The sequence below is a fragment of the Cupressus sempervirens genome, chromosome 3 (genome assembly GCF_028749045.1).
Source record: "Cupressus sempervirens isolate cs-2001-9-10 chromosome 3, ASM2874904v1, whole genome shotgun sequence".
NCBI classification, from domain to species: Eukaryota; Viridiplantae; Streptophyta; class Pinopsida; order Cupressales; family Cupressaceae; genus Cupressus; species Cupressus sempervirens.
In genome coordinates, this window is record NC_143120.1 from 125,163,371 (window position 1) to 125,307,549 (window position 144,179).

At 34.8% G+C, this 144,179-nt stretch overlaps 1 protein-coding gene across 1 annotated transcript; it reads right to left on the reverse strand.

Annotated features, from left to right (window-relative positions):
• Nucleotides 1-41,947: 41,947 nt before the first annotated feature.
• LOC149565100 (Aldolase superfamily protein) lies at nucleotides 41,948-99,674 on the reverse strand. The gene is made up of 13 exons (XM_089818645.1): nucleotides 99,505-99,674; nucleotides 99,301-99,376; nucleotides 98,988-99,069; nucleotides 98,597-98,672; nucleotides 98,406-98,489; nucleotides 98,213-98,317; nucleotides 96,388-96,468; nucleotides 96,198-96,262; nucleotides 95,480-95,549; nucleotides 95,308-95,385; nucleotides 42,949-43,046; nucleotides 42,398-42,533; nucleotides 41,948-42,239 (listed from the first exon to the last, which is right to left on the reverse strand). The coding sequence occupies exons 1-13, from the start codon at nucleotides 99,571-99,573 to the stop codon at nucleotides 42,093-42,095; spliced, it is 1,167 nt and encodes a 388-aa protein (XP_089674771.1). The 5' UTR covers nucleotides 99,574-99,674; the 3' UTR covers nucleotides 41,948-42,092.
• Between the last annotated feature and the right edge of the window lie 44,505 nt (nucleotides 99,675-144,179).

The window sequence follows — 144,179 nt, forward strand, 5'->3', positions numbered from 1 at the left end:
TCAAGTTCTTCATTAGGAAGATTGCACTTTGACTATAACTACATCCTATTTGGACTCTATATTTGAACACAGTCTCTTTAGCCAGATAGCTTCCTTGTAGGCATTCATAGATGTCATATACTCTACTTCTATAGTGGACAAAGCAACCACAACTTGTCGCTTACTTATCCAATTGATTGCACCACCAAATAATGTAAACACATAAGCATTGGTGGATCCTTCTTCTATTAACATCATCAGCCCAATCTGAATACACATAGCCTTGAATATCCAAGGAATGTTCATTTCTTGTTCCATGGAAACATATAGAGTACTCTGAGGTACCCTATAAGTATCTGAAAACTCTTTTTATTGCATCCCAATGTGCTCTTCTTGGATCGGACATGTAATGGGAAAGAACTCCCACTACATGGGCAATGTTTGGTCTTGTACAGACCATAACATACATCAAACATCCAACAACACTTTCATGCTGTACTCAACTCATCTCTTCCATCTCCAATGGGGATGTAGGACACTGTGAGATAGAAAGCTTTGTTCCCATAGTAACAAGAACACTCAGTGGTCTAGAATCTTGCATATTGAATCTTCTCAAAATATTAGCAACATACTTCCTTTTGCCTAGCCAAAGCTTTTTTTTTTCCTATCTCTTATAATCTCCATTCCCAGAATGTGCCTTGCTGCACCAAGATCTTTCATTTCAAACTTTGTTGAGAGCTGAGATTTTAATTCTGCAATCAAACCTTTTCCTTTTCCAATAAACAACATGTCATCAACATATAAGGTAATAACCCAAAAATAATCACCTTCAAACTTGTAATATATACAATGATCATATTTGGATTGCAAATCCCAAACTCAATACATATGTATCAAACTTATGGTACTACAATAGGACTTTGTTTTAAACAATACAAGGATTTCTTCAATTTATGAACCAAATGACTTTTACCTTTCACCACAAAGTGCTATGGCTATGTCATATAAGTTTCTTACTCCAAATCTCCATGAAGGAAAGTTGTCTTCACATCCATATACTCAACTTCTAGATCATAAACTACTGCAATAGAAAGTAAAAATCAAATGGATGTCATTTTTGATACAAGAGAAAAAAATTTTACCATAATCAATTCATGCAACCTAGGAGTACTTTTTTGCAACCAATCATGCTTTTTACTTCTCAATGCTTCTATATGAATCCATCTTTCTTTTGAACACCCATTTACAACCAAAAGGCTTCCATCCTTCAAGAAATGGTACAAGGTCCCATGTGTCATTCCGCTTAAGAGATGTCATATCTTCTTCCATGTTTATTTTCTAGGACTATGAATCATTCATACCAAGATCCTCTTCTATAGACTTTGGCTCATCAATATTAGCACTCAAAGAAAATATACACCTCCAATCATCAGGGGAATATGCATACCTTTCTAGTTCTTTCCTTTATCTACTAGACTTCTAAACAAGATCTAGTTTAGGTTTATAATTAGGTTCTCCCTCTTCCTCTGATGATTCAAAACTTGTAGAGCTCTCTTCAGCATCTTGTCTTTCTAAGGGCCCCGATTCAACTTTCTTAGGTGTAGTAGGAAGTTAAATCACATCTTTCTTTTCTTCCATCTATTTAGTTGTACTATAAAAGAAGAAGGCTTAGTTTCTCTCGAAATAACACTTCTGGAACTAAATATCTTTTGTGCAATAGAATCCCAAAGCTTCTATCCTTTCACACCATAACTATATCCGATGAAGATACATTTGACAACTGTGTTGTCTAATTTTTTTTGCTTCTCCTTTTGCACATGAGCATATGCCTCACAACCAAAAGCTCTCAAATGTCTAAGTGAAGGGTTATGGCTTGACCATGCTTCCATTGGTGTCTCATCAAAAAGAACCAATGTAGGAGACTTTTTTATCAGGTAGCAGGTAGTGGCTATAGCTTCAGCCTCAAAATTTTGTTTCAGTCTAGCTCCACTTAGCATACTTCTGGCCTTCTCCATCAAGGTCATGTTCATTCTTTCTACTATGGAGAATAAATAGTTGTCTTCTCTCTTAATACCACAATCTTTATAAAATGTGTCAAAATTATTGGAGCAAAATTCATCACCATTGTCATTTCTCAAACACTTTTTCTTCTTTCTAGTCTGCAACTCAACCATTTCTTTAAATTCTTTGAAACGACTAAAAACTTCATATTTACTCCTAAGGAAATAAACCCATGTTCTTCTACTAAAATCATCTATAAAAGAAACATAATAGACTTATCTACCAATAGAAGGAACATCAACTGGACCAAACACATTTCAATGAATTAGATCCAAAATACATGAGGACCTATGGGAACTTAAGTAAAACTGAATGTGATTGTGTTTACATAGATACAATGCCCACAAAAATCAAACTCAAGATTGTAGTCATTCAACACATCAACAAGGTTTTTATTTTTTAAGGTTTATAGACCCTTCTCACTTATGTGGTTGAGTCTTTGGTGCAAGTCTTCTCTACAGGTAACTTTGATTGAGTAGATAGAGCACCCTTGGGTACCAAAAAACCACAACCATTTGTTGAAACAAAAACCCTCTCCTTCTCCAACAAAGTATTCCTCTTCACACTCTTATTAGAAGTACTATTGCACTCAATCGTGAACCCAATCTACTTCCTCTTTCTATTACCATAATGCCTCTTATCATTTTTACACCTACTTCAAAAAATTGTACATACACACCCACATCTATTAGTTTGCTAATAGATAACAAATTCCTTGCTAGTCTTAAGATATGATAGACACCATCAAATCTTATAATTCTACCATTAGAAAATTTCACATGAATACTTCTACGAACAAAAATATCAAGAATTGAGTTATGACCCAAATATACCTTACCACCATCAATTTTTTCATATTTACTAAACCAGTTTCTATTAGGAGTCATGTGAAAATGTGCACTTGAATCTATTAAACATGCATTGTCACCTACATGAGTGGGCAAGGTTGTGATGAAAAAATCTCCATCTTCCTTCTTAGACTCAGAATCAAAATCTTGATTCTTCTTCTTCTTCTTCTTTTTTTTACTCTTTACAATCCTTTCAAAGGTGTCTAGGTTTGCCACAATTCTAGTAGATCACCTTGGACTTACCAGGACATTTTGATCTCCCATTATTCTTGGACTTAGAATGGCCATGCTTCTTTTTGTTCTTGCCTTTTTCTTTTGGTCTTCCTCGAACACTCAAATCCTCTTTAGCATTTAGAGACACCTTCCTTCTCATTTCCTCATAAATTAGAGAACCAACAATGTCCTCCATCATCAAGACAACTAAAGTGCTCCCTATGGACATGACAAGGTTGTCCCATGAGTCTAGTAACGAACATAGAAATATTTTGCACCTTTCTTCTTCATCCATCGACACCCCAACTAAGGTCAACTGAGTCACCAACATATTGAAACTTTCAAGATGCTCAAAAATCTATCCATCTTCTTCCATTCTCAAAGAATACAACTTCTTCCTTAAGAAAATCTTGTTCAAAAGTGATTTCTCTTGATAGATCTCACATAGCTTTTTCCACAGCTTCTTCATGGTAGGTTCTTCATGGACATTAATCAAAATTGATTCCTTAAGACACAATCTAATGAGACCTTTATCTTTTCTATCTGTCACATCATACTATGTGGCTATAGTTAGATCTGCGAGCCTCGTCTTATTTTCATCAATCACATCCCATATATCCCAATCAATCAATAGATCTTTCATCTTCAGCTTCCAAATCTCAAAGTTTGTGCCAAAAAACTTCTCTACATTAATCCTCCCTGACATGATTTCCATCTTTGCAATCCTGCAACACATAAATGAAAACATCTACAAAAGCTCCCACTCAAACCTTGATTAGCTAAAAAAGCCCTATACCCAATAAATAGAACCAAAATTGGCCATGCTCTGATACTAATTGTAAGGAAGCAAAGGTGCACAAAATCACTTTCTACACTAATCTTGAGAGGATATGATTATGCAAATTCAACTAACTATTACAAAGATTTCAAGAAATATATATAATATAATTAAAATAAAAATGAATGCATAAAAAAATGATTACCATGGGGAAACCGTTCTGGGAGAAAAACCTCACCCTCAAAAACTTGCATAATTTATTCTCAAACCAAGAAGATTACAATACACTTGCAATGCAAGTTCTTACAAGAGCACATCACCACAACTCAAACTCAGACTCAGACTCAGAGAGACTCCTTCTAGCAGCCAGTCTTGCAAACATAACTCAATGATCCAAACACCCCCCCAAGCCCTCCTTTTATATTGATTTACAACCTGGAAACCATTTCTGGTCTTACAATACCATGGGATAAAACCATGGGAAAAACAACCATGTCACATGTTACCCACTTATCATTTGTAACTCCAAGAATAACATTTTCGTCCATAATTGTGTCGTCTAGTTTAGACCCCCATAGAAGTCATATAATGAGTTTTTTATACTCTAAAAATAATCCTCATATATTGTACTAGGGACAAGGAACATTTTTAACAACTAATACACCTTTTTCCAACTCATAAACATGTGGAAAACTACCACAAAAAATTCTAGAATTTTCTGGAAAAAGCTTGCAAGGTTGAGACATAATTCTCAACAAATAGTGGGATTAATTATTCAGACCAAAACCCATAGTATAGTAAAAGTATATCACTACATATTGGTATTTCATTGGGACCAACATGTTTGAATATGAAGAAGAGAACATGAAAAAAAATAAAAATTAAGATTTGAGTTAACATGGAGGGATGGCCTAAATGCCCCCAACACTATGCATTATCCCTAAATGTCAAAATCAAATTTACAATAACTAAAAGAGCATGATAAAAAATAGAAGTGTCAATTTGAAGCTACATTTATTATTAAGTATGCCTAGTGAGACTATCGGACCTAATGTAATGTGTAAGATATTAATCCAAAAGTACAATGTGAATTTAAGTGCAATTGAGATGAGAACTTGGTTGGGGTAGAGGTGCCTTAGCCATTTTACAATAATATCCATGGTGGTACCAAATGTGTATGCACACAAAGGACACATATTATATTCATTATTCTGATAGGTTGTACATTTTCATAGTTTCATAAATGATAGAGTATGATGCCATACTTGCTTTTATGATGTTTATTTTGAGATAAGATGTTAGAAAAAATAAGTAAAATAAACATATCCCTTTATTGTTTAACCATAGTTTTTTAGTTGATAGTTTAGGTGTAAGTGAGTGTGTGTTTAGCATTCTACCTAAAAAAAGGTATCTTCCAAAAAATAGTCTGTAATATAATTGCACCAAGATTTCCTCTTCTTGTAGCTTTTATTCTTCTATTTTTTTCTTCTAGGTTTGGGTTTCCTTCATTTTCATATTTTTCTTCTTCTGTGTGTGTGTGTGTGCGCACACGTGTGTGCGTGTGAATGTGCATGTCTGTGTGCATGTGTGTGTGTGTGTGTGTGTGTGTGTGTACGTGTGTGCATGTGTGTGTGTGTGTGTGCATGTGCATGTGCATGTGTGTGTTCATGTGCACGTGCACGTGCACGTGCACATGCGCGTGTGCGTGTGCGTGCATGTGTGTGTGTGTGTGTGTGTGTGTGTGTGTGTGTGTGTGTGTGTGTGTGTGTGTGTGTGTGTGTGTGGGTAAATACTTGGACAACACCAAAACAAGCTAATCATCACAGCATGCTACTATTGGGTAGAATTAAATACAATTTGATTATATTTATTATCACTATATTTGATTTTATGAATATATATACTCTATAAAAAATTTTAAAACATATAATTTTTTATTAATACTTTAAAAAATTACAAGATAATCTTATTGAAAAATTTACAATTTCTTATATTAGTTTCAATATCTTTTTTTTTTTTAAACATCTTAATTTGAAAAATAAAAACTATTTTTCTAATAAATATAAGGAGAACAAAGTATAGCTATAGAGCTTCAATGATGTCCATCACACATTAACACCTATAGAGACCATCCTATATCTCATTTATAACTCAGGTATGTATATTTTACTACAAATATATACATGGATGCCATATTTCTAGATTTACAAACACTAGGATCAACTTTAATATCCATCATTGCCAAAAAGCTTGCCTATGTGTACAACAAGTTGATTAAAAAAACATGTAGTTGATTCCCAAAACCTCCCCATCATGATCACAATCTTCTCCCATCCTTCTACTCCATGTAGTCCATTACATGTTTTCTTTCATCCATTTGATAGGAGCTCCTTGAAGACATCAGTCTCAACCGTATAGAGAGAGTAGCAATATTAGCGAAACATAGAGGAACCATCTCCCTTGTCGAAAGCCCAAGATATACAATTTTTTAGATAGAGAGAACTCTCCAAGGTCAAGAGGTGATTGTAATGTTGGACAACAAAGCTACCCTAAATTTCATAAATTCATCACTTGTGAAGCAAAGGGGATTTCCCATAGAAGCTCACATAGGGTTCCAAGTCAAATTTTTTGGAGGGTTAATATTACCATGCACACACCTTGTTTCCCTTATAAGCATCACCATGGGGAACCACACAATAGAAAAAGACTTCCTTGTAGTAGACTTGGTAGATATGGAAGTCATTTTAGGCACACAATGGATGGAATCTCTGGATGAGTACACATAAATTCTCAAGAAGATGGATTTCACTTTTGTGGTTGATGGGAAAAAGGTGATCCTAAGAGGGATGATGAACGAAGGTCCAAAATAAGTATCTGCATAGAAAATGGAAGCTAGTTTTTGACATAATGACATTGTGTGGGCAACATAGTGCTTCATGTCTACAAAGCCAATCAAGGGTCAACATGCATACTATCTAAATAATAAACTTCAAACCACATTATACAAGTATTAGTGAGTTTTTTTTGGCATTCTATTAGGTATACTTCCCCATCGAGATTTTGAGCATACCATCAAACTAGAAAAAGGAGCAAAGTTGGTTATCACCACTCCATACCAACATCCAAATTTTTTTAAAGGTGAGATTAAGAAGATGATTCAAGAACTTCTCAAGAAAGGATGGATCCATCCTAGCTGTAGCCATTTTATGTCATTAGTAGTATTGGTTAAAAAGAAGGATGGAATGATGCACATGTGTGTGGACTACCGTGCATTGAATATGAAAATGATAAAGAATTGATACCCTATTCCTAGGATTAATGAACTATTGGAAGAATTATATGGTGTGGTTTATTTTTTTTAAATAGATCTCCATTTCGGATACCATTAGATCCCCACGAGGGAAGAAGATACAAAGAAGATGGATTTTTGTTGTCACTATATGCATTATGAGTTCTTGGCCATGCCATTAAGACTAACAAATGCACCAACTACTTTCCAATCTTGCATGAATCACATCTTCAACAAACAATTGTGTAAGTACTTGCTGGTATTCTTTGATGATATCCTTATTTACAAAAAACTTTGGAAGAAAACCTAAGGTATCTGGATGAAGTCTTAGGGATCATTAAGGTTCAATACTTGTTCACCAAGCAATCCAAGTGTGAATTTGGCATTAGCATGGTATTAATGCAAGATAGACACCCTATAGCCTACGAGAGTTGGAATCTTATATAAATAGAGCATCTATATTTCATCTATGACAAAGAAATGTTGGCCATTGTGCATGCATTGACCAAGTTCTGATAGTATTTGGTAGGTGCCAAGTTTTTTGTCTGTACTGATCATAATAGCTTGAGATATTTTCTGAAGCAACAAGATATAAATGAGAGGAAACAAAAATGGGCAAATAAGATTCAGGATTTTGATTTTGACATTGAATATGTGAATGGAATGAACAATGTGGTTGTAGATGCCTTACCAACGAAACCCACCATCTGATTATTGTCTCAAGTTACAATTGACTGAAAAGTACACTTATTGGTGGAATATTCCAAAATCACATTTTTATGTAAAATAATGGACAGCAATAGTCACGATGACCAATACAAGGTGGTGGATGATGTCATTTATTATAAGAATCAGATATACTTAGTACCTGAATCCAAACTAAAGCTGAAAATCCTAAAGGAAATAATTGCCTCACCCTCGGCTGGAACTCAAGTTTTATCAAAACCTATAAACAGCTCAGGGTTGGAAGGGACTTAAAGGATATGTATTTTAGTATATACAAGAATGTGCAATTTACCAGAAAAATAAATCGAAACACACTTTACTTGCCTAGTTACTGCAACCATTACCTATACCAGAATAGAAGTGGGAGAGTATCTCCATGTACTTTATCACTAGAATTATGAAGTTAAACATGAAGGATTGTATCTTTGTGGTGGTTGAAAGACTGAAAAAGTATGCACACTTCTTCACCATCTCCTTAGATTTCCAAGCTGCACAAGTAGCTGAATTATTCTTCAGAGAAGTTCCATTTAAATGGGTTACCCAGTAACATTGCTAGTGATAGGGATGGTCAATTTCTCAATATTTTTTGGATATAATTTTTTCAATTGGAAATAATTATTTTTCCAAGTACTAGCTAACATCCTCAGATAGATAGACAAAGATAGATTGTGAACAAGTGGCTAGAGGGCTACCTACAAAACTATGTTTCAGCATAGCAATAGACATGGGTCAAATGAATGCATATGGGAGAATACTATTACATTACCACTTATCACATTTCCATCAGAATGACACCATTCAAAGAACTATATGGGTATGAACCCCTTTCATTTATCAACATGGTACCAGGTGACAACCACACACGAAGGGAAAGGGACTTGCTTTAGGAAGGGCAAGACATCCTGAGAGTCTTGAAGGAGAACATAAAAGAGCACATAATCAACAAAAAATTTATGCTGAAAGACACTAGATCGAGAGAAATTTCAAAGTGGGAGACTTGGCCTATCTCAAACTCCAACCATACAAGTAGTCGTCATTGAAATAAAAGGGGAAAGAAAAGTTGAAGCACCATTTTTGTGGTCCTTATCATGTAACTCACCACATTGGTGAAGTTTCTTATGAACTAGAACTTTCCAAAGTAAGCCACATCCATAATATCTTTCATGTCTCTTTAATAAAGAAAGTTGTGGATAGAACATCACAGTAACCACTAGTCTTCTACCACTCAATAAAGAAGTGAAGTTCGTGTTAGAACTGATTGAGGTCCTTGATGTACAAGAGAAGACTCTATAGAACCACATCCTAAGGGAATACTTGGTATGTTGGAAACATTTTTTTTGGATGACATCACTTGGGAAGGTGAACACATTCTGTTGCATCTGACACCACATTTTCTTGAGGACAAGCATGTTGTATACAATTGTCTAATTGTGTGTTGTCTTTGATATTACACAAATGTCATATCAATTGTCAGTCAGTACTTATCGAGCTCACTTGGTCAGCAAGAAAAATTTTCTTATCAATCGAGCATTCCTGGAGACTACTCTGCAAAGATAGTGTCTATCGAGCTCACTCAAACGTCGACAAAAATTATGGTAGAAAGAAGTGTTAACAGAGTTCTCATGGTTAACAAAGTTTAGGTGCACTTTTAGTTAACCATTTTTAAAACTTTTAAAGTCACCTCAAATAAAGAATTTCCCAAAACTGTTCCCAGTATGCTTAACAAAATCTCTATGAAAGATTGAATTTTTACTGAGTCTAGATATACAAATGTGAAAGCAAATGGAAGTCAAAGTTCATTTTTCCACCATGGAGAAGCACTTCTTGAATTTTTTGCAATGGAGTAGTCAACTTGGGATTTTCCACCAAAGGGAAAAGCAAAGTGGAAAACTCATTTTCCGCTGCGCCTTTCACAGTCATTTTCAAATTTTTTATTGGAGAAGCAAATGTTTCATTTTCCACCAAAGGGAAAAGCATAGTGGAAAACTCCTTTTCCACTACACCTTTTGCAGTCATTTTTAGATTTTCCATTAGAGAAGAAAATGTTTCATTTTCCACCAAAGGAAAAAGCGTAGTGGAAAACTAATTTTCCACTGTGCCTTTCACAGTCAAAGTTCAATTTTCCACATGAGGAGAGAAAAAGAAAATCTCAATCCAAAATGAAGATATATGGGTTCTAGTATCAAGATCACTTTTGGAAAGTAATTTATGAATTAATCTTCATCAAAATTGTGCCCACTACATGGAGGTGGAAAATTGAAGATTGGGTCTGCTTTTCACACTCAAAAATGGAATTTCCACCAAGCATATAATCCACAATAGAGAGATGGAAAAGAGCTCTTAATTGATTAAACAAAGAATGGTAATCTCATAATGATTTATTGCTTGAAGATTTGGACATCAACATGACATTAAATATGAAGTGGAGAATTCATTTTCTACTACACCTTTCACAATCAATTTGCAATTTTCCACAAAGGGAGAAGACAAAAGTCAAATTTTTGCAAAAGATGAATTAGAGTGTTCCATGGCCAGTGACCTGATAGGAAAGAAGAAGTATTTCTTGTTAATTATTTTCAAAGTGCAGTTGTTACTAGAATGTGTGAATTTCACCTACAACAGAGAAGTGGAAAACTGAGAACTTGGTATGCTTTTCAACCTTCATTTGAGATTTTCTACCACAAGCATTCTAGAGAATCACTTCCAAAATTCAGCAAGGCATAAACATGGTAACCATGGAAAATAACATAATGGCAAATTGAAGACATCTGGATTACATAGCATGTGAAAGAAGAATGGTTGGAATCTTTATTTTATCAATTCTAGTATTGTAACAGTCATATAGAGCAGAATTTAGTAGCTCGTATCTTTTGACTCGGTGATTATTTTTCTAATCACTTTGGTCATAATAAAGATAATCAGGTTTGGAAAAGCATATCCAAAGATGAGCCTGATCCAATGGTGGAATCAAAAGATATGCCCTTGAAACATGACCCATTTTTTACCTGGCAGCACTATTTATTTTGTTGTCCACTCAACAAAGGAAAGATTTTGATATTGATTTAACATATTTAAATGTCAATTGTCAAAATATAATTTAAATATGTTAATATATATCATTATTAACTTTAAAAGTTAATAAGCATATTAATTTTCAAAAGGAAAAATATGAGAAGTCAAAGAGACAAGATCAGTTACAGAACTGAAAAGTCACTAGAAGAAACCAAACGGTTGCTAGAGAATGTATTTATTGTAAAACCTTTTTATTTGAGAGGGTTCTTCTTTTCTGCAAGAGACAGAGAGTTGGAGTAGGGGGGAGGAACTTAGTTTAGTTTTTTTTTTTTTTCATTTTCATTATGCATGTTAAGAGTTTGAGTTTTTGTAATAGATTCGGCATAAGTTGTGAGCAAATAAAATTTGAGCATTTTTATTTGTGATGTTCAAGGCAATATGGGTTTTATTCTGAATCGGAGCATTTGATCATTTTTTCTTTGATTATAATCAATCTGAGTATTGTTATTTTTAGTTTTGGGCATCATCTTGCATCTTGTGTTGAATAATAAATGGGTTGTAGATTAGAGTATTTGTAGACGTTCCTATTACTAGAATTGGGATTATTTAACATTCTCTTTCATTTCATTTTTCACTGCATTTGCATACATAGCATTCACATTGCATTACCAATGTCAGGGAGTCATAGGAAGTGTGAATTCCTGGGGTTGGCTAAGTGTAGAACTAAATTCTCTACCTGAGTTAGTTTTGTCTAGGGATGGCTTGGTTTTCCTCTTTCATTCTCAGGTTAAGAATGTACCCAATTAGTTTAGGAACAAACAAATTCATTAAATATCATTGATAAGGGAGTTGTACCTTTTAATTCAGAGGAAATCTATCAACTTCATGATAGATTATCCAACTATTGGTATCAAATCATTTCTCATAGGTTCGAGCATTTAAGAGTTACATTGGAAAGAACAATCTATTTACCAACAAATTTTTGGCGACTCTGCTAGGGAAGGAGAAAAGAATATTAGTGCTAAAGTTTTACTTCCACAGTTTTTATTATTATCTCTACTTGCAGGAGATTGGCAACTCTGTTATTAAAAGACCATGCCCATTCAAGTTGTGAAAGGAAGAAGGCCAGATCCTTCTTTGATTGAACTTCATCAAATGCATGATCCAATATTGTATGATTTTTTTGATGTTTTTAGAGAAAGCATTACTAGTCAAAGAAAAATGAATTTAAGCATTGAAGAAGATCATGCACTAGTTCTTTTATGGAGAAGTGTTTGTTCCAAATATCACAAGATGAAAGAGCTGGAGGCAAAAAAGAAGTTATTGCAGCATTGTGAGGAAAGGGTATTGCAGCTAAGCAATGAATTAAAGGTGGATGATGAAGTGGTTTTAGAAGTCCCAACTAATTTTGTCTCCTATAATTTTTCAGTCTTGAGTGAGCAAGAAGTTGAACCAAGAAAGCAAATCAAAAGGAAACCCACATTTCAAGAAATAAATGCTGAGAGTGATCCTAACTTATAATTCCTTTGGATTGCATTTAAACAAAGTATTACTGAAGCTAAAAGAAAAGGATTAAATCCCTCAGAAGATCATCAATCCACTCTACTATTAAAGTGTGTGATCCAAAGATATTTTAATGTCCAAGATCAAAGAAAAGGAAAATTCATTTCAGTGAATTTTTCTGGAGAAAAACCAATAAAAAAAGAATCTTTATTTGCAAATTCCTTGGTTCTTGGAGAGCAAGAAATATCCTTGTTTCTAGATGCACCCACTTCTATGAACATGGAGATTCTTGAAGATGGTAATAAAATGGTAAGTGAATATGAAAAAGAAAAAGAAAAAAAAATCGTACCCTCTTTTCTTCCTATTTTTGGAAGTTTCAGATTTGAAGAAAATGATGAAGATTATATTTTGCATAACATTCTTTATGAAATTCAACCTTTGGTTTGCACACAAGTAGAATATGGGACTTATAAGTTTGAAGAAGATAATAGAAAAGATGATGTTCAATTTGCAGTGTTAGAATTGTTTTCTTTTCTAGAAGATGCCAAGTTGAGTATTCTTGATGAATTATGTATTGATGAAAAGGCTGAAACATGTTTTGGTGAATATCATTTTAAGTCTAAAGATGTGGTTGAAGAAGTGGTTGCAAGGACAGATTCCAAACAAATACCTCTAATGGCTAATGAAGTGTTGTAGAAATATGAAGATGATTCAGAGCTGGATTATATTTTTCTCCATCATGAAATGGAAGCTAATCAAATCTTGATGCCAGCCAAATGTAAGTCTTCTTCTACAATTGATTCAAGTATTGAGATATTAAATTTGGATGAAAAAATTTCAGAATTGATAGCCACGAAAAATGAAGAAGCTATTCCGGTTCAATTTGACCCTATGTGTGATGAAGAATCATTATGTTTCAATCTTGGTTTGAAATCTAAAATTACTATCAAAGATGATTGTGGTGAATGTAAGTATGATGCAACATATGTTTTAGAATTGTGTGGACATTCAAATTTTTACAATCTTAATTTATCCACTAGGATTCCTTTTAAGAGTGATCACATCAAAAGTTACGAGTGTGAAAATGTTGTAGTTCCATTTTCAGAAGTGTGTGATCATTTTTCTTTTCAACAAAGGATGGTTGGATGTATGAGAAATAATGTGCAGGAGGGTACAAAAAAATCAGAAGTTTATGATGAGGCACGGTTGTTTGGAAAGTATTTTTGGGTCACTAATTACTTACACTATGGTAATTTTGTTTTTAGAAATAGAGAGTTTGCCAGGAGATTTTGGTTTTGGTTCAGCCTAGAAAAGCATAATGCACTTCACTAGAGGGGCTCATATTTTTCTTTGCTGGTTAATGGCCATGTGTGAGTTTCTTCCTACTTGCTCTTCTTTTGGTGAGGCCTCCTCACCTATGTTTGTAAATAATTTTTTGTTTCTGTAGTTTTGGTGTGCTTAGCTTACTGTTTCCCACTTTCTCAGTTTAAGTTTTTCCTTGCTCCCCTCCACCCTCCCGGCAAGCAATTCTTTGATAATCCTATTTGTGCATATACTTTTTAGCCCAATGGATAGGCACTTGTCTTTTGCTAGAGACTTTGGATTCTTTATGTACTTTGCAGCACATAATCCCCATTCAGAGCCAACTGTAGGTGCACTTTTAGTTCACAATTTTTAAAACTTTTAAAGTCACCTCACGTAAAGAATTTCCCAAAATTGTTCCCAGTATGCTTAACAAAATCTCTATGAAAGATTAAATTTTTACTGAGTCTAGATATACAAATGTGAAAGCAAATGGAAGTCAAAGTTCTTTTTTTTGCCATGGAGAAGCACTTGAATTTTCTGCAATAGAGTAGTCAACTTGGGATTTTCCACCACAGGGAAAAGTAGAGTGGAAAACTCATTTTCTGCTACACCTTTCGCAGTCATTTTCAGATTTTCCATTGGAAAAGAAAATGTTTCATTTTCCACCAAAGGGAAAAGCATAGTGGAAAACTCATTTTCCACTACACCTTTTGCAGTCATTTTTAGATTTTCCATTAGAGAAGCAAATGTTTCATTTTTCACCAAAGAGAAAAAAGTAGTGGAAAACTCATTTTCCACTGTGCCTTTCACAGTCAAAGTTCAATTTTTCACATGAGGAGAGAAAAGGAAAATCTCAATCCAAAATGAAGATATATGGGATCTAGTATCAAGATCACTTCTAAAAAGTAATTTATGAATCAATCTTCACCAAAATTGTGCCCACTACATCGAGGTGGAAAATTGAAGATTGGGTGTGCTTTTTGCACTCAAAAATAGAATTTTTTCCAAGCATAAAATCCACAATAGAGAGATGGAAAAGAGCTCTTAATTGATTAAACAAAGAATGGTAATCTCATAATGATTTATTGCTTGAAGATTTGGACATCAAAATGACATTAAATATGAAGTGAAAAATTTATTTTCTACTACGCCTTTCACAGTCAGTTTGGAGTTTTCCACAAAGGGAGAAGACAAAAGTCAAATTTTCATAAAGGATGAATTAGAGTGTTCCATAGCCAGTGACCTGATAGAAAAGAAGAAGTATTTCTTGTTAATTATTTTCAAAGTGTAGTTGTTACTAGAATGTGTGAATTTCGCCTACAATAGAGAAGTGGAAAACTGAGAACTTGGTACTCTTTTCGACCTTTATTTGGGATTTTCTGCCACAAGCATTCCAAAGAATTACTTCCAAAATTCAGCAAGGAATAAAGATGGTAATCATGAAAGATAACATAGTGGCAAATTGAAGACATCTAGGTTACATAGCATGTGAAAGAAGAATGGTTGGAATTTTTATTTTATCAATTCTGATTTTGTAACAGTCATATAGAGCAGAATTTAATAGCTTGTATCTTTTGACTCAGTGATTATTTTTCTGATCACTTTGGTCAGAATGAAGATAATCAGGTTTGGAAAAACATATCCAAAGATGAGTTTGATCCAATGGTAGAATCAAAATATATTCCCCCTGAAACATGACCCCTTTTTACCTGGCAGCAGTATTTATTTTGTTGTCCACTCAACAAAAGAAAGATTTTGATATTTATTTAACATATTTAAATGTCAATTGTTAAAATATAATTTAAATATGTTAATATATATCATTATTAACTTTAAAAGTTAATAAGCATATCAGTTTTCAAAAGGAAAAATATGAGAAGTCAAAGAGACAAGATTAGTTACAGAACTGAAAAGTCACTAGAAGAAACCAAACGGTTGCTAGAGAATGCATTTATTGTAAAACCTTTTCATTTGAAAGAGTTCTTCTTTTCTGCAAGAGATAGAGAGCTAGAGTAGGGGGAAGGAACTTAGTTTAATTTTTATTTTTATTTTGAATTTTCATTATGCATGTTAAGAGTTCGAGTTTTTGTAATAGTTTGGCATAAGTTGTGAGCAAATAAAATCTGAGCATTCTTATTTGTGATGTTCAAGGCAATAGGTGTTTTATTCTAAATCAGAGCATTTAGTTATTTTTTCTTTGATTATAATCAATTTGAGTATTGTTATTTTTAGTTTTGGGCATCATCTTGCATCTTGTGTTGAATAATGAATGGGTTGTAGATCAGGGTATTTGTAGATGTTCCTATTACAGGAATTGGAATTATTTAACATTCTCTTTCATTTCATTTTTCACTACATTTGAATACACAGCATTCACATTGCATTACCAATGTCGGGGAGTCATAGGAAGTATGAATTCCTGGGGTTGGCTAAGTGTAGAACTAAATTCTCTACCTAAGTTAGTTCTGTCTAGAGCTGGCATGGTTTTCCTCTTTCATTCTCAGGTTAAGAATGTACCCAATTAGTTTAGGAACAAAAAAATTCATTGAATATCATTGCTAAGGGAGTTGTACCTTTCAATTCAGAGGAAATCTATCAACTTCATGATAGATTATCCAAATGTTGGTATCAAATTGTTTCTCATAGGTTTAGGCATTTAAGATTTACATTGGAAAGAACAATTTGTTTAACAACACAAAGGAAAGTTGGTCAAAGTTAGTTTTCACAGAGTTAACTTGATTGCCAAAGGATTTTGCAAGTTCACAGAATTAACTAAGCTTATGTTGGTTAACACAGAAAATCATTTTAAGATCAGTGTTTACCAAGCAGGGTCATCCAATGAAGGATTTTTTTGATTTGGGGATATGAAGTTTAATTATTTCAAGTATTAATTTAAGCCGACTATGGTAATGTTTATTGGTCATTGTAAGTTATAATTGAGCCGACTTGATAATTTGTATGGTATAAATATAAGGTCAAGTTGACATTCTAATGTACGTGAGAGAATGCAATTGTATTGATTAATTGAGAAGGAAAGGTGGTGAGCAAACTTGAAGGATGGTCAGGTATCCTTGTGGAACAGCAAAGCAATATTCGATCAGTAAGGATCTAGCATGAAGTCAAACAAAGATTTTTAATCAGCAATTTAGTTGCATCTCATTTGGGTCATTTCATTGTTACTTTCTTACCATTGTAGTAGTGATTCCAAAATCTCTTAATAGAGTTGGTTTAACAATCAGTTGTAAATCCTCTAACAAGGTGATAGTTCCATTAAATTATTCTAAATACCTCTTCCAAGGCCACTCCTTACAGAGTGATTAAATCCTCTAACAAGGTCACACCTAACAATGTGTTTTGTAACCTTTAACCAACTTGGCTCCTAACAGGGCTCACTTCAGAAGAGTGAAAAATAGTAACTAGTTACATTGGTGATTTTTTCCATATTGGGTTTTCACGTTAAATCTTGGTGTCTCATGTGTTCATGTTATTTCTTTTATGCTTTCAACTTAATCATTGTGAATGTTTAAGGTCAAAAATAAGTAAATTGCACTGCTTTTACCGAGTTATAGCAATTTATGTGTGTTTACTGAATAACAACAAAAATCAATTTTATCATTAACATCCAAGGGATCTAAAATATTTTTGTGGTAATTGATTCACCCACCCCCCCCCCCCCCCTCAAGTTACTCCATCTATATTTCTAACAATTGGCATCAAAGCTTTTGGTGCTTGCAAGAAAGGTTTCAAGGAGCTAAGCTAAAGATCAAGATGTCTTACAAGAGAGAAATTCCAAAGCTTAATAGAGATAACTTTTCAACATGGTAAGGACTAATGAGACTTCATCTAGCTTTCATTGGTGATTCAGGATGCAAATATCTTGATAAAATATACACAACTCCTACTAGTACATTATCTGTTGGTGACATTGCTCAGAAAAAGAACTATAACACCATGATGATAGATATGAAGAATTTGAGGATATCAAGGACTAAAAAACCATCTTTGAAATGTGGAACAAGCTAAAGGACATCTATGGTGGTGATGACAATGTAAGGAGAGTCAAAGCAGAAAACCTTAGAGGACAATTTGATCAAATGAGAATGAGAGAAGATGAAAAAATTGCCAAATATGTTGAAAAAATCAAAGCAAGTGTTAGTGCAATCAAAGGTTTTGGAGGAGATATCAAGGAAGAAACTGTTGTAAGTAAAGTTCTTAGAACATTGCTTGCTATCTATGCAATTAGAGTATCTACTATTCAAGAAAGGAGGTGTGAAACAAATCATAAGATAACTTTGGACACCTTAGTAGGAAGATTGACAGCTTTTGAGCTAGACAACTATGACAATTATGTTCCAGCTTCAGAGAATATTGAATTTTCATTTGAGGCCAAGCTTTCACTTAACGAGAAAGGCAAGAAAATAAAGGACATTCAGTCAGAAAGTGAAGAAGAATCAGAGGAAATTTCTAATAGTGACCTTGAAGTTGTTAATTCTCTACTTGCAAGAAAATATTCTAGAGGCAAAGGAAAATATAAAGGTAAAATTTCTCTCATCTATTTTTCATGTGAATAAATTGGTCATATTACTGCTAGGTGCCCAAACAAAGAAAGCAAGGACGAGAAGAAAAGTCACAAGTGCAATGGCAAGAAGGATTTCAAAAATCACAAATCATTCAAGGAAAAAGGTAAGAAGACATGTTTTATGGGTAAGGATTCTGATAATAGTGAAGATGAAATAGTTTACATTGATGTGAAAGATGAATCTGATGATGAAGAAGGAGATAAGATGACACTTATCTCTCATGTGAGAAAAAATGATACATAGATCATAGATAGTGGATGTTCACATCATATGACTAGAGATAAAACAAAGTTTGAACACTTTAAAGAATATGATGGTGGTAATATAAGGTTTGGAAACAATGAACCTTGTTGCATAAAAGGGAGAGGTTGAATCTCATTAACCAAAGAACTTGTATGTGACAATGCCCATTGGGTTGAAGGACTAAAACAATAATCTATTGAGTGTGGCATAGTTAATCAACATTGGGTTCAAGGTGGAATTCATGCATGGCAAGGCAAGACTGCTGGATAATTTAAAAAAAATGATTGGATCAAGCAAACAAACAAAAGGTAACCTATTTTATCTTGATCTTAGTGATTGCTCATGTTTTATTGCTCAAGTTGAAGAAAGTTGGTTATGGCACTGAAGGTTATGTCATGTAAATTTTGATAACATGGTAAAAATAAGAAAATTCAAGAATGTAAGAGGCATTCCTAATTTGAAGAAACCAGATGTTGGTTTATGCAAGAATTGTCAGATTGGCAAAATGGTAAAGACTAGTTTTAAAAGCAAAAACTATCAATCAAAAGATATCTTAGAAATTGTGCATATTTATTTATGTGGACCTATTGGAATAGAAAGCTATAGTGGAGAAAAAAAATTATTCCTTTTATTGATGACTACTTTAGAATGATGACTGTTATGTATCTAAGAGAGAATTCAGAAGCATTTGAAAAATTCAAATTGTATTTGGCAAGAGTGGAGAAAGACATAGGAAAAAGACTGAAATGCTTAAGATCAGATAGAGGTGGTGAATTCATCTCTAATGATTTCAATAACTTTTGCATTGAAAGAGGAATCAAAAGATAGGTATCAGCTCCTAGAAGTCCCAAGTAGAATGGAATAGCTAAAAGAAGAAACAGAATTACCATGGATTGCGTAAGGATTCTAAAGATTGAAAATAACATTGTTATCAAATACTAGAAGGAAGCTATCAATACTACAGTTCATATCTTAAATCGAGTACAGTTGAAGAAGGACTCATACAAAACTCCCTATGAGTTATGGTATGGCTATAAACCCAATGTAAGTTACTTGAAAGTATTTGGAAATAAATGTTATATCTTGAAAGAATCTCAAAAAGGAAAATTTGATGTGAAAGGTGATGAAGGTATATTCTTAGGTTATTTTTGCAAAAGTAAGGCATATAGATGTTTAAATTTTTCTAATCACAAAATCATAGAAAGTGCACATGTGAGAATTGATGAGTTTGTAGAAAAGACTGAAGAAGAAAACAAAAAGGAATCGAAAGATTATAGGAGATTTTTTTTACATCAAACCTAATACATTGCCAGATATATCTTTCAATAAGGAGATTTCTACTCCCAAGTCTTCCTTAGTCACTGAGTTGCAAGAAGTTCAAACCAAGTCACAAGGAACCGAGTCACATTCTGAAGCTACCGAGCCAATGCCTACTGAGTTTGAGCAACTAGAACCAAAAGTTGAAATTCAAGAAGATGACAATGCAATCCATTCAGAAGGTAAGGAACCTATATTAGCTAAGTATGTCAGGTGGCATCATGCACTAGATCAGATTATTGGAGATAAATCAGAAGGAATTATGAGAAGAAGTAAGCTAAAAGGTACATGTTTACTTGCTGATTTTGAACCTAGAAATGTCAAAGATGCATTGGAAAATGAAAGTTGGATTGAGGCTATGAATGAAGAAATAGAGAAAATAGAGAAGAACAAAACCTAGACTCTTGTACCTAGGCCTAAAGATAACAATATAATTGAAATAAAATGGGTATTCAGGAATAAGTTGAATGAAGATGGCAAAGTATCAAGAAAAAAAGTTAGGTTGGTATGTAAAGGGTACTCTCAAGAAGAAGGCATTGATTATGGTGAGACTTTTGCTCCTGTTGCAAGATTGGAAGGTGGCAAGACCTTACTTGCATATGCAACACATAAAATATTTAAAGTGTATTAGATGGATGTTAAATATGCATTTCTCAATGGTATTCTTGATGAAGAAGCTTACATTGAAAAACTAGAAGATTTTGTTGATCTACTTTATACAGATTGGTTTTTAGAGAACCAATAATAACAGTAGTTTGTACATCAAGGAAGGACTAGATAACAAGATAGTTTTGGTAGAAATATTTGTGGATGATACTTTATTTATAGGGGATAATGATCTATGTAAAGAATTTTCAGAGCAAATGAACAAAGAGTTTGAAATGTCTATGTTTGGTGAGATTAAATTCTTTATTGAATTGCAAATACAACAGAGCAAGAATGGTATCTACATCACTTAGTCTAAATATATCTCAAGAAGTTTGGTATGGAAGATTCAAAACTAGTTAGAAGCCCCATGTGTACTAGATTAAATTTTACCAAAGATGATGATTCAAAATAAGTAGATCAAACCTTATATAGATCAATGATTAGAAAATTACAGTATGTAGTTCATACAAGGCCTGATATTACTCTTGCAGTTGGTATAGTGGCAAGATTCTCGGCACAACCCAAAGAAAATCATTTGATGGCAATCAAAAGAATTTTGAGATATCTTAAAGGTACTAAAGACTATGGCTTATGGTATAAAATTGAAGGATATCTAGACTTAAAAGTATTTACTGATGCTGATTGGGCAAGAAATATTGATGACAAAAAGAGTACAATTGGTGGAGCATTCTTTCTTGAGAAAAGGTTCGTATCTTGGACAATTAAAAAGAAAAATTGCACATCCCAATCCATAGTAGAAGTAGAATATGTTGCAACAGCAGTGAATTGTTCTAATATTGTTTGGTTTAAATAGTTATTGGAAAGCATGAAGGTTGAGATCAAAGAACCAGTTGTCATGTTTTGTGATAATACTAGTGCAATTAACATATCAAAGAATCTAGTGATGCATTCCAAAACCAATCATATTGCTATAAAATATCATCTTGTCAGAGAATTGGTGTAGGATAAAGAAATCAAATTGGAATATGTCCATACAAAAGAAAAGATTACAGATATATTTACCAATCCATTAGCTAAGGATGCATTCTTGTATCTAAGAGGTAAGTTAGGGGTCATTCCCCTATCTGAAGCTCACTAAATGAAGTTTCAAGTGATGTATCAACAGGAACAAAGTTGAAGATCTATTAGTTGATGTAGCATAGTCAAGTGAACATTGCATATGAATCAGTACTCAAGGTACATTGATACTTATTTGGTATGTATTATCTTTGGCATGTGTTGTCAAAGAGGGAGAGTTTATTGTCATATCTTTTTAAAAAAAAATTTGAGGAAAAAGCTATGTAATTCCTTCACAGAAGGAGATAACTACATAGAAGAAGAAGTTTGTGGTATAAAATCTAAGAGGGAGAAAACTTTTTGTCAAAGAAAGTCTTGTTTTGAAATTTTATTGTGTTGTGAAATGTTGTGTTTCCATCAATGCCAAAGAGAGAAATTGTTGGATACAATTGTCTAATTGCATGTTGTCTTTGATGTTACACAAATGTCATATTAGTTGTCAGTTAGTGCTTATTGAGCTCACTTGGTCAGCAAGACAATTTTTCTTGTCTATCGAGCATTATTGGAGATTACTCTATGAAGACAGTGTCTACCAAGCTCACTCAAGCATCAAAGAAAATTATGGCAGAAAGTAGTGTTAACCGAGTTCTCATGGTTAACAAAGGAAAGTTGGCCAAAGTTAGTGTTCACTGAGTTCACTTAGTTGTCAAAGGATTTTGCAAGTTCATAGAGTTAACCAAGCTTCTGTTGGTTAACATAGGAAATCATTTTAGGATCACTGTTTACCGAGCAAGGTTGACCAATGAAGGATTTTGTTGATTTGTTGATATGAAGTTTAATTATTTCAAGTATTAATTTCAGCTAACTGTGGTAATGTTTATTGGTCATTTTAAGTTGTAATTGAGCTGACTTGATAATTTGTATGGTATAAATATAAGGTCAATTTGAGATTCTAATGTATGTGAGAGAATGCAAATGTATTAATTGATTGAGAAGGAAAGAGTGTGAATGAACTTGAAGGATGGTCAGATATCCTTGTAGAGTAGCAAAGCAATATTCAATTAGTAAGGATCTAGCATGAAGTAGAACAGAGATCTGTAATCAACAATTTAGTTGCATCTCATTCAGGTCATTTTATTATTACTTTCTTACCATTGTAGTAATGATTCCAAAATTTCTTAACAGAGTTGGTTTAACAACCTGTTGTAAATCCTTTAACAAGGTGATAGTTCCATTGAATTGTTTTAAAGACCTCTTGCAAGGCCACTCCTTACAGAGTAATTAAATCCTCTAACAAGGTCACGCCTAACAGTGTGTTTTGTAACCTTTAACCAGGTTGGCTCCTAACAGGGTTCACTTTAGAAGAGTGAAAAATAGTAACTAGTTACATTGGTGATTTTTCTCATATTGGGTTTCCACATTAAATCCTAGTGTCTCATGTGTTCATGTTATTTCTTTTATGTTTTCAAGTTAATAATTGTGAATGTTTAAGATCAGAAATAAGTAAATCACACTAATTTTACTGAGTTATAGCAATTTCTATTTATTTACCGAATAACAACAAAAATTAGTTTTTTTGTTAACATCCAAGGGTTTTGAAATATTTTTTTGGTAACTAATTCACCCCCCCTTCTCAGTTACATCATCTATATTTCCTACAAAACAAATCTTGGGATAGGAGGATTGCAATGTTCTTGTCATAAAATAAATAAATAATCAAACCTTTATTTATGGGCTGATTGATTTACTATATCTTGGACCCATTTTTATTTTATTATTTCCATAGGTGTGGTCATTGGCTATATTTGTAAACCCTTGGGAAGTTCCTCTAAAGGGTATTTAAGAACAACATGTAGGTAGTAGTTGGTATGCAATTTGGATGATTATCTTTATATTGCAAATTCTTGTTGGAGTTCTTTGTGTTTTCCATTTCAAAAGTGAAAGACCTTCCCTACTTGGATATTTTGGTTTTAGTGGGATTCAACCCTCACCCTATTCTATCTCTATATTTCTTGCTTGGGTTTGAAAAATCAAAGCATCATTATTATTTTTTAGTATCATTATTTTTGGAACTATCGACACATGTTTATATAAATTTCAACGTTCATTGGCGATACATCTGTGATGTTGGTTTGTTGGTTTTCACTCCAATTCATCACCAGGAAGGCTTATAATCATGACACATAATGACATTATGTATTCATATCCTATATTTGCTAGTCTATGGCCATCCCATTTACTCTCTATCTGCCATGGTAAGACTAGCCCAAAACACCATACACCATCACCTTATAGTTTGTATGGATTCCAAGACCATACCTTACAGTTACCATACTCACTGTTATGACATTCCCCCCTCATCGTTTGGTGACATCCTTCTTCACCATTTGACCTACACACATACCGTATGAAAGAACTTATCACTACCATACAGATGCTATCTACAACTATACAAACACTCTCTGTGACCATATTGATGTAGGAGCATCTTGAGTGTAATGAAAAATCTTGCATTACTCAAAAATATTTTATTTTTAATCTTTTCTATTTTAATAAGGACTAGTAGACAGGGTGGATACTATTTATGGAAACTTGCTATTTTTAGTAAGTTTGTCATATGAGCTTGGAATGTTCTCATTTTCTACAGGAAGGTTCATTTTAGAGATATAAGACTACCATAAAAATCTCATTGCTCCAGCTTAAGTATCAAAGAAGTTATTGCAGATTTTGAGTTGGAAAATTTGTAGAAAAATATTTAGGCTCGTTGTTGGAGGCCTTAGAGTGCTCGGATGAGGTCCGAAAACTTGACAAAAGTTTGCTAGCATGGTTCTAAACATGTAGATTAGGAGCTGGCATTTTTGAAAAGTGGTTATAATAGCCAATCAAAGCAATAGTTATTGAGTTATGGCCTTCCGAAGTTGGGCTACTCAAAATTTTTAAAATAATTGTCAAAAATGTATTTGGCCGACTCTATATATTTTTCTAGGATTTTTCAACCCTAGGTATTAAGTTTGAGCATCTAGGACCTTCCTAGGTGGCATAAAACTACCTATTTAAGAAAGGCCCAAACATTGTCTAGAACAACTCTGGGTGATAGTTCACAGCTTGTCTTGTAAATTATTGTACTGAAGGTGCCCATGTGGGTTACATATTGTACTTATGAATTATGTAATTCTACATTTGCAGTGCAAATAAGAAGTCCATATTTTGTTCTTGCATTTTCTATTGTTTCTTTGTTTCTATTATGAGTTTATGGTATTAAGGGGAGCACCCTACATCAAGTGGTATCAGAGTGAGAGTTCTTGAGTAAACTCTTAGGGAAAACTAGTATGCCTCCTCAATACTACTCATTCAAACTAGACTTAGCTCATCTTGAATACTTGGCCTTAACCCATTAAGATAATGGGCAACTTTCTCCTTATCAGCTTCTACATGATCGTTTCTAATGAGAACTCGATAGAACTCTTTGTATACTCTTGAAAAAAAATTCATACTTGCTTCAACCCTTGCATTTTCTTCAAAAAATCGAGCTCATAATCTATGGGAATGAATTGTCGCTTTAGTTTATCTTTCATTCAATCCCATCTAGTGATTTTGTCCTTTCCCTTTTTATTTCACTCCAACTCAACCTCCTACCACCAGATCTTTGCATGTCATGATCTAGGATAACCATGGTTTGGGTAGAGTATGTAGAAAGATCACTGATTGTGAGGAAGTTTGCACTAGGGTTTTAACAGAAGTGCAAAAATGCCTCCATGAAGAGAGTGTGCTAGAAGAACTGTAGGTGTTACACCTAAGATTTTCCAAGCCCTCCAAAGGCAAATGCAAGCATTGGAAGAACAAATGCAAAGAGGAATAAATCTTCCTATAAGAGATGAAAGCAAGGATGAGGAAAAAGTAGAATAAAATGTCAAAGTAGAGGCAATTCTAAATCCAGAGGAAGAGAGGCTTTTTAGGGCCATTTGCAATATTAGAAAAAGACCTAAGTTTAAGGTTCCCAAATTCTTGGAAAATCTTAATCTAGAGGAGCTGATCGATTGGATTAATGAACTAGAGGAATAGTTTGAGTATGAAGATATTGATGATCCTGATAGGGTCAAGTTTACGAAAGCAAAACTGAAGTGACATGCAAAATCTGGTGGCAAGAGGTTCAGTTGGATGAAATAGAAAGGGAGAGGACAAAATCACCATATGAGATCAAATGAAAGATAAAATGAAGTGACAATTCATTCCTATGGATTATGATCTTGATAAGTTGAAGAAAATGCAAGGGTTGAAGCAAGCGTGAAAATCTGTTCAAGAGTATGCTAAATAGTTTTATTGAGTTCTCAATAGAACCGGCCATGTAGAAGTTGATAAGGAGAAAGTCACTCATTATCTTAATGGGTTAAGGCCAACGATTCAGGATGAGCTAAGTCTGGTTTGAATGAGAAATATTGAGGAGGCATACCAATTTTCTTTTTAGAAGAGCTTCCTAGATCACTTTTCTTTCTCTTCTTAATATCAACCTCATCCACCTCATCCTCAACTTCCTTATCAAAATCCTACTCATAATCACTACCCTCAGTCTCATAATCAAGTGATTTCTTACTCTGCCTAGGCCTATCCACCTTTTTTCACTTTAGAAGGTTCATTGTTAAAACCATTAACCCCTCATGGCAGGCATGATCTCCCTCAGGATCATTTTGAAAGGAAAGAATAGAATTGCCCAAAGATTGTTTGAGGTAAAAAGGAAAATTTATCCTAACCCTATGCCTAAAATGATTAACCAACATGAAATGGTGGTCATAAATCTTAGTGAAGCGACCATCTAAGGTAAGATACTCAATAACCATAAACATTACAAATCTCCATGGGTGCAAAATAGAACCGAGGTTAAAATATGAGTTACATATTTGTGCAAGTCCATTGCGTTCCTTAGTTGAGTCCACAAACTTGTCAACTGCTTGATCAGAGAGCTTCCTGTCCCTATAGAAGTTAATACCCTCCATGTCAAGCCTTGTCGTTTTTTTTATGATATCTTCAGAAACCTCCATCCTTTGATTCCCCACCAAAACACTCCCATCTTTCCATGTTTTTATAAAATGTTGGGTGATGGCAGGGTTGCTTCCTTTCAATTTTTCCATATAACCAGTAAAATTCCCTTGGTCCAATATGTCCCAAATCTCCCTCTTCTTCCTCCATTATTTGCAACTTGTTGGTTCAATTATTTTTCTCTTTCCTCCCATCTTCTTGTCTCTAAAATGAAGTTTCCCTCTTCTCAAATAAACCCTTTGCAAAAAAAAACTAGAGTTGATATCATGGCCAAGGAAATTTGTGAGAAAAATGACCCACAATCCATGTGGTATTGAATGGTAATACACTGTCCTTCTCATAATAACCTGTCACTTCCCAATACTGCCCATATAATAATTACTCCTTTTTGGCATAATCATCATTAATGAAACATTTTTTCTTACATCTAACTTTTTCATGCTCAGTCAATGAACACCCCTCAATAGGGATGATATCATTGTGATTCCAAATTACCTTTTCATCACTCTTGCATGCCACATTAGCTGCCCAGTCAGCAACTTGGTTTTTTTTATTATAATTGTGAGTGACAACACAAATTTCAAAGGAGTTGATAAGATCAATGGCCTTACCTATAATATTATTAACAGTCCAAGAAGGATTAGTAACTTTATTAAGGCAATTAATTATATTAAGGGAATCCCCCTCAAGCCATATCTTATTCAAATTCAAGCTTTTAGCATGGCTAAGACCATAGAGGGCTGCACTTGCTTTGGCCACATGGTTAGTTTGAACACCAATAGGAATGGCCATTCCCCCTACTCTATCCCCATTCATATTCCTAATGATGATACCATAACTAGCAATTCTTGGGTTGCCCTTTGAGGCCCCATCAAAATTTATCTTATACTAGTCCATTGGAGGACAATCCTATCTAGATATATCCCTAAGGTTAGGACCATTTTGCACCAACCTAAGACCATTCAAATTCCAATTCTAAAACATTGATTCTTCCCAATCATTCTAAGGTTTGTGTCCTTTTCTACAAGATTTGATACTCTCAGTCACCATAATAACTGACCTAGATTAGATTCTATATCCCTAAACATCGTATCATTACATTCCTTCCAAATGCCCCAGAAAAGGAACGGGAGAATGAAATCCCATAATCTCATAACCAAGGTGTTAGTAGAGGGTGACATTTAACGATTGAAAAAATATTGAATAGTAGCAGGGAAAACCTAGGAAATATTCAACAAGCCACACACCTTTTCCCATAATCTTCTAGTATAAGAACAGTGGATAGTCAAATGATTAACCAATTCAACAGCATTCTTACAGAGATAACATCTATTAACTATGTTGAACCCTCTCTTCACTCAGTTAACTATTGTCAAAATTTTATTCTGCAGAAGAATCCAAAAATATATGTTAACTTTGGGAATCATACCTTTAAACCAAGCTTTATCCCAACAAGGCTCATGATGCTCTTCAAAAGCATTAGCATATACGGAGGACATAGGAAATAATCCATTAGGATTATATTTCCATATCAGATAGCATTCAAAATCTTGTTGAGATCATTTAGGTTTCTGTCCACTCTATTGAGGTCTAACCAATTATTCTCCCCCCAATAGTCTTCTACAAAAATCTCGAAGAGATTCTTACACTACTCCATAGAGCCATTCCACCTTTGATCAACACTGAGGGGGTGATCAAGAATCCAAATGTCATCCCAGAAAAGAATAGTTCTCCCATTTCTCACCTTCCATCTGACCCCTTTTTTAATAATCCTTTTTTTTTTTAGCATGTTTTCAAATCATTGAACCCCCTTGAAAAGTCTCATTGTTAAGGAAGTATTTAAGATCTCGATTCTCCTTATTGTACTTATCATTCTAAATATCTCACCTCCGGAATAACTTGGCAAGCAAAAAATCATTCATAGTGGAAACTCTTATAAGGCCAAGGGCCCCTTTATTGAAAGGCGTGAAAACTTTCTCCCAAGCAATAAGGGCCAATCTTTTCTTTTTTTCCATACCTGTCCATAAGAAAATCTTCTAAATTTTTTCAATTGCTAGAGAAAACTCTCTAGTGATCTTAAAAACACTCAAGGCATATAGCGAAACATTCTGTAAAATGGATTTGAGGACACTAACCTTACTAGCCTAGCTAAGAAGGGATCCTTTCCACCCTACTAACTTTGAATGAATTTTATCAATTAGCGAGCTCCAAAAAATCTCAGGTGGGTCCATATAAAGGGGCAATCCTAGATAGGAACCCGGTAAGGTGCCAATCACACAAGCAATAATTATTTTAATCTTATTCTTCCTAATCTCATTAACATTGATGAAATATATCACACTTTTGTTCTAGTTAATAATTTGACTAGAAGATTGCCCACAATCCTTCAAAGAATTCTTCATATTTCTAGCATTTCTAACTAAAGCTTCTCCCATCACTATAGAATCATCCACAAATTGCTTATGAGAACAAGTCAGCTCTTTAGACAAGGGTTTGAGACCAAAAAAATCTCCAACAGCCACAATTTTTTCCAAAAATCTTCCAACACATGCAACCATTAGAATGAAGAGGATAGGCGAAAGTGGATCCCCTTACCTCAAACCATGAGAAGCCAAGAAAAAGGAGTTGGAGATCCATTCACTAGCACCGAGAAAGTGGTAGAAGAAACTAGCATAAGGACCAACTCCCTAAATCTCTTATTAAAACCAAAAGCTTCTAGCCCTCTTTGTTAAAAAACCCAATCCACCCTGTCATAAGCTTTAGAAAGATCAAGTTTAAGGAGGAACCCTTCTTTCTTAGATAAGGTAAGGGAGTGAATATTCTCATGCACCAAGATGATAGAATCCAAGATCTGCCTACTAGGAACAAAACCATTCTACTGTCTGGATATCAAAATAGGGAGAAGGGACAAAATTCTGAGAGTTAGCACGTTAGATATAACTTTGTAAAAAGAATTAAAAAGATTGATTGGTTTAAACTAGTCCATACTATCAACACCTGACTTTTTTGGAATCAAAGCAAGGAAGGTACCATTCAACTCTTTGATTATTTTCCTACAACCAAAGAACTCCTTTACCCCATTACAAACATCTTCACGGATGATATACCAATACTTATGAAACATATGAAAGGAAACCCATCTGGCCTTGGTGCTTTATCTTCATCAAAGGAGAAAACAACCTTGGTAATTTCTTCATTAGATGGAATAGAAGTGAGGAATTTATTCTGATCTTTAGATATACAGTTTGGGATACAGTCCAGAAACATATTTTGCTTCTCCTTGACTAGATTGGGATCACCTTGCAATAAATTACTAAAAAAAATGCATAGCTTCCCTTTTTATAATCTCCTCATCCTTTGTAGTAATCCCATTAGCATTGAGTCTAGATATTCTATTAGCCATTCTATGTTTTAGAGTAGTCATGTGAAAGTACTTAGTATTCTGATCTTCCTTCCAAAAAAAATTATAGATCACTGCCTCCAGAACATCTCCTCCTTAGTAATAATATCATGCACCTCAGTCAATTTCACACTCTTCTCTTCCTTAGAGACAGTCCCATATCCATTAGCCTGAATAATTTCCTAAATCTCTTTAAGCTCCTCTAGGATCTTCTTTTTATTATCAAAAATGTTCCCAAAAGTATCCTTATTCCTTCTTTTGAAATTCCTTTTAACATTTTTCAACTTACTTGCAATTTTGAACATGGCAGTACCCTCCACTTGAATGCTCCACCATTCTTTAACAAGGTTTTCTAGTCCTAGATGGAGAGTCCACATTTTTTCAAACCTAAAAAGAAATTCTTCTTAAAGGTTAATAGATCGTCCATAAGAAAGATGGGGTAGTGATCCAAGCCAACACGAACCTAAGCAAAAAGAGAGCATTTATATTTTAAAAACCAATTACTACTAATAAGAGCTCTATCCAACCTGACTTGAATGAGATACTTCCCAACTCTTCTATTAGTCCAAGTATAATCAATCCCATGCAAATCCATATCATGCAAGAGATGATTGTCAATAAAATACATTAGATCCAGTCTATTACCCAAGTTAGTCTGACTTCCTCCCATCTTTTCATTTTCTTTCGAAGGAGTGTTAAAATACCCCATAATGATTCAATTCTCATCTACAAAAAAATTTCTAAGTGGTGATATCTTCCCATTATGCCTTTCTACCCCACTTTGAATTGGGAGCATAAACATTAGTAAGCACCCAAGCAAATCCATCCTTAGAGTTGGTAAATCTAGTGTTCATCATATTTCTATTCTGAGAGATAAGTTCCCTATTAATACATTTGTCATTCCAATAAACTGCCATACCACCTAAGGCCCCATCAAAATCATTCCCTATAATCTTACCACACTGAAAAACCAAAAGACCTTCCACTTTATCATTTTTTTTTCTTGAATTAGTACAATATACAGTTTGTTATCCCTGATCATATTTTTCATTATATCTTGCTTATGAAGATTATTTAATCCTCTAATATTCCATGATATGAACTTCATTTCTTATGAAAAAATTTTGAGTCCAAGATAGTTCTCTGACTACCATCATCTATACTTCTATTAGTCTCAACAATTATTCGTTGCACCTTGGATGGTCTACCTATCGAGGAAGGAGATAGACCAACATCTCCAGCCTTGATACCTTTACCTAATGGTGTTGCAGGTAGACAGAAATCCCTATCCTTGTTGCTCTTAAAATCTCCTTTTTTGATACTTTTTTCCAAAGATGTGCTAGGGATAATTCCTTTCTTATTACTCCTAGTTTTTAACAAAGCATTCTCTTTATTCCTTTTAGAAGATACACCCTCATTTTTTTTTTTGATTTAATGATTTTTTTACCCCCAACTTGTGTCCAGTCTACACCAGCTTCTTACTCTACCCCCTATAAAGCTTTAGAGATTTCCTCAATATCCTCCCATTTTTTATTTCTCTCTATGGCTGTAACATCTACAAGAGGTTTGATAAGACATTAAGTTTCCTTATTAGTAATGATACAATCAAGTTCCTCAAATGATTGAAGATCATTTTCATTAGTATTATCAATCTGAACCTCCCCACTTTCTTTTTCATCCCCTTTATTGGGACTGATCACACCCCCTTCTTGAGCCAGTATTGTAGCCTCACTACTGTGATCCAGAGGAACCTGAGCTTATTTCTCCTAGCACCTTTGACTGAGATACTTTCACTTGATCAGATTCCTTAACCACCAAGGTTCCCTTCATCGAACCACTTACCTCTTGGATATTCCCTTCCTTGCAACTACTTTTCTCAGCTCCATTCTGATCGATCAACCCTTTGTAAACCCTTTTTTTTTAACCTTTTCGGTAGCTCCATTCACTGATGGGGAACATTTAGCCCAATGACTAGATTTTTTTCAATGAAAACAAGCAAATGGAATAGACTCATACTCTATTTTCTGCTTCTAGATGCCTAGTTTAGATTTGAGAGAAATAGCCTCTAGCATATACGTACCTTGAAGAACTCCCACACAAATTCTAGCATAGGTCATTCTTCTTCTCAATACTGTGACTGGGTCCACAGAGAGGAGTTCACCAAAGGCACTATTAATTCCTTGAAACACATCCTCCACCCAAAACTCCAGCAGTAACCCTGTCAGTATAATCCATACTGGAGCTTGAATCCTAGATTCATCAAGAGACTACAAGTTTGGTGCCCATTTCTGTAGAATCAAAGTATGTTTACCCACAACCCAGGGACCGTTGCAAAGAATTTCTTGTTTATCTTCTTTACAAGAAAAACCAAAGGAAAGGCAACCTTTTGCCATAGCAACTATGTCCACCTGACCTTTTAAAGCCCATTTCCTTCAAATAAAGGCCTGGACAACCTCAATGTTGGGCCTAGCACCTAAGACCCTCCCTACCAAAGTTGAGTCCATCCTAGAAATATTTGTATCAATGATTTGATCCAGGATTTCCAAAGTAAACATACCTTGAACAATGGAAGAAATATTCTTTACCGACAGAAAGGACTTGCCTGTCGGTTTGATGTTGAAAAGATTGTACCATTTTTTTGTCAAAACAACAGTCGGCCTAGGACCCCCCCAGGTCTTTTATTTTCTCGCTATCATTAGGATCCTCCCTAGATGTCCCTGATTGAACTCCCGATCAAGATGATTCTCTCTCACTCTCCCCTAAAATTTGAATCCATTCTTCCCGCCCACCACACATGTTCCGCTCCCGCCTACCATCCCCTCAAGTTCCCCCTTGTTATTGTAATTGTTATTGCATTGATGAATATGATATAATTGTGAAGAATTTCCTTGCAAGAGCACGTCAAGGGGTGGAAACATTGTCAAAAAGAATTGGGCATAAGGGCACCACCATCACTAGGCAAATAGGTACAAGTCTTGAACTACCATGGCTAAGGGTAAAAGACTAGGCAAGAAAGAGTGTATGTTGGATAATACCATAAGCTACTTGGTCAATTTTTATAGCAAGAGAAATATTAAACATTTAATATCATAGGAAGAACTATTACCTCTCTCTTATTTTGAGACCATGGAAGTGATCAACATATAAACTTCACACACACACCCACACATATATCATGTGTGTGTATCTAGAGAGAATATAATGATAGAAATAAATTATACGTACTCTCAAAATTACACACGCGTATAGATATATGTATTTTTAGGTATAATTATAGGTAGAATTAAATAGCATAATAACATAATATGCATATATACATTTGTCTTGAACCATGAAAATATAATCTTTATAATTCCTCTTGTTAAGAAGTAGTTGTCTCAAGTTGGCATCCATCTTTTAAATCAATGATCTTATAAAACCAATGATCTTTTAAAACTGATGATCTTGGAAACCAAAATGATGGTACCCAGTCGGAGTTATAAGGCAAAGCGGGTGCTGGTGAGAAAGATATTATTTTTTCATTTTGTGTGTGACTTCAAACCAGTTGACACTATAAATTCCTTCTTCTGATTTTCATTTCTCACATTCTCACCAGCAACTCGATCATCAGGACCTCATGGTGGAATACTATATTGAGTTGATTTCAATCAATCTTTGGAATGGATACCATACTGAGCCGATTCAAATTGACCTTTGGAATAATTCACTCCAGGTTACGAAAATACACTCATTTCTAAGTTTTTTTTCCCCTTTTGGTGTCATTGATATTGCAATATTTTTCGGTTGTAATAGAACCACATCTATGGATTATGACATATCTATGTTTTTGAATCCCAAAATCGAAATGCCAATCCAATAACCGCGAGGATCTTGCACATTTCTTTTTCTATTCTCGAATTATCTTTCTATATGAGGATTTTTTTATAGAAGTCTAATTTCAAATTATAGCATACTAATTACATGCAAGTACTTGTTATATATCAACTACAGGATTTTTTTAAAGAATACATGACATAAAGGTCTCAGTATAATGTGATAGTCTCTAAGGACTCACCCAAGGCTAGTGAAGCCAATATTAGAGGGTGGAGTGGAGAAGATTCTTGTAAAGGAAAAGAAGAAATATGATTAGAACTGTCATACATGAACAATTAATTTTAAAGATGGTTGTTAAAAATCAAGTCAGCTCATGATTGTCCAAGTATACTCAGTTGTCAAGTCAAGTGGTGGAATTGAGTACCAGGATGCTCAGTGGCTTGACAAGGTGTTTCATGTCTATTTTAGGTAGGGAGGGCTTTTCTCGGATAAGATTATGTGGGGATATTTTAAGGGTCCATGGTTGGAAGGTTAAGACCTTGACAATCTTCCCCCTCTCCACCAGATGCCAATACATGCACAAAACAAAGATAAGTTATGCATTCAACATCTATTGGTAACAGGTATTTTACTTTTATGATATTTGAAATTACAAGTTGAAGATATGTTAGATTGATTTATATCGTTGAGTTAATTATCTCCTTCAATGAAATCAGCTTTTCTTGTCATTATAAATAGTAACTGGTTAGATCAATTGATCTTCCAATTCGACATGAATTATATCTGTGTGCTTGAGATAGGCCTATTTGATGGATATTATAATTGTCTTTTTACATGAAAAATAAAAATAAACATATCTTTTAAACTATATGTTATTGCCATATTTATCATAGGAAAGAAAAAGGATTATATAGTGGTATTTGATGCCCTAGATGATATATATCATTATGATGCAGTTGTATTTGATGCCCTAAATGGTAATTGACATTTCGATAATGGTATAACTATTTGTGCCCGAAGTGGTATATGTCAATTAACATAAACATAACTATTTTAATTGGCTTTCCATGAATATGAAGTAGTAATTGTATTTCTATGATATGCTAGTCATTAGTTAAGATCCAGAAAAAGTGGATGTTACAAAATGTCTCTTGTTCCCCTCTTAGGAAGACAATCCATTCTAAGGGGGCGTTATTATACCCTATTATGTTATTGGCTCTGTATCATAGGTTTTCCTAAATACTTTTATAAAATTCATATATTTATTTGTCTTTGTGGGGATCAATCCATGTGTCTATTAGATGTTTCACTATATCATATGGTCATGTAACTTTGGCACCTATATTGGTGTATCTTTCACCTTATCATACAATCAACTAGCATTGCTACCTATAACAATTTTATAAAACATCTTAGCCTTTAGTTAAACTATCTAGCCATTTCTACTCATATCGGTGTCGTCAAATTTTTCCTATCATACAACTATATTTGGCTACTCGCATTGTTGCAATCAAAATTGCCCTATTGTATGACTATTTAGCATAACACAGTTTTTTACCCATATTGATGTTTTATCAATGTTATATCTTTATCATTATTTCTCCCTTTCATCTAGCATTATTTTATGTCGGATGAGATCTCACAACATTTTAAGCCTTTACAACATTTTAAGGCTTTCTCTCAGGGGAAACCTCATGCAGATGAAAGACCTGAATTAAGTTTTCTCTACTTTAGCTCACATCTTTAACTATGATGTGTTCCTTAACGTGGGAGCATAATATAGTCATAAAATTGCACCCTCTGTCAGTCTCCATTACATGATACTTCTACCTTATCTGTAAAATAATAAAATTAATGAAAGCCTCAATGTCCCCTTATTGACTTTTCATTACCATGCCTAAATCTTGATCATGTAGCTTATTTGGCTTAGAATTTGTGTGCATTGTAAAGATGTCCACACAATGTACATTCATCCTGAAAATCTACAAATGTGCAATTGATTGTTGGGACATTAGAGCTACTTCCTGTGTAGAGTATAACACCTCATACCACTACCCACTAATGTGGAGAATCTATTGAATAGCTTAAATCTTTATTTCTTAGCTTCATTCAGTCGCCTTCTACATAGTTTCAAACTTCTTAGGCATTATTTTGGGTAATCTCTTGGAAATCACATGGTTTCTGCAACTTTTATGAGATCCTTGCATTTTGGTCTCCCTACTTTGATTTTGGATAGCTCTTCACAACATCACAAATCCCGCACCTTCATCGTCGACTCACCTTCACTCCATTAAGCTCCAACTTTGTGGCTTCAAAGGGTAGTTCCTCATCTCTCTCCATTTCTTTTTTTATCATATTATATTATTTTCATCATAGTCTTATTACTTTGTGTGTTATTATTAGTCACCTCTCATCTTTTGGTTATCTATCACTAATTTTCATCTGTCTATCTAGCTATTGTGGTTGTGTAAATGCCAAAAGAGGGACTTGATTGAGGTCAGTCTCCAAACAAGTCCAATATAAATTTCCCTTTCCTACTGAATAAGCTACAAGTCCATCACCAACTCCGGCCTCTGGAGTTTTGGTGTTTGGATACATACTTGCTAACTTGAGGTCTTATGTTCTTGGGATTCTTCTACCTCCTTCATTGTAAGCTCATTGTTGTTCTCATGTTTCTCTTGTACTACATTTTCTTAGCATTGTTGTACCCTTTGTTTTCTTGTTATAAACTAGTTATATTCTCAATTTATTTAGATTTGTGACTAATGTTAATCAATCGCAATTTTTTTACCAAATTCATACAAGTTTAACATGCATCACACTATCATCTTGTATCTATGTGAAAGTCAAGGGTGAGCTCACGAAGGCAAATGATTTTTCTTGAAAGTTAGCTTTTTCATTCCCAAAAAATTAAAATACTTTTATCGATATGTAAGGATTAACTAATTCAGTTCTTTCTTTCACAAGAATTTTTCTTTAAGTCTTAATTTCTATTATGGCAATTAGTGTCCTTGATCACCCTATATCATCCAAGCACTAGTATATGTGAGTTGGCATTGGGTCGATGCATCCCTTGAGATTCCATTAACCCTAAGTCTGGAGAATTCCTTTCTCCACACTTATGATGAGGATAAATAAACCAATGATCTTTTCCTCTAATATATTACAAGACTGTTGCAGTATATAGTGCATGCAATGTTCTTGTAGAAGGTGCCAATTTGAATATTGTTAGCCGAAACCATAGATCCTCCTGTTATCTTCAATTGTCCACTCAAATAAATAGCCTACACGTCCACACCATTCAAGTTAATTACAAAAGGTAGGTTATGTGTCAAGTCTGAGATGTTAAATACATAATTGATCCCTTTGACTCTACCATTGGAGGATTTACTTTTGACATGAAACATTTTATACATGAGATCATCATCAAGATACCATTCTACCACTATTTTTCTTTTATTTTAAGAACCAACCTCTATGAGGTTGTGTAAAATGCACCTAGTTCTATCAACCACAAATCTAATGTGTGTCAAGGTTGCAACAAATATTTTATTGAAATTGAACTTCTTATCTCAATCATATCCATATTTCACCTATAGTAAGGCCATAAAATAATATATTTTTGAGACTTGTTCATATGGAAATTGATACAAAATAAAAATAAAAATTACACAAAAATGAAACCAGAGGTGATCAAACACTGATACGAATTGTAAGAATGTTCAACTCCTTAAACCTATTTAAGTAGAAGAGAAGTTGAGTTTTCTATAAATACTTACATAATTAAAATTTTAGATGCACATGAGTATCATAAATTGAAAAAGAAAAAGAAAACCATTATACGTACTTTTACAAGATGTGAACCCTTTCAAGCGAAACACTCCAAAAAACAATAGTTTGATTATCAATAATCATGACATCGTACAATATAATATCAACACCAAGCTCAATAGTATATGTTTACAACAATGAAATTCCAAGGTAATTTTGACAACATAACATGTTGAATAAACTCCAATTTGTGATACAAAATGTACTACCACCACACATTTATGGACTACCAAAGTGGACATCTTAATCTTCCATGTATCATCATTTCATGTATTGCATGGATGCAACCACGGAAGAAGGAATATGCATTTATCTAAACTTCAATTTCTATCCCAACTACAAAAAACATTGAACATGCAAGGTGTGTCATAAACTACTTTGTTAATACTCAATCTCCTCAACATGCAAGGTATATGACTTCGTGCAAAATATGTACTCAAACATGAACATGTCAAACTCGCGATACTACTTCTCAACTTTGAAAACAACCACACATGCAAACTACAACCACCAATTGTACCAACACATACAAATGCAAACTCTATCCTATTTATTGTAACTAAATCTTCAAGGTTCCCACATTCCACGAAAACTCAAACATTAAATAGAAAAATCCTAAATGTGCATCTCCACTCAAAGACAAAAATTGTCTAACTTAATTTCTTAAAAATAGACATTGCAAGTTATATCTCATAATGTGGCATAGATAATTAACAAAAATGACACTAATCAACTCAAACAAAATACGATGCCCACCTCATAAAAGATGGAAAGATTATCACCTATGTCACTTTGCATGTATGAAGACAACTCAAATTGCCACCTCCATGAATGACATCATGAATAATTAACTTTAGGCTAATAAATTTAGGATAAGATAATTAAATAATCACTAAATTAAATGCTAAAACACTCAAAGGTTGAGATATTTTAATCTTCACAATCATGTCATATGAAAGAAGAATCTAAAGGATATGAATCTTCTAGAGCACTGTGTACATTTGAAGAGCTTATCCATAGAAGAGGCTTCTTGGGAGAGACGAGACATTTTTGAACATTCAACACCACAATCCTTGCGAGGAAAAATTTGCAAAAATTTGGATTTCTAAAGTCCCTTTTCTAATTATGCCAATAAGTTACTTTTAACACAAGATTGTAAGCACTTTCTATTAATGAAGTAAAATCATGGAATAAGGCAATTTATTGTGTACTAGAAATCTAAGAGTATTTATAAGATGGCAACATTGTAGATACTTTTAGCTAGCATTTCCTTTTAAAATAACTATTACTTCAATCAGCAACAATTGATTCTCAATGCTAAAAGTGACCCATGCAACTACGACCCCTCTCCAACTTCTGGCTCATGAGTTGGAGGAGGGCGTGGAGGACTCCTCGAAGCTACTCTACAACTTCATTGCTGAAGACTAAGCTAAAGTCCTCCTTGTTGGGAAGGGAAAGAAAAAAGATGTCAGTTAGTGGCCTCTCAGTGCTTGGTGTTTTTTTGGTTCTCTGTTGGTTTCTCTCCATCCTATGGTGATGGTTTTGTTTTGTCTATTAAACTTGGATATTGGTTGTAGGTGCTATGATGCGATGACCACCTACATGTCTTCTGATAACTTGATAAACTTTGTTGTTTTTAAGAGTAGGAACTCAAGTACTGATAATTAGTGTTATGTTGATACTTATATTTTTGATGTAAATCATTAGGGGTTCGTGTGGTTGTCTGTTGGTTTTCTGTTGGTTGGTTCACCACTATTGTAAAGGGTTTGCCCCCTAGTTTTGGTTGCTTTTATATCAAAAACAATTGATTCTTAAGTTCATATTTTTTTACACTCAAGGTTGCCTTTTAGAATGGCATGGTTTGAGTCTTGCCTTGGACAATTAGATAGCTACCACTAACTATTGAGTTATTGCCTATGATTTAGAATAAATCACAAAATAGAAACATGGAATATACTCTTGGAGGAAAGAATGGGCACTTTTGAAAATTACCAATCAAAAGCTCTTCCCACAAAGGTGACGCAAACTCCAATAGTATTGGCCCTTGAGAATGAAAAATTTAAGTGTGCCAATTTGATTTCTTTATGATGAATACCCTCAAAAAACAACCAACAGAACACAATGACAAAAGATCATGCTAAGTGTCACAAATTCATCAAAGTGATTGATTTGCATTTATTCGAAAAGATCATGCAAGTGTCATAAAATCATCGAATTGATTAATTTGCATGCTTCAATGTCTACGAGTGTCGAGAAAAACCTTTCATGATGAAAGTGTCTAGTGAGTCATATTCAACTTCCTGATATCCATTTAAATAAATGTATTTGTGTGTGTACTTTTCAACTTCGTTTCTTGTGTAGCATTGTTTGGTCCTTGGCTTTTACAGCAACCGAGATTGGTTAAGATTATGTTGGATGATACATAGCGGCTTAGCATCATATGTCTTTTTAGTTGGACAGCCCGTATGAAAATTGGCAATACACTTCAATTTCATTTTGATGGTATATTGCACTATTAAACGGTGACAAAATTTATTTAAAATTTTAGTTTTGTTTTCCTCCTATGTTGAATAAATGTGTTGTTATTTCTGTAAACACCTTGCATGAACAATTATATCAGTGAATTACAGTGTTCCATGGGGTGTGTCTCTTATGATTTTGGGATCGTACCCGTTCCAGGGATGTAGGGGTGGACTTTTGCCTCTCCTTGTCAAATTCGGAAATGTCCCAGAAAGAACAATTTCTTTTTGGCAAGAAACTTGGGGACGGCCAGCCATATAGGGGATGGCAGTCGTCCCCAAAATTTGTAGTCATCCCCTCTTACCGTCGCCCTCTCTTTTCCAGCCAGTCGGGTGAAGAAAAAATACTACCCAATTTTTTTAAAAATTTATTTTTTGTGCGGGCCCTAGTTGTCTTAAAGACATAATAAAAATATGCAAACTATATTTGGCCCATTAAAACACTAAACACTAACTCTTCTACTCATTTTAAGATTTGATGCACTCGCTAAAAGGAAGAAAAACAACATACACAACAGTAGCACTGAAGAAAGGTTGTAGTTAGTATATACTACTTACTACTTTAGTTGAACTTCTCTTTATTTCATTATGATTTCATGCATGATACTTGGATCCTTTAGGCATTTTTATTTTTGCTATATATGTACTTGATATTGCTATAATGGAAGTACTTAGTATTTGTCATTTGATAATTTTCCATGTATTGATCTTTTCATGATATGCATATTTGAATTTTGTCTCTAAAAAAAAATTTCCCATATTTTTTATTGTCATCCCATGAGGTGTTCCATGAGGTCTCGTACCCTAAATTTTGGCTTTGACCCATCCCCGTACCGGAAACACATCCCCGTCTTGGAAACTCCATGGAGCATAGGTGAACTGTGAATGTCAAGGCTTAAATTTTGATGTTGGAAGGAGATGAGCTTATAAAAATTTGTGTGAAATTTTGATGTTGGGTGGAGATGAACTTGTAAAACTTTGAATCAAAATTCTCTTTATATGTTAAATTTTCATTTTATATCCATGTTGACAGTAGTAGGTAAGAATTTTCATTTTTACAGCAATGGTTTGTAAGAATTTATGCATTCATATACTGCTGCTATATTAGTTGTGCTTTCTGAGTACACTGTAACAAACAGAGAATTTTTTTTTTTTCACATTTCAATAAAGTAATAACATGCTAAGGAATGAGCCACGACATAGACAATAGGACCACAGAGAGCTGTATGATGTGGAAAAAGGAGCATTCTCTGTGTGTCTGAATAAAGCAGCAGTTTTTTAATAGCTATTCATACAAATAACAGCTAAAAACTCAAATGTATTTGATATTTCACTCTAAAACAAATGAGCATATATGCGTAATCATCAAAGGTATGTTACTTCCTGGCAACTGGCATCGCTTCCCACCCAACCTTTGGTTGAGCTTGCAATACATACAGTACTCTAATATTCACCACCTATGTATCATTTTTTAATCCAACACTAGGATTCGGTAAAATTGCTATAAAATGAATGCTTCTTTCTCCACATCTTAGAGCTTTTCTTGTGCCCTTACTTTCAACTTGGTTCATGCTGGCTGCTTACAAACAATGAAAAAAAAACCATACTCCTGTTCTTTTAAAGCATTTTGAGAAAGCGCAGCAAGTCGCATAAAAGCAGTACTTGAATAGACACGCATGGAAATAACAGTTATAAATGCAACATGATTGATCTTTCACTACGAAAAACAAATGAGCATTTGACGATATTTTTTCATAACCACAATTTAATACTTGATTAAAATAAAACAGGTTACTTGGTGATAGCTAAGAAAACCACGTACTCGCTATGCTACCACTAAAATAGGATGGTGTTTGTTAATCAGATATCCAAAGTTTCATGAATTAACTTTCGTTACGTCCTCAATTAAGGCCTATTAGCATTTATGTCAAACTTACATGCAACAGGTTCCTATCAGTTGAGTTCAGAGACAAAATTCAAACATTTGGTGGTGGCCAGATCTTGGTGAAATATTCTTCCACACGTTTACTTTGGTTAATATATCCATCCAACCCAGCAGCCAGAAGCTCTTCGGCTGCTGGACCCATGGCTGATGCAAAGGTGAGTTGATCCCATGTCACTAGCTGCAGTAAGGAATAAGTATCAGCAGTTCCTTCAAACTGAATAAATTATGCCACTACCAAATGAGGAAACAGAAACCTATTGGAAGAAACATCTATTATGCTCTAGTATTTTCTTGGCCAAAAAAGAGAAATTATATCCTTATAAAGTAATTGCTAACCTCCTCTGCAGTGAAGTTGTAGCCCTGAGCTGTATCAGAAGATAACCGCTTTACAAAGGAATATTTATCATCAGGAAGAGTCCTGGACTCTTTCAGTGACTGTAATATTTTCAATGGTACAATTAGGTAATCGACCCTGCAAAGGAAAATTTAATGTTCAGAAAAATTATAGAAGGAATAAAAGAAATTTAATTTGGAAACTCCATTGTCACATACAAGCAAAAGTATCTTAATACATGACACAAACTAAATTCATAGTGCGCTTTTTCTTTAGGAAGAACAATGGCCAAAAAATGTCAGTTATAAACAACTGAACTAGCTATTTTAACTCCAGTAAACAATGCTAACTTTTGTTTGCCAAATTATACCTTGCATTCAAATCAATTTATAACATGAACCATTATTAAGTACAGATCAAAACGAGTAAAACTACATTTTACTGTTGTTCTAAACAGTTCAACAGCACAACAATCACTGGCAATATATTACAGAATAATAAATCGACGATAACAACCATAATATGATAGTTGCTCAAACAGGGAAAGTCTCACCCAAGAAGGCTGAAGATATCTTGCTTATTCCGAATTGCAGCTGCCATAAGCTTTGACTTATGCCCATACTTGTGGATGTAATTGAAGGACTTGGTTATCTGCAGGAAATATTGAGCTGCCATGTCATACAAAATAAAACAATTACCATATAAAAGTTTTCTCAGCAGCCACCAACTTAAGCTTATGCTCATAGTTGGGCAAGTGGTTAACTAATTATGCCAAAGTAGAATTGACGAAACCTAAAAAAGAATGTTAGAAGATGTTAAATTTTGAACTAAAATGCAAAATACAGAAACAGTAAAATACTAAATAGAAGACACAAAAATTATTCTGGAAAAACCTCTACTTGAAGGTAAAAAAACCCAGCCCCACAAAAGGTGGATCTTTTATTGTATACTCAAAAACAGATACATTGTTCTCCACACTTATAATTGATGACTCTTAACAATTAATCAATAAGCTTCATACACAGTTTTATCACTTTTCTGTGAAAATGCAGAACAAATAAAACTAAAAATATCTCACCGATATTTCTCACAAAATATAATATCTTACAATCGTTCAATTGATCATATATTGATCGAATACACAATAACAACACAGCTCTTTCCAAATACACAAACTACCAGCCGAACTATGCACACAACTGTTTTTAATAATACTGTTCGATATGCAGCTAAGACACCCTTCTCTTACCACTGGCCCATTCCATTGATACTCCACAAGAACTAGAGAGACTCAATGGTGGAAAGCAGAAAGATGACCGTTACAAGCACTATCTCGACTCTTCAATGAATTTACAGCAATTTAAAACCATGAACCATTGGCAGACAATAATCATGAACCGTTGACGTAAAACACCTAGGCATACTCATGATGCCATGTCATCCAATTCACAGTGCCATGTCATCCTATCCCAGCATTTAAGATGGCGTACATAATAAGAATAATATATAAAAGAAAACCACTGACAATAGAACAGCTCAATCAAGATAAAGGAAGCCACACAATGTCTCTAGCTGGGCAGTGATTATAAATGAAGATTCACCTTTGGTAGAATACATAGATCTAGATAAGGAACAATGAATACAATCACAAACACGATAGCATCTTTACTGGAGATGAGAAACAGCTCCATGATGAAACATAACCGCAAGATAGAAATAAATTATATGGTAAAAGACAGCGAACTATAGGCTAGAGATCAAATCAGAAAGAAAAATCACTAAACATACATACTGAAATAGTTTAAGAAACGAAGGTATGAAAGATTTCTCATGCAGCTACCCAAACATTCATATGTCATCATGACAAACACAATAGCTGCACTCAAATGTGTATCACAGATTCTCTCAATGTGATATTGTCATTATATCATAATGTTTCATCATGGCTATACCCAAAGGGTGAATAAACACAAGCGCAAGTCGTAGAAACTCTCACATGACATCCACCATGGCTACTCTTAGAGGGTGGATTCACCATGGCTACTCCTAGAGGGTGGAACAAGAGCTTTCACCTCAAACTTCTCTCTCAGAAAAGAATGCATTAAGGGCTTGCACCTCAAGCTTCTCTCGCAGAGAAGAATGCATTAACAAGGACTTGCAACTCAAACTTATCTCATAGAGAAGAATGCATTAGCATCATAAAATAAGAATGGAACAAGAGCTTTCACCTCAAACTTCTCTCTCAGAAAAGAATGCATTAAGGGCTTGCACCTCAAGCTTCTCTCGCAGAGAAGAATGCATTAACAAGGACTTGCAACTCAAACTTATCTCAAAGAGAAGAATGCATTAGCATCATAAAATAAGAATCAGTGAAGTTGTGACTCTCTCAGCAAGAGCATATTTCGCCACAATACCAAGATTATCTCGAAAATAAAAAAACTTCACTCTAGGAAGTGGCTTAGTGAGAATGTGGCTTAGTGAGAATGTTTGTTGTCTACTCTTTTGTGCAAATGTTCTTAAGCTCAATTGCTTTCCTTTGAACCATATCTCTTAAATAATGATTACTTGATTTCCACATGCTTGGTTCTATCATGGAAAACAAGATTAACTGAAAACTTCACACAACTCTGGTTGTCACAAACAATCACAGTAGGTTCCAAAGGCTGTCCAGACAGTCCTGCAAGAAGCTTATGAAGCCACACTGCTTCTTTTTCTATCACACAGGTTGTAACATATTTAGGTTCATCTGTAAGCCGCACATGACTCTTTCCTGTTGCATTAAAAAATCATAGCCGAACCTGGGCCAAAGCAACAACCGGAAGTTTTCTTCCTATCAGGAATACATCCTGCCCACTTTGAATCAAAAAAACCTTTCAAGTTAACATCTTCACAAGAAGAACATTTCAAACTATATCCCACTGTACCACACACACATATCTCAAAATATGTTTGGCTACAACAATGTGAATATTTCCAATCTCACACATGAACGTGATACCATATTACGTAAGTATTTGATAAAAGAGTGAATTAAATGAATTATCAAATGATCATTTATAGAGATACAAAAGACAATGTCTTTATAGAGATAAGATAAGATAATAATATTAATGTCCATGAAAAACCAACAAAGTTTATGGGATTGAGCATACAAACAGAAGAGCCAGTCAAAACAAAAGCCCCAGATGGTGACTGAAAAGAAACAAAACAAGAAAGAAGACAAGATAAGGACTAAGAGTCCTTCCTTATCACAAAGAAATTAGTAATAGAAGGGTAAACTCATGAACGATCCATAGCCTTAGAATGCCGTGTAGAACCGTTGTAGGATTGTCGCTTCCTGAAGAGACTGGTGCAATGTCTAACCGATCTGGAATGAGAAATACTAAACGACCTTTTCAAACCCCGTGGAGGAGACAAGGGAGAGAAAAGGGCAGTAATGAGCTGGTCTGAAGTACGCCCCTGAGGTATAAAAGATTGCAGGGTAATCTCTCGAAGATGGGTAGCCTTCTGAAGATAAAGTGCAAGACACCGCTGATCAATATAGTTGAAGAACATCGAAAGAGAACAGTCTCTGAAAAGACAATAAAATCTCCCTTTGATCTCATAGTAAAGAGGGCATTGAAAAATGAAATGGATCTCAGTCTCAGCCTTTGCCAAAGTACACAATTGACATATCTGATAAGCCCGATCCGTATGGTGATCGGTCTGAGCCTTGAGGCAGTGAGAACCAACTCTGAATGAGCCTAAAGAAAACCGTAAGGCATGATTCCAGCGCTGATAGAGATAAGTAGGGCAAACAATAATAACATCCCGAATCAGAAGAAAATACTCAACATAAAAGGCCATCCTAGGTCTCAAACCTCCCAGGGGATTACTCCAGGTAGTGGTAATGTACTATCTCTAAATATCATGTCTGACATATTCGTTCAACTCCTGACGTGAGGAGAGAAGATGAACTAGAGCATCAAGTGAAAATTGGTACAGAGGAAAATGATCTATCTCAATACCAATCAAACCAAACAAAGAGGTGGCCTGGGCGTACCAACAACGAGACCTAGTAGAGGTGTCCGATCTCATAATCTCAACGAAGGAACAGTAAGTCAGATGAGAATATCTATGCCGTCAACACCGGACTCCATAAAACCACAAAGCCGATGAAGAAACCAAATTAGTCAAAAATGGTGGCAAGTTTGAAAGGATGAGCTCCAAACTCAACTAAGACAATGTTGTGAGGGGTGAGTCTATGACATCTTATGATACGTCGTAGCATCAATGTTTGAACCCTCTCTATAGAACCCCAATCCAAAGCAATAAGAGAAGGCCCCCAAACTACCGAGCCACAGAGAATTGTCAGACAAACCAAAGAGTCCAACAGGGACAACTTGGACAAAATATCCTGGAAATGATGTCTTGAGCACTATCTTTCCAGCAAAGCCAAGGAACCCATGCCCTTACTAACTTTAGACTGAATAGCTGGTCTCAAGCTAAAGAACGGCACTGAGAACTTCATACCGAGATACATGTAAGAGGAAGTAATCTCAACCTCCTGACCCTGAAAGAAGAAATGAAGATGAGAGGTCTTTAAACAGTTAAAGACCATAACCCGAGTCTTAGACAAATTTACCATAAGCTACCACTAAACACAAAAAGAAGCCAAACCATCAAGGAGTCTCTACAAGTTATCGAGAGAAGAGGCCAAGAGAACCACATCATCAGCAAAAAGGAGAATGGAGATCAAAACCTGATACAAATAGCACCCATCTCCCGATTGAGAGGAGTTCACAAACAAATCCTCCAACTCATCAATATACAAACCAAACCGTGTAGGTGAAAGAGGACAGCACTGCTTCACCCCAATGGTGCTCTGAATTGGAATAGAAAAACACTCTGGAGTCCTGAGCCTACCGGTTACCCTCTCATAAAGCCTCATAATAGCAGTCTGCAACATATCTGAGATCCCAATCTCATGAAGTCTCTAAAATAAGGCCAACCTAGGAACAAAATAGAAAGCCTTACGGAAGTCCACAAAACAACAATAGACCTTCTGAAAGCGGTGCCTAGCCTCCTCAATGATAGCCCATACATGAATACATGGTCCATAGTCTGATAGTTTCCCCGAAAACCAGCCTGCCCTTTAGCTCTACAGCCCCTTCTATCAAGCTCACTAGATAACATGGTGTTCAGAGGAGTGGCATAAAGTTTGGCAAATGTATGTCCGATCATAATAGTTCTATAGTTACCTGAATCGGAAGCAGGCCCAGACTTGTGAATAGGGTAAACCACATGTCTAGACCAAGACTCAGGAAACCCAGTGCAAACCACTCTATGAAAGAGTGTAGGAAGGTAAGATCCAAGAACTGAAGCACCAAGTTTGAAAAGTTCTGCTTGGAAACCCTCCTCATCTGCTGATCTGTTGCCTCTCAAAGATCTGATGGCTTTAATAATACTGGAGTAGGTGAACAAATGAAATATTGGAGATGGAGTGGAGTGAAGAGGTGGTTGCCCAGGATTGTCGTAAAGCGTAATGATATGGGAGGTCAGAGAGTGGTAGTCAAGAGTGGAGGACAGAGGAGAGCGCCGAGGGAAAAGTGTATGCCAAAAGATCTAGGAATTCTATATAAGTGTGGAGCAAAGAGTTCTGCACTAAAAAGAGGCAAAAGAACGTTTCTTGTGGTGAAGAAAACGGCGATATGAAAGGCGCAGATGGGTGAAGGCAGGAGACTAAGTCTCAAAGGCAACGTGAACAAAGCGATGGAAAGCTTTGCAATCAATATCAAACCATTTATTCATAGGACAAGTATCCTGACACTTGGCTCTGAGAGAGGGAGGGGAACGATGAGGAATAAAAGGAGAGCAGAGTCCCAGATGGCAGAGGCAAGTGAATCTAAGATGTCAGAGGCAACAAGCGACTCGCTAAAACTAGCAGTCGTCAAAAGTCTCCTAAGGTCGTAAATAAAAAGCTGACCATCACTTTCGGGGTAATGAAAGCGAGTAGGAAAGGAGACAATATTAGCTAGGCAGTGAGAAGACTGGAAGGAGAGTGACAGGTGGGGAGAAACACAAACAGAAATGCTAAAAAGAGCATGATTAGCCAAGGGGAGATGCAAAATGGTGAAACTGCGGATGGAAGAAATGAAGGAATGAGAGGAAATGATATAATCAACAAGACTCGCACCACCACAGTATGGCCAACAGGTAAAGAGGTCCAGTCCAGTAAGTAAGGATAAACCATTCAAAATCAACAACCCAGAAGACTCACAGAGTTGGAGGAGGTGAGGGCCATAACCTAAGAGCGGTCCAAGAACATCCTCCAAGGTGCGCTGAAGTCCCATATTAGTCAGCTCTAACTCAAAAGTACAGTTCGAATCAGAACCATGATCATGCAAAGGAGTCTGAAGATCACTAGTTCGAGCGTTGGAATTCTCCAAGAATAATAATACCACCTAAAGCCTCAAATTGCGAAATTCTCTCCTGAAGGTGACAGAAAGGATCTCCATTCTCTAGCTCATGAATGGCATAAGGAGAGGTTGGTGGAAAACAACAAACAACAATAAAAATATCTCTCTACCCGTATTTCTGCCGACCAATCCAGACCCACATAAATCTGGCAAAGGCGTCAGAGTGAGCAACTGAAGTGAAGCTGAAAATATCATCACGAACCAAGCAAGCAACCCCCCCAGACCCACAGACCCCACCAGAAGTCTAGACCTTGTCTCTACAAAATGATAGCCACTGATAACTAGGATAACCTGGAAGAGGGCACATAAGGCTCTCATGAGTCTCAATAACGGCCAAAATATCTAAGGACCCCACCGCACCCTAAAAAAGACCAAGTAATGACCATAAAGAGCCATTCCCATTCCAGCAATTGACAAGAAGAGAAGGGGGCTTCCTCTTGTCAAAATACTGTCGAAACCGTCATATGGCTTTGGAGGTTGTCCTCTCTACCCAACCAATAGGAGGAGAATCACGAACCACTGCTCTAAGATTCCTAATAATAGCCCATTTCCCAACATGCCTAGCATCTGCCACAATTCCCTGAGCATGTTTGAGTTCTGTAACCTATGCCTTAGTAAGATCTTCGTCCAGATAAATTTTAGAGGGGAGAGAAAACAACTTTATCTTCACTCTAAGGGCATGAAGCCTATCTGAAAAAGAGAAGAATCTGATGAAAAGGGTGTCCCCCATACCAAACCAGCATCTATCCAAGGTAATATTCGAGATACCAAATTGATCAGAGAGAAAGGAAAGTCCAACAACAGCGGGGTCGAAAGTGGGTGTAAGACCACGAATATGCAAGTTGAGCTCACGTGCACGCCTCACCCACTCGTCATCAATCTTACCTTGGACAATCTTGTCTATACTCAGCCTGGGGGTAGAAGTATCTATATTGGTGTAGAGAGAAGCCCATGATTTCACCTTTTGTTCAGTTTCTGCAATCAGAGAAGAGTGTATTGTTGCCATTTCAGTGTGTTGTTCTTTGATTTTGTCCAATCCGTCTAATTGTTCAATGACAACCTCTATACTGGATTTTAACCTTGTCATTTCAGAGATGAAAGTATTTGAAAAATGTTGAATATTCAAGGTGTTTGATTCCATGGACTATTTGAGGTTTGCAATTTCTGTTGTCAATTCAAAAACCCGTTCCTTCAACAAGATGTTATCGTTCTCCAACTTCAAAATACAATCACATAAGCGCTAGTATGTGATGGTTTGATTCCGGTTGTCTCTTGTAGTCATTGTAACTGCCATTATAAACAGCAAAGAAACAGCAATACAAAGGAACACACCAATTCACAGACTCATGAAGATCACAGTCACGGCAGGGAGGAGCAAATGAAAATTGCAAAGGGGAGCAACAAATCGTAGACCCACTGTCGTCAAAACCCTAGTACCAATCACGATAGAGAAAGCACTTCTGAGGTTACCGCATGAAGCACCCGCAGCCAATCAAACACAGACCCCCGCAAATAATAATAATAGTAGTTGCAAACACCCGACACAAATTATAGATAAAACATACTGCAAGAAGAAATGAAACCTTGAGCCGCGAATCTGGAACAGTCACCCACGGGCAGAGAGAAAACCTATCCACAATCGCAACAATCACCTACAAGCAAAGAGAAAACCTAACAAAATAACCCACTAACACACAGATGCGAAAACGTGCAACACGAAACCCAGACGAAAAGACACAGATGCAAATGCACGGACGTGAATCACAGAAGGCCATGGGTGATGGCGCTGAATAGGTGCAGAGAGTAGATTGAAGTGTGAGGCCACGGACGAGAAAGTCACACAAGATATGTTTTATGTTACTTTTTGTTGCTTGTGTAAGAACATCTTTCAATGAAGCTTGTCTACAATTGCAAAATAGAAAGATTCTAATATTTAGATAAGTTAAAATATTGACCATTTAATAAGAAATAATAAAAATATTATTTTAATAATAATAAGTTTCGTTTTATGTGATTAGTTAATTTGTATTTCCTTCAACTATTAAAATAAAAACCCAAAAATAGTAGCACCTCATTAAATTTAATTTTAATTAAAATAAACCATTATATTAGTAAAATGCTCAAATTGTGAAGTTCAACACACAAAAAATACAAAGGGAGGTAACAGGTATAGCATGGTGACTTTGTTTTATGCATTCTTCATACGAAACACTAAACAAATAGAGGATAAACTCACATCATTTCAAAGCATTTTCTTTGTATATATTTTAAATGTTGGTAGATGCAAAGAAATGAGATAAGAGAAATCGATTTGAATAGATTCCTCCACAGAGAGAAGCATATATAAAATTAACAAAGCACTATAACTCTTAATGGTTTTCTGGCAAAGGAATATTGTAACGGTTTTGATGGTCTAAGGGTGAAGCCCAATCATTGTCGTCTCTTCCTCTTCCATACCCTTTCATCTTCCACTAAGAATGAAGTATGAATGTGTAAAAATAATCTAATTGTTGTTGAAGCTTTGTACTGTACTTTTCATCCGAATCAAAGATTTTCCCCTTGCTTCAAGAGTGGATGTAGTCCAGCAAAAACTAGATGAACCATTATAAATTGTGTCCTCTCTTTGCACAGCTTGTTTGACATAGTTTTAGATTTTTATTTTTGTTTTCAATGTTTTCTTGTAGATCAACAATTGGTATCAGAGTTGGTTAAGCTTGGTTTTATTTTTTGGAAATCGATGAAAAGATTTAAAGGCGCCATGGATGAGGTAGATAAATGGAAAATCGAAAAAAATTCTAGGCAAAACTTTGAGCTATGGAAAGTGCAAATAGAGTCTTTGCTTATCAAGCAGGATTTGCAACTTCCATTGCTCGGTAAAGCAAAAGGCAAAGGGTCTATGTCGGATGAGGACAAGGACAAAATGGATTTGAAAGCAAGTGCAACGATTTTTCACGAACTCTCAAGCAATGTTTCAGGAGAGAAGATGATGCAGTGCGACGTAGGAGACTCTCGAAAGGAGATGTCCTAGCCCCCAGCAAATAACCACACAACAGAAGATAAACAACAATGCAACATTTGAAGCCAAGTCACAATAATTTATTCATAGATATAACTGATTACATGCAATGTGTTGGGTTGTAAGGCCTTCCTAGTTACAACTAAATACAAAACAAGTAATAGTTTTGCAAGATCCCTCAAGATCCAATCCAAACCCTAGCTAGTCCAGATCCACACTTTGGTAGAAACCTCCAAGGAAGATCCAACTAGTACTCATAAGCCCACCAAGAAATCTCCTTGCTTCCCAAGCCTTAGCTACTAGCCTTTCTCAAAATTCACTCCTCTACCACCTCTTCTCCAAGATGGATGAATAATGACTAAAGACTTCACCACAACCCCTACTTATACCCAACTAAGCCACAAGTCAGCCCAGTAAGCTACAATTAAATATCCCTTATGTTAACTACTAGAAGAATCACAAGTCGGCCTTCAACAGAAATTAAATAGCAAATGTCTTTAAAGGCTTATAATACTTATTAAATACATCAAAATTAATTACCCAAGACCCAAATAGGTCCACTCAACCCCACCAAAATCCCTTAATCATGCAGGATAGCCAACTAGCCCACTAAGCCACAAGTCGGCCCGGTAAGCTACAAATTAAATATCCCTTACATTAACTACTTGAAGAGCCACAGGTCAGCCTCCAACAGAAATTAAATACCAAAATCCTTTAAAGGCTTATAATACTTATTAAATACATCAAAATTAATTACCCAAGACCCAAATAGATCCACTCAACCCCACCAAAATCCCTTAATCATGTAGGATAGCCAACTACCCCAAGATGCTCCTACATCAGATTTCCTAGGTTCGAAAAGATGTTCTCAATAGTTGGAAGAACATCTCCTAGGATTCAACACACAAATCCCAAACTGGTTCTTCACATACATGTCCTTGAAGTCTTCAACTTGTACACTCTTTCCCTTGCTCTTCTTTTTCTTCTTCACCTCCATCTTCGATGTTCGACAAGTTTTCTATCCACACTGATCGCTAACCCTTTCAAAGTCTGCCAACTCAACTTGGCTGCCATTACTCAGGTTCCTTCTACCGACCTCTTCATTCTGCAAAGGAATCAGGGAATGCTTCCTGCCACCTTTCTCAATTGTAAACACATTCTTGACACAATCATGCACAGCCTTGCAATCATACTGCCAAGGTCTACCAAGCAACACATGACAACTATTCATGTCCACAATATCACACAACACTTGATCCTTATACAGCCCAATCTGGAAATCAGCAAGGTACTGCTCCCTCATTTCCAAAGCACGCTCACCTCGCAACCAGCCAATCCTATAAGGATAAGGATGTCTCACTCTCTTCAAAACAATTTTCTGAACCATCTCCTCAGCAACAAGGTTATCAGTACTACCACTATCCACAATCACATTGCAGACTTTACCACCAAACTTGCAACGAGTCCTGAACAAATTACTCCTCTGAGAAGATTCCAATGTCTTCTGGCCCACCAATACTTGCCAAGCTAGCAAACTCTCTCCTTGCTCAAGTTCATTGTCTTCAACCTCATTTGCAACAGCAGCTCTTCTATCACCAGTCTTCTGCAGACACTTATATGATCTATGTCCTTCTTCATGACATCTGAAACAACTACCCTTAAACTCACCTCTACTTGTCCTTCTCTTCTGATCAACAAGTTTTGGTTCATCTTCGACACTCAATTTAGCCTTTGTCAAGTAATCCTGCTTCTCCTTCTCTCGAGAACTTCCTTGATTCTTCCTCTTTAGTTTTTCTTCTGCTCTCAAAGCATACTGATAAGCATCCTCAACCGAAGAGATATTCAACATACCAACCTCATCCTAAATATCGAATATCAAATCATTAATATACCGAGCAACCTTTTCCTTTGACAATTCTCTATATGCCCAGACCGAATAGTCAACTTGTAGAACTCCTCAGTATAATCTTTCATAGTCATATCCTTCTACTTCAGATTCTACAACCTTTTAAACAACTCAAGTTCATAATTAGCAGGAATGAACATAGCCTTCAACTTAGTCACCATCAATCTCCATCTAGTGATCTTCATTTCACCTTCTTCTTTGTCTCTTTGCAGTTCTTTCCACCAAAGAGCAGCATGTCCCTTTAGCTTAGTTTGTGCCAACCTTACTCTGAGTGGATCTTCAATATCCTCAAGCTCAAAGTAGTCTTCTAATTCACCAATCCAATCAATCAGGTCTTCAGGATTCAATGTACCTCAAAAATTAGAAAGCTTCATCTTATGCTTCAACTTCAACTGAGATCCAGGTCTAGCAAACTAACCAACCGTATTTCCCATAGGTATCTCTTCACGATCAGTTCTGGCCTCACCACTCGATCTAGCAACTTCTTCATAACCATCTTCAATACCAGCATGTCGAGGTACACCACCTATAGCACTTATGATCTCAGGGATCATATCACTCTTCATCAATGCCATCTCAGATTTGAAACTGGCTTTAACCTCCTCTATTTCAGATCTAAAATCTGCTTTAACCTTCTCTGAGATCCTTTCTTCCACAACATCACTAAGATCATTAATCGCCCTAGGGTCTAATCTTCTCAGAGGCAGCTTCCAAGATTTTCGCAAACCCTAATAAATCCACTTCAGAAGACCCGGTGCAAACTGCCTCAACTTCGGCGCTCGGTGTACACACTCAAGAACAACCTTCGCTCTAATACTACTTGATGCAGTGTGAGGTAGGAGAATCCCCAAAGGAGATGTCCTAGCCCCTAGCAAATAACCACACAATAGAGGATAAACAACAATGCAAGATTTGAAGCCAAGTCGCAATAATTTATTCATAGATTAAATTGATTACATGTAATGTGTGACATTGCTATCAGGATTTAACTGTGTGATTTTGAGTCAAACTCATTGACCCATGCTTCATGAGTAGTGATTGAACATGAATCCAACTCTCATGAGAATAAATGGAACACTTGGCACTCATTGGATCCCTGTGAGCATCACCTAGATCCAATGAGTGCTAAGTGTTCCATTTATTCTCATGAGAGTTGGATTCATGTTGAATCACTACTCATGAAACATGGGTCAATGAGTTTGACTCAAAATCACACAGTTAAATCTTGATAGCAATATCACAATTTGACTTGCTGTAGAAATTATCTGCTACTTATCTACATGCAATGTGTTAGGCTGTAAGGCCTTCTCAATTATGGTCAAATATAAAGCAAGTAATAGTTCTGCAAAATCCCTCAAGATCCAATCCACACCCTAGCTAGTCCAAATCCACACTCTGGTAGAAACCTCCAAGGAAGATCCAACTACCACTCACAAGCCCACCAAGAAATCTCCTTGTTTCCCAAGCCTCAGCTACTAGTCTTTCTCAAAATTCGCTCCTCTACCACCTCCTCTTCTCCAAGATGGATGAATGATGACTAAAGACTTCACCACAACCCCTACTTATACCCAACTAACCCACAAGTCGGCCCAATAAGCTACAAATTAAATATCCCTTACATTAGCTACTTGAAGAGCCACAAGTTGGCCTCCAACAGAAATTAAATACCAAATGTCTTTAAAGGCTTACAATACTTATTAAATACATCAAAATGAATTACCCAAGACCCAAATAGGTCCACTCAACCCCACCAAAATCCCTTAATCATGCAGGATAGCCAACTACCCTAGGATGCCCCTACAGCAGAAGACAACAAGAGAGCTGACTAAGAAATTATCTTCATTATATGAGATACCTCCAGCATCGAATGAATTGTTTATAATGAAGAAGTTATACAATCTGAAAATGGAACGGGGAGTGATATCAAATCATCTAAATGAATTCAATACATTAGTCAGTCAGCTGATTTCAGTTGGTATACCTTTAGATGATGAAATAAAAGCCATTTGATTATTATTTTCACTTCTGTACAGCTGGGAAGGTGTAGTAATGGCTGTGAGCACTTCAGTAGCAGCCAAAACTAAGTTGAAATTTGAAGAAGTTGCAGCCACACTACTCAGTGAAGACATAAGAAAGAAGCACCAAGAACCTGATGGAAATATTGTCATTAATGTCAAAGGACTTCACCGGTAAGAACAGGGTTGTTAAAAGTAATCATCATCAATGTCGAAGCGATGAAAAGCCAAAGCCATGTCCGGAAGAGTCTTTTGTCAAAGAAGCATTGGATCAATAAGGGAACTACAATAAGCAGCATAAAGGAGGTATCAATTTTCATTGATTAAGAGAAGACCACCATGATTAGAGCACAAAGATGAATAGCTGAAAAGATATGAACAATTGGAAAAGGGTTGTCTTGTACGAGGAATGGAAATCGTGTAAAAGAACAAAGGAGAAAAATATAAAATGAATTTAAGGAGATGTGATCTACATGGAAGATAACAATAATGATAAGATTAATTTATAAGTAAACTATTGCATCTCAATAATATATTACGTTAGTGTCCAAAGTGACAAATCTCAAGGATAAAGATATACAAAACAATATAAAGTTTAAACATTTAAAATGTGATTTCCCAAAAACAGTGTAAGAAATATCAGACCAAGGCAATACAGGAATGATGGCAGTCATATATCAGAAGGCGTGTAAAGTAGACGACCATGAAATACACTGGTATTACATCATGCAGAGGACAAATCCGATAACTCTCAAATGAATGCACAGTTTTACAAGCAGCTGTCTACTTATTAAAATGATAAACAATAAGAGAGTGTGTGAAGCAATAATTTATCATCACTATAAAATATATGTTGATGAATCCATTGAATCCAATTCAATGAGTTTTGAAAGATAATGTCTTCGAAAGAATAGAGATCTGTAAAAGAATAAAGTCATCTTTGTTGGACTGAATATGGTGTCAGTGAAATGATAAGGACAATGATATATTAAGTCAAATACAAATACAATCAAAAGTATGCCTTTCAGAATCGACAGAAAAAAAAAGGGTTTTATTTAAATGCTCGCAATCATATGATGTCTTCAACAACGATAGAATGGTTCCAGCACTAAAATGATGGCATCAGAAGCAGATTGATTTCAAACCAAGTGTAGCTTCTATCAGGTATGAAGACACATATTCGGTGATTCATTTCGAAGCACTGATTCCTTATCAACAAGGAGTGAGAGCCTGATGAAAAATATAAAAGAAACCAAACAAAAGTTAAACATATATCCAAATACTGTCAATATTTAGAAAAGCCCATTGACTATACCAAACATTTAACATCTTCAGCGATTGGTAAAGCAAGTTCGTGAACCAACGATAATATTTTTGAGAAGGCCTGAGATTGCTAGAAGTAGCAATAATGAAAGAACAGCAAGGTCAGCAATAATAGAAAAATGAAGGTTCGATACATTGAAATTCAAATAGCTGCATGACTTACAGTCAACATGAGCGGAAAGATGGAAGCAACACAATATTATTAAAATTATGGTGAAGTATTAATGAAGAATCAGTGAAAGGGTTAAAAAGGAAATATATAATCAGATTTAAAATCTGATTCATATATATTTCGGAGGCTGACATGATGTAAAAGAAAATAAACATAGAAGAGTGTATATGAACAGAAATTAAAGAATTGGCAAGTATCAAATTGAAGAAGAGAAAGTGTGCAATGAAAGTATCCATCATGAGTAAGCAACATCATCAAGGTGGGGAGGAAGTTTTTGTGCAGTGGGTTGGTGTTTACAAAGACAACTGTGGGGGTTGGTGCTTCCAATAGGTTGAAGCCTGTGAAGTGTGGGAGTCAGAGCTTCCAATGAGTTGGTGCTCATAAACATAGAGGTCGTAGCCTCTAGTAGGTTGGAGCCTACAAACTAACATTGTAAAGAATAGTTTATATAAGAAAGTATTTATTTGTCATGGTTTTCTCTCGCATTAGGTTTCCACATAAACATTGTGTTAATGTGTTCATGTGCATAATTGTTCATTTCAGTATTTGAAGTTAATTGTTTGGATAAAAGTTTTTATTGGCAAATTTCTTATTATAATGATTCACCTCAATATAATCGTGTGCTCTTTAGAACCCTCTTCCAGTGATACTCTTACAGCTGTGAGCACAAGCAATAGAGGTAAAAGTCATGAAAGAGGCAGGCATAACACTAATGGAAGAGGCAGATCGAATCACCATTCAAAGTCTGGAGGAAGAAATGGCACTTGCTGGTTTTGTGGTAAACAAGGGCACACCAAGAAGCAATGTTGGAGTTACAAAAAGGATCAAAACAAAGTGATGAATGGTAGCATACATACTGCAATTGTTAAAGATGATGGACTTTTGGTACTTGCAGCTGGTGACACAAATGCAAGTTTGTGGGTTCTCGATTCCGGTGCATCCTTTCATGCTACTCCATGTCAAAGTGCATTGACAAATTACCAAAAAATTTGGTTAAGTTTTTCTTGGGAATAACAAAGAGTGGTATTGTCGGCAAAAGGGATATTTTATTCTCGCTGAAAATTGGTAGTCAATGGCTTTTAAAAGATGTTAGGCATGTTCCTACACTTGAGCGTAATCTAATTTCGGCAAGTCAGTTGTATACACAAGGCTCCAATGTTAATTTTGATCTTGATTCTTGGGAAGTTTCAAAAGGTCAATTAGTTTTAGCTAAAGAAAAGAAATCTGGAAGTCTATATATTTTAGAGTGCAATGGTGAAGTGGGAGCAGCCATGGTGGTTGCAGATGGTAATGCTGAACTTTGGCATAAGAGGCTCAATCATATGAGCAAAAAGGGGCTTGAAGTACTGCTTCAAAGAGACCAACTTCCAGGTCTTAAATCACTCGATTTGGAGCTATGTAAACATTGTCTTTATGGCAAGCAAAATCAAACCAGCTTCGTAAGGACAGGTCATGAGAAGAAATCCTCCATTAGAGCTTGTGCATTTTGATGTTTTTGGTCCTACAGAGTTAACTTCAATTGGTGGTGCAAATTATTTCGTAACTTTTCTTGATGATTGCTCATAAAGTTGGGATTTACATGTTGAATAAGTAATCAAAGGTGTTTTAGAAATTTAAAGTTTTAAGGCTGTGGTTGAAAATCAGATTGGCAACAAAATTAAATGTCTATTAACCAATAATGGTGGCGAGTTTTGTTCTTTGGAATTTGATAAATTTTGTGCAAATCATGGTATTTGAAGGATTAAACAGTTTCTTATACACTTCAAGAAAATGGTGCAGTCGAGAGGTTGAATCGGACTATCTTGGAAAGAGCTTGGTGTATGCTATCAAATGCTGTTTTGGGGAAGGAATTTTGGGCAGAGGCGTGCAATACTGTTGTTTTTCTAATTAATTGAGCTCCTTCATCTCGTCTTGATTTTGACATTCCAAAGGAATGGTGGGTTGGGAAAAGAATTTCATTTTCTCATTTACATGTATTTGGCTGTGATGTGCATGTTCACATTCCAAGAGAGTATAGAACAAAATTGAAATTTTAAATCCAAGAGATGAATATTTCTGTGGTATGGTGAATATCAATTTGGCTTCCGTTTGTGGGATCCGGTTGCTCGTAAAACAATTCGTAGTCAAGATGTCGTATTCAATGAGAAATCATTCTCAAGTTTGCAAAAAATGGTCACTACACCTGATAATTATTTCGAATATAATTTATTTGATAATGGCACATATTCTAATTCAAAAGGCCAGACTTCAATGCAAAATCCTTTAGTTTTGCTCCCACTGTGACATTTTCCTCACCTCTCATAGTCCTACTACTTTCTACATCCTGCAATATCTCTATGGAAAAATCTCCATTGCCTACGTCTCCAAGTCTTTTTGACCACCCTTTCAATCATACTCACGTTGCAATTAAACCCATGCAGATTTGTTATGAGCCCAAATTGATAAAAGATTTCCTATATTAAACAATTAAAAACATATTATATATATTATGATTAATCAAAGAAAGCGGTATGCTATAATTGTTAATATTGAAATATAATAATTGTATATTCTATGAAGTTAGTCAATATAGATAATAAACAATAAACAATATAATGATAATGCTAATGCAAACAAATAACGACCTAAATGAATACTAATTATAAAAACATTAATTAGAAATAACAATGAGCATGTTTGAAACCTAATGGTTGTGACCCATACCCCTTTCCAAGCATAAAATGGGACACGAAACAAAACAAGAAAAGATATAGGTGGACAGTCATGGGAGTCAAGGACTGCAAAATATCGGAGGATCCATGTGATAGTACAAACAAAATAACAATTACCTAAGCAAGACATTACAGTCATATGCACACAGTGATCAACACAAACAAAGAGGGCTAAGGAATTAAAGACTGACAAAACCATTCACCACCAGTCAGCAATAAATCGAAGCCGACAGATCGACAGGAATTTGCAGAGTTCGGGGGTGTATGGACTTGGAGAACAATCCCAACATACATGCCGCTCGAGCCACGAACCAATAGAGAAGGCAGAGGGTTTGAGGAGGCCCATGTCGCCTAAGGCTAAGGTAAGTTGGTAAGTATGTACAAGGTTAGGATAGGAAGAAATATTTATAAGTTATATATGTGGATATTTTATAATAGTACTATTACTAACACATAGTAATAGTATTATTATTATTATCAATCTATGGTAATGGTATTATTATTATCAATTTAGATTATATAAATTAAATATGAGGATTCTTAAAGTATAGTTAGAATATTTTAATAATTAGTAATTGTTATATTGTAGTAAAAAAGTAGATCATATAAACAAATATATTTAGGTTGGATTATTGAGATCGCGAATTATAAGAAATAATGGTTGATTACAATAGGATCAATTGTAGAAGATTGGATAGACAAATCTTGTAGACCTTAAAGGTAACCCTTTAAGAAGATGGCTAACTGATCGAGGGTCGTCCTATGGAACACAGAGGATTATGAAGCTTGACTCTAAAGGTAGTTTCAAGGAGGAAGGCTGACTAATCGAGGATCGTTCCTTTGGATATAGGGGATCCTCCAAAAGGGTTAGGAAGCTTGATTAAAGGGATCTTTAAGGTTGTGTAGAAATAATGGAAATTCTTGATTGTCAATGATTAGAATTCAATTTAATAGACAATGTTGCTAATAAATTCTATAAGTAAAGTTGTCCCAAGGAGTGGGGACATCACAGTGGTATCAGAGCATAATCTTGTCATCCTATGGAACTGGTTAGTCCAAGCATTATCACACCTTAAAGAACGATGGCAAGGGAACTAGCTCAAGAAGTAAGGAACTTTATAGAGCAAAGTAATGAGAGATTTGAAAGAACTAAAAACTCCAATAGGGTACTACTAGAAGCTTTACAAAAATTAAGCAGTAATAATAACAAAAATGAGAGACTTAAGTCACAAAGGGACCATCATTCCACTCATGAGGAAAATGAACCCTCGTCACAAAGTTCAGTCCCACGAGATACACTTCCCTCGTTCATTCTGAGAGAAGAACCTATTGCAAATAATGGAATGACCACTAATAGCGTGGAAGAAATTGCACAAATGTATGCCAGCTTGGATCCCAATCTTTGACAACTTATTCCCTTTAAAGAATACTATGAATCTAAACTCATGGAAAATAGAAAGAAACATCATGTAGATGAAGACCTTCAAAAGAAGTTAAATAAGGTAAAATTACCATGTTTTAATGGGTCAGGAGAAGAAACTGCTCAATCATGGGTCCAAAAGTTAGATACATATTTATCCTATAGTCCTATGACGGAAAAAGGTGTAATCAAGTTTTCCATACTTCATTTAAGAGGATCAACCCACAAATGGTGGCACTGTGGACAAATTTTCCTAGGGCTCAAAAAAATACCCTCCTATAGTCAATTCACTCAAAGATTGATGAGTAGGTTTGATCTAAGGGATCCTGAATTGTACTTCCAATAGCTAACTCACCTAAAACAATCAGGGTTAGTAGAAGAATATGCAAATCAATTTCACGATCTTTCTGTAATGGTTCCAAATCTATCTCCGGGTCAACTCACTCATTTATTCATAGAACTTAAAGAATCCATTAAAGCACAAGTGAAACCCTTTGAGCCCCAAAATCTAGAAGAAGCCATTAGAAAAGCAAAGAGAGTTGAGTCAAATATGATAAAGGAAACACCTGATGTTCTCCTAACAACAATATCCCAACAAGGTGAAAGATCAAAGAAAATTAATCAAGGAAGACCATGTTATATATGTCAAGGTCAGTGGAATAAGGGACACAAGTGCCAAGAAAGGGAGGAACTATTAAAGAAGAATCTATGTTATGCAAAGAGCCTTGGAGTTACAACCATCATTGTAAGAGAGGGAAAATGAACCGAATTGAAGAAAGATGTGATGATCAAAATCCAAGAAAAATGACAAATCTTGATGAAAAAGAACATAATATGTAATCGACTTATGTCAAAATTGTAATATTATTCCTCTGAAATCAAAGGATGCGATTCTAACATACTAAACTCAAATATTTTCTTGAGGACAAGCAAATTTGAGAAGGGCAAATTGTTATGAGCCCAAATTGATAAAAGATTTCCTATATTAAACAATTCAAAACGTATTATATATATTATGATTAATCAAAGAAAGCGGTATGCTATAATTTTTAATATTGAAATATAATAATTGCATATTCTATGGTGAAGCTAGTCAATATGGATAATAAACAATAAACAATATAATGATAATGCCAATGTAAACAAATAATGATCTAAATGAATACTAATAATAAAAACATTAATTAGGAAAAATAATGGGCATGTTTGAAACCTAATGGTCGTGATCCATAGCCCTTTCCAAGTATAAAATGGGACACGAAAGGAAACAAGAAAGGATATAGGTGGACGGTACGAGAGTCGAGGATTGCAAAATATCGAAGGATCCACGTGATAGTACAAACAAAATAACAATTACCTAAGCAAGACATTACAGTCATATGCACGCAGTGATCAACACAAACAAATAGGGCTAAAGAATTAAAGATTGTGACAAAACCATTCACCCCCAATCAACAATAAATCAGAGCCAACAAATCGATAGGAATTTGCAGAGTTCGGGGGTGTACGGACTTGGAGAACAATCCCAACGTACATGTTGCTCGAGCCACGAACCAATAGAGAAGGCAGAGGGTTCGCAAAGGCCCACATCGCCTAAGGCTACTTTAAGTTGGTAAGTATGTACAAGGTTGGGATAGGAAGAAATATTTATTAGTTATATATGTGGATATTGTATAATAGTACTATAACTAACACATAGTAATAGTATTATTATTATTATCAATTTATGGTAATAGTATTATTATTATCAATTTAGATTATATAAATTAATTATGAGAATTCTAAGGAGTATAATTAGAATATTTTAATAATTAGTAATTGTTATATTGTAGTAAGAAAGTAGATCATATAAATAAATATATTTAGGTTGGATTATTGAGATCGCAAATTATAAAAAATAATGGTCGATTACAATAGGATCAATTGTAGAAGATTGGATAGACAAATCTTGTAGAGCTTAAAGGTAACCCTTTAAGAAGATGGCTAACTAATCGAAGGTCATCCTATGGAACACAAAGGGTCCTCATAGAGGATTATGAAGCTTGACTTGAAAGGTAGTTTCAAGGAGGAAGGCTAACTAATCGAGGATCATTCTTTGGGACACAAGGGATCCTCCCAGAGAGTTAGGAAGCTTGATTAAAGGGATCTTTAAGGTTGTGTGGAAATAATGGAAATTCTTGAATGTCAATCGTTAGAATTCAATTTAATAGACAATGTTGCTAATAAATTCTATAGGTAAAGTTGTCCCAAGGAGTGGGGACATTATAGGATTGAACAGTCCCCTACATCCCACCCCACGCTGATTAGACATGGGAGTGGTGCATTTAGTCAGCACTTAAAAAGAGAATTCCCTTCTACCCCCTACAGCAAGATCAAAACGTTGGCAAGGATATTGAATCCGAGCATGTTGCTCGATTAGCACCTAACCATATTTTGTGCATGCCTTAAATCTAAACATTCTCCACTTACTCACGTTGTTGCATTAGGAGAAGCACTTTTCCGAAAATCCGCCTTTAAACTTTTGAGACCTATTTGCCCATTAACTTTCTGTGGGGCCCATCTTGCTTTCAACATGCAGAGTTGCACCTATTAGCCATTTTCCCAAACTACAGAGTGTGCCAATGGAATATCTGTGGTATATTCCCACGCGCTAACTTAGTCTTCCACGACCCAAGAAAAAGTTTGCACCTTGCAGGTGCGAAGCTACTTTGACACTTCTCCGATCACAATAGAAGCTCGAACCATGAGAGTCTAGTTTCCCAAAATGGTGATAATGATATATTTGACTTACTCTAGCTCTCATCGAGGGCGATCTTAAGGACTTATCCTGCCTAGCTAGATATGAGAACTATAAAAGTGACCTGAACGCGGGTTTTTGACCCAACCCATGCGACGCGGTCAGAGATGCAAAGGGGAATGGGAAAGCCTGAAATCCCGATGAGAAGAGACTTGACTCGAACTTCGAACTAGACCTAAGCCTTGGTTACATGACTTGGACTTGGATATTTTGGGATAGAATTAAACAAGTTATTACATGCAAAAATGATAGAGGACTGAAATAAGAGCAACAAGATGCCCCCACAAGGAAAGGATGTGCTCCCTATGAGCATCCACTCACACCCCACCTCTACATCCACATATGGAAACACCCGCATCCAGAGGCAAGGGATGCACAAATCTAGTAACGAAGCCAAAAATAGACTTTTCTTGAAACACTAACACACTTAATTAGACCTAAAAAAACTTTTTTGAAATTTAAATTGGATCCTAAAAAATGCCCAAGCCTAAATCTGAAAATTCTCAAATATTTTGAAACACTACTTCGATAGAGTTTGCAAGTTTCATCAAACTTGAAAATCCCCCATTAAACTGAAATTTGTAAACCCTAGAATTTACAATTGTCTTTTAAAAAAAGGAGAGGGTTTTATATAAGAGAAATACCCAAAGCCTCTGCACTAGCTATGAATGCAAAGCCTTTCCAAAAATAACAGCAAATTAGAACCTTTTGCGACTTAAAAAATCGTTATTTTTCCATGCCCTAGTTGCACTTTGTAGAAATAGGCCCTTTCATAGATCCCTATGTCCAAAAACACAATTGTGAGATTTTTTGAAAAAGTTGTCGTGATTTGCGTTGTTTTCAATTTTGTGCATTTTTTATTTTTTCCTTGTGTTCTGCTCACAATTTCTACTTTTTCAGAAGTGGCTATACTTTTTCATTGATAAAATCTCTTCAAACGATTCCATATCTGCAGCAATTTTCTGCTTCTTGCAAATCAAGATTCGCATAATAAAAATGGGAAGTACATCCATGCCCTAAACATTTGTTGGTGGCCTTCAAAACTGCCTACAATTTTTGATAGATTGTCTTCTCATGGCTATGCCCTAGCCAACCTTTTGTCCACCTCTTCCCGACTTTATTTGCACAAACAAACCCTAACATCGAACCCTAGTCTAGAGCTCTAATTCCAATGTTAATGAATGAAAAGAAACTGAATAAGGGAATTTGACTTGAATGTCTTCCTCCGTGAAGATGAGCAACATTATATAGAATTAGGAAAGCACTGTTTATCTACCACATTTAATGCCACATCTACCAATTAAGAGACAGTGCAATAGGCTGATTTAGATCTGCAACAACTACAACTATACAACAACCATATTTAGTAACCTACACCTTGTAATGTTCCAAAATCAATTGTTTGCCAAGATGACTATACGTTGGTGTATGTTGGCCAAAGTGGTGTTGTACAGTAACAAGGAAGTGCAATTATTAATGGTCGTACAATATTGCAAGAATGATGCAGAGGTGATGTCTGTATGATGATGGATAGTGCAAGAGTATGGTCGTACGGTGGACCAGTGAGGTCGCACGATGGGAAGCCCACAAGGCCATCTGGACGGTAGATGTGGGGTAGATGTATGGTGGAATAATGGAGGTCGTATGGTGGAGAAATGGAGGCCGTACAGTAGGAAATGAGGATGCCATACGGTTAAAGACTATGTTGTTTGCCAAATGGAGGATTGCATTGGGTGATGTACGGAGTTTGGAGTGTATAGTAATGCATGCAACAGTATATAGAATTGTTGGAAATACAGAAAGAGTAACTAAGAGGGGGGATGAATGAATTACTACCAAAACAAATCCCAGATCCCTTAGATGTCAACAATAAATTTAGACTGAGAAAACTGATCACTACTGATACTAGGTAAACACACAGAAAATGCTATAACTCGATAAATGCAGAGTGTGAATTACTTTTGGCAGATCTTAAAACATTAACAGTAATTAACTTGCAAGCATAAGAGAAATAACATGAACACATGATACACCAGGATTTAACGTGAAAACCCAATTTGAGAAAAACCACCAATGTAACTAGTTACTATTTTTCACTCTTCTGAAGTGGGCATAAAGGTTACAAAACACACTATTAGGTGTGACATTGTTAGAGGATTTAATCACCTTGTTAGAAGTGGCCCTACAAGAGGTCTTAAAACAATTGGAAGGAATTGCCACCTTGTTAGAGGATTTACAACTGGCTATTAAACCAACTCTATTAGGAGATTTTAGATCACTGCTACAATGGTTAGAGAGTAACAATGAAATGCCCTGATTGTGATGCAACTGAATTGTTGAAACTAGAACTCTTTTCTGCTTAAACTTGATCCTTTCTGATCAAATATTACTTTTCTGCTCCACAAGGATACTTGCTTATCCTTCAAGCTTGCTCCCTCTCTTTTCCTTTTCAATTCAATCAACACACTTGCACAAACACTGGAAATCTCAATTTGACCTTTTATTTATACTTGTCAAGTTGGCCCAAATTCAAATTACAATAACCAATATTCATCATCATAGTCGGCTAAAATCAATACATAAAGTAATTAAGCTTCATATGCCAAAACAAGAAAAATCCTTCGTAAGCCGACCCTATACGGTAGAAACTTTGGAACAATTCTCTGTATCAGAGGCTCGATTTACACTACAAACTTGCAAAAATCCTTTGGCAACTGAATGAACTCGATAAACACTAACTCTATCCAACTTTCCCTTTGTTAACCGAGTGAACTAAGTTAACACTCTTTTCTGCCTAAATTCCTTCGACGCCCGATTGAGCTCAGCAGACACTGTCATCTGTTCAGAGTAAACCAATAAACACTCGATAGACAAGAAAAACTATCTTCACTGACCAAGTGAGCTTGGTAAGCATTGTCTGTCAATTGATATGAGATTTGTGTAACATCAAAAACAACACACAATTTAATCAATGGTATCCAACAATCTCCCTCTTTGGCATTGATGGCAACACATGTCATAGCATAATGAAATTTTGAAAAATAAGACTCCTCTTTGATAGAAAGTTTTTCCCTCTTAGATTTTACACAAAAACTTCTTCTTTATGCTGTATTCTTTCTTTGCATACCTTCTTTTCAAAAATCTCCCTTTACAAAATTTTAGAAAGATAAAGATATGACAATAAACTTCTCCCTCTTTGACAACACATGCCAAATTTGTATCAATGTACCTTGAGTACTAATTCATATGCAATATTCTCTTGATTATGCTGCATCAACTATTTGATCTTTAGCTTGGTTCTGGTTGATGCATCACTAAACTTTATTAGTGAGCTTTAAATAGAGGAATGACCCCTAGCTTACCTCTTAGATATAAGAATGCATCCTTAGGTAATGGCTTGGTGAATATGTTAGCAATTTGTTCTTTTGTATGAACATATTCCAATCTAATTTCTTTATCCTGCACCAGTTCTCTGAAAAAGTGATATTTTACAGCAATGTGCTTTGTTTTGGAATGCATCACTAGGTTCTTTGATATGTTAATTGCACTGGTGTTATCACAATACATGACTACTGGTTCTTTGATTTCAACTTTCATTCCTTCCAACAATTGTTTGAACCAAACAAAGTTAGAACAATTTACTGCTACTACTACATACTCTGCTTCTGTTATAGATTGGGATGTGCAATTTTCTTTTTTGCTTGTCCAAGATACCAACCTTTTACCAAGAAAGAAAGCTCCATCACTAGTGTTTTTTCTGTCATCGAGATTTCTTGGCCAATCAGCATCAGTAAATACCTTTACGTCTAGGTTTTCTCAAAGTTTGTACCATAAACCATAGTCTTTACTACCTTTCAGATATCTCAAGATTCTTTTGATTGCCATCATATGATTTTCTCTGGATTTAGCTGAGAATCTTGCCACTATCCCAACTGCTAAGGCAATATCAGGCCTTGTGTGAACTACATACTATAATTTTCCAATCATTGAGCTGTATAAGGTCTGATCTTCTTCTTTGGAGTCATCATCTTTGGTAAACTTGAGTCCAGTACACATTGGCGTACAAACTGGTTTTGAATCTTCTATACCAAACTTTTTGAGTATCTCTTTTACATACTTGGATTGGGTGATATAGATACCATTTTTGTTGTATTGTATCTGCAATCCAACAAAGAATTTTATTTCACCAAACATGGACATCTCAAACTCTTTGTTTATTTGTTCTAAAAATGCTTTGCATAGGTCATCATTTCTTGTAAATAAAGTGTCATCCACAAATATCTCTGCCAACACAATTTTGTTATCTGGTCTTTCCATGATGTACAAACTACTATTATCATTTGTTCTCGAAAAACCAATCTGTATCAAGTAGTTATGTAGTCTTTCATACCAAGCTCTAAGAGCTTGTTTGAGACCATGTAAAGCTTTATGTAATTTAGAGACCATATCCCTCTTTTCAGGATGAACAAAACCTTCTCATTGTTCAATGTAGACTTCTTCATCAAGAATTCCATTCAGAAATGCAAATTTAACATCTATTTGATATACTTTGAATTATTTGTGAGCTGCATGTGCAAGTAGGGTCCTAACACCTTCTAATCTTGCAATAGGAGCGAAAGTCTCACCATAATCAATTCCTTCTTCTTGAGAATAGCCTTTACACACTAATTTAGCTTTGTTTCTTGATACTTGTCCATCTTCATTCAGCTTATTTCTGAATACCCATTTTGTTCCAATCACATTTTTATCTTTAAGCGTAGGAATAAGAGTCCAAATTTTGTTATTTTCTATCTATTCTATTTCTTCGTTCATTGCATCAATCCAACTTTCATTTTCTATAGCATCCTTAACACTTATAGGTTCAAAATCAGCAAGTAAACATGTACCTTTTAATTTGCTTCTTGTCATAGTACCTTTTGATTTATCTCTAATAATCTGATCAGGTGCATGATGCCTTCTGACTTACTTGGCCAATACAGGTTCTTTGCCTTTTGAATGAATTGCGCTATCTTCATTTTGAATTTCAACTTCAGGCTCAAGTCATTCAGACTCGATAGGCATTGACTCAGTAACTTCAGAATGAGACTCGGTTTGTACTTCTTGCAACTCGATAGCTGTGGTAAACTCGGGAGGTGAAGTCTCCTTATTGTTAGATGTGTCTGGCAATGTATCAACTTCAAAATAAACAAATCTTTTATAATCTTCTGGTTCCCTTTTGCTTTCTTCTTCAGTCTTTTCTGCAAACTCATCAATTCTCACATGTGCACTTTCTATAATTTTATGAGTAGACAAATTCAAACATTTATATGCCTTACTTTTGTAGGAATATCCTAGGAATATACCTTCATCACCTTTCACATCAAATTTGACTTTTCTAGACTCTTTTAAGAGATAATATTTACTGTCAAATACTTTCAGATAACTTACATTGGGTTTGTAGCAATACCATAATTCATAGGGAGTTTTATGTGAGGCTTTCAATTGTACTCAATTCAAAGCATGAAGTGCAATGTTGATGGCTTCCTTCCAGTATTTCATAGCAACATTCTTTTCAATCATTAAAGTCCTTGCACAATCCATGATGGATCTATTTCTTCTTTCAGCTATTTCATTCTGCTCGAGTACCAAGGCTGATACTTGCCTTTTGATTCCTCTTTCAATGCAGAAATTATTGAATTCATTGGAGATGAATTCACCACCTCTGTGTGATCTTAAGCATTTCAATCTTTTTCTTGTTTCTTTTTCTACTTTTGCTAGATACCATTTGAATTTTTCAAATGCTTCTGACTTTTCTCTAAGATACATAACAGTCATCATTCTAGAATAGTCATCAACAAAAAGAATAAAGAATTTTTCTTCACTATAACTTTCTATTCCAATAGGTCCACATAAGTCAATATGCACAATTTCCAAGACATCTTTTCAAATTGATAATTTTTTCTTTTAAAACTAGTCTTTCCCATTTTGCCAATCTGACAATTTTTGCAAAATCCAACATTTGATTTCTTCAAACTAGGGATACCTCTTACTTTTCTGAATTTTCTTATCTTAACCATATTATCAAAGTTTAAATGATATAGTCTTCTGTGCCATAACCAACTTTCTTCCATTTGAGCAATAAAACATGAGCAATAATCAAGATCAAGATAAAATAGGTTATCTCTTGTTTGTTTGCCTGATCCAATCAGATTTCTCGTGTCATCCAGCAGTCTTGCCTTGCCATGCATGAATTCTACCTTGAATCCAATCTTGATTAGCTAGCCACACTTAGTAGGTTATGTTTCAGTCCTTCAATCTAATAGGCATTGTCACACACAAGTTCATTGGTTAATGAGATTCGGCCTTTCCCTTTTATGCAACAAAGTTCATTGTTTCCAAACCTTACACTACCTTCATCATAATGTTCAAAGTGTTCAAATTTTGTTTTGTCTCCAATCATATGATGTGAACATCCACTATCTATGATCCATGTATCATTTTTGCTAACATGAGAGATAAGTGCCATCTTATCTTCTTCTTCATCAAATTCATCTTTTATAGCAATGTACACTATCTCATCTTTATTGTTATCAAAATCTTTAGCCATAAAACAAGTCTTTTTACCTTTGTCTTTGAAGGATTTGTGACTTTTGGATTCCTTCTTGCCTTTGTACTTGTGGCTCTTCCTCTCATCCTTTCTTTCTCTGTTTGGGCACCTGGTAGCAATATGACCAATTTCTTCACATGAAAAGCAGATTAAAGGAACTTTACCTTTGTACTTTACCTCTAGAATATTTCTTTGCAAGTAAAGCTTCAACAATTTCAAGATCACTGTCAGAACTTTCCTCTGTTTCCTCTTCACTTTCTGACTAAATGTCATTTATTTTCTTGCCTTTCTCTTTGAGTGAAAGTTTGGCCTTAAATGCAAACTCAACATTTTTGGAAGCTGGAACATAATTGTCAAAGTTGTCTAGCTCAAAAGCTATCAATCTTCCTACCAAGGCATCCAAACTTAACTTGTGATTTGGGTCACATCTCTTTTCTTGAATAGCAGATACTCTAATTGCATAGATAGGAAGCAATGTTCTGAGAACTTTACTTACAACAGTTTCTTCCTTGATTTCTCCTCCAGAAGCTCTAAGTGCACTGGCACTAGCGTTGACTCTTTCCACATATTTGGCAACATTTTTATCTTCTCTCATTCTCATCTAATCAAACTGTCCTCTAAGCTTTCTACTTTGGCTCTCCTTACATTGTCATCACCACCATAGATGTCCTTTAGCTTATTCCACATATCAAAAGCAGTTTTACAATCTTTGATTTCATCAAATTCATCATAGTTGAGAGCGGATGCAATATCAATCATCATGATGTTATGTTTCTTTTTCTCAGCAAGCTCTCCAACAGATAATGTACCAGTAGGAGTTTTGTATTCAAGGTATTTGCAGCCTAAATCACTAATGGTGGCCAGATGAAGTCTCATGAGTCCCTACCATGCTGAAAAGTTATTTGTTTAGCTTTGGAATCTCTCTTTTGTAAGACATCCTGATCTTTAGCTTAGATCCTTGAAACCTTTCTTGTAAGCACCAAATGCTCTGATACCAATTGTTGGAAATACAGAAGGAGTAACTGAGAGGGGGGGTTAAATCAATTAATACTAAAAAAAAGCCCAAATACCTTAAACGTCAACAATAAATTTAAACTGAGAAAATTGATCACTACTGATACTCGGTAAACACAAAAAATGTTGTAACTTAGCAAATGCAGAGTGTGAATTACTTTTGGCAAATCTTAAAACATTAACAGTAATTAACTTGCAAGCATAAGAGAAATAACATGAACACATGAGACACCAGGATTTAACATGGAAACCCAATTTGGGAAAAACCACCAATGTAACTAGTTACTATTTTTCACTCTTCTAAAGTGAGCCCTGTTAGGAGCCAACCCTGTTAAAGGTTACAAAACACACTGTTAAGTGTGACCTTGTTAGAGGATTTAATCACCCTGTTAGGAGTGGCCTTGCAAGAGGTCTTAAAACAATTCAATAGAATTGCCACCTTGTCAAAAGATTTACAACTAGCTGTTAAACCAACTCTGTTAGGAGATTTTAGATCACTGCTACAATGGTTAGTAAGTAACAATGAAATGACCTGATTGTTATGCAATTGAATTGTTGAATCCAGATCTCTATTTTGCTTAAACTTGATCCTTCTAGATTGAATATTACTTTTCTGCTCCACAAAGATACCTACTTATCCTTCAAGTTCGCTCCCTCTTTTCCTTTTCAATGCAATCAACACACTTGCACACACACTGGAAATCTCAACTTGACATTTTATTTATACCTTCCAGATTGTCAAGTCGACCCAATTTCAAATTACAATAACCAATATTCATCATTATAGTCAACTCGAATCAATACATAAAGTAATTAAGCTTCATATGCCAAAACAAGAAAAATCCTTCGTAAGCTGACCTTGCTCGATAGAAACTAATTATATGCCAGAACAAGAAAAATCCTTCATAAGCCGACCCTGCTCAGTAGAAACTAACTTTGGAATGATTCTCTGTGTCAGAGGCTCGATTAACACTGCAAACTTCCAAAAATCCTTTGGCAACCGAGTGAACTCAGTGAACACTGACTCTGTCCAACTTTCCCTTCGTTAATCGAGTGAGCTCGGTTAACACTCTTTTCTTCCTAAATTCCTTCGACACCCGAGTGAGCTCGATAGACACTGTAATTTGTTCAAAATAAACCAGTGAATGCTCGGTAGACAAGGAAAACTATCTTCACTGACCAAGTGAGCTCGATAAAGCATTGTCTGTCAATTGATATGACATTGTGTAACATCAAAGACAACACACAATTTAATCAATTGTATCCAACAAGAATATGCAGAGAAAACACACAAACGTTTGTCAAAGATTTCATTGACTTAACACAAAGAGAGTTTGATCACATTAAACACAATGATTTTTCCAATTTGCATTATGATGGTGCTCCAATTTGTCAGATCCGAGCGAAGCATTACAGGTGACGGAATAGGGTGAGGGTTGAATCCTACCAAAACTGAAATAGCCAAGTAAGGAAGATCTTTCACTTCCGAAATGGCGAATAATAGAGAATCCCAACTAGAATTCGCAGAACAAATAAATAATCCAAATTGCATACCTAACGACTACCTACAAGCCGTGCTTAAATACCTATTCGGGAAAACTTTCCGAGAGTGTACAAAGATAGTCGACGGCTACACAAAACTACAGAAACAAAACAAAAATGGGTCTGAGATATATTAAATCAATTGGCCCATTAACAATAGTTTGATTAATAATTTATTTTATAATAGGAACATTACAATCTTCCTGTCCCAAATTTTGCTTGTCCTCAAGCAAATGTAATGTCGGGTGTTATAGAATGTGCTTGCCCTCCCACATCGCATCATCCAACGGCAAGTGTTTTCAATGTACCAAATATTCTTTCACCGTGCAGTCCTGCAGGGTCTTCTCACGTACATCAATGATCTCAATCGGTTCCAATATGAGTTTTCCTTCTTCATTGAGTGACGAAAGGTCTGCAACTACCGTGGCGTTCTGTCCTACAGCTTTCCTAAGACATGAGACAAAACATGTTATGAATACGGCTCCCCTCTGGAAGTTCCAGCACATAGGTAACTTCACTGATGCGGCGAACTCCCCGATAAGGGCCATAAAATCATGGCTTCAGTTTTTCTTTCCCCATTTCCTTCAATGAGTATTGCCGATATGGTTGAAGTCTAAGATAGACCAAGTCTCCCACTTCGAAACTTCTCTCAACGTAGTGTATGTCGAGGTACATCTTTTGTTGATTATGTACCTGTTGTAAGTTTTCCTTTAAGCATCTCAGGATGTCCGGTCCCTCCTAAAGCCAATCCCTCGCCCTTGGTTCGCGACTATCACCCAAAACTATGTCGATGAAGGAAAGGGGTTCGTACCCGTATAGTGCTTTGAAAGGTGTCATCCCAATGGACATGTGGTAAGTGGTATTGTAGCAATATTCCTCTAGGTACATCCATTTGGCCCACGCCTATTGTTGTGCCGAAATGTAGTTCCAAAGATAGCCTTCGAGCCACTTGTTTATAATCTTCGTTTGACCATCTGTCCAAGAGTGGTAACTAGTACTGGGCGACAATTCTGTTCCTGCTAGCTGAAATAGTTATGTCCTGAAGATACTAATAAATTGCTCATCCCAATCACTGACAATGTTTCGAGGTAACCCATGCAAACGAAAGACTCCTCTAAAAAACAGATCGGCTACCTGTGCAACCTAAAAATCTAAGGGGATAGCAAAGAAATGTGTGTACTTCATTAGTCTGTCAACTACCACAAAGATACAATCCTTTCCGTTCACCTTGGAAAGTCTAATAATGAAATCCATCGAGATACTTTCCCACTTTTGTTCTCGAATTGGCAGGGGTTGCAGTAACCCGATGGGTAGAGTATGTTCGGAATTGTTATACTAGCAGACCGCACACTCTCTTACATACCGCAATACGTCTCCTTTAAGAACCTTCCATGAACACCTCTCTCTGAAATGTCTATAAGTTTTGAGGAAGCATGGGTGTCCTACCAAGGGTGAACTGTGTACTTTTCCTTAAAGATTTTCTACTTCAATTTGGATTCCAGCACTAAATATATCTGATTCTTATAGTAAATGATGTCATCCACCACTTTGTACCAATCATCCTAGGTGTTGCCATCCATTAGCTCACAGACAAATGTGTTTTTGGAATATTCTACCAACAAATGTGCTTTCTAGTCAGCTGAAATCAGGGTCAATAAGTAGATGGCGAGTTTCCTAGACAAAGCATCTGTGACCACATTGTTCTTTCCTTTCACATATTCAATGTCAAAATCAAAAGCCTGAACCTTGCTTACCCATTTTTGTTGCCTCTCGTTCATCATTGCTCCAAAAAATATCTCAAACTATTGTGATCCATACAAACGACAAACTTGGCATCCACCAGATACTGTCAAAACTTGGTTAGTGCATGTACGATGGCCAACATCTCTTTGTCATAAATGGAATATAAGTGTTTTGTTTGCGTAAGCTTCCTGCTCTCATAGGCTATGGGGTGTCTATCTTGCATCAGTACCATGTCAATGCTTTCTCTGGATGCATCGCACTCCAGAATGAACAGTCGAGTGAAATCAGGTAACGCAAGTATGGGACAAGTGCTCATTGCTTCTTTCAGCTTATCAAAAGTGAGTTGCGCCTTTTCATTCCACTAGAAGGAGCCCTTTCTTGTCAGATCTATTAATGGGGCGCTAAGCTGAGAGAATCTTTTCACAAACCTCCAGTAATAACTGCACAGTCCAAAAATCCTTGCAACTCCGTGAGTGATTTTGGGGGAGGCCAATCAAGGATAGCCTGAATCTTCTCCTGATGAACTTGAACTCCATATTTACTGACAACATGCCCCAGGTACAACATTTTTGTCACGCCGAATTTACACTTGGATCGCTTCGCGGACAAGGACTAATCCTTCATGATCCTTAGGATCTCATTTAGATGCTTAAAGTGCTCTTCCCATGTCCTGCTATAAATAAAAATATCATCAAAAAATACCAGTAAGTACTTACGCAATTGTTTGTTGAAGATGCAATTCATGCATGATTGGAATATAGCAGGTGCACTCGTTAATCCGAATGGCATGACCAGGAACTCATAATGCCCTAATGACAACAAAAGGTCGTCTTTTCCACGTCTTCTTCCCTCATGTGGATCTAATGGTATCCGGAATGGAGATCTATTTTCGAAAAATAGACTGTGCCATGTAATTCATCTAGCAACTCATCTATCTTTCGAATGGGATATTTATTTATTTATTTATTTTGTTCGACGCACGATAGTCCACACACATGCAACATCTCGTCCTTTTTAACCAATACCACTGATGACACAAAAGGGCTAGAACTGGGACGGATCCATCCTTTCTCCAGTAGTTCCTGAATCATCTTTTCGATCTCATCTTTGAATTTTTTGGGTTGGCGGTAGGGTGTGGTTATGACCGGCTTGGCTCTTACTTCCAACTTGATAGTATGTTCAAACCCTCGATGAGGAGGTATGCCAAGAGGAATGTTTATAAAAAATTTATCATGATTGCTCAAGATATTTTGGAGATCATCATCTTGGGGAGGTGTCCGTTGCCCTTTTATAAGTTCTTCCAAGACAAAACAGTTTGTAGAACAAGCAATGTCATCACGCCAAAAAATTGCCTCCATCCAATGCGCAGAAACTTCCGTTAGACCCTCGTTTGCCATTCTGCGAAGAACAACCTTCTTTCCATCCACAACAAAAGTGAAGTCTATTCATTTGAAGCTCTGAGTGTATTCATCAAGTGTCTCCATCCACTATATGCGCAGAATAACCTCCATATCATCAAGGTCCACTATAAAGAAATCCTCGATCACCGTGTGATTTGCGATTGTGATACTTAGCTGAAGAACAAGGTGTGTGCAAGGCAACAGGGTCCCTCCAGCAACCTTGACTTGGAATCCTATGTGTGACTCAATCGGTAGACCTCTTCATTTCACCAAGGATGAGTTTATGAAGTTTAGAGTGGCTCTGTTATCAAGCATCACCATGACTCTTTGTCCTTGAAGAGTTCCCCGTACACGAAACATCATACACCTCAGGCTCCCAGCTAAGCCGATAGTTCCTCTGTGCCGTACTAATGTTGCAATTCTCTCCGTACAGTTCAAACTAACCATTTTGGTATCTTCGTGGGACTAGTTGTCTTCGGAGGGTAGATCTTCCTGTTCATCCTCATCATCGGACACAACTTCAATGTAGTGAATTTTTCTTTTCCTGAGGCATCTGTGCCCAGTTTCCCATGGTCCCTTGCAATTGAAACATAGTTTCTTCTTTCAGAACTCCTATCTGGTAGCTTCATCTAACGATGGCTTCCTCGACAGAGGTTTATTAGCTTTGTCCAACAACGGCTTCCTCGGGGGAGGTTTATTATCTGTCTCTCGGGAACATCGGCGGATTGGAATGTGAGTAACCTCGAGAGGATGATGCTAATGATGATGCCATACTCTATGCCTTCTTAATGGCTTCCGACAGGGTGGCAGGATTGAACCCTTTTACCCAACCTTTCAGTGGTTTTGTCAGTCCATCCATAAAGAGCACCATCCATCTTCTTTCAGAAATGTCCATGACCAAAATAGAGAGTTTCTGAAATTTCGCAATGTACTGGTCAACCGATCCAGTTTGCCTCAGTTGTGCCAAATTTTTTAAATTGAGTTCTGGATCTTTACCATCAAATCCATCTATCAATCTTTCGATGAATTCTGCATAGGTATTTATCTAATCATGCCCCTATATGATGGTACTGTGATGCCACCATTTATGCGCTACTCCCTCCAAGTGTAAGGCCGCAAATTTAATTGCTTCTTCTAGCACGGGATTAAGTTGGAAGTAAGTATCCACCTTCATTACCCATGCTTGCGCAGATATGGAGCCAAATCCATCAAATGGTGATAGATTTACTTTACTCAACTTCCTCTTGAGATCATTAAAATATCGTTTGTTTCTAACTCCCAAGTATCTCATTCTCATATCTGCGTAATCTTTCTAGGATATATCTTCCTCCAAATTCACATTCTTCTAGTCTTCTCTCAGTTGCTCTGGCATTTCTTCAAAAGTCGGCTACTTCCCTCTATATGGTGCCTCCGTCCATGGGGGAAAAGACGGCATGGAAGGTCAAAAGCGTGTTGGATGAGGGTTTGCTTTACCCGACACCGAGTCTGCCCTATGACCATTTTGTTCACCGGATATTTTATTGTCTGTCAACTTCTTGAGAGTTTCTTCCATGAGTCGTTGAGTATCATTGATCTGTGCCTGATCCCTCGCAAGTTCTCTCAGTAGTGCCACGAGTTCGGCAGCTGTAGGTTCCGATTCTACAGCCATTCTATCAACGAAATGGGTTCTTCTCCTCCGGCTATAAACTCCCATTTACTCTCTACAAGCTGGCAGGATCGAAGCTCTGATACCACTGTAATGTTCCAGAATCAATTGTTTGCTAGGATGATCGTACATTGGTGTCTGTTGGCCAAAGTGGTGTTGTACAGTAACAAGGAAGTGCAGTAATTAATGGTCGTACGGTATTGCAAGAATGATGTTCGTATGATGATGGATAGTGCAAGAGTATGATCGTACGGAGGAGCAGTGAGGGCATACGGTGGGAAGCCCACAAGGCTGTACGGATGGTAGATGTGGCCTCGTTGTACGGTGGAATAATGGAGGCGGTACGATGGAGAGATGGAGGTCATACGATAGGAAATAAGGATGTCGTACAGTTGAAGACTATGTTGTTTGCCAAATGGAGGATTGCACTGGGTGATGTACAGAGTTTGGAGTGTACGGTAATGCATGCAACTGAGTGTATAGAATATGCCGAGAAAAAACACAAGCGATTGCCAAAGATTTCATTCACTTAGCACAAAGAGAGTTTGATCACATTAAACATAATGATTTCTCCAATTCATAATATGATGGTGCTCCGATTTGCCAAATCCAAGCGACAGAATAGGGTGAGGGTTGAATCCCAACGAAACTGGAATAGCCAAGTAGAGAAGATCTTTCACTTCTGAAATGGCGAACAACAGATAATCCCAACTTGAATTTGCAGAACCAAGAAATAATCGAAATTGCATACCTAATGACTACTTACAAGCCGTGATTAAATACCTGTCGGGGAAACTTTTCAAGAGTGTACAAAGATAGCCAACGGCTACACAAGACTATGGAAAAAAAACAAACACAGGTCTGAGATATATTAAATCAATCAGCCCACTAACAATAGTTTGATTAATAATTTATTTTCTAACGGGAACATTACACACCTAACTGCCCAAGTACACTAAGTGTGAATACACTTTAATACATCATTATTATATTCCAATAGAGTGCACTTTAATACATCATTATTATATTCTAATAGAGGGAAGTTACCTATTAGTTTGTCATGAATGGCCTGGTTTGAGCTTCAATAAAGCTATTGCAAGTGGTATCAACATTTTCAGCTTTACACTTCCTACTCTTCAAGCCTGAAAGTTTATAGCTTGAATCTATCTCTACCTCCTTTATGAGTAGGAATCTTTAGTGTGTTGGTTTTGAGCCCTCTTTCCTCCTACAACATCCATGGCAAGTAACAATGATGAGAATGATTTTAAAGATAAGGAATGCAATGTGTTATATGATGCCACGAGTTAACAACGGAATAAGTTTACCCCAAGGAAAAGCATGGGGATTTCCTCAGCAAAAAGAGAGATCAGCTGCACAAAGTTGGAATTCAAGGTCCTTTTCTCCAATCCAGAAGAAAAATAAATTCCATTGGGCCCTCTACTATGGCCAATGAGACTGAACCTAAAATTGCAGAAGAATGGATCACCAAGAAATAGGAAGCGAATATACAAAGCCCTTACAAAATCCATAGGGACATTGGTGATAGATTTCTTGGAATATTTGTTCAAGAAGTTTACTTACTCTATAACAAGGAAGTATCTAGCAAAAGCAATCAATGCAAGGATAAAAATGAACAAAGAAAATCAAATGGGTTTAACAAGTTAAACCAGATCCTAGTTGTTATTAAGTTCAACCCTAGAAAAAAGATAAACAGCAATAAAAGAAGAGATAAAAATGTACAAATGACACAAGAAACTATCCTAGGAAAATCCTTCCACTTGTAGGAAAAACCTAGCCACATAAGAAAATATCACTTTAATTGGAAATGAAATGTTCAAGTGTACAATTCTTTTTGCTTGATGCGATATATATAAAAATAGAGATAATATTCACTTTACAACCGAGGGTCTCTTCACATTCCCAAAAAGTGACACTTCATATTCCAAATGCATGCCTCTATACATGACATATGACACATCTTAATATTTGTATCATCTTAAAATGGAAGCACATCTATGTTAAGAGCATTTAACCCTCCAAATAAGTGGTCTAGGGTCATGTCAAGCGCCTTGAATGGGTATTTGCATGGATCTGGTAGTTTTCCCCCTATTCTACTTCTCTCTCTCTATATCCAGCCTATTTCTGACAAACTGCTCTATGAAACTGGGGACTTTGGCCTCTGGGTCAAGGTCAACCTCGACCTTGACCTAGGGCAAGGTCGACCTCATCCCTGACCCCAGGTCCCATTTTCAATTTCTAGGAGTTTCGAGATCTCGAGCTTCGGAAAGTTTATTTTCCCCCTTCCAGGTCCGTTGTTTCGAGTTTCCGAATGGTAGACTCTTAAATTACATTTAATCTAAGTCTATTCCTAGAGGTTATGGTTAAATGGAATTTAATGCTCCTATGTCGGCTTTCTCTAGGAGTTAATGCCCTAGATCTCTATATAAGGAAGCCTTCTTCCCTCATTTTGACATCTACAATCTATGCATGATCGATCTTTATTTTTATGCACAATCTATCCAGATATTTCATGAGCGCATCCACTATCTATGAGCAACTACCTACTTTTCAAGATCAAGCATTCTATCATTCAAGCATTCAAGTTCTCCATTGAAGATCAAGGATTGAAGCATTCATGCCTTTGAAGGGATTTGGTTCAAACATTCAATATTCATCATTCGAAACCCTAGATCTAGCCATCATGATGGTGTGATCTTCCTTCAAGATCCTTTGTTCACCTTCAAGATCTATTCATACTTCTTTCAAGGTGGATTCTAAGCATACAATCCTAGAGTTAATGTTATGTTCAAGCTTTCATATCAATATACTCGATTACATTTCAAATACAATTGCATATCTATTGAGTATCATAGCTTCATTGACAGATTCACTTCTACTATTTGCTAGCATTCTCTATTTCAATTCTATTAAGGTTGATTCCAAACCAGGGTTTGACTGAGGCAAACCCCTCATCCAAACAACAAAACCATTTTTCTTGTAGATACAGGTGTGGAACAGCGAATCGGAGAGTTTTCGTTGGACTTCCGAGATCCGCGAACAGAAATTTCACCGGACCAGTGCAGGTCAAGGTCAACTTTTCGGGGTATAATTGTGCCCCAAGGTAAGATTGTGCCCCGAGGTAAGGATCAAGCTCAACCTCCTTTCAAAAAGATAAAATATTTCTAAGATTTCTCCGTCTCGACATTTCCACTCTGGAACAAGTTGCAAATTTTCTAGAAACTACATACAAACATCAGAAAACAACATTTTCCAGATTCAAGGTGAGTATTTGTCTAAGTTGCACGGGTACCCCCCTCCGAACCAAAGTAAGTTCAAACCGGTTCAGAGTTCTGGTCCAGTTCGACCAAGGTATGATTTTTGCACTCCTGGTTCGATCTGGTTCGAATTGGGATTGAACCTAGGCGAACTGCGTCAAAATTTTCGTAGCTGCAGAGACAGAAGGCTCGAAAGGTGTTTAATTAACAATTTTTTATAATATTTTGGCATCTATTTAATTGGTTTTGTGCCCTCTCATTGTCATTTTATATTTCTAAAGAGGTTATTTTGTCTCAAGGGAGAGCACATACGTTTTTGAGCAAGCATCCGGTTGTGCAAGGAGGAGTTTGAAGATTGATTTGTTGGTGTTCTTCAAGTGTTTGTGCGTCATTCATACACATTTGCAAGCTTGCAATGGCTGGAAAAGGTAAGATCTTATTCCATTTGCTATTGGTTTTGTTCTAGTTTTTTAGTTTTTTCTCATTTTTCCATTTCTCTTTCAATCTTCATATGTTCTTTTGAATATTTTCCATTATTCCAAAATTGTCATTTTCTTGCATATAAATTTTGAACATGTATCTAATTTTTTGCCATAGAGAAAGGAATGTCATCTACCTCTTCATCAATAGGCAACATTGAACAAAGAATGGAACCCAACTCTGATTCTCCTCTATGGAAGTATGTAGACATTTTAAAACCCCTTCCAAGAGGTGGTGCATTCCATTGGAGATGTCGGGGACATGGTGTAGAAAGAAATAGTTCTTATTAGTGTGATAGGTCATTTATGTGGTTACATTGGAAGAAGAGTCAAGAAATGCCCTAGCAAAAAAGGTGCCCCTATACCAAATCAAATTGTGTTAAAATATATTGAAGAGCATGAGGCAGCAGAAGAGAGAGAAGGATGCAAAACACAATAACATTGCTAATAAAAGTAAAAGAGCAAAGGGAATGCAGCCCCCCCCAGATGTTATAGTACAAGACAACCCCTTCTTTAGTACCGCAACAGACACTGACACCAAATCTGTCCCCGTTGTACACAAAAGAAAGGGGCCACTAGAAACTACTTTTCAAAATAAGGGTCGGGAAATTGCTGACATTAAGGTGGGAAGGTGCCTGTATGCAAATGGGTTGTCCTTTAATGTTGTCTACTCTCCATTTTAGAAGGACATGTTGAGGGTGCCAATGAAGCTCCAAAAGGGTATTGTGGCCCCGGGTATGAGAAAGTGTGCACCACCTTGTTGGATGACGAGGTCCAACGGATTGAAAATCAATTGAAGCCCATAAGGGACTCGTGGGTTGAGACAGGGTGACAATTGTTTCAGATGGCTGAAAGGATTCCAGAAGCCGTCCCTTGATCAATGTCCTTGCGGTGTCCCCTAAAGGGGCAATGTTTCTGAAAGCAGTGGATTGTGAGGGCAAAGTAAAAGATGGGCCATTTATTGTTCACATCCTAATTGGGGCCATTGAACAAGTGGGTGCAAGAAACGTTGTCCAAGTCATAATGGACAATGCAAAGAATTGTAGAGCAGCAGATTTGTTGGTTGAATAACGATATCAACATATCTTTTGGACACCTTGTGCAATCCATTCACTCAATCTTATGCTACAAAAGATTGGGAACCAAATTGAGTGGATCAAAACACTATATGAAGAGGTTGAGGACATACAAATGTTTGTCACAAACCACCACATGACTCAATCTCTTTTCATGTCACAAACCACCACATGACTCAATCTCTTTTCAAGAACTACTCAAAATTGGAGCTATTGAAGATAAATGAACTTGAACTCAAGTTAGCAAATTTAATTTTTAATATTTGACAATTTTTTATTTTTCATATTTTACATGTGCAATGTGTATACTTTTCTAAAATATGTATTTAATAGTTCTTGTTTTTTGCTTAATTTGTGTCACAGGTTGCTGAGACCTTTTTTGCATCACATATAATTGTCTTAAGACAACTTGTGCAAGTGAAAGATGCACTTCAAAGTATGGTCATCAGCCACAATTGGGGTGTATGGAAGCAAAAGAACATTGAAAGGGAAAACAAAATAAAAGATAGGCTATTGGCTGAGTCATGGTGGGAACGTGTGGAATATCTCCTTAAGATCACCGAGCCCATTATGAGCATGCTTAGGTATACTGACATGAATAGGTCTTGCCTTGGAGAGATCTATGATGGCATAGACTCAATGATTGAGAAGATCAAACAAGTTATAAATGAGAAGGAGCAAAATCCGCAAGAGACCTTTTTCAAACAAGTGCAAAAATTTATTAATGAAAGATGGAACAAAATGACCACTCCATTACATTTGTTTGCCTATGCCTTGACCCCCAAATACTATAGCTCACAATATTGTAATCTACCAAGAAGGTTGCCCCCATATAGAGATATGGAAGTGTCTGATGGGTACCAGGCAGCATTTAGAAAAATATTTCCTTAGGATGATATGAGAGATGTAATCATGGATGAGTTCACAGAGTTTGTCAATGCTAGAGGCCTAAGTAATGATGCTCTTTGTCATCGGTTCAAAAAGGATGCTCATGGTTGGTGGTACCTCCATGGCCAAAAATTCCAAACATTGCAACCCCTTGCAATCAAAGTTATATCACAAGTAAGTTTTATTTTAAAGAAATTAGCTCACTTTATCTTCAAAAGAACCATGACTAGAAAGTGATTTTAAATTTTGAACTAATTCTTTTTTAATTGCTTACCTATGTTGTCTTTATAGTTGGCTAGTTCTTCTGCATCAGAAAGAAATTGGAGCACCTGTTCTTTCATCCACTCGATGAAGCACAATAGGTTGCAATCAAAAAAAGCAAAGAACATGGTATTTGTGCATAACAACTTGCGCCTTCTTTCGCACAAGAGTCAAGAATACAAAGGAGAGACAAAGAAGTGGGATGTACGTGCAGAGATTGTGCACTTGGATGCTTCCACTGCTCGGCTTATAGTTGATGTTTTTTATGACTTTGATGTCAATACCATTGTTGATTCTGCTGTTAATCCCATTGGCCTTAGTGCAAGTAATGACAAGGAAGAAGAAGATGAATATGAAAAAGAAGATGACGATTGAAGAGAGAAAGAGTATTAATAGATTTTCATTCCATTAGTTAAACAATGAACATGAAACAATGATACTTGATATTTTAAATGTTTTGAATCTTTGATGTTGAAATTGATTTAACTATGTTACTATATGATGGTATGATCACTATGATTACAAGTTTAAGTTTAACTGTTTATGGTGTTTTAAATTTTTAGTTGTTTAAATGTGTTTATGCTACTATGCTACATTATAATTTTTTACTCATGCTTTATATATATATATATATATATATATATATATATATATATATATATATATATATACATGTTTTTGTACTAATGAACACAAACCCCTTTCCAAAATTGTGTTGAACTTGCGAAAAGGTTCTCGAACTTCGAACTTGAAATCGAACCTAAACCGGCAACTTAGGTATTTGTCTTTTATCTATTTTAGGTTTTTGGCACATACTCTCCCATAATAAAAAGACCACACATAACCCCCCTCTTTCCCCCTATTTTTCATCACTTGATCCATTTATGCATTGAACACTTTCTTATGTTTAATCAATTTGGATCATTCCTTTTGAAAATTAGGGTTGGGAAGAGGGTTTCCATTTTATTTCTATTCATTTTGATGAACCTGGCATGCTTAACCTCTTTTCTTTTTTGGAATTAGATGCCCTATTGTCTTTTATGGTGTTAGATTTCCTTTCATATTATCTTGTGTGTTCACCTTCACTATTCATTTTGGTGAACCCGACACGCTTACCCTCTTTTCTTTTGCGGAATTAGATGCCCTATTCTGTTTTATGGTGTTAGATTTCTCTTCATTTATCGTGTGTGTTCACCTTTTCTATTCATCATTTTGGTGAACCCACGATAGACAACTCTTTCTTTTTTGTGTTAGATCTTGCATGTTAATTAGATTTCTCTCAATTATATATTTCAAAAATACAAAAAAAATTGCAAAATCTCTTTCAAATTACAAAACATTTCTTGCATTTCGTTTACCATGAATATTATGAAGATGCTTTGGTGTGTGGTTATGTTTCTTATTACCCTTCTTTTAGCATCTCTTTACCATAATTATGATGTTTATGAGAGTATCATTCACTTTATTATGTTCATGATCTTTCATTTTATTCTTGCTTGTGCCTTTGTGAATTTAACTGATACTAGTCTTACTACATTTAAAACTTTCATTAAAGATCCGTGTGGTAGACTTATTATTCTTTTGGATTATATGAAGGATTTGGTAGATGTTACACCATCTCCTAATCTTCCTAATTTGAATCCTATTATTCCTAATCCAATGCCTAATTCTCCATCTCCTGTCCCTAGTTCTTCTCATATTTTTGAGGAGTTTCAAGCTATAGTTCAAGATACAGATGTGCATGACTTCTTTGGTTTACCTTCTCCTTTGATACATGATGACATTAAGGGAAAGAGTAAAGACACTTCTTCAAAACCTATTATTCCATCTTATATAACATTTTCTCATAAGCATGATAAACAATCATCTTTTGTAGAAGATTTACATGATATGTACACTGCAGGATATACGATGATCACTAAATAAGGTTATAACGGTTTAGGGCTTGGAGTTAATGAGCATGGTATTAAGTATCCCGTTCATATACCCTCTAAACCGGATTCGCATGGTGTTGGTTGTTCAAACTCTCAAATTAAGGAAGGTGATGTTAATCATCGTCCTCCTCTTCATAAACTTCTTCCTACACCTACTTTAGATAACTCTGATATTCGTCAAGAGGTGGCTAAACAAATGTATGTTGAACTAATGAATTCCAAAAAAGAAATCTTTAAACCTATACCGAAAGACGCCTTATCCAAGTACAAATGTCCTTTTCATTATCATAATACACATTTACTTGCTGATTGTAGACATTTTTAATTGTATGTTCGTGAACAAGTTGCTTCAGGAATTATATCACATTCTCGTGCAGTTCTACAATTTCTTCATAATTTTGATAGAGGGGATTCCCCTCTTGTTGATGTAATATATATCTTTTCTCCTATTCTCTCTGGACTAGAGGGCAAGAGGTGTATTTTCATCCAGTCTCCTAGGATCCATTAGGCCTTTTATTTGGCTTAACTGGTATTCTTTCTTCCTATTTTCTATTATGCTTTATTCATGATATCTTTTCTATGATATTTGTTTTGCAAAGGTATCCCTTGCCTTCCTCCCTGGGGGGCAAGGTTCTTCCTTCTTTCTCTTTTTCTAGGGAACTACTTTCCTTAGCTTAGTGGTACTTATTTATATTGCAATATTATTTCTTCATATTGAAAAATGTTTTGACTATGGATAATCTTTTTATAAGAGGTTGTTGTCCTAGGTCATCACCTCTTCTTTATGTTGCAAATTATGTTCTTTATAAACTCTTACCCTTGGTTTGGTCTTAGAGTTGTTTTCCTCATTCCAAAGATTTCTTTCCCTCTTCCTTCGAGGGGGTTTGATGGTTGAATCTTTGTTCCAACTTGGTTTATCTTTGAAAGCTGATATTTTATCTAATAGCACTCTTCTATGGTGGGGATCTTGTTGATAAGATCTCTTTCTTTGAGGATCCTTTTCCCATAAGTGACATATCCTTTTCATCATTATCTATACTCTTAGTTATAGGGTTCCATACCCTTCGTTAAGAATATGGTATACATTGTTGTTAACAGGATATCTCTTTATGTTATGAAGTAGGTATCCTCTTCTTCTTCCTTATCATGTCTAGTTGATAGCCACGATGAGGAGGGGGGCATATATAGGGTCTCCCTTGTACTATAGTTTTTATTTTATATGCTAAATCTTGGAAGGTAAAGCGCATAAGTTGCTAAATCCTGAAGAGACACATTTTCCAATTTTTTTTATATATACTAAATCCTCAGAAGGCAACACACATAAGTTGCTAAATCCTGAAGAGAGACACATTGCTAAATCCTCTGAGGGTAACACATATAAGTTGCTAAATCCTAAAGAGATATGCACCCTTTCAAATTTTCAATATGCTAAATCTATCGAAGGTAACGCACATAAGTTGCTAAACCCTGAGAAGACACGCACTTCATATTCATAGTGATACAAGAAGGTGGATCTATGAATATTCCAGAAGCCGTCAGAAGACACATTTACCACTACAAGAACAGTTTATGGGTGAACTATCAGGTTTGGCCCCCTGTTTGGCTCTCCCTCTCTTTTGGTGATTCATGGTAAGGTGGGCATCTTACTGGGCGAGGTAATCACTTTTTCCTTTCTTTCTTTTTCACTTTCATGCTAGTAGGACTAGATCATGAAGCTATGTTATTTATAGTGTTGCTCTTGTCTTTCTTATGTAATCACTTATGTTCTTATGATAGCTTTCCAAATATAATATTCGTGGGAGAAAAATTTCTTAGCATGGTTTCATGTGCTAGTTGATTTGGGTTTGTTTGTACTAACCCTTTTATGTTGTTTTGGTTTTCCTTTTGCAGTCTCGTGCGTGTATGTTGAGTTAGAATCCTTAGCCTAGGGGCTTATGTCCTTAGCTAAGTGTTATTTTATCTCGTTATGAATCCACTTGGATCTCTTCTTTCTTCTCTTCCTTTACCAAGAGTTTGCATCAAGTCCATACTCTTGCTAAAGTGGGGGCTTAATGTATCGTCTTAAAATAGAAGCACTTCCATATTGAGAGCGTCTAGCCCTTCGAGTAAGTGGTTTGGGGTCATGTCAACCGCATTGAATGGGTTTTTGCATGGATCTGGCAGTTTTCCCCCCTAACCTGCTTCTCTCTCTCTCTCTCTCTCTCTCTCTCTCTCTCTCTCTCTAGCCTATTTCTAACAAACTACTCTGTGAAACTAAGGACTTTGGCCTCTGGGTCAAGGTCAACCTTGACCCTGACCTAGGCCAAGGACGACCTTGACCTTGACCTAGGGCAAGGTTGACCTCGTCCCTGACCCCAGGTCCCATTTTCAATTTTTGGGAGTTTTGAGATCTTGGGCTTCGAAAAGTTTATTTTCCCACTTTTGGGTCAACTGTTTCGGGTTTCGAAATGGTACTCTTAAATTACATTTAATCTAGGTCTATTCCTAAGGGTTAAGGTTAAATGGGACTTAATGCTCCTATGTCAGCCTTCTCTAGGAGCTAGTGCCCTAGATCCCTATATAAGGAAGCTTTCTTTCCTCATTTTGACATCTACAAGCTACGCATAATTGATCTATATGTTTATACACAATCTATCCATATATTTCATGAGTGCATCCACTATCTATGAGCAACTACCTACTTTTCAAGATCAAGCAAGCATTCTATCATTCAAGCATTCAAGTTCTCCATTGAAGATCAAGGATTAAACATTCAAGCCTTTGAAGGCATTTGGTTCAAGCATTCAAGATTCATCATTTGAAACCCTAGACCTAGCCATCATGATGGTGTGATTTTCCTTCAAGATCCTTTGTTCATCTTCAAGATCTATTCATACTTCTTTCAAGGTGGATTCTAAGCATATAATCATGGAGGTTTTGATTTATATTTGTAAATGTTATGTTCAAGCTTTCATATCAATATACTTGATTACATTTCAAATACAATTGCATATCTATTGAGTATCATAGCTTCATTGTTAGATTTACTTCTACTACTTACTAGCATTCTCTATTTCAATTCTATTATTAAGTTTGATTCCAAACTGGGGTTTGACTAAGGCAAACCCCTCATCCAAACAACAAAACCATTTTTCTTGCAGCTACAGGTGTGGAACAGCGAATCGGATAGCAGATTCGGTTACCCTTTTTGTCAAACTTGCGAGATCCGCGAACAGAAATTTCGTCGGAGCAATGCAAGTCAAGGTCAACTTTTCAAGGTACAATTGTGCCCCGAGGTAAGATTGTGCCCCGCCAACAAGATCAAGATCGACCTCCTTTCAAAAAGACAAAATATTTTTGGGTGTTCTCCATCTTGACATTTCCAGTCTGGAACACATTGCAGATTTTCCAGAAACTAAATACTAACATTAGAAAATAGCATTTTCTAGATTCAAAGTGAGTATTTCTCTTTTATCTATTTTAGGTTTTTGGCACATACTCTCCCATAATAGAAAGATCACACATAACCCCCTCTTCCCCCTATTTTTCATTACTTGATCCATTTTTGCATTGAACACTTTCTTATGTTTAATCAATTTGGATCATTCCTTTTGAAAATTAGGGTTGGGAAGATGGTCTCTCAATCAAAATCATGAATCTCCTCTTCAGCTGAAGGTGACCATAATGATTATAAAGATCATATTTCTAAAAATCAAGGATAAAGATCTCTATCACAACTACAATCTTCAACACTCCTTAGCAAGAGAGAGATCTTTAGCATAGCAATCACACATAGATGTTACCAAAATTGTCAATGATAAATTCAAATCACATATATTCTTAAAAAACATGTTATGTCAGCACAACATAATTGATGGGATCGCTCAACATGAAAAGACTGGAAGAATCACAACTAGCTTTCATCACGAGCTATCTCAACATGACGCTATCATGGAACCTCTCAACATGACAAACCTACAAGGTATATCACGAACTCTCTCAACATAATGTTGTCATGGAATCTCTCAATGTGACAAAGCTACAAGGCTCACATCCAACTTACATCACTAACTCTCTCAACATGATGTTGTCATGGACTCTCAACATGTGATCCAACTCCCATCACGGAATCTCTCAACATGATACATCATGGACTCTCTCTAAATGATGTTCACTATGATTTCCCTCATAACTGAAAGTGTTTTCAAGTTGTCCTTAAACTTTATTAATTCGCATGAAAAACAAACTCATAATCAACGAGAAAATCACCACAATAAGATAGTTGATGTATAATGACTGAGATTCTGTCTCAACAAAGACTCCCTCTCAACAGGGATAACTTTGATCACCACAATAAAGATAGATGACCTAACCTCCCTTTGGAGTTGAGCATCTCCCTTTGAATATGTATCATCAAGGAAACATCCTCATCTCATTGTATCTTGTTGCACCCTACAACCAAGAAAAAATCAACCTCTCATAAAGAAATATATAGATCTATGCTAAAAAGGCATACATTATTTTCAATGATATAACAACAACCAATTAAGAGAAAACTTATCTCATCATTGCCTTTTCAGATTTTGATGATCAAAAAAAAATTGTAGGATACTTTGCCAGTGCCCAATATTTCAACCTTCCATCTATGAACCTCACACTCTTCAGTTTGCATTCAAAGCTTATATGTCAAATCCACTTGAAACAAGAGGTTGTGGCTAAGAGATATAATAGCCGATAATGCTATGTCAAAGCTTGTAGAAATAAATGATAAACTAATGGAGATACTACATTCATGAACAGTAAGAATAACATACAATATGAATGCACTAGAAATGTGAAGAGTTGACAAAAATCAATCAACTGGCAATATACAAGCTTCACGGAATTATAGAGACTCTTTAAGAGCCAACACCAATCGACTAACTAACTGTTGCCAAGAATATTGTTTGCAACTCCTAAGTTGATTGTCTATAGAATAATCTAGCCTTTGTAAAGCATGATGAAGTCAATTTATGCATATTGAAAGTTGCAAGAAATACACAACCATGAAAATGAATGATCGCCTCCAAAAGAGTCTCGTTATCTTTTATTAGAAAATCATTGAGCTGAGTCAACAACGCAAGGTGACAAGGAAGCAACCAGATCACATAAAAATGGCACAGAAAAGAATCCAGCAAAGACGAAACATTCACAAATACATTAAATTTATGCTAATAATGCAAGAACCAATAAAGGAAACCAATGAGCCTAAAACTTAAAGGGCCAAAACATAGACATAATGGTGTTATGTCATGATTATAATGTATAATGTTCAACTAAGTAATCCCATACTTACTATACACATCCGTTGGGGATATCAAAAGAAAATATATCAACCTAGAGATAATCGCGAAGAGATACTCACAAAGATCCTTATGAAATGATGAGGATATTCCAACCGTCTTGTTTTTGCACATAAGTCACCCCTCTTCAAGCATTTTGAACTCGCAAGGACTTGCCACACCTCATAAGTCAATATGAAGCAATTTGTTCAAGGAAGAAAATGAAGTGGTACGAGGAGATATTAGCAAGACTAGGCATCGCCAAAACAACAAGGATTAAAAATAGGCAATTAGGAATGATAATATGCCTAATGATGGCAAGACAAATAACAAACAAAGATAAATGATGAAATCATTGTTAGAAATAATTTGGTTCATGTGACTCGATTTTTCCCTTCTTAACGAGGTGATCTAGCATGGTAACGATTACCTTACCCACAATCGCCATTGCCTCTTTCGCAGTGCCAAAATTGATATCCAAATTTGCCTCTATCTGCCATGATTGTACGGACAAAGCAGCCAAAAATTCTAACTTCAAAGGTTGTTGCAACCGTTTATCGCACAACACATCCTACAACGTCTTTTTGGTTCTAGAATGTTGAACAATCAATCGCCTAATGGAATTGCTCCATTCTGCTATCCGCAATCGAGTACATTGTCTCCATTCTTGTGGACAGCTTGAATACACATGGCTTGTTCAAAACATCTTCAGTACCCTTGATAGTTAGGCAAGTATTAACACAAATGATGTCGTGAGTCTTCTACTCACTGGTGATGTAATTTTCTATGAACCAAAAGAAAACAAACCTCCCTTTCTTCAATACAAACCATTTGCACCTCCACGTTTTTTGTGTACTTTCCCTGCTTCATCAGCCATTTTGATCTTTCCGGGGTGTTCCAAAAGTCTAGTGTTTGCTCCTCTTTACTAATTCTTGTGCTTCTCCATAAGATAGCTAAGCTTGCCATTCAAGGGAAAATACAATGGGATTTATGAGGAGATAAAGGCTTTGCTAAATTAATCACCCAATAAAGATCTCAACATACAATAAAGACAATGACAAGAAGCCTTATGTGTTGTTCTCTAACCTTGCTCTGATACCATGTGAGGTTCAACCCAAGAAAAAAGATAAACAACAATAAGAGGAGATAAAAATGTACAAAATGACACAAGAGATTATCCAAGGAAAACCCTTCCACTTGAAGGGAAAAACCCACCCACACAACAAAATATCACTTTTATTGGAAATGAAATGTTCAGGTGTACAATTTTTTTCCCTTGATGCAATATATATAACAAATCAAGAGCTTCTTCACATTACAACCGAAGGTCTCTTCACTTTCCCAAAACATGACTCTTAATATTCCAAATGCATGCCTCTATGCATGACATATAGCACATGTCTAAATATTTAATATTTTCTCAATTATCGTCACAAATGTCCTCTTCAACTTGATGCAGAGCATCTTCATAACCCTTCAAGAACCCCAAAATCAGTCATGGATTTCCAATCATCAACATATTGTCTTCAATATTCTAGAGGCATTAATATATATTTCCCAATACAATCATCCATCAAATAACAAATCAATCTTGAAAACATAGTTTTCAATTCTGCCATTCTAGATAGGCCTGCATACAGAGATTCATAATTTTTTAACCAAATATAATTTCTTCAATCCAACATTCCAAATTAGGCGTAATCAGGTTTTCAATAACATATCCAAAACTCAGAAACATCCAACGATATTATCCAAAGTTATGGTCTCTAAACCGAGACCCATTTTTTGTGACTCCATTGAAGAGGGTTAAACACCAGCTTTCACTAAAACTGTTATAACTTTTACAAAACTTAACAAAAATGTACCAAACCAATTGCATTAGAAAGATAATTCATCCCTCTTTCCAGAAATATAAAGTTAATCCCTTAAAACATCAATTAAACAGTCGTAAATGTTACTTCAATATGATTGTAATCTTAAAAATCTTTAAAAACTGTCATCCATAGAATACTCATAACTTTCTCAAATTTGCATGAAATAAACTCAAACCAAAAGAAAAGGAAGGGTTATTAATTTCCCTACTCTACCATATTAATAATACATCGTTTTCAGGCTGCACATGGATGTACAAAGCCTGAAAACAACAAGAGAACTAGAAAGCCAATCAAAATAACAAGTATAAAGCGCTCTAGAAGAACTTAAATATTCACTTGTTTTCCCTTCCTTCCCTTCCTTTTCTTACTTGGTTCGACCTTACAATGCATTTTATAGTTTCTTGGTCAGTTTATACCTTACAAATACCACCCATGACCTTTGGACTTCCTTTTACAACTTTAATGCAATTTTACAATATCGCAGTTTTTGCAACTCTTCACCTTCTTGACAACTTTTGAGATTTCTGACAAATGTGATGTCATGTTTTTGCATAAACATTAAAGACAAATCAAAATAACCATTTAATAACCTTTTATGTGGTTATTATCTTTTCAAGGGTCATTTTACAACTTTAGACATTCTAAACCGATTGGGACCTTAACTATGACAATGTGGACAACATTAAATTTTTGTTACAACTTTTCTTTTCAATTGGATTCCATTACATAGAATGACATCGAGACATATATGAATGAACATAAATCATTAAAATATCCATTATGATGTCTTGTAATTATATGATGGCTAGATACTCCTTCACCACAACTGAAGGTGACCATAATGGTTATAACAATCATATTTTCAAAAATCAGAGATAAAGATCTCTATCGCAGCTACAATCTTCAACACTAGCAACAACATTGTCTATTACAATGTCCATTCCTTGGCTAAGAGAATGGTTATTCAAATACTGGTCTTAAGTATCAGTTCATCATTTTCCATTTACTAAAACTTGAAGCATATAAAAAGTTCCTGATATATCCGTTCCTATACTTATTCATATGGAAATGCATACATAGAATTAAGGAGTGAAGATAGACGACCATTAATCTCTTCCAAAAACAGATCATGTACAAATATTCAAATTAGTAAGATTATGCCCAAGTTTTATATCTAATGACTTAATAAAAATTTCTGATGTCTTGTATCTTCTTTCTGCACGTAACATATTTGACTTCAAGCATTCTAGATTGTTGTCCCAGATATATTCTAGAATCTAGATCATTCCTATTCTACTTTATTTATTTATGTCAAATTTGGTGTGATGAAGAAAAAAACGGAGCCCTGTTAAGGCATCGAATGGTTGTCAGCCTTATCATAGACAAAAATGCTCCCAAAGGGTTTGAATTTGTGGCATGTTTGGTAGGAAACTCATCAGCTACCTCTTTCTAGCTTTAATGATTTGTCAGTTCATCTTGGAGATTTTAATCATGGACTTATATAATAGTTTCCAGAGTAATTTTATAATGGCCTTTTATTTTTTAGGCTGTGTTGATAATAGATAGGATATTCATTAGTCTTCCTTGTTCCAACTTCAATGATTTATCAGTTCCTCTTGAAGGGTTTATTCATCACTGACTCTGAGCTGAACCTGTATGTCTAAGTAATATACTTATTTGCTACAATCCAAAGTAATTTTAGACCTTCTTCATGGCCTTTAAATTTTCAAACACCCCAAGGCTCATTGTTTATGATTGGTAGACTGTAGGACATTTATTATGCTTCTTTATTCTATCTTTAATGGCTTATTAGTTCCTCTAGTAGGAATTATTCTTCATAGCTTCTTTATTTTATTTCTCATCACCCATAGGTTCATTATTGATAATTTTCTCAGTAGAGGTATTATGAAAATTGGCCTATTGCATTTATCAATAAGTCCATGAGACGAGAAAAAAGCTATTTCTCAGATTTGAGACAAGTTTCTAACATTTTTCTGGGCATAATTGTACGGGTAAGATTCAACAATGAGAACCGAAATAGCTATCGTACAAAAATCACTTCCTTAGTGAACCTTACCAAAGCTATCCCAGGATCTTCTCCCCTTGAAAGCACCTTTTCTATCTCCTGATCACCGGAGTGATTACGAGCCCATTCCTGTAAAGGAAAGAAATCTAAGGTTAAAAAGCCATTAAATTTCAAAATAATTCATAAGATAGATCAACATTCAGGTAAAGTAGTACAGTTCTACCCGGACTCGACCAATAAACATTTGTATCACAGATGAGCCTGCCTGGGCTGCAGCTGCTGCTTGAGGAAAGCTGCAAATCACAGCAATAATTGATACAAATACATCATTGCTAATGTGGAGAAGTCCAAACTATGCACTCCAACCAAATTAAACCCTCATCACAACACAAAACCATTTAGGAATTTTTTAGTGTATGCATTCACGTGGATTACAAATGCTTCAAAAAATCCAAACTAACCTAAGACACAAAAAATCTTATATTCGAGTCGTTTCTTGCATTAAATACAAATTCATATACTCAGCATTATTGATCTTATAATTTTTGTGACGAGAGGTGTCAAAGAGACTTGGAATGTTGGAGGCAATGGTATCCACATAGATGATATATCATGTTGACTCTGAAAATCCAAAATCTTTAATTTAATAGAACTCTTGAGGAACGTCCCTTTCTCCATCAACCTATAGTCTTCAGCTTACCATCGGCCCATCCCATATCTTAAATAAAGTAATAGAAATCACAAGAATAGATAAAGCAAATGATTCGGGAAAAACTGTAAAACAAAATCACTAATTCCAATAACTTCATTTTATCAAGGATCAGAGTAGAAATGCAGGAGATCCATCTTCCAGATATTTCTATCCATGCACAAGTAATTCAAACTTACATTCCCCAAATTCAAGCTAAAATGATCACACTAACCAATCTCATTTTAATTACCTGTACACAAAAGTTACATGAGTTTGAATTCCTTCTGCTTCCAACAGTCTTGATGCTTCAATTCCCTGCAAAGTACAAATCACATATGTTGAAAAAATCTGTTGATAGGACTCCACAAGAAGGAAAAATTTAAAATGTATTCACGTAGTACAAGTCCTGTTGAAGAAGCTGAAAGGAAAAGGAAACATACTTGCCAAGTTGCAGGAATTTTGAATAGTAAACGCTCCTGGGGTACTTCAACCTCTTTATACAATTTCAAAAGCTCATGTACCTTTCAAAAATTTCAATGCTATAAGATTAGGTACCAAAATCTGTACAATTCAGCAAAGGATGCAAGATACGCATTATATCACTAATAACAGAATTCAGATTTTCCTGATCAGATAAAATTTCATATTGTTCTATTCTGAGATAATAAACGATTAAAATCTCATATATTCTCCACTTGGGTATGATTTCAGAAGACTCATTATATTTTTCCTGAGGCAGATTTGATTGTTATTTTTCAAACATAAATATTGAGAGGAAGAGGTTTGGATATTCTATTCTAAAGATGCAGTTTCTGGGATTGATTGCGTTTGGTGTTTTTTGCATCAACATTTCGAATCATACTCTGTGATCCATCATCTGGATGAGAAGTGCAAGAAAAACAATAAGATAAATTGTTGCAGATCAGCTCAAGAGTATATAAAGGATGCCAAGTGGACCTTTGACCTTCCTAGTCGTTTTGGCATCCTTTATATACTGTTGAACAATTTATCTTGTTGTTTTTCTTGTGCTTCTCATCTTGATGATGGATCACAGAGTGTGATTTGAAACGTTATTGCAAAAAAAACCAAACACAATCAATCCCAGAAACTGCATCTCTAAATTATGGATTGTGGAAGTCTCTTCAGATTATTCTATTCTAAGTTGAGAATCCCATTAGGTTGTATCAAAGGCTAGCCTTGCTACATGGTAAAAATGAAAGGGTTATAAAGTAAGCTGTTGTGATTAAAGTAAAATGTTTGTCCAATTACAAAACTTCCAACATTCGGCCAACTCTGCCCACTCGGACACAATCTAGAGTACTTCTAGGGAGTTATTGCCATGCTATTTATCAATGTTCAAGCTGTTAAAATCAAGTCAATTACAGTGCAAAAAAAACACGAGATGCAACTTCTAAGTGGAAAGCTGGTAGAAGCTTTATAGTTCATTTAGTTGATAGTGTTTTAGATATTACAGATTAATTATCAAGATATAAGTAATTGGCCACTTCTATCACAGATAACCTTTAGTAAATTGTTCCACTTGACAGATTTGTCAAGCACATAGGGGCCCTTGAAACTGTAAAGGCTAAATACCCTACATAAGCTCAATTCAGTCAACTTGTCATCAGAAGCAATGACTGATCCATTTATGGATTGTTTTTTCAAGCAGCTAAATCTTGACTCGTGCAAAAGTATAATGTATGCACAAAGTTGATGTCTTTCAAGTCAAAGAAATTGAAAAAAGATGAAATCTTAAAATTGAAAGCGCCAACTAATATAACCATAAAGGTTCATTCTTCATAGATGAATGATATCACGAAGATCAAAGAAAAAATTAATCATTGCAAGATAAGCTCAATTCAGTCAACTTGTCATCAGAAGCAATGACTGATCCATTTATGGATTGTTTTTTCAAGCAGCTAAATCTTGACTCGTGCAAAAGTATAATGTATGCACAAAGTTGATGTCTTTCAAGTCAAAGAAATTGAAAAAAGATGAAATCTTAAAATTGAAAGCGCCAACTAATATAACCATAAAGGTTCATTCTTCATAGATGAATGATATCACGAAGATCAAAGAAAAAATTAATCATTGCAAGCCAAAAAGATGAAAACTGAATCCGGAAATGATTCTCATAACTATATGTGTGTAAACCAACCAAGAGAATAACCCAGATATTGCAACCAATTCAATCAATCTGAAAAACTTGGAGTTGGGCATAGAGAATCAGAAAACAAACAGTATGGTTGTTATGTCCAGTAATACCTTTCTTATAGTTCCATGAGTATCATAGGCTAAACGAGCATCCACTTCTGTAGACACACGTCCTGGTACCATTTTTGCCAATTGAGCTCCTACATTTACAACAGCCTGGAAACAAGACAAAGGAATACATTAAAGCTTCATTTTTCGGTGCCTTCCAGTATATATACTCAAGACTAATAAGACGTAGGCGGACCTTGTTAAAGATGCAAGACAACCGATCGCTTCCCTCTTCACGCGCATAGCATTCGCTGTCCGCCAGAGCCGAATCTATCACACTCTGTGAGATAGAGAATACTATGGATTTATATCAATTGACACAGAGAGGAGATCTGATTCAAGCTTTAATTGATCAAATTAAAAAAATATAATCAAATTTAATCTCACTCCAAATTGGGTCTTCGGAAGGCTGCATATGCCGAGCAGCAGGGAGGAACTGACAGTGGCTGCTGTGGGCGGAAACCTGCATAAACCCAATCAACCAAATAGCAACAAAATCATGAATCAAACACCTCACTTATTTGCCACGTAGAAGGGATAGTATTGGGGCTTTAACCGTTTGCAGGGCTAGGGTATTCATCCTGGGATCCGGGATTGCCTGGCCTTAGGCAACCAGTATGTACCAACCTGCTGGTGAGATTACCACAGCTGAGCTTTAAACTCAGCAATCCTAGTAGGCATGGGGAAGTGTTGGAAACCTCGACCAGATCAGTTCAAAATCACATTAAAGAATTCAAACCACTGGTACAGTGATTGGGAGCAGGAATGAGCTGTCTACCTCTCAAAGTCATCGAAAATCATCGTATCAGGCACAATCTCACTAAAATCACTGATTGCCTCCAGTTCCGTCTTCTCCTGGGCTGCATAAAAATGTCATCAATGATCTAATGCATGTAACAAACTATTGTATGCTTAGTCCTTCTATTGGATATTCATGATTTAGGGTCTCTGTTATTGACCTTATCCATTGAATTCTTCCCTGATGACACCTCTCCTAATAAAACGTAATTCATATTGGACTCTTCTTTCCTAGTGCGAAGTGTGAAAAAAAAGCTAAAATTTGTAGAGGGACATGAAACGAATACACCGACCAGTGTTAAGTGATGAGGGAGAAGAAGAAGTAGAGAAGACATTAACATTAGCCCTGCCCTCTCCTGCTCTCCAGCCCTGCTAAGCATTCCAGCATTCACACAGATCATTGCCATATCCAGACACAACACTGCATTAGTATGTGATTTTCACTGAAACGTCACCATCATATTGGATCGTACCTATTCCACGTTTTTAAAAAATACCTGAGCATGAAGTTGGCGTGCAGAAAGTAGCCTGCAACTGCAGGGCATTGGCAACATCAGAGAGGCCATGTCCTTGATTTCGTTGAAGCGGGTGATACGACCTGGCACCTCTTACGTACTCTCTTCCGTTTACAGAAACACGACGGATATTGCAAGCTTTTTTTAATCTTAGGTTCCATCGCCGAACCTAGATAAATATTAGTTTTCGAGGTTTCCTGCAGTTTTTTAATGAGACATTTTTTTCTCTCCCTTATTAAGTTTGTAGGTGTTTTGCTTTTTTATAAGTTTACGATGTTTTTGTCTGGCTGTTTTAAGTTTGCCGTGTGTTTTTCTTTTTGGAGTTACCAGAAGATAGATATATAGATGGAATTTAAACTTAAAACTTCTACGAGGCTAACAAGAGACGCAATGTGTCATAGTTTTTGTCTAATGCGTAATGGTTGTAGAGGTGTAGATGAGTGAGAATAAAGTTAAATAGTTCTAAATTAATATTGGGAATGCATTAATTTTTGCCTAGAAATGCACTTGTGATATGATAGGATGGCTCATATTTTGTTGTTAAATTCTTGTCCTATAAATGCAGTTGTGATTGAAAGGATGACTCATATTTTGTTGTTAAGTTCTTGTGTTATATTATTATATGTTTGGGCATTTAAGTCCAGTAATAAGAGGCCAAAGTCCCCAACTATGTATTATTCTCATCTTGGTTATCAAATGGAAGTCACACTATTTTTAATCATTAGATATAGATAAATGGCAGTATAGAACAATAACAACATAAACATATATGCAGAGGAAAAAATGATAGATAATATATAAGAGGAAGAGAAAGAAACATAAAATAGTAAGATAGGGCGATACCAACATAAGTTGTGTGTGTGTGTGTGTGTGTGTGTGTGTGTGAGATGATTAAATATAATTATTTTTCTTAATAAAACAAATAGTCAAAATAAAATCATGGTTATAATGAAAAAGTAAATGTCATGTCCAAACCCCGAGGGCAAAAACACACATAAATTTTTTTTAAATTAAATAATTAGTAAAATGCTGAAGTTGATAAATTTGCGATCACATTTCAAGAAAAGATTCTCTTCATTACATCATAAGTTTATATACTCTTGTGGAGGAAGCTCTCGTTATAAAAACTCCTATTAATCTTAAAACAATAGATTTAAATCTCCTCTATAACATTATAATTAAAGATAAATTTAACATTTATTTTATAACATCTTTCATGTCATATAATAAAAGAATTTTAATCAAGTTCAACTAGATCAAGTTCAATTATAAATCTCTTAGACAATTATCGATTTGACAATCTAATCGATATAGAAAAGTCAATATAAGAAAAACAATTAACTAAAATTAAAACATAATGTATATATAAAATTTATTAACTTTAAATATTTCGACTACTTTAACATAATAATTAACTATCAAAACCCTACTAAAAATTAATTAATCAACTAACTAAATTCTAACTAATTTAAAGCTTTCTAAATCAATTAAACAACTAATTTAACATAATATAAAAACTAACTAAACTTATTATTTCAAAACTATATTAAAATTACAACTAACCGCATCATACCAATAAACTAATACCACTAAATATATCTTAAAATATAAAACAAAAACTTAAAACAAATAACAAAATGAATAACTAACTTAAATTTTAATAAGTTAACTATCTACTAATATCAACTACCAAATTTAATTTACATTTAGAACGAACTTAATTAAAAGTATATAAAAAAATTACAAAAAAATAACTATTAATAAAACATATTCTAAACTTGATAAGTAGGAGATGATTTCCACAGTTAGTCAAATTGTGATGTGAATATCAGGATTTAACTGTGTGATTTTTGAGTCAAACTCGATGACCCATGTTTCATGAAACATGGGTCATCGAGTTTGACTCAAAAATCACACAGTTAAATCCTGATATTCACATCACAATATTCTAAACTTACTAACCTAACTTACTAACTAAATTTAACATATACTGTCTAGCTTAATATAAACTAAAAAGTAAAACTTAAACTAAATTTTCTAACTAATCTAATATTTAACAAATTTAACTAATGACAAAATAAACTAAGTAAACCTAGCCTAGACCCTCTAACTCCCCCCCCCAACCCTATCCTACTCTACCACCAAGACATAGGCCTGCGCTCAAGGACAAAACACTGCCCCACGCACCTACGTGCTGACGCAGGCCTGTCCAAGCGCAGACTTGCTCCCTCAAGATGCGTGGGGGGGGGGGGTGTGGTAAGTTCTTTTTTTTTTAAAAACATGCAAGCAAAGTTGAACGTGGGGCATGCTGCTCAAGTTTAAAACATAATTTATTTATTTTAACACATCAAACTCTGCCTTGCCCTCCCCATATGATGTGACCTCTGTACTTGCTGTAGACGGTTGAAAGAAAACAATGGTAAGGTAAGAATGGGGGGAAAAGTTAGTAAGGGTAGTAAAGAGATAAAGTTATATTGGTAGATACAGGATATTTAGGATATTAGATATTAGTATTATGCTTTTTTAGTTATTCATGTTTATTTTATTTATTATTTATTTTTGAATTTAAATTTGAAACAAGGAATCAACAGAGAATATTCTCTATTTCACACATGAATTAATTTCTTCCTCCATGTAAAATCCAGAGAGCATTTTGCTCTTGGGGAAATTTTTTTTTTTTTTAACTTTATTTTTTTCTAAGTATAGATTTACAAAGAGAGGTATATTTTTATTTTTTACAAGGAGTATATTATTTGAATGGATTTAAAAACATGGAGTTAATAATCGTGTCACAACAATGCATGATTAAATTGATTTCCTAATCAAACTTGAATTAAATTATATCAACCATATCCATTATTTTCTTTTCTTAACATAATTTTCATTTTGAACATATAAGGAAACTTGGAAATTTGCTCAATTAAACCATCATCAAAACATCTTATTCCTGAGGTGCATCCATCTAATTTAAAATTACGATTAAATCACAGATAAACAATTTTACTCAAACACCAATTTTATTGGCAAACCTGATTCAAAGGCTCAGCCAGGAAAGAACCAGGAAGAAAACCCGGCTTCGTTGCCATTACAACAAAGTTTGAAATACCAATTACATAGGATATCAATCCCAAATTTCAACAATATAATTGAATTTTCTTCATGACCCTCATCAAGGGATTCATAACAATTTCTGCAACATATTCAAGAACCATGGAGGGAACAGAATCTGATCAGGTGACCAAAAGCATGACCAAGAACAATTCAAACATGCATATTCATACAAGGTTTTCACAATATGATTCACAATGAATCAACACTAGAGAAAGGTGGATTCTTCCAACCAGGAGAAGTCAAGCACAACACCAAACAGATGCCCAATCGAGGCTATAAACCAAAAAATTTTGTTCTTCCATTTCAACATACCATAATCATACAAGGTTTGTGCTAACAGGTAGGAGCCCATAACACCCTACCCTTTCTCCCTTTTCTCATCCTGAGAAGAGACTCTACACTGGTTGGAGTCCAACTAAACAGACCTTTCCCAAAATTGGTCACTTCTGCCCTATCCAAGGGTGAGTAATACCAAAACACCCATGCAAGAAAATCTCAAAATTTCAAATATAAACATGAAAAGAAATCATCCAAAATAACATGGTTTTCAAATCTTCCCAACATACCCACAAACATACAAACATTCAAACAACAACAAGGTAGCATAAGCATGAAACAAGAATGAAATCTGAACAAGGGAGATGACAATTCCTACCTTCACAAAGAGGTAATGGAAATGAACAAGTTTGAGTAGAGCTTTCCCCTTCCTTGCTCCAATCTTCCAAGACTCCTCTCTAAATGTAGAGATTGGGTAACCACCTCAACTAGACCAAGAAGGGCCTCTAAATAAGCTTCAAACTCAACCACCAAAGGGATCAATAACTTCTCCCACCCACTTGCAATTCTAGAAACTCCTAACTCTACCCACACTATGGTTAAACATTAAGTGGAGGTGAGATGAGGTAACTCAAGATAACCATGGTCAATTTTCGCACAAAGGCAAAAAAAGACTTTTTGAGTGACCTCAAAAGTCAAAAAAAAAGGGCTTAGAGGTTGGAAAAGACCCCTAACCCATACCCATACCCTTTGGGTATAATAATTTCATGATTAAAGCCTTAGGAATAGGTTTAGAGCCAAACAAAAGCTAGAAAATAATTAGGACCAACTAATAACTCTAAAATGCAGATTAAGCACTAATCTGAATTAAGGATGACTAAACTCAATTAAGAACCCAATTAGCAAACTGACACTAACTTAAACCAACTTGGGTCCAAAGGTTACACAACTAACCCTAATCAGCATACTGAAGAACATAACCAATTTACGAGTGTCAAGCGACACTAATAGAACATAATTATGAGACATTCACATTTACTGAACACGGAAAGATACATTCATACATCTCACAATTAATTTAGTTATGAACAATAAGGTTTTCACAAATGGCACATAGGGATCAGTTATGTTCCTTCGTTGGTTTCCTCGGCTAAAAATATCTGCACACTCATTGCACACATCAGTAGTCCTGAAAATCACATGTACATATATATGTATCAGAATTTCACATAAATTGAAACATACATCAATCAGGGTTCCTCTCATCCTATTCAATTCTTAACCATTTAAAATATCTTAAACCAAAATGTTAATCCTACCTCTTACTTAATTCATCGACATACATATACATAAAATATTAAATGACAAACATCAAATATCTAAAAGTGACATCACACAACATGAACTAATATAATATGTTATAAGCATCAGATAATGTCTCAACATCTCGAGTCGTGAGTATAAAAATGATAAAGTAACATCTAAGGCTACGAAGGGTCGGGGCGAGGCCTCACATCAAAATATATTATATTTTAATTAGTGAAACTAAGAATTTAATTTTTATATTAAAACTCACATTTGTATAAGAAAAAATGAAATGTATTGAAATATAAAAATATTTTATAAATAAAACTAATTGTTTAATTTTACACAGTTAGAGAAAGTTTACTATTTAATGTTTTGTATTTCTAATTTTTTCATGAAATTAAGTAATTTTTAACTATGAAATAATATCTATATAATTTAATATGTACATTTGTAAATAATAAATAGATGTAATACATATAAATTTGATGTTGATGAATAAATATGGTGTAATAAATAAGAAATAGAATATAACTATTTAAATTTAATACATAGTTCATAAAAACTTAATAATATTTATATGTCTTTTAGAATTGAATTATTTCTTTTTTGTGGTTTCTTCCTTTAATATGTTTTTTATTGTAAAATATAATTATTAATTTAATATTTAAATATATATTTAAATTAAATGATAAATCGTTTAAATATAAAATATTAATAATAATAAATGATATAATTTACAAATTGTAACATTTATCAATTATACGTATTACAAACACTATTATAAAATATAATTAAAAAATAATATTGTTTAATTTATTTTTACAAAAGTAAAATAATAGTAATAATTTAACTACTTTTATTAAAAAATCAAAGTTTTAAAAAATTATAAATTCAAATACAAAGATATAACATATTGAAATTATATTGCTATTGAGAATTAATATTGATTAGACATGTTGTGTGAGGTGGAAGGTAAAATGATTTTAAAAAAAAAATTCTTATCAACTTATCACAAAAATAAAGTTGTAATTAATGTAAGATGAAGTTGTTAAAAAATATTTGTATTTTTGTTGAAGAAAATTAATTTTCTCCCCCACCAAAAATAGTATAAACCAATAGAATGAATGAAAAATGTGATTTATAAAATAATGGAAAATTAGAAAAAGATATAAACATTTGAAGTTTTATATAGTCTTTTAAATTCTTTGGTTTGATTGGTTAATGTTAATGTGATAGTAGCATGACATGAATGCATAAGTAGTCCTGCCCATGGCAGGAACTAAAAATATGGGTCACTAATTACTAAATTGAATTTATTAATTCATATTTCTTCTTGTGCACGCTGATGATGAGCTCACCTAACTGTTCAATGTTCTCCTTATTGATAGAATGTACCAAAAATTATGAGATATTGCATCACATTGTAAAATAAAGTGTTGTTCAGTTTTCACTTCCCTAAAATTACAAAATATGCAAACTCTCTCTTCGCAATGCTCTTTTGGCATCTTCCATCTCCTAGTCTCACATCTAAGCTAAAGGAATTTGGTGAGATTTGGTTCTAAGGTGTGCAATAAGAGTTTTAGCTCTCCAAGAAATGTTGGCCTTTAGGACCCATGTGGTTGCTAGAATATAGACTAGCACTTGCTCCAGAAAGAGGTGCAAGGGTATGCTGATAGTTTTTTTTTTTTTAAAGACAAATTAAAGTGATAATGATCTAGACACGGAACACCTTGCACCTTTTTTGAAGGTATTAAATAATTAGATCATTCACATGATTGAAAGAGTAGTCGAAGTGAATAACTCAACAAATAAAGATGTCTCTATATTAATAGATTTAACACTTCTAATATGAATAGTTTGATTATTAGTATCAATTACAATGTAATAAAAGTTATATGATTGAAAGATTTTTTAATTTTTTATGATGTTTATGTTTTTCTCCCAATAAATCAATATTGTTTGAACATATGAAATTTATGATAATTAGATTTGAAGATCATTTGTAATTGAAAATGTGATTAAAATAATAAAAATGAGTAACAATATGGCTTATATTGATAATATGAAAACTTAAACATTGTTTATTTCAAATATTATGAATAACATAGTCATTAGTTAGCCAATTAAAATAGAATAATAAGTGGACAATTTAATGATATTTGAACATTTAATAGTTTGTATTTATTATTAGATTTAGTTAATATTGTACGTTTTTTTTTCTTACTTTGCCAAACTTTATATTATGTTTATATCCATTATATGATTGAAAAAGAATGGTTAAAATTGAAAGATGTTTACATTGATAAGTTTAGAGTTCTCAATTCACATCGTAATGATAGATCTTTGAGTGTGCTTTGAAACATTGATGCACGAAAAAATATCATATGGTTGAATCCATAAACAACATAAATAACATTAGAGTGTTTACACTAGATATTATAAATAGTGTGAATAACTTGATTGTGCTAATTAAAGTGGAATAATAGTTATACAAATATAATATACTAAAAAAAATCACAAGAAAAATGGGTAGAACTCCAAGAAATTTTAGCATCAAATTTAGATAATTGAAAAATATTAATCATCAATTATTAATTATATAAATTAAAATAAAATAATAAGTGAACAATTAAAAAATACTTTAAATTGTCATAGTATGCTTACTTTTTTCTAAATTTCTTCAATGTTTTTAATTGAAAAAATTTAATCAAAATAATCTATGAAATTTTTCTTAAGTAAAGTAGATCATTTATGTGATTAAAAGAAAACAAAATTAATAATGTTTAAAAAAATTGCACAAAATTACTATTAAATAGTTATACTCAAAAGATATTTTTTAAAAATCATGTATAAAATCTTTACTTGATAAGTTTGTGTTCAGATGATGATTTATTTTCAAAACATGCATGTCGTATAATCGATATTCAAATCAATATTGATCCAAATTGGAGTTGCTTCTTTGTGCTCATGCACCATTTCTTTAATAAAAGATGATTATTATACATACATATAGTTCACGATCAAATACCCAAGCATGTAGTATAAAGAAGCATCATGTGTCATGATCAAATACTCAAGACACTGTGCATGAAGTTTAGATTATAATTGATAATTGTTTAAGGTAAATTGAATTACATTAGATTCCAATTCCTATTGGATAAAAAGTATTGTCTATTTTTTTTTTTAAAACTATGATTCATACATTATAATAGAAAGGGTGAACTCGCAAATATGTCAATTTTTTTGTAATATTTGAATCAAATTTGATACTATTTTAAAGAAGATCATAATCAATACTATTTAATGTTTATCATTAAATGTATTATTAAATAGACATCTAAAAAGAGGAGAGGCATTTTAAAACAAAGGAATGGGTGCAATATGGACAAACATCAAGAGTCTTGTCAGGCCACTCAAATTTTACACACTAATATCTTTGTATATTCTATTTGAACCAATTGCTTAACTCCATTAATAATGCCAATGAAACTATAGTAACATATAGTAAATGCTTTTAATTAAAAAATATATAGTAAATTGTTAAACTTTTGTATCATATATATCTTATTCATCCAAAGAGAAAACAAAGTCAAACCTTTTTTTCCAAGATTCATGAAAACGTAGTGATTTTTTTCCAATTTTTTTGTTGTTTTCGACTACAAACTATGCAAATCATGAAGATCAAAGGCTGAAATTTTTAGAATAAGGATAGTCGTGTCCCAAATCTAATGTAATAATTATAAATTTTAAAAAGTTAAAATGTTTGATAGAATATATAATGATTTCAATCAGATTGATTATTAAAATTATAACTTTTATAATGTTTAAAACAATGAAAAAATAATTTAAAAGTTTGAAAATAATTTTAGTAAACTATGTTAATTTTAATTTTGTTGTATGAATTTGTACAAGCATTAAAGTCTAATTTGAATTTTAATAAGTTAGAAAGTGAAAATTTATTTTGTATAAAAAAGTCAAATTTTAAACTTCATTATCTCAAACAACTCACAAACATGCTCTACATGAAAATGCAAAAGAAGCTGATATCTAGATTCTTGTCCTCCACTAGTTTTGACAAAGTTTCTTTGTACATGATCATGCCATTCGACTTAACAAAACAAAGTTTGGCATTACTTTATAACATACAAAAATAAATTAATTGATATGGAGTCCAATTACGCTCATAAATGAAGCTACAAGTAGAAGCTATAGGAGAGAATGACTAATTGTCATGTCATACCATGTGGCTTCTAAGGTTTAGTTCACAAGTAGAACATGTGGCATTTCATTAACTGTATGGGTGTCATTCTCCTCTAAGCGTGGCATCAAAGGTTTCATGCAAGCACACTTTCCAATTCATAGATGATGATAATGATTCAAGGGGATATGCTAGCTATTATGTCACCAATTAAAACCACTGCAATCACAGTGAAGGTTGTTTTGGGAGAGTGGAACTATTTAGGTTTAGGCGTTATCGGTTGGCTACATTATAGGGAGAAATTTTGAACTACATAGACCAAGCAATGTCAGTAGTTGTCCTCTCAATGTTAATGGGTATGTGCAATGTAGTAAATTTCATAGCAATCTAAGCTAAGATTTTTCCTTCATTGTTGAAGCCATTATTGGTTTTAGCCCCATAGAGGACTATGGGCTAAGGCGTGTATATATGTTTTTTGACACACACACACACACACACACACACACACACACATTGTGCATCTATATTTTTTTATTACATGTGGCTCAAGGTTAGAGGATAGAGCAAATGAATTTATAAATATCATGGAATGAGTGTGTTATACAGATGGGATGGGGTTGCGTTTAAGTTGCAACATAGTGCTGACAGAAGTCATCCCGAATAGATTGATACCAAAAATTATGTTGTTGCAATGCGACAAGGGTTATAGTGTTCTTAGGACGTAATATGGTTTTTTGCAGAATTTTTTTGTGGTTTCAAGGGGTACGCCTAATTATGCAAAGATCATCTTTCAAACATGGATAAGTATGGGGTGATTGCATGGGAGGAAGGAATATTATTGGGTATGGACTACACGGTTGTCCTTGTGATGATGAAAAATGTGGGAACAAGAAGATGAGGAAACAACAAAACATGATCAAGTTATTCTAAAAAATCGCATTGTTTGATGTTATTATTTTGATTTGTGATTACTTTTGGGGGTTTGTAAGAAAAGAAATGATTGTTGTTAGCAAAGCAAGAGCTATGTGAGAGTAGAGAAAAAAAAAAATGTGACATGATTAAAGAAAGGTTTGAATGTTGTAGGCATAATATTTCACAATCTTCCTAGTGAATTCCCAAGCCCTTCACAATTCCCACTTGTGGAGTGTACACAATTTGTTGTACAATTCACTCTAAAAGAGTGCCACTTAAGAGCCTCTTAATCAAGTGTATGGAAGACGTCGTTTATTTCATCTTACTTATTATGTCATTTCATTTAACTGTCAACTAATTCTAGTGTAGATTTTTCATAGTTTGTTTATCTTTGTAGACGAATTCAAAGCCAAAAGAGGTGTCTACATCAAGGGACACTGCTTCTCCTTCTCCTTCTACTTTGGTAGCACCCACACATCCTCCTACTAACACTCCAGTCTTCCTATCAATGGAGACAAATCATTCCATCCGTTAGAAATATTGATTATACACATGGCCTCACTGCTTTTTATGTTAAACTTAGTACTCAAATCAAAAATTATATTTTGTAGCAAGGCCTATGATTGTTGCTTCAGCACATAGCTCATTTCTAATAATGAAAGGAAAAGCCTTCCATCCTCCCCATTTATTCTTCATATTGGTATGAGTAGCTAGCTTCTTCTCTAAATCTTCTTCTCTAAAACTTCTATTGTAGTTTTTCAAGATGAGAAACAGTGAAATTAGAGAGTAGAATGAATAATACAGCTAAGGTTGCAGAGAGTAGAAATTCAGGATTGGGTGACCCCTACTTAGTGGACTGATTGAGTGCAGATGGACAAGCTGAGTACTGCTTGGTGGTGGAAGTAGTATTTTTCCAAATTATGTCCTGGCATGACCTTTAAAACCATTTACTCCTTTATAAAACCATTTACTGGCGCAAAAGCTTAAAAGGTTAGAGATGAAAATGTTGAAAAGATCAAACGTTATCTCCAACACCTCCAGAGCTTCTCCAAGAACAAGTGTATCAAAGTTGCATCACAACCTCCTTGATGTCTATCGTCATGACTTCTGAGAAACACCATTCCTATGAAGTCTATTGAAACCATATCTTTTTAGCTTTTTGGCTTTGAAGTTCTATGTAAAACCCTTTCGCCAAAATGGAGAGGCCAATATAGGAGAGGAAGGGATTGAATTGAAGGCCAATGTACTCAGAAAGATTAAATGAGAGGGAAATGTATTCACAAAAATAACAATACTAAGAAATAATGGTGGAGTAGTAGAGATTATAATGAACGATATGATTTGATTCTATGATGTATTGATTTGACATGGAGATCATTACTATAAAGTACTATCACAAAAATTAAACAATTTATCAGAAGTTTCAAACCATTTTCTAGCAATTTATTAATAGTTTGAAACCATTCTCTGGCAACAATTTTCAAGTGGTAGACAATTCTCGGTTGCAAGCAACCTCATAGGGAAAGCCTATTAGCTAATTAAGCATTGGCATTCGAAAAGCTAACTTTGGGATTCTAGAATTCGGAATCCAAATTATGATTAGGGAATTCAATTTGGGACCATTTAGTTGACCAAGAATTCTTTATGAGAATACACATTTCCTCCATTTGGTTGCACATTGTGGAATTGGAATACTAGCCGAAATAAGCATTATCTTTTTTATTCAATTTTTTAACATATGAAATATATTTTTAACATGTGAAATGTGATTTAAATGTAAGTTACATTACATGCTTTTTAAATTCATTTAATTTATTGTCGAAAATACTAACTCCATACAAAAAAAAATACATTGCATAAATTATCGTTACATTACAAATAATTTGTCAATCTTTTCTTTTAAGTTTTTTAACATGAATGAATTGTATTTTTAATATATCATTTTTTCGTTTGATTGAAAATGTGATTAAATGTAAGTTACATTACATGATTTTTAAATTCATTTAATTCATCATTATTAAAACCATGCTACACAATGGAAAATACTAACTCCATACAAAAAAATACATTATATAAATTATTGTTACATTACAAATAATTTGCCAATTATATGTTTAATATATCATTTTCACTTGATTGAAAATGTGATTAAATGTAAGTTACTGAATTTTATTCATTTAATTTATCATTGTTAAAGCCATGCTACACAATGAAAATACTAACTTCATACAAAACAAAATACATTTTATAAATTATCATTACATTACAAATAATTTGCCAAATGTTTGTATACAAGGTCATTGTCACACAAGGTTCCAACGTACAAGGCCAATAATTACACATAGAAGGCTACATAAAAAGATTATTTCAGCCTCATGGACCTTAAACATTTTGCAAATGTTTTCTTGATCTTTTTTTTCAACTTTGGCTGAAGCAATGCTAGCCTTGCCCACCTCTCATGCCTTATGCATTTTGCACTCATTTCCTTCATCATGTGCAATTACACAGAGGACATCAACCCATTCGAAATATCCACAACCATTGTTCCCCCTATTGGAAATATATGTGGTAGGCTGAGTTACTGAGAGGGGAGGGGTGAATCAGTAACCAATAAAACTTTAATCCTTTATTAGCAATTAGTCATTCATGTATTCTAATCTAATTGCATACATGAGAAACTGAAAACATAAAAGCATTCATAACACTTTTGACACACAATTTGGTGACCTAGAAACCTTCCAAATAGAAAGTAAAACTGAGGTGGGGATGATACCCACAAGCTTTAGTATTGCAGTATAAAGTTGGTTTGTTAAGGCTTACAATGATCACTTCTGATGATCTACCCTATTAGGAGCAATAAGGACTGCTAGGTCCACCTTGCAAAAGGATTTACAAACATAAAATGAAGTATGCACTCAGTAAAGAGATTTACAAAAGACTATTGGGTCTACCTTGTGAAAGGATTTAACTGATCCACTTGTTAGGATGAAATAGTAGCTGATCTTTGATCTACAACTTGGTTTGCTAAATGATGTTCTTTGAGTGTAATGATCACCTTGCTATGATAGATAAATCTTTGCTACTCCTTATATTGTTGTAGCCTTGCATTTCACTCTTGTTTTCTTTGCTTATTACATTACTTCATACTACTCTTTGGATGTGATACAATACGTTACATATATACTAATCCAATTTACAAATTAATAAAGTCGGCTACAATACAAGTTTACACAAAATACACAAAGTCGGCCCAACTATAGGAACTCAAGTTCTAAAGACTAGCTAGGTGAGGTTCTAATACTCAGCATCCACTATCAATGCTCAACATCATCATGTACTTGGTAGATGTAGAATCTTGGTCCATACTGATCACTTCCAAGTAGTCTTGAACTCAGTCTGCACTAGTGACTCGGTGAATACTGTTAAACTTGATATATAAACTTAGTCACTTGATTCTAACTACATAGCTTGGAAAATGCTATCACTACGAGCTTGATATAAACTGAGTCACTTGGCTAACACTGAGTGGCTCAGTCAACACTAGACTCACATCATTGTAACTGCAAGCTTGATAAGCACTACACAACTTGGTTTGCACTGAGGAACTCGGTAAACCTTATGAAGCTCAATTTACACTATTGATCACCATTCTCCACCTTTTTAACATTAATGCCAAAAATGTATGCTATATGTTATACAATAATGCCAAAATATGACAAGAAATATGCATGTACCTTTAGGATTAGTTCCATTGCCTTGTCCTAATTCTCTTGCAACACCTTGCATGTGTGCAATGCAATCTACACTTCTGTTGATAGTTTTATCATGTGATCTACAATTGAGAAGTTGTTGTCATGGATGAGAATTTTGGCATGTGCAATATGTTTCTGCAATGCATCCATGTGTGGAAGAATCATGCTCTGAATGTCTATCAATGTAGCTCTTATTCTGGCTTCTTCTCTCATCAATTTTGCCTACATATCAATTAAGAATCTGATCTTTGTGTAGTGGGTAGAGCTATAACTCAGGTCAAGTTGCAACTATTGTGCACTTGCCTTTAGATCTTCATCAATCTTAGAAATTTTTTCTTTAATATCTTTGGTGAAAATTGAAATGTCACAGAGTTTACTGAATAGTGAAGATACATTGTTGCAAGAGGTCTCCAATGAGCCTAGAATAGTAGATAATTCTACTTGATGAATAGCAATTTGCTAAGCAATAAGTTCCAAAACTTTATTCTCAAATTTCTTCTCAACTCTCTACAACAATTTATCTTGCCCATTTAAATCTTCATTGAATTTCTGGACTACCTCTGCTAACTAATTCAAAATTAGTTGAGAAGTGTCAACCTCTGTGTTTAGTGCCTCTGCTAGGATATTCTTTGCATCTTCAATTATTTGGAACTCCTTATTTCTTTCATCTCTAAGCCTCTGCTGCTTAGCTTTCTTTTGAAGAAGTTCTCCAAAAATATTCATCTGATTAGGATTGAGATTTGAGATGTCTCATTTTGGAATAACAATCTCTTCATCAAGATCAATTTCTTCTTCCTTCTCTTTTCCTTTACCCAAAAAATTTGTACTCGATTGAGACTTGGTCTCAACTATCCTTGCACTTATTATTTGCATGCTAGGAATGGAAACAATAGTAGAAATGATAGGACTTGATGAAAAAGTAGATACTGCACTTATTGCCAAAATACCAATTGTAGAAATACCTGGTGTAACCAAAATTGATATAGAGGAAAGTGTTGGTTTCTCAGTAGATGAAGTGCTTGCCACTTTTGTCAATGAAGTACTAAGTTGGACAGGTGCAAAAATTGATTGAGTGCTTGTACTTATAGTGTTTGACATGATCAATCTTGTTGTAGCTTTCTCAGAGCTTGATGTTTTCAATGTTTGGCTTGGAGTATGAGGAAGTGAGGCTATGACCGTTGTAGCAATTTTCTCTGAGTTGGTCTCCTCAGTGTTCTGCACTTCAGGAAAGTCTTCCTCGGTAGCTTCCTATCCCTATTCCTCTTCATCATCAACTATATTGTCATAATGAGTTACTTCTTCATCATCAATTTCCTCATCTTTTTCATGTCCATCATCATCTGTGTCACTAACATTGACAAAAAAATCACTTGGCTTGTAAAGAACATAAATGTTCTTCCATGTGTTGTTGGCATTCCTTACCACATGTTCAATGTTATTCAACAATATAAGACAAGTGTTGAATCTCAAGGTAAGTTTTTCTTCATTCTTCTTCAGAGATTCCTTTACCTCCTTGTCATTCAAACTCAGCATGAGTTGCCTTAGGGTTTGTTCATATATGTCTTTTGTAGTTTTCATGAAATTCTCCCATATTTGCTTGATCTTCTCCATTAGATCACTCGGAATCTGCTGAGCAAGGTCTGGAGAATACTTCCACTTACCCATTTTAGACATTAATACATCTATTATTTGCTTTTGCTCCTCTGCAATCCTAGTCTCATACTTCAGTGCTTTGAAGTTTGGTATGCCTAATCCTGACTCTATATATTTCAGTCTTTCCTAGAAGGTGGGTGAAGGCTTTTTAAAGATTACATATCCTCCTTCTTTGTCCAGTTTCTTCCTAGATGATCTCCTTGTAAACACATTAGTAGATAGTTTGGCAGGCTTGGTTATAATAACTTTGCCTTTCTTCTTTAATGGCTCTTCATCCTTTGATTTCTCTTCATCTTCTGCTTCTTCATCCTCCTCAATATCATCTCCTTTTCCTTCAGTCAATAGAAGAGTGGTGTTGGTTTTCAATTTTGCAATTCTCTTCTTTCCTTTATTGACAGTTAGAGGGAGTTTGATTTCCAATTCTATTCTAGCCTTTGCTTCATCATAGTTTTTAGGGTCAATAGGCTCATTAATTAGTGCCTCAACAATGTCCTTGGTTTCATCTATGTTTACCTCATAACTTAGAGGTTTAACCCACACTATTCTCGATCTAACTGCCTATATATATACTTTGTCACTATCAACCATGAAACAAACATCATCTTTGTAATTATCAACTAGTTCCTTTAGAATCCTAAATCTATTATTCATCTTATCCTTGAATGCATCAAAGTAGTTTTCCATAATACTCATATAGTTTTCTCCCATTTCAACTATATATTCATTAATCTGATAAAGAATAGGTGCATCCTTCCTCCATACTACTGTACTTTTAGATGGGAAAAACTTTTGCACATAGAAAAATAGACAAGTTAAAAGTGAACCGAACTTACAAGGATTGTTCTTGGAAGTTCTTATACTCTCCATGCTCTTTTTGAACTAGTTCATCATTAACTCAACAAGGTCAAGTGATATGTTATTTTTGACTACCTTGTACGTGAGATCCATTGCTTTGCATGACACATTATTGAGTCTACTCGAACTGTATATTTTGTGTGCGATGACATGTATCCCTAACTTCAATTCCATGTCTATGACACAACTAATCTTCATTCCTCTTCTATCCCACTCGGCAAGGGTTTTCTTCTCAAGCTCGACCTAACTTAGGGTTTTGGTTGATTTTGCTTTTGCCAACATAAGAAGACCAATGATCCTATGGATTATCTTCTTGGTTATCAAGATAGGTTGTTCTAACCACAACTAACCATTGTGCACATGACTGAGGATATATCTTATCCATTTGATTTGAAAATCTTGTGGCATATGTGGAATGTGAGTCAAACACTTTGCTTCAAGATGTTGATGTTTCGATTTCAACTATAGTGCCTCTTCCATTTGACTTTTGTAAGTCGTCCTGATGGATGAAACCTTGATGATCTTTTGTTGTGATGGGATCATGATTGTGACCCTGAGTGGTCTACACCGTTGAGGTGTTTGGGTTTATGTTTCTATATCAGTTGCTTTGTTTATGCTTTTGACTAATCTTTGAGATTATGATGTGATTTTTGGTTCACTGAGGTTTGTGCCAGTGGTTACTAGGATCGATGTGGTATCATGAGGTTGTTCCATGATTACCCTGAGATGCGTGCAGAGATTGCACTATGTTCTTTTACCATGCTACACTGGACTAGGTTCTTGTAGCAGTGGTTAGTCATGTTTATGACTGTGTTTGCCTATGTGTTTTTAATGTCTTTTTAATGCATAGTAATCAATCATTATTAAATGCTCAAGTAATTAGAATGGATTTTTCTTGTTGGATTATTTGGTTATGTGCTACGGACACTTACCTTGTTTTATTTTGATCTGAGAGATATCTGTTCTTATGTGATGTTTTACATTTGAGATGACCCGAGGGTCAAATGTTACTCCTTGATTCTAGTATCATAGATATTAGACTACTATGTTGTTCAGTTAATCATATTGCATGATGATGCCATTTTGAGATGACAGTGTGTTTTATGTTGATATCTGGTTATCTAGTATTTGGACATACCTCTGATTTTGTTATGTGATGGATTTAATGCTATGGTTATTTACTTCATTCCTGCGTTGCTATGCCTTTTGCGAACGTGAGTGATGTAAATAGATTATTTTTAATATAATTAAATAAATGGTTAAATTAGGTGATTTAATGCATTTATTGCTTTGGCTATGTTATTATATGCAATTGCACTTGATCGTGTTGTTTAGTATGCAGGATGTATATCCCTGGCAATGGCACATGGAGTTAGTGATTCAGCCTTTCATATGTTACCAATGTCGTCCTTATATGGTCGATGTATCCTTTATTAAAATGTTCAATTTAAACCTTTTGGTGATTATTAAATTCAAACTCATTTGCATTATGTGATTAGACCAGTAAGCGTGTCTATGCATTTAGAGGTTCGCATTGTCACGAAAATTTATTAAGGAGGTTTATGTGTTTTTGGAGTTTTCGAGCTTTTTTAAAATTGATTTATTTTAATTTCTGGCAGCTTTGCCATAGATGAATTCCTATTTATAGGAATAGCCTATTTTCGTTTAGGTCGATTCGGGGTTTAACTAGATTGGCTGGTTAAATGCCCTAATCGATTATTCACCCGAAAAGTGAATAAATATCCAAAGAGGAATTTAATTCCTCACTTCTCACTTTCAAATTGGAAAGTTGGAGAGTAAAACCCAAAATCCTCTTCATGAGGATTTACTGTTTTGTTCGTTGTGGGAGCTACGGGAGTGGGATCGTCGCGAGGTTGAGCTCGTTGGATCCAGCTCGAGGAAACCTTGGATTGCTGTAATTTTGAGCTACTTCTACAAGATATTTATTTTATGGTTTAGATTCCCATTTTGCCCTTTTGGCTGTGAGGTAGGGCTTTCCCGTTTTATTGTTTCTGCTGCGTTTCTGCTTCTGTTTTTGGTAGTCGTTTGTTTGGAGGCTGAGAACTAGTGTTCCCCTCCGTTTCTGTATGTTAGTTCTACCCGGTTGGGCGGGTATGAACATTTCCCTATTTTTTGGGATGAGGGTTTGGGATTTTTTGCCGTTATGCTGGCCATTTTTGCATACGGTGTTCGATTCCATTTATTTTTGGATTTTTGGGGTTTTTGAACCCAAAGGCCAAATGGATTTTAATTTTGAAAGTTTTCCAAAATTTGGAATTTTCACCTCGTTTTGTGTGCCGCCCTATTTTCTCAAGTTTTCTTGGCACATTGTGGTTCGTGGACCTGGATGATTCGTTTGGATATCAGTCAGACCACTATTGCACTTTTATGTTGCATTGGGATGCGTGTTGCATCCATACTCCCGACGTTGTGATCGGTTGAGTGATTTTATTCTTGTTATGGTTTTTGTTGGACCTTTGCTTTTATTTCATGAACGCTAGGATTCGTGTAGAATCCATACTCTCGGATTGAGGCCAGTTGAGTGGTTTTATGATGTATGGTTTTATTGGCTTTGGGATTCGTGTAGAATCCATCCTCTTGAGTTGCTTTCGGTTGGGTGTTTTATTTTGCATTGTGTTCTCATTCCTGTCCTTGTGTTATGATCTTCGTGATGGTGGTGCGCCACACACGAGTACGCATGTGTACATTTGTTGGGTGACTTGCGAGGCCCGATCTTCTGTGGATTTGCCGAAAGTTATGATCATTGGAGTTGGGATGGGAGTATGCATGCCCACGGGCACTTGTCATAGGATGAGCATGGGTAGGGTAGGGTAGCATATGGAGGGGGCTTCTATCTCGTAGCCTGGTGACCTTAGTCCCATAGGGTTGGCAGAGGAAGTTTTAAATAAGTGATAATTAAAGAAAATGTGTGACTATTAATAAAACTTAAGATAATAAAATGGTACTTTTGTGTATTGGCCTTCCTTTGAGGGAGTTGAGTTACACGGTGTACTGGCCTTCCGTTGAGGGAGTTGAGATACACAGATCCGAGCTTGAGCTTGTCGATGCCAAGCGACTCTCCATGATGCTAGTCCTTACATAGTAGCCTATTGAGTGGTTGACCAGGAACTGTACTCCTTGCATTGTCTTAGGTTCTTGGTTGCAGCCATCATACTGTCTAGCATGAGTGTTAGCCATGGATATTGTGTTTTATGTGTGTTTGTGGTTGGATCATTATCTCCATCAACACGGCGGGTGTGGACCTATGGGTGCCACGTGGTTGGGAGGCATAGCTACCTTCACCACTGCTAGGGATCGGTGTACAGAGATGATCCTTTGTCCTAGTACGACCGTTGCTGGATGTTTTCACTTGGTACTTCGAGTTTCAGAGTATGCTTTCTTGTGATTTATGCTTTCATTGGAATGCTTGGATATCAGGTTTAGACAATGTTAGTTTACTTGACGCATTCCCTTATCATGATGTTTAGCATATGATTAGATGATGTTATTTGCTTTAGTAGTATATATGTTGCTTACTGCTGTTTAGCATGTGATAGGAGATGTTATCTACTGTAGGATTATCTTATGCATTATCACTAGCATGTTAGATTTCCTTATGCTTATATTGTTGCATATTTTTAGTAGTGACGTCCCTATTACAACAGTACCGATGATCTGGTCGGTGGCTTGGGATGTTACACGTGGGGGATGGCTAGGATCCACGATGGTCTTATGATGCTATTGACGGTTGGGAGGAACCGTGTACTTAGTTTGGTTGTTTTGTTCCTGAGATGTATTTATGTACATTGTGATGTTGCTTTTGTTCTCTGCGATATTTTTTATTCAGTGTGTTCTTTGCTGCTATAGTTTAGATGGATGGATGTTCTCCTTTCTATGTTGTTCTTGCACTCGAGTGTTCATTCCTCGAGCCTTTGTGGATCCGGTACTCCCTAGTGTGGAGGTTCTTTGCTCTAATTTTGGTCCTTTTTGCTTTTGGGAGTGTTTTCGTGTTTATATGGGCGACATTTGTTCAGCATGGTGTGACACTTTAAAAAGTATCGCACGCCCATGCAAACTATGTCGTATGACACTATAAAGTATCGCACGCCTTCTTGAGAAATGTCGTACGACACTAGAAGAGTGTCGCACGCCTTCTTGAAAAATGTCATACGATGCTGAAAACTATCGCGTGCCTTCTTGAGAAATTTTGTACGACACTGGAAGAGTGTCGCACGCCTTAAGGAGAAGTATCGCCCTCCCTTAGTAGAAAGTGTGGCATGATTTTTGTGAAAAACCTGCGCGTGCCATTAGCGGGCACTTTTCTTCGTGATCCGATCTTTTTGAGAGTGGTTTTGGATACCCTTTTGGGTGTTCTTCGACCCTATGCTGTTGCATTTTGAATTCTGTCAGTTTCTCTTGAAATCGAGTTTTCGTGTTTCTATTTTAGTCTCTTGGGGTTTAAAATATATCGTTTAAGTATAAGTTGATTATACTTAAGATATATTTTAATATATGCGACAAATCGTTTGAGATAGGTTTCAAACCTCTCAGAGATAAGTTATGGATTCTAGGAAATTTCAAGGCTTCAGAAATCCAGACTTAGCCAATTTTCAGGGCTTCAAGATTTCAGGCTTAGCCAAATTTTTGGATTCTGCATTTTACCCCAGCTTGATGTTTTGTTGATGAGTGGTCATTTCTTGTGCCCTCATCTTGTTGTGGTGGTTGTTGGCTTTTGTTTGGGTGTGTCAGTTGGGTAGTGGCGTTCGGAGATTCGTTGGTTGCCGGGATTGTGTTGAAGTCTTCTGTTGCGATCTTTGTGATCCATGTATGATGTTGTCTTGTGCATTCATACTTGTAAATTTTTTTTTTATCTTGGCTGGATTTGAATCCTTGTTTCCAAGGATCTCCGGGCGAGGCATTACATCAACACACCATTTACACATAATTCTCTCAACAATTCATCCATTTCCAAAGTTCTAATATTTTGAATAGCACTCTTAAAATGTGAACGAATATCATTGATCAACAATACCTTTGGTGGAATTTACAATTGAGCTTCGCTCAAATCTAGGGTTTTCATGATGGCCGAACTCAGCTTAAAGTCTAGCACCTTCCATTTCACGCCTCAAAGTAACATATCTGAACCTTTCTTAGATTTATTACTAGTGGATGCCATCTTTTCTCAATAGGATTTGAGAGAACACCAAAATCTTTAATAACTTGTTTGAATCACTTGATTGCTCTAATATTCACTCTACACAGATAGCTCTTGAAGATTCGCGGTGAGAAATGAATTCAATTCTATTAGTTTATTAATTTTTTCCTTTTGATCATCATAAATGCTTGGTACAATTGTTTGCTCAAATGATAAACTGTCATCCACTTTGCTTCCATTGAATACTTGGTAGAGTCATCCACGACTCGGTAACCACATAATAGATATAATATCTCTCGACCTTTCTCGGTAAGGTCTTATAACCTGACCTTGCTTGGTAAGTTCTATAACTTGACTTTACTCGGTAATGACTGGCATCATTTGAATAATTGGTGATCCCTTTGCATCTTGTATGCTGATATGGATCTTTCGTTTTGTTGACTGGAACTAATGTGAGATATCTTCTTTAGAATCCTAGTTCCAATTATCCTTTGAGAGATCAATCAGAAATGTTGGAGTCACTCAAATCTTGAGTGACATTTTCATTATTACTCAGACTTCCATTCTTAGTAGATTTTGGAATCCATTATTGTCTCATATGTTTTCTGATGTTATCAACTTTTGCCTTCTTTTCATCTTCTATTCTTCTAGTATTCATAAGTTCTTGGCAAGATGACCAAGTTTTGTACAAACAAAACATCTTCTGGTAGTGTCTCTTGTCCTCATCCGATGTTTTACACAATTCATTCCAATGTGTCCAAATTCTCTACAGTAATGACATCTACACCAAGTGTTATAGTCCCAACCAAATATAGCTTTTACAATCTATTCTACTGAGTTTAATATCTTAGTTTTGCATTCAGAAGATTTGTGCCCATGCTTCTTACATTTGTGACATTTGCCTTCAAATTTAGGTTTGTCTTTGCATTCATTAGCTTATGTCCATGCTGATTGCAATTGTAGCATTTTCCATTAAATTTAGCTTTCCCATTTCTCCAACATTTGTTTGACGTATGATCTATCTTACCACAGTTGCTACAAGTAGGTCTTTGATTCTTTTGAGCTCCTTACTTGGATGATTCACCTTCTTTTGTATATCCAATTCCTGTTTTTCCTTTTTGTCTGTAATGGCCTTGATCATTCAATTGATTCATGTCTACTTGAGATTTCATCATCCTTTCATTGGTTTAATTTTTAGTGTTTAGATCATTCTACAATCTTTCATTCTTTGATATTAGATTCATGATTTCTTCATTTGCATTGGTGAGTTGATTAATGAACTTTGCTTGTTGAAGGGATATGTGTTGAATTTCATTGTTCTTACCTTTTATCTCTTCTTTTATCTTTTTTTTCTCTTCCATGACTTCACATTATCTAATTGACTAAATTTCTTGCTCTCTTCTCATTTTTCATACTTCTTCTTGGAGAATCCCTTTTTTTCCATAGTTCTTTGATTGCTTCATCAACTTCATCTAAATTGCTTGAGTGGATGTCTTCAATTCTTTCTTCAATGTAGAGTTGGTCATTCATCTGGATTGCAAGATCTTTTCTTCTTTTCAAAGATTGAGAGAGTTGCTCCTTTGCTTTCTTAAGTTATCCAATAGCCAATTCCAAATATAGCTTCTTATTGTCATTAGCCTTATCAAGTTTGAATACCTCCACAACCTCTGATCTTTGTTCAAGTTGTCAAACTTTTCTCTGAGAACCAGAAAGCTTTGATGCCAATTTTTGAAAATATTTGTGATAGGCTAAGTTATTGAGAGGGGAGAGGTGAATTAGTAACCAATAAAACTTTAATCCTTTATTAACAATTAATCCTTCATGTGTATTCTGATCTAATTGCATGCATGAGAAATCAAAAACATAAAAGAATTCATAAAACTTTTGACACACAATTTGGTGACCCAAAAACCTTCCAAATAGAAAGTAAAATTGAGGTGGGTATGATACCCACAAGCTTTAGTACTATAGTATAAAGTTGGCTTGTTAAGGCTTACAATGATCAATTCTTGTGATTTGCCCTGTTAGGAGCAATAAGGACTGCTAGGTCTACCTTGCAAAAGGATTTACAGTCATACAATAAAGTATGCACTTGGTAAAGAGATTTACAAAAGACTATCAGGTCTACCTTGTGAAAGGATTTAACTGATCCACCTATTATGATGATAGTAGCTGATCTCTGATCTGCAACTTGGTTTGTTGAATAAGATTCCTTGAGTGTAATGATCACCTTGTTGTGGTAGATAAATCTTTGCTACTCCTTTTACTGTTGTAGCCTTGTATTTCTCCCTTCTACTTTCCTCTGCTTGTTACATTACTTTATACTACTCTTTGGATTTGATATAATACATTATATATTTACCAATCCAATTTACAAATCAATAAAGTCGGCTACAATACAAGTCTACACAAAATACACAAAGTTAGTCCAGCTATAGGAACTCGAATTCTGAAGACTAGCTCAGTGAGGTTCTGATACTTGGCATCCATTGTCAATGCTCGACATTGTCATGCACTTGATAGACGTATAAGCTTGATCCATACTGATCACTTCCAAGTAGTCTTGAACTCAGTCTGTATTGTTGACTTGGTGAATACTATGAAACTCAACATATAAATCGAGTCACTTGATTCTGATTGTATAGCTCGGTAAATGCTATCACTATGAGCTCAGTATAAACTGAGTCACTTGGTTAACACTAAGTGGCTCAGTCAACACTAGACTCACATCACTGTAATTGTGAGCTCAGTAAGCACTGCACAACTTGGTTTGCGCTGAGAAACTTGGTAAACCTTATGAAGCTTGGTTTACACTACTAATCACCATTATAATAGAAACTGCTTGACGCAAATTGAATACTATTTCTTAGACTCGATAGCAACTGTAGAACTCAGTAGAGTCTGAAATATTTGGTTAACACTGTTAACTATACAATATATGCTTGGTGGATACTTACAATCTGAATAAGTGTATGTAACTAATAACAAACATGACTATAATGTCAACACCCCTACAATACAAAATCAACATTAGTTCATATCAAAGAGATTTAATTTGAAAGATATAATATATAGCATGTCATTAATAACCTTCTTTTTGTCAGGGCAACTCAAAAATTGATGCCCTGGATTTTTTATCGTGTGCGATACTTTTAGTAGACATTGCCTAGCACCACACGAGAATTCATAAATTGGCACATCACACATAGCCATGTATCTTGTATCAATAAATTGGTAATATTAGAAAATTTTCATGTAGCTATAAAGACAAAGGAGCAGGTATATGCATGAGATCACTTCATAAATTTGACTTTAAAAAAGGCTTTAACTTTTTTTTTTTTCCAGAAAAACAACAAAAGTGCTCACAAATGATAAGGAGGAAAGCCAAAAATGCAAGAGAAGTACAATTTTTTAATCCAAAAAACTCTAACAAATCCACTCGATTCGGCAAAAGAGCAAATACAAGTTTCTTTTAGGTTCAAACAACCTAGAAGTGGCTTCAAATTCATGGAAGATCCATCAAAACAATGGCCATGGCTAAAAGAAATAACAAAGTTTATTTAAAACAACATCTACAACTTACACCAAGATTGGACAACAAAAAAGCACTAGCACTTTTATAACAAAAATGTTAGAATCTGCTCTATTCTGTAACAATAGAATTTGAGATGAAAAAGCAATCTTGCTTCTATTGTGACAGTCTTAGAGGAATATTGATCATCCTAATTAATTTATTTTTGTAACAGAATGAGAAGTTCTTGGGACAACCCAAACTGAATCTTTTGATTAAGCATCAATTTCCCTAGTGCTATTTTGATGGATTGCTTCATTTGCATACAACCTTTTGACTCCTCTACGATTGCTACAAGGTGTAGATGTTACTTAACCCATTTGTGTGTTAATTTGTTTGAACCTTCACTGACTAAAACTCAGAATAATTAGTGTCGATATCTAACTATATATAGGCTAGAGAAGATAAACTAAAAAATCCACACAACCTTTTAATGACATTTATTATAATGGATGTTAATTACAATGGGTATTGATCATAAACTTTTATGAGTATCATATGGACTTATATATTTTTTCTATTGCGTATGTATGTTGATAGGTGGTCTTGAATTGCCCAACATTTTCCTAGCCAGATAGTCAATGAGATAAAGAACTACTAGAGGACAAAAATTAAAAAAATGTTTCGTAAAGCCAACAATGAAAATGGGTCATCAAATCATTCAATCTACTCCACCAGTGTAACAAGTGCACTCCATAAAAATACTAGACTAGAAATCTTAATAGCTACAACCACACCTACATCCACTATTCAAATGATGCTAAATCCACACCTAGAACCATTGTTCAAGCCAAGAGAATCTAAAAAATTGATTCCAATATATGCATACACAGGCTGCTAACATTTGTGCTCTTTAATAGAGGCTAGCATCTTATTTCAGTTGTGAGTATAATGACACCTTAGACTAAACAAAGAACATCAAATGTTTCATAAATCCAACAGTGAAATGGGTTGTCAAATCATTCAATCTACTCCACTAGTGTAACAACTTCACTCCATAAAAATAGTAGACTAGAAAAGGGTAGTCCGCCACACACTAGCCTACAATAAAATGGAGCTTTCAACAATTATATGAATTGTTTTGATGAAGAAATCTTAACAGCTACAACCATACCTACAACCATTGTTCAAGTGATGCTAAATCCACACATGTAGCCATTGTTCAAGCCAAGAGAAACTTTTCCAATATATGCATACATAGGCTGCTAACATTCATGCTCTTCAATATAGGCTAACATCTCATTTCATATGTATGATTTCAATTTAAAAGAAGCTTCAAAAATATATATTATATATCCAAATCCAAAATTACTAACAAATAGTTGCCAAAAACACATGTTTTACAACTATCACATGGGGATGTAAATCATTAAAGTTAAGCTACATCTAATAGTTATCAAACTAATCATAAAAATATGTGAACAAAAAAAGGTACTACAACCCTAGAAACTTTATTTGAAAATGTTCTGCTCTCTCCTCTTCGTTCATTATCAAGAACCCCTTAGCTCTATCAGGATCAATCATAAAGGTGTTAAATTTTGCAATCAAAGCACTAATACTAAGTTTAGGGCACCATATATATCTTGTAGATCTTTTAGCTTATGCTCTTCATCCAATTCGATAACTTGAGGCTGAAGGAGGGTTTCATTTAGCTTATCAATTGAATACAACATCTCATCCATGGAACTAGCCATACTGGCCTTCTTCGTCTTTGGCCTCCTAGATGATGATGTTGAATAAGCATGTTTTTTATTTGTTGTCCTACATTGATTGGATATAGGAATAGTCATATCTTCATCATCCAAATCAACATCAACATGAATAGGTGTATGAATGTCCCCATAATCATCATTGAGATATATAGTCTCATCCATATGGTTCCCTTCTTATGTTACTTGTGTTATTGTAGGCATTGCACCCTCAGCCATATCATTACCCACAATCAAGGCCAAATCCTTAAAGCATTGAAAAGATTATCTCTTAAAGACTCTAGCATTTTTAAACTCCTTTCTTTGTACGTTGACATAAATATTGAATTAATTATTTGACTATCATTGCTAATTACTTAGTTTTAAATAAAGAAAAAACATTTTAACATGCATGTTACCTTCAAGAGCTCTTCCCAAACACTATCATCAACATCCATTGAATGGGTAGACTCATTCCAAGCAAAGCCATTGGTACTTTTTAGCTCTTTCATAATTTTGTACCTGTGCTTTTAGGTTTTTAGTTTGTTCTTAAAATTGTCTTTATACAAGCTCATGTTGAGCTCGCCATTAAATTTTCATTCGATGGTTGTCCAGGATTCATTTTTGAAGCCTCCCTCACCTTTCCTTCTAAGAGTGATATGTTTGTGGAGCAAGTCTAAAAACCTATGCTCCATGACCAACTTCCAAAATACCTTCTTGGATGAAGGTGGTGTTTCACTGACTTGATTAAAAGGTGTTGAGCAACTTGAACATCATCAATGTTCATGCTCATCAATAGTGTTGTGTATGACATAAATAATGCCAAGGAAAATGGACCACAAAAATTAAAGATTATAATAATTAAAAACATGAAGGACTATTGATAGAATTTTATTTGTAGTCATTCAGTCGCAGATCTAATCATAATTACGACAAGCTTAAAATAGTAAAATTGACATCAATGTGTCAATACATGTGAAAAATCATGGAGAAGATTGTATCAGTAAAATAGAAAGTAAGATTCTATCCCCTTTCTACCATATGGAGTTGTAATTACTTTCTTGAGGAACATCCAATTAGTAAATATTTCATCCTTCCAATCAACAAATAAGAGGAACATCCAATCAAAAAAGAAAATATTATTAAAATAACATTTGTCTCACTCCATATTTATAGCTAGAAGAGTTATCAACAGATATTTCCTCCTTCCAATCAGCAAATAAGAGGAACATCCAATCATAAAAGAAAATATTAGTAAAATAACATTTGTCTCATTCCATATTTACAGTTAGAAGAGTTATCAACAGGCCTTTCCTCCTTCCTATCAACAAATAAGAAGAACATCCAATAAGAAAAGAAAATATTATTAAAATAACATTTATCTCATTCCATATTTACAACTAGAAGAGTTATCAACAAATATTTTGTCCTTCCAATAAGCAAATAAGAGGAACATCCAATTAGAAAAGAAAAATATTATTAAAATAGCATTTGTCTCATTCCATATTTATAGGTGGAAGAGTTATAAGTAAAAGATTTAAATTTGAATCAATAAAATGTAGAGAGTATTAATATCAATTTTATGATATTTGTTCCTGTATCCACATCATTGAGGTCATCATATCCTTCTTACACTTCTACAAAATATTAGGAATTCCAAGCTACATTCCAAATTGATGGTATCTAACATGGATAGAGGAATATATATGTGACTTGTTTGACAAAACGTTGGAAGTATTTCAAGTAATTATCAAGAGGATGTGAGCCAATGAGATTCAATCCCAATCAATAAACAGTTAGGTTCCCATGATTGGAAGAGAAGGGGCATCAATCCACCAATTTTAAAGCATAACTCAAACTAAATAGCCAATTTCCACAGAAGTATGATCTACCAAGAGAAGATAGGAAATCTAATGAGGCATTCTTAATTCACAACACTCTATTTTTTTAAATAGTTTGAAGTTTGTTTCAGGTGCATAACTAACATGTGAAAGAAAATAAATAGTCAAACAACAAATGGCATTCCCATGGGAATGGGTGCAACTCATATCATAGTTAATAGTATGCTATCACAAGTAAGACTGAGATCTGTAATCCTTAGTGTCCCTGATCCTCTATCTATGAAAAATGATAGGAGCATTATTCCAATTCAATAATAAATGACAAGAGCATAATTCAAATTCAATAGAAAGGAAAAGTTGATGAGCTTGAAATAATAGGAAAAATATGTTTCAAATTCCAATAACTTAGATATATAAACTATATTTAAATTGGACACAATATTCTCATCATACATGATGCAAATACTAAACAGTATGTTATCACAAATAAGGTTGAGATGTATAATCATCCCATAGTATGCTGCAAATACTAAATAGTATGCTATCACAACTAAGATTGAGATCTAAAATCATCATCACAACATATCCATCTCATACATGATGCAAATACTAAACAGTATGCTATCACAACTAAGATTGAGATCTATAATCATTCCACATCCTTTTTGCTATGTCATCTCTAAACTTCCCCCAATCATCTATATCGTGTTGAGTCTTTTGGAAGCATAAATGCTAATGATAATTCTATAGGGGAGTATTGTAGAAACATGATTAGATCATTATCATGAAGATATGCTACATTCATGACTGCATTTGTCATTGATGTCAACATAGCAGTTTTCTTTGGTATCTGATAGAAGAACAACGATAAAGATCAAGTTGGTATAGATAGATAGTTGAGTATTTTCACTAAGTGACTTTAAAGGGAGATGATACTAAGTTTCTAGTATATGCAGCTGACCTTAGAAGCATAAGATATTATGTCTGGAAGAAGTTATGCAAGTTTTGGTGAAGACTATTCTAAGATAGAGTTTACAAAAGCATGTTTTGGTAAACTTGTTATATCTCTTAGTAGAGTTGCTATTTTGAGAAGCCAAAGTTGAAGATGCGAAGAAGACATTTTGAAGATGATGTAGCTAAGTTGCTCATCATGATGTTACATGTATAGAAAATTATTCAAGTTACAAGGTGAAAGATTAATATTATTGCTAAGTGTAACGTGTTCTCAATGAGGTCTTGTAATAATTAATTGAGAAGGTGTAATAGTTGACTCAGGGAATTATTTTATGGATTCAGCATAAAGAAAGGACATTTCCCTTTATCATGTATGAAATGGATGAGTGATTGAAAGAAGCATGAAGAGCAAAATGCAAAGATAAGTAGAGCAAAGGGAAGGTGAAGAAAACTTCATTGGTTTTTTTTATGAGATCCAAAGCTTGATATTTGGATATGAGGTTCGCGACTTGGTCTACAAGGTCTGATAGTGATTGGTCTAGTTGATAAGACAGAGGAAAGAAGTTAAAGTATAGTACATATAATTATTCTACAAGGAATAGTTGAAAGATTGATTGGACAGTGAGTTCAGTGGTCTTGCCCGAGAAGCTATTTGGACATTGGGTCCTTCTACCTTCTACAACTCCTAATGGGGTTGGCACAAATCCTAACAGGGGTGAAATCTCCTAATAGGGATTCAAAGTCTCCCAACAAGGACTCATATGTACTAAATGTTGTAATAGACTCCTAAAATGGTCCATCCTCTAATAAGGAATATTTGTATTAGTACATCATCTTGTGGGCATCATTCCCATCGAGGTTTTCCCTCTGATCAAGGGTTTCCCTAGTTAACAAATATGGTGTACTTTTGTATGTACATCTTAGTATGGTTGATGTTTACTTTGATTAAATGGTTAAGATTATTTAAGGTTGGAAATTATTGGATAACTGATTCACAATCCCCCCCCCCCCTCCTCTCGTTATCTTGATGGACTATTGTTTCTAACAATTGGTATAAGAGCAAGGAGAAGATGAAGTTTAACAACTTTGAGAGATCTATGGCAAACATATTCAGAAAGGATAGGCTGAAGTTCAATGGAACCAATTATGGCAACAAGAAGGAAAAGATGAAGACACATTTGCTATATATGGGTCCATGATATTAGATCTTGACAAAATTAGAAAAGACAATTATTGCTGAAAGTGATTTGGAAACTTGTACCAAGAAAGAAAGGGAACTTTTCATGTGCAACATGAGATCTAGAGAAATTGAGTACAACTAGGTAAAATCACTTAATACTTCCATAAGATTTGGAAAGCTTTGGAAAATAGTTTTAAAGGTGATGAACATTCTAAGAAATTGAGGCTACAAAATTGGATTTGTGCATTTCAAGATGCTAAAATGATGGAAGATGAATCTATAAGAATGTATGTAGATAGGATATTAGAAATTACTGCAGGTATCAAATCTCAAGGAGGAACCAAGCAAGATGATGAGGTGATCTGGAAGATATTGAAGAGCTTAACACCACCATTTAAGCAAGAAATTCAAATGATATAGTTGTTGATCTCTTGTACCAAATATTTCACAAAGGGAACATTACTTTGGAGACTTGAAGTAGTTGAGAATGAGCTTAGACAGTTCAGAGAATTGACCATAACAAAATAGCTTTCATTGCCCTAACTATTTGACCTAGTTTATCAAGGAGCACAAGTGCTAGAGGAGACTTTGCTAGTAGTAGCAAATTTGACAAGGACAAAAAGATAGAAGGAGTAGCCCTTCTAGTAAAAAGAGAAAAGGATGGTAAGAAATTTTTTAAATGTTGAACTTGTAAAGAGTTTGGTCACTATGCATCTAAGTGTCCTAAAAGAGGGAAAAATTATAAAGGAAAGTTCAAACCTAGAAGATATAAAGAGTGTTTGTATGCAAATGAAGAAGATGATTCTAATGAACAAGTAGTAAGTTTTAGTGATGATGAAATAGGATTTGTAGCTATTAAAGAAGAAAGTCTAGAGAAAATGGCTTTGGTATCACATGTTGAAAAGAAATCTGATTGGATAATTGACAGTGTTTGTTCACATCATATGACTAGTGATATGAACAAGTTTGTTGACTTCAAAAGTCATGATGGAGGCATTGCCAGAGTTGGAAACAATGCAACATGCCATGTTAAAGGTATCGGATCTATAATTCTTGGTGGTAAGACTAACATTGAGGATGTATATTTTGTTGATGTTTGAAACACAATGTTTTGAGTGTTGGATAACTAGTGGATAAAGGTTATTAGTTACAGTTCACAAAGAGGACAGACATGATCAAAGACAAAGATGGAAAGGTAATTGGAATAGGAATTGGATTTAGAGGTAATGTATTTCAGTTGAATCCAACTAAAATGACATGTTTGGTTGCTAAGGTAGATGATAGTTGGTTATGGCATAAGAATTGTGTCATATAAACTTTAACAACATTGTGAAAACTAGTAGTATGATTGCAGTTAGAGATTTGCCTAAGATTGTTAAGCCTACTAACACAATTTGTGAGGAGTGTGTATTGAAAAAGCATACCAAAACTTCTTTTCCCAATAAGAAGTTTACTACTACAAAAAAGTTGGAGATTGTACATATAGATCTTAGTGGTCTTGTGAAGATTAAAGGATTGTATGGTGAAAAATATTTCCTAATTTTAGTTGATGACTTCTCTAGAATGATGTGGATTGCATTTCTTAAAGAAAACTCTGAGGCATTTGATAAGTTCAAGATATTCAAGAATAGAGTTGCAAATGAATTGGGTATCAAGATTAAGTGTTTAAGATTAGATAGAGGAGGAGGGTTTACTTCAAATGAGTTTAACATCTTTTGTGAATTGTGATATTGCTATCAGTATTTAACTGTGTAATTTTGAGTCAAACTCATTGACCCATGTTTCATGAGTAGTGATTCGACATGACTCCATCTCTCATGAGAATAAATGGAACACTTAACACTCATTGGATCTTCTGTGAAGCTAATGGAATCAAAAAATAGTTATCAGCTCTAAGAACCCCTGAACAAAATGGCATTGTAGAGAGAAGAAACGGGTTAGTAACAAAAGCAACAAGAGCTATGTTAGTTGAGAATGATGTATCCAAGATGTTTTGGAAAGAAGTTATGAATATAATAGTCTGTACACTATGAATGGAGTGCAAGTCAGGAAAGACACAAACATGACCCCTTATGAACTATGGTTTGGTCACTCACCTACAATTAAGTATTTCAAAATTTTTGGTGGAAAATGTTACATCAAAAGAGATGATGATATTGGTAAGTTTTGATGCTAGAAGTGATGAAGGTATGTTTCTTGGTTATTCATTGAAAAACAGAGCCTATAGATTTATAATTTAAGAACTAAGACTATTGTGGAAAGTACAAATGTAAGAGTTGATGAGAAATTCGGGATATAAGAAAGAGTAGTTGATTAGAATTTTGACGATGAGAATGTTGTTACTAAACCAAGAAATGATGAAGTATTGTTTGAGACAAACAATGATTTGAAGAATGAAGGAGAGAAAAGGCATGAACAAAGCTTAGAACCTTCAATAGAGATAAGAGTTGAGATAACAAATCCTACTTCTAGTAAGAATATGACAAAGAATCATCCACCAGAGCAGATCATCAGAAGCAGAGATAAAAGTGTGATGACAAGAAGCAGAATCAATGAAGAACTATGCTTATATCTCAAGTTGAACCAAAGCATGCAGATGAAGCATGTAAAGATGACTATTAGAAGCAAGCTATGAAATAAGAATTGGATAATATATTGAAGAATGAGACACAAGAATTGGTTCCTAGGCCAGTAGACAAGAATGGGTATTCAGGAACAAGATGAATTAACAAGGTGAAGTTATAAGGAACAAAGCAAGATTGGTATGTAAAGGTTACTCACAACAAGAAGGAATAGACTATGATGAAACCTATGCTCCTGTGGCATAAATAGAAAATCAATAAGGTTATTCTTAGCCTATGCAACACATAAATTTTTAAAAGTGTATCAAATAGATGTCAAGTAAGCATTTCTGAATGGAGAACTTGAAGAAGAGATATACATAAAATGGCTTGAAGGTTTTCCTTTAACAAATGGCAAGGACATAGTATGTAGATTGAAGAAAGCATTGTATGGCTTGAAGCAAGCACCCAAAATTTGGTATGCAAGGTTGGACAAGAATTTAACAAAGCTTGGATTTAGCAAAGGTATGGTAGACAATAATCTATACTGGAAAGAAATAGATGATGGATTGATGATTTTGGTAATATTTATTGATGACATCATATTTGGAGGAAATGATGATGAAAGTGAAAAGTTTGTAGAAGAAATGAAGAAGGAATTTGAAATGAGCATGATAAGAGAAATTATTTACTTCCTAGGATTAAAGAGTAGGACAAAGAAGGAATCTTTATTTCTTAGACTAAGTATTTGAAATATCTAAAATTTTTGGCTTGGAAACATGTAAACCAATTAGAACACCTATGGGAAATGGACACAAGTTATCTACAAAGGATGAGACACTTATTGTTGAGCAAAAGAAGTACAAATATATGATCAAAGGGTTGCAATATCTAACTCACACAAGGCTGGATGTAGCAAATGCAATTGGAATTGTTGCAAGATTTAAAGCTAATCCTAGAGAAGCACATTATGTAGTAATCAAAAGGATATTTAGATGCCTTAAAGTAACACCAGAGTTTGGATTTTGGTATGATAGATCTAATGATTTCACTTTATATGCTTATATTGATGTTGATTGTAGGTAGTATGGATGACAAAAAGAGCACCAATGGTGGAGCTTTCTTTCTTGGAGGAAGATTGGTCTCTTGGTTAAGCAAGAAGTAGGATTATACCTCATAAAGTATAGTAGAAGCAAAATATGTTGTAGCAACAAACAATTATAATAAAGTTGTTTGGATGAACTAGATGCTGAAGGATATAAGGATAGAATGTAGTGAACCTATTCTCATACATTGTGATAACACAAGCATAATGAATATGTCTAAGAATCAAGTGTTGCATTCTAAGACTAAGGACGTTTCTATCAAATATCACATGTTGAGAGAGAAAGTTGCAGAAAAGGAAATTAGATTGGAGTATGTAAGCACCAAAGAACAGATTGCAGATATTTTCAACAAGCCACTTCCCAAAGAAACTTTTGAGTATTTGCAAGGTATGCTAGGGGTTATGCCCCTTCCTACATCAGAATAGATGATGCAAGAGTGCATCAGTCCAGTGTAATAGAGCAGTATTGTTTGTCTAGACTGAATGTTGATGCTTCCTATATGGGGGGGTATCTATGATGGATAGAGTCATCTAGGACTCCTGTTGGATTTTATTTTGAATAGTGTCTTTGGACACTTGAGAAAATCAGAGAGAGTTGTTGCAAAGATCGACAATTGTTGAAACCTTTGACATTGATGTCAATTGGGGAGAAATTATAACATGAAAATAGTTTGATATAGAGTAGATTGAAGGGAGATATTGTAGCTAATATAAAACACATTGAGGTATATCAATGGGGGAGAATGATTGATGAAGAGGATTTGAAAAGAAAGGTTAACAATCTTTTACAATTAGTATTTTTGGAACTAGATGTTTTTCATCTATGTTGCCATCAATGCCAAAGGGGGAGATTGTTGGAAGCATGAATGTTGACAATAATTCTATGTGGGAGTATTGTAGAAACATGATTAGATCATTATCATGATGATTTGTTATATTCATGACTATGTTTGTCATTGATGTCAACATAGCAGTTTTCTGTGGTATTTGACAGAAGAACAATAGTAAAGATTAAGTCGGTACAGACATATAGTTGAGCATTTTAACTAAGCAAGGTTAAAGGGAGATAACACTAAGTGTCTAGTATATGCAGCTAACCTCAGAAGCATAAGATATTAAGTCTAGAACAAGTTATGCAAGTTTTGGTGAAGACTTTTTTGAGATAGAGTTTACAGAAGCATGTTCTGGTAAACTTGTTATATCTCTTAGCAGAGTTGTTATTTTGAGAAGCTGAAGTTAAAGATGTGAAGAAGACATTTTGGATATGACATAGCTAAGTTAGATCGTCATAAACATGTATGAAAAGTTATTTAAGTTACAAGGTGAAAGATTAATATTATCACTAAGTGTAACATCTTCTTAATGAGGTCCTATAATAATTAATAAAGAAGGTGTAATAACCTACTCAAGGAATTGTTTTATGGATTCAATATAAAAGAAGGACATTTTCCTTTATCATGTATGAAATGGATGAATGATTGAAAGAAGCATGAAGAGAGGAATGTGAAGATAAGTAGAGCAGAGTGAAGGTGGAGAAAAATTCATTGCCGATGTTTTATTATGAGATCCAAAGTTTGATATTTGGATTCGAGGTTCATGACCTAGTCTACAAGGTCTAATAGTGATTTGTCAAGCTAACAAGACAAAATAAAGAAGGTAAAGTACAATACATATAATTATTCTACAAGGAACAGTTGAAAGATCAGTTAGGCAGTGAGTTCAATGGTCTTGCCCCAAAAGCTATTTGGACAGTGGGTCCTTTTGCCTTCTACAACTCCTAATAGGGTTGGCACAACTCCTAACAGGGTTGGAATATCCTAACAGGGATTCAAAGTCTCCTAACAGGGACTCATATGTACTAAATGTTGTAATAGACTCCTAACAGGGTCCATCATCTAACAAGGAATATTTATATTAGTACATCATCTTGTGGGCATCATTCCCACTGAGGTTTTCCCTCTGATCAAGGGTTTCCCTAGTTAACAAATCTAGTATAATTGTGTATGTGCATCTTAGTATGGTTGTTGTTTAGTTTGATTGAATGATTAAGATTATTTAAGGTTGATAATTATTGGATAATTGATTCACCCCCACCACTAGTTATCTTGGTGGACTATTGTTTCTAACAAAGTCATCCCATATGTCTCAAGTATTGGTACATATATCCCTTCATGATCATCTTCCTCGTTAGTGTCTAGTTCAAAATGAATGTTGTCTTCTATGGTAATGAAGTTATGCAATATGAAAAATGCCAAAACAATCTTTGTTTGGGTCATGATTTGATATGACATTTCTTGTCTCAGTATAAGAAAGTGTTGCTTCAAAATTCCAAAGGTGCATTCTATTGCATTCTCGAGTGAGGAGTGACAGTGATTAAATAACTCTTTAGGAGTGTTTATGGGGTTTTCTGTTGAGAACTCTTTTAGATGGTAATGGGTGTAACGATAAGTGCAAGAAATCCAATTACATTGGGATATCCAACATCAACTAAATAATATTTACCTACATTAAATAAAAGTATATTAATATATCTTTGTAACAATTGTCATATGCATGACTATATAAACAAATTTGATATACCTTGGGGAACTACTAATGGATCAAATCTTGAAAGAGTCAATGCTAGAACACAACTATCTGTGACAAACCCTTCCCAACCAATAAGGATGTATTGAAACTTATAATGAAATGAAGACACACCTAGAACATTCTATGCCAAATTGCCTTTTCTATCATGATATGGAGCTTGAGTGTTGACATCAATAGTGACTAGAATACAAGGTCCATCAATTTCTCCCATAGAATCATACAATAGGAAAATTTATAATTAAACAAAAATGCAATAATAGGATTTAGAGTCAAGAAAACACAATTGTACAAATATAATATCTACCTTGAAGTACGGATCAAAATGGTCCTTGCAATTGATTTTTGGAGGAGTGGTTGGACTTGGTGGCAAAAGATAATTGCCATGGAGTGCCAATTGCCATCAAAACCTTGTGAAAGTATCGATTAATTGACTCTCCTAAGTGACCAAAGTTATGGGCAATCTTACGATTCCTCAAATAATGGCCAAGGGTATGGAGGAACATCACAAGTTGTTCTTCCAATGTTAAGTGCATCGTATTTGTGATGCTCCCTCTTTCCCTAAGAATAGTTTCTATATGAAAGAAGGCTCCTCTACTCATTCAAATTTGATCATGACAATTAGTCTCATTTGAATAGATAATATGTTGATAAAAAGGAATCTCTCCTCTTTTGCACTTATGTATTTCTCTTCTACCTTCTTGTACATACATTGCTATAGATGCAACAAATGCAACAAAGCCAATGATAAGAGCACAGATGACTCTTATCTTCCTAGCAATGTGTCCTAGAATATTTTTATTTTTTAATAGATCCATCAAAAACCTAAAACAATTATAGAGACAAATATCATTAGATCTATGGAATCACTTTAATACAATTAATTGTATCACGAATTTATTGTAAAGTTCATATAGGCTTACAATTTTAATTTTATTCAACATAAAATCATTTCTAAAGTATGGCTTCAAATTTGAAAACTATGATTTCAAGTGCATCTATTAAATTTGAGTTTTTTTGTTGGGTATATGGTCATGCACATATCCACATGTGGCAATGATTTCTAGATTTGATACAACTGAGTTTTGCCATGCAATATTTACCTTTGATTTATAATTACATAAATATAGATATAAACATGGGTCAATGAGTTTGACTTTAATCAATCTAAGTTTGGCAGTTGGGTCTATGGTCATGCACATATGGAACAAACCTACTTATCAATAGATATAGACATATTAGTTGCTGTGGAAAAAATTCATACTTATCAATAGATATAAACATATTACTTGCTGTGGAAAAAAATCTCATGCTTATCAATAGATATAAACATATTACCACAGAAAATCTTGTTACGATAGAAAATCTTGTGGATGTAAAAATAATTACTTAATGATATATAAACTGCAAAACCTAGATTGTAGAATGAATGAAATAGCTTAGTTGAAAAATTGATGAAGCAAATATGGAAGAAGCAAAATTTTGGTACCAAAGCAATTTGTGATGGGCTATAAATATAAATATATCTAACTACTTTTAGATTTAGGAAACAATATACATAGTAGTTAATTGTTAGATAGGGTTTTGTAAGAAATATAAACTGACAAGCTAAATAAGCAAATAACAAGCTATTGTCCCCAAGATATTTTGGAGGAAAAGATTAATTATTGTACTTTGTAGTCAAAGATAAATAGTAGGAATATTGGCGTAAGCTTCTTTAAAATGGAAGGTGAAGGGATAAATTTCAACTTCCAATGCAGTTTTAATTTTATTAAGTAGATAGGCACATACATCATGATGCCCATATTATTGCATTTTGATTACTAACTATGGACATTTTTAACTTCGGCATATTAGTTTTGGAAGTTGTTTTATCTATAATATAAAAAGTATTTGGTTAGCAATAGGGTACTTTTCAAACAACAACATTTGCCCCCCAAAAATTAGTATAGGATAGAGAGACTTTTCAAACAACAACATTTGCCCCCAAAAAAACATTACCTAAAAATGGGGGAAAATATACCAATGTAGAAAATACACATAAATTTTTTATCAATGTTTGAGTGAATATAGAAATTTTTAAACAATGTTTCATGAAAGATGAAGAAGAAGAGATTATTCTTCACTCACTTTGCTTGTAGGGAAATGGGTCACTCCATGGGGTTTCTTATGAATCCATTTAGAAGGAGTAGACCATAGATTTAAAATTGATTCCTTTCAAACTATAAAACAATTCCATCTTTTTGCTAGATTCTAAAGGGTGCAATATCCGACCCAGTTAAAAGTGTAAATGTTTAGACTTGGAAATTCATTCTTGTAAGGTGGTGATGCCCTATTGTGATATGTGCTAGTGTGTGGTCATGAATGCTGAGAGCAGGAGAACAAATAGGAAAATAACCAACATTGTGAGTAGCTTTAATGGCACAAGCAGGAAAATAGCCAACATTGTGAGCAACTTTAATGGGATGTAAGTCTTCAAGAATTTTTTAAACAATTTTTAAACAATATTTCATGAAAGATGAAGAAGAAGAGATTATTATTCATTCACTTTTCTTGTATGGAAATGGGTCACTCCATGGGGTTTCTTACACAACCAATTAGGAGGAGCGGGCCATAGATTTAAAATTGATTCCTTTCAAACTACATAACAATTCCATCTTTTTGTTGGATTCTAAAGGGTGCAATATTTGGTCCAATTAAAAGTACAAATGTTTTGACTTGGAAATTCATTCTTGTAAGGTAGTGATCCCCTGTTGTGGTATTTTCTAGTGTGTGGTCATGAATGCTAAGAGTAGGGGAATAGGCAGGAAAATAGCCAACATTGTGAGCAACTTTAATGGGTTGTGAGGTTTCAAGGATCTACTTCTATCCTTACACGAGTCTAATTGGTTTTACTAAATCTCATTGTTAGAAGCAAAAGTGATATCAAGTAACCCTACATTATGTACAATAGACAATATAACCATTGAGATGGAAGCACATGGTAGCTATCTACATAATAAATAAGAAAGTGGTTAATAGACTAAAAAATGCATTTGATAGATTCTAAAGAAATAAAAAGAAATTGACATAATTAAAAGAACAATAGTTGTCTTGGTAAAAGTCCATCATTTCTTAAACATCACCCCCACATTATTTTTGAAATATTAGAATGCTTTATTTTTGTGTTTTTGAGCACACAAGTTTGAAACATGACTTTTACCCCATTTCGTATAAGCTAAAGAGGCAGAAACACCTTGAACACATAAGCTAGGGAAAGCCTAAATAAGCAATTAAACTATAAGGACATAGGCAAATGGAGAAGTTTAGGTCTAAGAATTTGGAAGTTTTATCAATTAATAAACACACAAACATACTGATGATATCATTCCATAAGTCTTTGGACCTAATTTTAGCTAACTAGAAAAGTTAATATCACAATACTCTTGGAGCACCCTTGCTCATTGAGATAGAATCACCACTATCCTTCCCAGTGGTATGCTTTTCTTCCTTTCAATGATCGTAATGATTATTTTTTTCCATCAGTCATGAAAATAGTAGGTGACATGTTTTTTCACAATATCAAACTCCCTAAACTTTGAATCACTGATTGGATCCATAAGCATGTTGTTCTAAATAGACATTTTCGTTGTTTTGAAACCCTTAAATATTTATCACTTCATGGCACTATAAACCATGAATGTTATCATTGTTTTCATTGTGTATCATGGTAGCTTCCATTAAAAGTCAATATAAATATGATGTAGAGGCAAATATGTCCTCCAAACAAATGTCAACACATGGGAAATGGGAATGAGGGAAAATACCTAAATAGAAAAAGGTCCAAGCTGTTGGTACATGCCAAAATTTGTAAAGTGACACAACATTAAAACCCATAATAATATTTGTTAGTAAAGGGGCGACATATTATAGAAAAATCAATTAAGAGAAATGAAGCAGAAAAAAATAGAAGAACAACCAGAAGAAGCTTCAAATTGTGTTACCTAGAATAAAAATGACTGGTCAATTTGCTCTTTCCTTCTCCCCACTTTTTATCTACAAGAAAATATAAAGATCTTCAACCTAGCTACAAAGAAAATAAGACCAAAAAAACAAACAAGAGACCAAGAAAAATGTACCTGTGCAGAGAAACGACTCAGAGAAAAACTAGAGCAAGAAAAAATACTACAACAAAGCAAAATGTGACGAAACGCTAAGATTATAATGAGTGAGAAATAAAATAGGTCATCCAGATCTTAGAAGTAAATTCATTTTAATTGTTGTGTAATGCCTATTTTGGAAAAAAAATGGAATTAAAATGAGAATTTGAGCAATTCCACCTATTTTGCCAGAAGACCAAATTCACATTTTGGGGGGTAAATGAGCATACCAGATTCTCATTTTTTCTAATTCTAATTCTGATTGTGTGGACCCAAACAATGGATTACAATATTTTAAGAATTCAAAATACCAATTCTATTCTAATTCCAACAACTAAACAGGCCCTTAGGTATGCCTTTTGGAGTTGGTCACAAGTATGATTGAACTTGATGATGTAATAAGTCTTTTTCCTTCTAAGCTCACTTCCCCAAAACTTCTTATAGAATTTCCCCAAGAAAATACCTTTATTTTTTAATTGTTTGTGGGACACAATAAAATGGATATTCCATTTGTTCATCCACTTAATATTTTATTGCATAGATGTCTTTTTACGTCTTTTTTGTGTATTGCAATGTTTTGTATATTGTCATATCAGAGTGGTAGTGATAAGATTTTATCATGGAATGTCTAGCATATAATGATTTTTTTTAAAGATATAAGAATATTTTAAAAGATGGTAATTTGGATATTCTTTTTGAAGAAATGTAGTTCAAAATTAAATTTAGTAATGAAAATTTATTGTCTACGAGTGACTTAAAGAAGCAATTCCAAAAGACCTAAATTTATGTACTATTTCTAGGATGTTTATTATTTTTTAGGGGGTCTCATAGGTTGCTTGACCTCATGAATATTATTAAAATATTTCATTCATTCATTCAAAAGAGAAGAGTACCAAATTTAAACAAGGGCTCTTATTATAAGTTATTCTTACTAAAATATAATAATTAGTATTTAGAATAGTTAATAATTAGATAAAAAGAAATACACAATATTGATTACATACTTAATAGTCTAGTTAATTGTTATTTATGATACTCAACACTAGTCACATGGTCCAAGGCTTGGTCTATCTAATGTTTTGTATTAGACATAAGGCTTATGGCTTATTAGTAGTTACTATTAATAATATTTTAAATGAATTTTTCTATATAGTATAGCTCATTATCGACAGGGGATTCAATAACCATTATAGCCTTTGTCATAGACACCCCCCAAAAAAATCACTTTTTGACAATCATTTCTACAAAACAAAAAGCCAAAAAAATTTCTTGTGGACCTAATAATTAGTCATCATCACACTATTAAGTAAACACTACAAGTACACATTTATCGGTCCACTTTGTTTTATTTACACATAAAATTGCACAAAAAAGGTCACATTGTTGTTAAAAAATCAAATTAGATGTGCATGTTTACAAAGTCAATAGATTGGTCCAAGAATATAAATATTATCTATTAATGTACATTTCATTTTCAATTTATATACATACAAACACAACAATTGGTGCATAACTACTTTTCATAACACTCTCATCTGCACATTCACCCAAAAAGGTATAACATCATCAAGCATTTGATCTGACTACAAATTGTATGTAAATGAATAGCTAATGGTGTAAACCTCGCCAATTGAGATAAAGTAAACAATGCAAACATAAACTAAACAACCCCAAAAATATTACAAATTTGAATTCATGAAGCCACCATATGAACTAAAAATTTAATACAATTGTTTCTGAATAAATTGACCAATTCTTTCTCAACACAATTTTAATTTCAAATTGACTCTAGCCACTTCTTCAATGACCAAATTTTTATATGAAGGATATTGTGCCACGTTAACTCCATTAAAAGTTTTTTGTCTGATTGTTGGTGGTTTATTCTTTGCAATTTGCATATTCTCTTTGTTTGTTCAGGTTGGTAGGCTTTCTCAATTATTTCTTGTTTATTCCTTGTTTTTGTATGCCTATTGTATGTTTTTATTACAAATTTATTAGTTTTTATGCCTACTATAGGCTTAAATCTATAGCAAAACTAAGTCATTGTTGACATTTTTTGTCACCCTTTAGCCCATTATAGATGATCGATCTAAGACATTCTTTATGGGCTAAGTTCTGTTTGTTTTCAGCCAAAAAAAGTTGTGCATTATGGGCATATTCTCTGGCACTCAAAAATATTGTGTTTTTGAGTGTCGTAGGAGTTTGGTGTCAAATGAGTTGATTTTGAATGAGTTTGGCTTATCATAGGAATACTTCTTTGCTCATTTGACATGCACAAGCCAAAAATGTTGTGCAATTTTGTGCATTGTAGGAATTGGCATCGAATGAGTTCAGGCATCATAGGAATCCTTCTCTTCACATTTGACATGTTTTTCTTATTTGATGTGCACAAGGGTCAAAAGTGAAATGTATTTTCAACCTTTTTGCATGATCATAGGTTAGTTTAAAGAGATATAAAATCTTGTTGCAATGGTGTGAAAATCAAAACTATTATGTATTTTTGACCTTTTCGCATGATCCCCCATCTTTTGGAAAGTAGGAAATATTCAATGCGATGGTACACATGCTGAAAATGTTGGGTGTTTTCATGTTTGCATTAATTTTTTTCTAGTGATTGCGATATGACCCGAGAGTTGAATATTTATTGTTCAACTACTTTTTTTTGGCTTCTCCACATGGCATAGCTACTTTTCCATCCTTTGTTGTCACTTGCAGAGGGGATGTCATGATTTTATTGACTTCATATACATTTATTGGCCCATTTTCCATTGTTTCATGGATCATGTATAAATGACAATCATATTTTTTTAATTTATTCTACTTAGGTTGTCTTCTCCTTCTGTAAGTGCCTTCATTTTTTGTTGTTCCATCTCACTTCATGATCAAGTGTACACATAGAATCAAATTTTATCTCATATTTCTTGATTGGCTAGTCTTTAATTTAACTCTAGTGTGATTGGAGTTCAAATTCAATTGTTGTAACTAAGTTATACCTGATCTCTTTAAAATGCATCTTTGTACATTTTTTTGGGCTCTTCTCGGAGAGTTTTTCTCTAATTCTTTGCAGTAGCATTATGCTTAGTATATGTAATTTTGTTATGCCTTAGAGTAATAAAATTATTTAATTTTACCTATTCGTATTTTGTATCTTGTGCTTGTTATTTGCCTTATGTGAAATGTATATTTCCTTATTTTCTCAAGTGGTTATGATGTATCTATTTTTCTTATGAATGCTATATAATTGAATTTATCTTCCTTGTAGCATCTCATTAGTCTCAGTCTACATAGTTTTAGGAAATAAGAATAGAATCAAGAGAGCTATGTATTTGGGTATTTTATTCATGCATAGTGTAGTCTTAGGCATACAGAGTAACTGAATTTCAATCTAGTGCATCACCCCCTTTCCCTTTCAGAATTTTAATTTCAACATCTTTCTCCCCTTTTCCCTTGAGATTTTAGTTTAGGTGCATCCTGATTATAAGGAAGTTGACCTTCGCCAAAGATTCAGCCTTAAAGTGCAAGTCCTTTAGAGGTTGTTTCCATGCTACATAAGGTTTCTCGAGGGTCATACCTCAAGCATGGGTGCAAACTTTTGTGTCAACGGCCACCATAATGTAGCCTTAGTTTTGTAATATATTTAATGAATAAATGTACTATTCACTAAAGTTACATGTCTTTAAATTATAACTTGCTTATGCATGTTTGCTTTGTAGTCTCATTTTTCATAGTGTCGACTTAGTTTTGTAATATTCTAATAAATACATTACAAAACTCACTCAGCATAGTGCAAAATTATTTTTCTAATGTATTTG

Coding starts and splice junctions, on each gene's coding strand:
- LOC149565100 (XM_089818645.1), bottom strand. CDS start 99,573: ATGGCCTCTCTGATGTTGCCAATGCCCTGCAGTTGCAGGCTACTTTCT. Junction 96,469..98,212: donor CTCATGGAACTATAAGAAAG/GTATTACTGGAC, acceptor AATTTTTGAAAG/GTACATGAGCTTTTGAAATT. Junction 95,550..96,197: donor CATGTAACTTTTGTGTACAG/GTAATTAAAATG, acceptor TGTGATTTGCAG/CTTTCCTCAAGCAGCAGCTG.